General features: G+C 32.9%; 18 protein-coding genes across 29 annotated transcripts; 8 read left to right on the forward strand and 10 right to left on the reverse strand.

The window, feature by feature from the left end:
* The first annotated feature begins 5,036 nt into the window (after positions 1 to 5,036).
* LOC101220578 (protein DMR6-LIKE OXYGENASE 1) lies at positions 5,037 to 8,276 on the forward strand. Its single transcript, XM_004137948.3, has 4 exons — positions 5,037 to 5,163; positions 5,263 to 5,559; positions 5,714 to 6,304; positions 7,729 to 8,276. Exons 2-4 carry the CDS (start codon positions 5,272 to 5,274, stop codon positions 7,975 to 7,977), a joined length of 1,128 nt encoding a protein of 375 aa, XP_004137996.1. The 5' UTR covers positions 5,037 to 5,163; positions 5,263 to 5,271; the 3' UTR covers positions 7,978 to 8,276.
* A 5,574-nt stretch (positions 8,277 to 13,850) lies between these two features.
* Positions 13,851 to 16,209, forward strand: LOC101205175 (caffeic acid 3-O-methyltransferase). 2 transcript variants are annotated; one of them, XM_004137810.3, is made up of 4 exons: positions 13,851 to 14,336; positions 14,417 to 14,753; positions 15,073 to 15,143; positions 15,829 to 16,209. In XM_004137810.3, exons 1-4 carry the CDS (start codon positions 13,926 to 13,928, stop codon positions 16,126 to 16,128), a joined length of 1,119 nt encoding a protein of 372 aa, XP_004137858.2. In that variant the 5' UTR covers positions 13,851 to 13,925; the 3' UTR covers positions 16,129 to 16,209. The 2 variants fall into 2 exon arrangements, with proteins under 2 accessions (XP_004137858.2, XP_011651979.1); XM_011653677.2 differs by having other exon boundaries at positions 15,079 to 15,143.
* A 2,147-nt stretch (positions 16,210 to 18,356) lies between these two features.
* LOC101220815 (intracellular protein transport protein USO1) lies at positions 18,357 to 26,649 on the forward strand. 3 transcript variants are annotated; one of them, XM_031882579.1, is made up of 11 exons: positions 18,357 to 18,963; positions 19,570 to 19,767; positions 19,979 to 20,101; positions 20,326 to 20,363; positions 20,451 to 20,619; positions 20,946 to 21,120; positions 21,206 to 23,880; positions 23,971 to 24,060; positions 24,173 to 24,309; positions 24,605 to 25,709; positions 25,824 to 26,649. In XM_031882579.1, the coding sequence occupies exons 1-10, from the start codon at positions 18,883 to 18,885 to the stop codon at positions 24,843 to 24,845; spliced, it is 3,927 nt and encodes a 1,308-aa protein (XP_031738439.1). In that variant the 5' UTR covers positions 18,357 to 18,882; the 3' UTR covers positions 24,846 to 25,709; positions 25,824 to 26,649. The 3 variants fall into 3 exon arrangements, with proteins under 3 accessions (XP_031738439.1, XP_031738438.1, XP_031738437.1); XM_031882578.1 differs by having other exon boundaries at positions 18,358 to 18,963; positions 21,209 to 23,880; positions 24,164 to 24,309; XM_031882577.1 differs by having other exon boundaries at positions 18,359 to 18,963; positions 24,164 to 24,309.
* Positions 26,650 to 27,871: 1,222 nt separating this feature from the next.
* Positions 27,872 to 30,519, reverse strand: LOC116402411 (F-box protein CPR1-like). 2 transcript variants are annotated; one of them, XM_031881626.1, is made up of 2 exons: positions 30,225 to 30,519; positions 27,872 to 29,220 (listed from the first exon to the last, which is right to left on the reverse strand). In XM_031881626.1, the coding sequence occupies exon 2, from the start codon at positions 28,975 to 28,977 to the stop codon at positions 28,093 to 28,095; it is 885 nt and encodes a 294-aa protein (XP_031737486.1). In that variant the 5' UTR covers positions 28,978 to 29,220; positions 30,225 to 30,519; the 3' UTR covers positions 27,872 to 28,092. The 2 variants fall into 2 exon arrangements, with proteins under 2 accessions (XP_031737486.1, XP_031737485.1); XM_031881625.1 differs by having other exon boundaries at positions 30,043 to 30,519.
* Positions 30,520 to 30,736: 217 nt separating this feature from the next.
* On the reverse strand, positions 30,737 to 31,619 carry LOC116402901 (ribonuclease MC-like). Its single transcript, XM_031883333.1, has 2 exons — positions 31,347 to 31,619; positions 30,737 to 31,255 (listed from the first exon to the last, which is right to left on the reverse strand). Exons 1-2 carry the CDS (start codon positions 31,581 to 31,583, stop codon positions 30,842 to 30,844), a joined length of 651 nt encoding a protein of 216 aa, XP_031739193.1. The 5' UTR covers positions 31,584 to 31,619; the 3' UTR covers positions 30,737 to 30,841.
* A 1,412-nt stretch (positions 31,620 to 33,031) lies between these two features.
* On the reverse strand, positions 33,032 to 36,693 carry LOC105434963 (F-box protein CPR1-like). Of its 3 annotated transcripts, XM_031881611.1 has the most exons (6): positions 36,620 to 36,693; positions 36,451 to 36,507; positions 36,278 to 36,371; positions 35,922 to 36,062; positions 34,479 to 35,821; positions 33,032 to 34,412 (listed from the first exon to the last, which is right to left on the reverse strand). In XM_031881611.1, exon 6 carries the CDS (start codon positions 34,230 to 34,232, stop codon positions 33,195 to 33,197), a length of 1,038 nt encoding a protein of 345 aa, XP_031737471.1. In that variant the 5' UTR covers positions 34,233 to 34,412; positions 34,479 to 35,821; positions 35,922 to 36,062; positions 36,278 to 36,371; positions 36,451 to 36,507; positions 36,620 to 36,693; the 3' UTR covers positions 33,032 to 33,194. The 3 variants fall into 3 exon arrangements, with proteins under 3 accessions (XP_031737471.1, XP_031737470.1, XP_031737472.1); XM_031881610.1 differs by having other exon boundaries at positions 33,032 to 35,821; XM_031881612.1 differs by lacking the exon at positions 33,032 to 34,412 and having other exon boundaries at positions 35,415 to 35,821.
* Positions 36,694 to 41,025: 4,332 nt separating this feature from the next.
* On the forward strand, positions 41,026 to 46,064 carry LOC101205416 (cactin). The gene is made up of 13 exons (XM_004137811.3): positions 41,026 to 41,560; positions 41,694 to 41,785; positions 42,375 to 42,474; positions 42,854 to 42,925; positions 43,055 to 43,117; positions 43,249 to 43,389; positions 43,559 to 43,654; positions 44,025 to 44,309; positions 44,404 to 44,563; positions 44,640 to 44,770; positions 44,857 to 45,033; positions 45,137 to 45,403; positions 45,489 to 46,064. Exons 1-13 carry the CDS (start codon positions 41,219 to 41,221, stop codon positions 45,606 to 45,608), a joined length of 2,046 nt encoding a protein of 681 aa, XP_004137859.1. The 5' UTR covers positions 41,026 to 41,218; the 3' UTR covers positions 45,609 to 46,064.
* Positions 46,065 to 47,638: 1,574 nt separating this feature from the next.
* Positions 47,639 to 50,125, reverse strand: LOC101221284 (wall-associated receptor kinase-like 20). The gene has a single exon (XM_004137951.3). The coding sequence runs from the start codon at positions 49,962 to 49,964 to the stop codon at positions 48,048 to 48,050; it is 1,917 nt and encodes a 638-aa protein (XP_004137999.2). The 5' UTR covers positions 49,965 to 50,125; the 3' UTR covers positions 47,639 to 48,047.
* Positions 50,126 to 50,335: 210 nt separating this feature from the next.
* Positions 50,336 to 54,768, reverse strand: LOC101205652 (peptidyl-prolyl cis-trans isomerase FKBP16-4, chloroplastic). 2 transcript variants are annotated; one of them, XM_004137812.3, is made up of 10 exons: positions 54,556 to 54,766; positions 54,338 to 54,469; positions 53,084 to 53,139; positions 52,900 to 52,955; positions 52,544 to 52,601; positions 51,446 to 51,520; positions 51,217 to 51,306; positions 50,926 to 51,003; positions 50,687 to 50,727; positions 50,336 to 50,600 (listed from the first exon to the last, which is right to left on the reverse strand). In XM_004137812.3, exons 1-10 carry the CDS (start codon positions 54,635 to 54,637, stop codon positions 50,573 to 50,575), a joined length of 696 nt encoding a protein of 231 aa, XP_004137860.1. In that variant the 5' UTR covers positions 54,638 to 54,766; the 3' UTR covers positions 50,336 to 50,572. The 2 variants fall into 2 exon arrangements, with proteins under 2 accessions (XP_004137860.1, XP_031738738.1); XM_031882878.1 differs by lacking the exons at positions 52,544 to 52,601; positions 52,900 to 52,955 and having other exon boundaries at positions 54,556 to 54,768.
* A 350-nt stretch (positions 54,769 to 55,118) lies between these two features.
* LOC101221522 (interaptin) lies at positions 55,119 to 58,183 on the reverse strand. The gene is made up of 3 exons (XM_004137952.3): positions 58,050 to 58,183; positions 56,129 to 57,246; positions 55,119 to 55,665 (listed from the first exon to the last, which is right to left on the reverse strand). The coding sequence occupies exons 2-3, from the start codon at positions 56,861 to 56,863 to the stop codon at positions 55,387 to 55,389; spliced, it is 1,014 nt and encodes a 337-aa protein (XP_004138000.1). The 5' UTR covers positions 56,864 to 57,246; positions 58,050 to 58,183; the 3' UTR covers positions 55,119 to 55,386.
* On the reverse strand, positions 58,154 to 69,061 carry LOC101205886 (E3 ubiquitin-protein ligase UPL7). 2 transcript variants are annotated; one of them, XM_031882877.1, is made up of 16 exons: positions 68,846 to 69,059; positions 68,645 to 68,760; positions 68,354 to 68,476; positions 67,869 to 68,109; positions 66,564 to 67,156; positions 65,072 to 66,070; positions 64,655 to 64,989; positions 63,060 to 63,338; positions 62,719 to 62,971; positions 62,103 to 62,273; positions 61,708 to 61,800; positions 60,706 to 60,813; positions 59,651 to 59,767; positions 59,289 to 59,378; positions 59,007 to 59,105; positions 58,154 to 58,451 (listed from the first exon to the last, which is right to left on the reverse strand). In XM_031882877.1, exons 2-15 carry the CDS (start codon positions 68,666 to 68,668, stop codon positions 59,022 to 59,024), a joined length of 3,510 nt encoding a protein of 1,169 aa, XP_031738737.1. In that variant the 5' UTR covers positions 68,669 to 68,760; positions 68,846 to 69,059; the 3' UTR covers positions 58,154 to 58,451; positions 59,007 to 59,021. The 2 variants fall into 2 exon arrangements, 1 of the variants encoding a protein (XP_031738737.1); XR_969082.2 differs by lacking the exons at positions 58,154 to 58,451; positions 59,007 to 59,105; positions 59,289 to 59,378 and having other exon boundaries at positions 59,658 to 59,767; positions 60,706 to 60,803; positions 68,645 to 69,061.
* A 1,829-nt stretch (positions 69,062 to 70,890) lies between these two features.
* LOC101221754 (embryonic protein DC-8) lies at positions 70,891 to 73,391 on the forward strand. 2 transcript variants are annotated; one of them, XM_031881901.1, is made up of 3 exons: positions 70,891 to 72,672; positions 72,775 to 72,899; positions 72,991 to 73,391. In XM_031881901.1, exons 1-3 carry the CDS (start codon positions 71,131 to 71,133, stop codon positions 73,163 to 73,165), a joined length of 1,842 nt encoding a protein of 613 aa, XP_031737761.1. In that variant the 5' UTR covers positions 70,891 to 71,130; the 3' UTR covers positions 73,166 to 73,391. The 2 variants fall into 2 exon arrangements, with proteins under 2 accessions (XP_031737761.1, XP_031737762.1); XM_031881902.1 differs by having other exon boundaries at positions 70,904 to 72,672; positions 72,784 to 72,899.
* Positions 73,392 to 74,605: 1,214 nt separating this feature from the next.
* LOC101206122 (60S ribosomal protein L24) lies at positions 74,606 to 76,755 on the forward strand. The gene is made up of 5 exons (XM_004137814.3): positions 74,606 to 74,754; positions 75,273 to 75,348; positions 75,501 to 75,602; positions 76,159 to 76,307; positions 76,410 to 76,755. The coding sequence occupies exons 1-5, from the start codon at positions 74,744 to 74,746 to the stop codon at positions 76,564 to 76,566; spliced, it is 495 nt and encodes a 164-aa protein (XP_004137862.1). The 5' UTR covers positions 74,606 to 74,743; the 3' UTR covers positions 76,567 to 76,755.
* Positions 76,756 to 79,214: 2,459 nt separating this feature from the next.
* Positions 79,215 to 82,650, reverse strand: LOC101221983 (homeobox-leucine zipper protein ATHB-22). Of its 2 annotated transcripts, none has more exons than XM_004137954.3 (3): positions 82,307 to 82,650; positions 81,480 to 81,823; positions 79,215 to 79,925 (listed from the first exon to the last, which is right to left on the reverse strand). In XM_004137954.3, exons 1-3 carry the CDS (start codon positions 82,401 to 82,403, stop codon positions 79,644 to 79,646), a joined length of 723 nt encoding a protein of 240 aa, XP_004138002.1. In that variant the 5' UTR covers positions 82,404 to 82,650; the 3' UTR covers positions 79,215 to 79,643. The 2 variants fall into 2 exon arrangements, with proteins under 2 accessions (XP_004138002.1, XP_011651984.1); XM_011653682.2 differs by having other exon boundaries at positions 81,480 to 81,829.
* A 10,343-nt stretch (positions 82,651 to 92,993) lies between these two features.
* LOC101206359 (F-box protein PP2-A15) lies at positions 92,994 to 96,291 on the reverse strand. The gene is made up of 3 exons (XM_004137815.3): positions 95,386 to 96,291; positions 95,086 to 95,204; positions 92,994 to 93,781 (listed from the first exon to the last, which is right to left on the reverse strand). Exons 1-3 carry the CDS (start codon positions 95,695 to 95,697, stop codon positions 93,334 to 93,336), a joined length of 879 nt encoding a protein of 292 aa, XP_004137863.1. The 5' UTR covers positions 95,698 to 96,291; the 3' UTR covers positions 92,994 to 93,333.
* A 2,842-nt stretch (positions 96,292 to 99,133) lies between these two features.
* On the forward strand, positions 99,134 to 101,216 carry LOC101222223 (uncharacterized protein DDB_G0290301). Its single transcript, XM_004137955.3, has one exon. It carries the CDS (start codon positions 99,348 to 99,350, stop codon positions 100,989 to 100,991), a length of 1,644 nt encoding a protein of 547 aa, XP_004138003.2. The 5' UTR covers positions 99,134 to 99,347; the 3' UTR covers positions 100,992 to 101,216.
* A 653-nt stretch (positions 101,217 to 101,869) lies between these two features.
* Positions 101,870 to 106,820, forward strand: LOC101222460. Its single transcript, XM_004137956.3, has 7 exons — positions 101,870 to 103,116; positions 104,141 to 104,285; positions 104,380 to 104,433; positions 104,515 to 104,606; positions 105,438 to 105,673; positions 105,816 to 105,986; positions 106,335 to 106,820. The coding sequence occupies exons 1-7, from the start codon at positions 102,296 to 102,298 to the stop codon at positions 106,430 to 106,432; spliced, it is 1,617 nt and encodes a 538-aa protein (XP_004138004.1). The 5' UTR covers positions 101,870 to 102,295; the 3' UTR covers positions 106,433 to 106,820.
* Positions 106,821 to 108,434: 1,614 nt separating this feature from the next.
* LOC101206843 (leucine-rich repeat receptor-like protein kinase PXC1) lies at positions 108,435 to 111,253 on the reverse strand. Of its 2 annotated transcripts, XM_011653684.2 has the most exons (3): positions 110,953 to 111,253; positions 109,470 to 110,868; positions 108,435 to 109,364 (listed from the first exon to the last, which is right to left on the reverse strand). In XM_011653684.2, exons 2-3 carry the CDS (start codon positions 110,848 to 110,850, stop codon positions 108,694 to 108,696), a joined length of 2,052 nt encoding a protein of 683 aa, XP_011651986.1. In that variant the 5' UTR covers positions 110,851 to 110,868; positions 110,953 to 111,253; the 3' UTR covers positions 108,435 to 108,693. The 2 variants fall into 2 exon arrangements, with proteins under 2 accessions (XP_011651986.1, XP_004137865.1); XM_004137817.3 differs by having other exon boundaries at positions 109,470 to 111,253.
* Between the last annotated feature and the right edge of the window lie 3,950 nt (positions 111,254 to 115,203).

The following is a 115,203-nucleotide window of genomic DNA, read 5'->3' on the forward strand; positions in this document are numbered from 1 at the left end:
ATAAGAATCGGAACTTTCTCCCCAATAAAGAAAATGCCTTTTGGTTTCATCATCATCCAACTTGGAAACAACTCACAACACCACCACTATATTCATCATTTTTTTTCAATTATTATTTTTCCTTTTTTTTAAAATTAAGTTTAGTAGTAATCACTGTGATTTATTATTATTATTTGAAGAAAAAAAATGTATTGCATTCACTAATACAACTTTATTAAAAGAAAAAAGAAAGATATTTTTTTATCACACTAACTATCTCATTAAATTGTATATATTTGATAATTTTTTTAAGTGATAGGAGGAGATAGATGAAATATATAGAGAGATTCACATAAAATGACATACTAAGCTTTTAGGTTTATACCAAGTTTGTAATTTTGTAATTATTTTATATCTAAAACATGCTTTTAAATTCTTTAATATATTTTTAAATCAAATAAAATGTGAAATCTTCGAGATTTAATTCTATATTTGATAAATCTAAATATTATTTTTAGTCTCAAGAGAGAATTGTGGCTATGTTTGATAATCATTTTGTTTTTTATTTTAAGTTTTCAATCTATCTTACCATGATTTATTCTTACACAAAATTTAAAGAAATCCAATATATTTTAATTTCTAAATTTTACTTACGGTAATGTAGAATAAATAAGAAAGGAAAACAATTAGAGGTATGATTAACTGTCAAACCATATACTATATTTCAAGTTTTTTTTTTTTTTTTTTACGAGATTGAAAATTAAACTATGAAAAATAAATAAAACATTTCATGACATTTGGTTTAATATAAAGAAAAATAGAATTTATTTGGGTTGATCAAATCTAACATGTAATGAATTATATATTAATTAAAATCTGAATTAAGTTGGTGAACAAAAATATATATACAATCAAAGATGGAAACTTTGAACTCATCCATCCTCAAAACCGTGTTAAATCATCCTCAACTAATAATTAGTCTTTAATTAAGACTCTCTCTCTCTATATTTTTTTTTAAAAAAATGGAAAATAAAAACTGTTTGAAGTAGGATTAAATTAGTAAGAAAAATCATGATAACTTTAAAAAATATGTAAAGTATTAAAAAAGCAAGAGCCATATCTTGTAGCATTAAAATAAAAAAGAAATAAAGTCTAAAATAGTGTAGATTCAGAGAACAATGAAGCAAAAAACAAAACAAAAAATAAAAATAAAGAAGGGATTAAAAAAAAAAATCTCATTAAATAAAGAAGAAGAAGAAGAAGAGGAAGAAAGAAGAAGGGAAATTGAGTGTGATGGGACTTTATATCAAATTAGGTTGCATTATTGGCATCATCTTAATGACATAAATTAAAAAGGGACATTTCATTTTTCTATAGAGCTTTCAGTTGACTTTGGAATTTCAATTCATTTTATTTATATATATCCTAAATTTTAATTTAATTTGCATGCTATGTATGTATTAGAAGACCATTACTTAATTATTATTACTATAACCTTGTACGTACATTTTTTAGTTTTTGGATTTCCATGTCAACTCTTTGACTTTTCTATATATATTTTTTAATAAGATTTTTTTACAGACATGTGCACGGTACGACATCAAATCTCATACATTGAAATTGTTTGTATAAATTTATGTCATTCGAGCTATAGTTGTGTTGGTAATAAGATCACTTATGTCATTAAGATCTTGTGAAATTTTTAGATACGACTCAACCATCAATAAAATAGACGAGAAAAATATAACTTCAAAATGTAAACATAGAAAACATGAGTGGACACTTCAATATATATTCTAATAGCTGAATTTTTGGAAGACTTACTCGGCTATGGTGGCTTGTTCCCTATTGCAATGGCATTGACGGAGGAGGACGAAGAGGTGGAAGGGGAGGTTTAAATCTACGTAGATCTGTTCATATCCAGAGAGAAATGTGTGCATTATTTTTTGAAATGACGAGAAACATGTGTGAGGTCTGACAAGAGACGTGGAGGTGCTGTTCTTCAAACGAGAATCCGACGAGAGCTACGACGTTCTATGAGATTGTGTAAGCTGCCAGATGGAGAAGAAGAATAAGAATTGGGGGAGGGGAGGTTGTGAGGAGTATTTGATTTTTTTCCCTAACCCTAATCCTCCTTTCATATATATATGAGTCTAATTTTTGAAAAACGAATCTTTAATCTCGATTTTAAACTGAAATTGGTGTTAATTTAAAACTGATATTAAATATCTGCTTTTTTTATTTCTCTAAAAAATCCACATTATACATTCATTTTTTGTTTTTTCAACTAATTACATCAAACTCGAGATTTTTTGTAGTATTTATATAAATTTACCAAAATTTGACCCATCCACTCTCCCTCTCTCTTTATATATAAACAAATATTTAGTCCTTGGTTTGGTAAGCTTTGGCTTTTGAAAATCAAGAAGATTGTAAACATTACTTCTGCCAATAAAATTTCCTCTCTAGTGATGTTTTCAAAATTTAAATACAATTTAGAAAAATATAGAAGGAAAAAAAAAAAAAAAACAATTACAAGCAACCCTTTTATCTTAAATTTTTAAAAATCAAACCTATTATTTAACCAAATTCCTAAAACAAAATAAGTTTTTAGAAAACTGTGTTTTTATCTAGATATAAAAATTAAATGATTAATACATATAAATATATATAGAGTCTCAAATGTAATTTGTTCTTGAATTCAAAATTTTGAATAGGAATTCGATTCAAATATTCTTTTCAAGAAGGGGTGAAAAAAAAATATAGAATATATATATATATATATACAAAATTTTAAAAAAAATCATTACGAATATGACCCATTAACATTTACACCTACTAAAGAAACTTCTTAGCCATCACACACAACAAATTTAACTACTTTTCAGGTTTATTCAAGAAGCCATCTCTTTTCTTTTGAAATTGAAGTAAAGTAATTAACTTCATTTCCCAATATTAGCACGTGCTCAATACAATTAGAAAATGAATATATTCCAAAGTTTTGATGGCTAAATCTAAGTCACTTTTCCCTCCCTAAAGTTAGTCTTAATTAATAATAAATTATACACCAAAGTGTTTAGATGGCTATCCTAAGTCAAGAGCTGTTTGAAAACCATTTTATTTCCATTCTTTATTCTATATATTTTCTAAAATGATTTTGCTTCATAACTTCTCCACTAGTCAAGCTTTTGAAATTTACGTTTGAAATCATAAAAAATTTAATGTACTAAAAATGGACTAGATTTCCAGCGACGCCACGAAAAAGAAGGGAAAATTGTATAACTTTTTTTTTCTATTGTTATTTATTAAAAATGTTATATATGTACAATTAAAGTTTCATTTTTTTTTAAAAAAAGAAGAAAACATGTGAGTTGTGAGCATACAAATTGCTTATATGTACTAACAATGCCTGAGGCCGAAACAAGAGCTTGCTATGTATTAGAAATGAGTGTATTTGTAAAGCTTGTGTGAAAGGAATTATTATTTCATTTGATTTTAGTTTGTCATTCATGGAATTTATGATATTTAGGTAAGTTTAAGGGTTTTAATATGTCAGATATTCCTAATATTAATTTCTTTTTCTAAAACGTCACTAAATTATTCCAAATATTAAAAACATTGTTAAAAATTATATTCAAGAACGAAAAATGAGAATATAAAAAAATAATCAAGGTTAAAATTGAAATTCATGAAAGTTACATTTAACATACCAAATTAAATCAATATTCAAATTTCAAAAGTAAAATTGTAAGATTTTGAGATCTAGAATTTGTAAATAATAGACATTTAAGTTGATTGATATTGACATTTAAAAGCCCGTGAACTATTTGGATGAAATTGTCTAATATTTCAAAAAGAAGAAAAATAATAAGAAGAATACACATAATTTTTATCTTGGACGAAAAAAAAAAAAGATGTTGACATTGGGACCTATGCATCTTGGCATGTAGGGATTGAATACAATGGAACTGATCATCACTAGAGAGGGGAGAAAGAAAATAGGTAAGTGAGGGACAAAGACCAAAAATGTCCAAGTCCACAATGATCATGTCGACCATTTGAAAGTGTCAATTAAAATATCGATAAAATTGTGATGATATACAAATATATGTGAATGCAAAATTAAACATTGAATTAATTTTGAGTCATCAACAACGTTATGTTTGGTTGCTTTCATTTCTTTTTATTTATTTATTTGATTAATTAGTTAGTCTTTTCATTTATTCTAACTAATGGGAAGATTAGTTGCTGTAGGTTTGAATTCGACATGGATTTTTTGAAGTTGGTTTTGTGCTTTGTTGTGGGTCTTTTTTTGTGCTAAGTAAGCTTTCCAACCCAAACTATGGTTTTGATCTTCAAGAGATTACTCATTGAAGCTTGTAGTGTGTTGTATCCTCTGATTTTGGCGAATTCATCACATGTGATATTTTTGCTATTGTGATAGTAAGTGGTTGAAAATTAAATTAGAAGCAGAAGGATTGTAAAAAGTCAAGGGAATGCTTGTGAGTTGATGTTGGTTTATGGCCTCTCATCCATGGGGAGCATGTTCTGGTATACACATGAGAGAGGTTTAGTGCAAAATAATCCAAGGACATTGTATTTTTAGATATAGATGTTGTGGCAAATTGATTGAGGTGAAATGTGGATTATTATTTTTACTTTCTAATTATTAATGTGAATTGTTGTGAAAAGATATATATTAAAGTAAAGTGAAATGAAACTTATAAAGGTTGAGATCAGTTGGAAGCATGGTGTTGGGAAGTAGAGGAGTTGAGGAGATGGGTATGGATGAATTGAATATGTATAATTAAACATCAACGTCGATTAGGAGTGAGAAGACGAAAAAGGATGGGACCAACGCTACCTTTGGCTTCTGCCCTAAAAAGTCAGCCGCGGTTTTTTCATTTCTTTATTTATTTAAAAATAACAATAATAATAATAATTTATATATATAAAAAAAAAAAAAAAAAGCCATGTCCAGCAGCTTCTGACTGGATTTTGTCAACGGTTTCTAACCCATTCATTTTAAAAACCATTCCTGGTTTCCCAGAACTTGCCCCCCCTTTTTTTCAAATCACTTCTCTTTTTCTCTATATATATCTCTCTCAATTTTGCCTCCAATATAATTCTCCACTAAGCACTCATTTCCATTTTAATTTCTATTTCTCTCTCTCTCAATTTCAGGTAGCTGCATTTTCTAATTCCTTCCTCTCTTTTTTAATTTCTCTCTATGTTCCATTGCAGTACTCTTGCTTTCTTAATAACTTTTTCTTTTCTTTCTAGTTCTTAAATATGGCTCCGGGATTGGCAGTTGAAAATGGCAATACCCTTATGGCATCAGAACCTCAAATGTATCAAAAGGGTGTCAAACATCTTTGCGACAATGGCTTAAATAAGCTCCCTTCTAAATACATCCTCCCCAACTCTGACCGCCCCGACACTTCTGACTACTCTCCCCACCTTCACGTCTCCGGACCTCTCCAACTTCCCCTCATTGACTTTGCACAACTCCTTGGCCCCAACCGTCACCATGTCATTCATTCCCTCACCAAAGCTTGCCAAGAATATGGCTTTTTTCAGGTCAGTTCATGACTTATATCGTACATTCGATGCAATTCTTTTTTTCTGTCACTTTAAAAAAAACATTCTGTCATTCAGTCATTATTCCCTCACCAAAGCTTGCGAAAATGTTCTACTACTTGTAATTTTATGTTGACGATCTGATTATGTGTAGGTAATAAACCATGGAATTTCAAATGATGTGATAACAAACATGAGAGAGGTTTGTTCAAAATTCTTCGAGCTGCCATACGAGGAAAGAGCCAAATACATGTCATCCGACATGCATGCGACAGTACGTTATGGGACGAGCTTCAACCAAAACAAAGACAATGTTTATTGTTGGAGAGACTTCTTGAAGTTAACTTGTAACCCTAATGATCTTCACCAACTTCTCTCCGGCTGGCCGTCGTCTCCATCCGGATTCAAAGACTCTGCGTCAACGTACGTGGAGGAAACTCGAGGGCTGTTTTTGAGTTTGGTGAAAGCCATTGTTGAAAGCTTGGGAAAAGAAATAGATGAGAATGAAGAACAATTATTGTTAAATGAGTTTGAAAATGGAAGCCAATTAATGGTCGTGAATTGTTATCCAAAATGTCCCGAGCCAGAGCTAACCCTAGGAATGCCACCTCATTCTGATTATGGCTTTCTTACACTTCTTCTTCAAGATCAAGTTGAAGGACTTCAAATTCATTACAAACAAAAATGGGTCACTGTTCAACCTTTGCCAAATTCCTTTGTTGTCAACATTGGTGATCATCTAGAGGTTAGTTTTCTCTCTTTAATTTTCTTCTTAACTTGTCTTCTTTCATTTTTTAAGTATATATTGCCCTTCATTTGCTCCTTACCGACTTTTCGATACGATCTATTATAATATGTTTTTATGACGTTTTTAATATTATATTACTGACTTTTCGATACGATTCACTATAATATATTTTTTTACTGATGATATAATACTATATTAAGAAAAAATATGAATCGATTTTATTAAACGTCTTAGCTAGTGCATCGAGTCTTTTCTACTTTATTTATTTAATCGATAAATTAAAGATATTTTATTTATTACTAATTTTTTAAGAAGATGAAGAAGAATATACTTTCTTATTGATGTGTATATTCATTAAGATTTTTATTGGGTAACATTGTCTTTTCCAAATATGTTTATATTTAATTAAAAAACTCATTAATAACTAGTTTAGTTAAAAATAGTTATAACATTAACTATTATTAACTTTTTTATTCCATAATTGGATAATGGGAAAAATACTGCTCTTGGTTGTTGTGTTTTTTTTCCTTTTCTAATTTTAGTTTGCTTCCTAAATTTTAAAATACTATACTTTCCATTATTAAGTTTTGATTTGGTTTCAATATAATTTTTGAACTTTCAAAATTTTAAGGATTCTACCTTCCAATTTTTAGTTTGTTTGAATTTGATCTCCCTAGATTTCAAAATTTGTCTTACTTATAAAAAAAAAGTTGAAATTAACTTTAATAGTAGTGAAGAAATAGTAAAATTTAATTAACCTCAACGTTTTTAATATTGAAAAATTAATTAATAAACCTAACATAAAAATATGAAAAACAAGTATTTTAGTAAGAATCAAAGTTAAAAGATTAAAATTTTAAACAAGGTATCAAATTAAAACAAAAATCAAAACATCTAAGTTAAAAGTGTGACAATTTAAAATACGGGAAATTAAATTGAAATTAAATTTAAAGCTTAAAAATCTAAAAATCCATATCAAATCAAAACTAAACTCAAAAGTTAGAGAAGAAAGATAAAAAATTTTATTAAAAGAATCTTAAATTAATAGTGATTAGATTTTTTAAAACTTTTTATATATCAAACTTAGTATTGCTTTTTTTGAGTTGTTTCATGTCTTTAACGTACTGTATTTAACCTTTAATATTAAGCTATCTTTGCAATTGGGTTTCACTAAACATGTCACAAACAATAATTAATCATTCCCAATGTGTCATTATATATATATTGAGTACTAGATATGCCACTAACTCACACAAAACCAGACTGTAAACAAAAAGTGATGGACTACTTGTTTGTATTTGTTTAATAGATGCTATATAAATGCATACAAATTAGAAGTCAAAATTTAGGTATATAGGGATATCTATATATAATTTGCAATTGGGGGGACCTGATAATAATAATATATTTTTTAATGACAGATATTCAGCAATGGAAAATACAAGAGTGTTCTACATAGGGTTGTGGTTAATGCAAAGAAGACAAGAATTTCAGTGGCAACATTACATAGTCTTCCATTTGATTCAATAATAAAGCCATGGCCAAAGCTTGTGAATGAAGAAAATCCAAGGCTTTATAGGGACACTGATTTTGGTACCTTCCTTGAGTACATTTCCTCTTGCGAGCCTAAGAGGAAGAACTTCTTAGAATCTAGGAAAATTATTCATTAACGATTACTAAAAGTATTTTATTTAATTACATAGTACAATATAATGTCAGAAAATATATATTTATATATACACACACACATATATATAGGTCATGTTGATATAAATAACTAAGTTATTTTGTGGGTCTCAAGGGGTAATGTTGGAAAAAGGTAAAAAACCAAGAAACCCTAGTTTATATAGATTGTATGTATGGGCAAAAATTGTCATTTTTGTAATTTGGAATGTGAAAGTGAAGAATTTGAGAAGTATTTCAATTCACCTTTAAGTACTATGAATAAAACTGTCCAATTATTATTGTATACCAGAGAAATAAATCAAATTAAAATAGAATTAAGAATCAAAATAAGTGCGATAATGAAACAATTATTAGAAGAAAAGAAGAAAAAAAGAAACAACCCACACTATTCATATATTTCATAAGTTCAATATATTACTCGAATTCAATGCACTGTTATACGAGAGAATCCTGAGATAATGATGGTTCACATCCTCATACTTGCAATTTGATTCTATTCTAAAAAAAAAATTAATACCTTGCAAGAGATTAAGATAGATTCTTATTAATTTAAAAAACTCTTAGATGGACAAACATCACAATTAAGTTATTGTGATTTCATCATAAAAGTCTAATAACTAATATATCAATCCTTAAAAGAGTCACTATATATTTACACAATTTAAACTCAAGAAAAAGTTTATAAACAATTGATAAACTATAATGACAAATGGAATTAGGGTAATGGTGTGTGCAAATCTTCACCCCATATACAATCTTCATAATTCACGGATCTTGAAACCTTTATCTTTGATTAACTTTTAAAGTGTTTCTAACCAACGACTCCAAAAAATAAACTGTAGAATTTATCACTGTTCATCTCCTCCAATTATGCATATCTCTCTATCATAAATCATCTGAACACTTTTTTTTTGTTTAAACTCACACTATCATGAACATGGGGGAGACTTCTACACCTTGACTATTTGTAACATTGTGATGCTCATCTTTGGCAGCGTCTCAATGCCACCCTCCCACCTTTCTTGACTTGAATGAGCATTTAGTCCTGCTGTCTCTATTTTTTTGGTATTATTGTCTCTCTGCGTTGTCCACCCTTGAGTTTTTTTTTGCTTCATTTATGCTTCTTCTCCTCGCTTCAAATTATGATCAATTCCTACCTAATTAACTTTTTTTTTCCTCGTTGTCCATGTGAACTTGGGCTAACATTATTGACAAGAAATCGGGAGTTCAATCCATCATCATGTATCAGCTTATACTAAAAAAAACTTATTTTCCTCCTTCTCTCCTAATTGAATACAAGCATAAACTTACATAAACCATTTAAACTATGAAGTTAACCAAATTTAGGTTATAAAGAGCCCTATTATGTGTGTGCTCTATATAATTTATATTAAGTTTATTGATGTACATATGCATGTATGGTTTTTTTTTTTTTCTTTTCATCTTTTAAATTAAAAGAGAGACTATTCAACTTAAAGTCTAGCATTATAATTTTTAAATATAATAGTCCAAAATACAAGTTCTTTTTTCGAAATATTTTATAACAATAAGATTGATGTGAAACAATTAGAATAACCAAATATTGATCCGTAAGTAAAACTATTAAATTTAAAACATATGAAAACTTGAATTTTGAACTTTGTGGTTAACACACATTTTTTACACACATATATATGTATTCAATCTATTATTCTTAGATAGCTAAACCCTAAAATTACTATATGTATTCATAAACTTTTAAAGTAAATTGTCATAATTGTACATTACGGAATCATGATTGTAGAACATAACATTACGTATGTGATAATATTATACATTGAATGAGAAAAGACCAAAAGAATCTTTTAATTTCTTTTCAAAATTTTCAAATCAGAATTAGTCTTTTCTTTTAATAACTTAGGTATTATAAACTTTTTAAAAATGGAAATTGAAAGGGAAGTATAATTTAATTTTTTAGGATGAGAAGTATTATTTAATGTATACACAATGTCAAACACAACTCAAAGCCATCTCAAGTTGTTAGCAAACAAAAAATGTTTTTGACTTGGGGTTTATTTACGTTGAATTTTTTGAAGCCACCAATTAATTTATTTATAAGCCCAAACCCATACGTCATGCTTTTTTATTTTTATCATTCTAATATTTCATGTAAACTAATTGATTTTCAACCTTATTTTCCTTTGACATATATATATATATATATATATTTAAATTAGAGCTATATAATGTTTATTTAGGTCACTGTTGTTGAACCCTAATTACACTCCAAACAAAAATAATGGTGTGTATATATATAGTTTTCTAAGTAACAAATTATGATTAAATTTTTTTATTGAAATATACAAAAATTAATGAACTGCACTATGCATTTTTTTAAAATTATTATTATTGAATATGTAATCATTTGGATTTACTTAGGAGAAAAGTATTTTTTTTAAGAAAACAAAACTCATTTTTATTTGAACACATTTTATAAAAACTAATTAAAATACATTTGAAAAGCCATCTATTTCTATTTTGAGTGGTTTTTAAATATCTTAATTACTTCTAAAATAATTTATATTATGAATTAAACATTGAAAAAGGTATTCCAAACCCACTGTACAAGTAATCTTTTCTTTTTAGACAAATTTAGAATTGGCTTCATCTTTAGTTACAAAAATAAATAAAGATAGTAAATGCATTTCATGTATCCAAAAGATGTCTCCGATTATTATTTTAATATGGGGTTTTTATTACCATCTTCGTGTGTATTATCAGGTTATTTACTTTTAATACTGTATCACATAACAATTTTTTTAAAAAATAAATCAAAATTTCAAATTCATTTTGATCTCTCAAATTTCTCAAATTTTAAGATCGTTACATTGTTATCCAAACTTTTAAAAGATAACTATCTTTTATCCTTAATTTTATTATACATATTTTAGAGTATGGGTTACATGTTAACACAATCATGATTTTATGTCAAATAAATTAGAGATAAATATTAAGCAATGTATAAAATGAACGTGGAAAAATATTACAATGAATAAATACAAGAAAGTTTAATGAGTAAATAGATATATTAAAGTTTTGTAGTAAAAAATCCTAAACGTACTTTTAAGAAAATTACAAATATTTTAAAGTTTTTGAAACTAAAAATGAATATTATTATTGTTATTTTTAGAAGGACAATAATCTAGTAAACAGTAATTTAAAAGTTTGAAGAACACCTATTCAGTGTATAACAAATCTATAAGTTTTATTGAAAAATAAATTAAAGAGTTGTTGGATTTTTTTTTAAAGTCAATTGCTTAACTAATGAACTCATACTATAATAATTTAGAGTAGAATTATAAAATTTAACATAAAGTTTTGAAGGACCAATTTGAAAAGGATGTTAGAGGTTAGAGAGTAGAGACGAAGGTATAACTTAGCAAAGAATAAGATTTTAAATTTGGTATAGAAAGAATCTTTTCAAAAACGAAAATGTTGAAAAATTATGGAATTTAGGAAATGGGAAAAGAGAAAAAGTTGCTTTGTTTCTTATTCAAAACGTCGGGTCAAGTCCGGCTATTTTATTTGGATGGGGCAATGAGACTTGACCCGTAAAGCCTCATGGTCTTGACTCAACCCGATATTTGTTGACCCAATATAGAGTCATTTCTTATAGTTGAGGTTTGACATTTTCCTTACTCGCCTTATGAATAATTGAATACTTAATGTATAGTCGCGGCCAACCGTGTCGTTTTACCTCCCACGTCAAACGTGGACCCCACGTGAATTTTATTTATTTTTATACTATATCTAATCCCCTATACATTATTGCTTCTTTTGTTTTAATTATTTTAATGGCTTGAAAAAAATTATATTCAATTCAGGGAGAAAAAGTATACAAATTTTATTTTAGTTTTTTTATATAATAAAGCTTTTGACTCCAATTTTCATTCGTTTCTGTTTCGAGTTTTTTTTTTTTTAATTTTTAATGTTACATTTTTACTTTAAAATTTTCACCTTTCCTACCAAATGCTAACTTTTACGAAATTAATTTAAAATAATGATAAAACCATAGGGAAAACTAAATTAACTATAGTTGTTTTAAATAAATGTTTAGAGGTTGAGTTAATGAAAAATCAAAATTATAAATGTAAATTTACGAAAACAAATTGAAACAAACTTAACAGTAAAAAAAATATTGTTTTGGAATTTATAAATAAATAGAAATTGAGTTGAAAAAAAAAAAAAAACAAATAGTAAAATTTTGAAAGTTGGACCAAATAAAAATAAAATTCGTGAAATTGAGCATAGCTAAATATTAGTAAGATGACTTTCTTACTTTCACCCCACCCATTTGTTGTACTCTCGTAACAAACTAAACCCAAAATGAACGATCAAAAAGTAGTTTTCCTCATTTACACATACATACATATATATATGGCAAATATCATAAATATCATAAACCCAAAATTCAAGTTAAAATCATGTGCAATGACGAATTTATTATTATTACTACAATTTTATAAATAAATTAAAATTTTATTTTCCTCGTTTTTACAAGAGAGATATAGTCATTTTTCCCTTTGTATTAGATACTAAATTTAAGGTCAATGTGGGCGGGCTGCTTTTGATTATCCCATTACGGAAGAAGCCCGGTTTTATTGGGCCACCTTACTACTCGGCCCACATCTAATTAAAGCATTCTAATTTAGCTCTGCCCCTACTTCAACATCATCCACCAACTTTAGGGTGCAACACACTTTTACCGTTGGGACGAGAGATAGTTGCAAATTTAGCAATTAGATTCAAAATAATTAAGTATATAGCAACATTTTAAAAATTTGCAAATATAGCAAAATTTTTCAAATTCTATCACCGATAGATCATGTTGTAAATATTGGTCTATCGGTGATAGACCATAACGAAATTATCAACGATACAAGTCTATCAACGATGGTTTTGCTATATTTACAAATTTTTATAAATGTTGCTATATCCTTAACTATTATTCCTCACATAGTTATCCATTGCAATTATCCTTGGAAATAATATAGTAAGAGGCTTATATATATATATACCTTAACTTAACTCTCTCCCCTCCTTCAAATATGCTCCCATCATGAAATGTATTTACTTGAAGAGACATTTATAAAGTAGAACAATTTTTAAAATCTATCAGAATATATATAAAAATTTTGTTCACTTTGTAAATATTTTCAATATCTTTTTTTGGTTAGTTATGATAGTTCCCTAAAACTTAATTCTTAACACTTAAAAAAACAAATCCACTTCCCTTTCACATTCATCTGCTTTTGTTAAACTTCTTAAACAAACAAAGACGCTTTCTTTTTCTATTTTTAAACATTAGTTGCTCGGTTAAAATTGCATTTTTTAGAAGATATTTTTGAAACAACTTTGAAGTCAATTTAAAAAAAAGTATGATTCATGTAACAATCTTTTATTATTGAAAACTAAAAGTTTTGGAGTTTTAAGAAAAATAATTATAAAGTCCATAATTAATTAAAAAATGACAAATTTCCATTTTGGAGGTTGGTCCTCGACTCCTCAATTCCCAAAGAAGAGTTTAAGTGAGGTGTAAGCTTGAGTTTGTTTTCAATTTTAGTAATTATTTCTGAATGTATAATGTTTGTTGTGTTTTGAGAGAAAGGTTTGGTGGGGGAGTCCAATTTTGATAAGAAAGAATATATACATATTTTTCATTACTATGAAATTTCATTTTCAACACTATATTAATTGAATATAATTGAAATGAAGTACAAAAATTGAAAAGTAAAATCAAAATTTATTATTGTCCTTGGATCTTTGTTGTTTTATGAAAATCATGATCATGACGTACGTACGTGGTCCTCTTTTTAACTTAGCATTTGGTGCCACTCCTTACAAAATAACACCATCCATCCATTCAACTCAACTACTCACTCTCAAAATCAAAATGGTCGTCGGAAACGAAACGCCCCCGATGGAGCAACACAATACCTCCACTACCGCCGACAGTGAAATCCAAAACAAAGCCAGATTAGCCATTATAGAGCTCGCCAACATGATCAGCGTTCCCATGTCCCTCAACGCCATCGTCCGCCTCAACGTCGCCGACGCCATCTGGCAAAACGGTTCCAACTCTCCTCTCTCCGCATCTGAGATCCTCGCTCGCGTGGTTCCGTCCGGCGGCGACGCCCATAATCTCGAGCGCATCTTACGTATGCTCACTAGCTACGGTGTTTTTGAGGAACATCTCAGCCCTAACTCATCTAACCACCGGTATTCCCTCACTGACGTCGGAAAAACTCTAGTCACGGACTCCGATGGCCTCTCCTACGCGCCGTACGTGCTTCAGCATCATCAGGTGCGTGACTGATACGTATTTTGAGATTTCAGTTACAACAGATCTGTTTCGAAATCATCGTGATTTTCGCTTTTTTACAGGACGCGCTTATGAGAGCGTGGCCGCGAGTGCACGAGGCGGCGATTGACTCAACGACGGAACCGTTCGTTAGAGCGAACGGTGAAGCGGCGTACAGTTATTATGGGAAGAAAACGGAGATGAACGAGTTGATGCAGAGAGCAATGGCGGGCGTATCGGTGCCGTTCATGAAGGCTGTATTGGACGGCTACGATGGGTTCAAAGGAGTTGAGAAATTAGTGGACGTTGGTGGAAGCGCAGGCGATTGCTTGAGGATGATTTTACAGAAATATCCTCACATTAAGGAAGGGATTAACTTCGATCTGCCGGAGGTGGTGGCTAGGGCTCCTACTATCCCCGGTGAGCTTAATTTCTTTGGAATTAATTACGTCCTTAATTGTCATTACTTAGCTCTAAATTTAATTAGCCTAGCTATAAGCTAATTAGTTGCCATTAGTAGTGCTTCATTTTAATTTAAGTTTTTGTTTTGAAAACTTGAGTTTATAAACAGTATTTACATTTTTTTTTAAAATAATTTATAACATATGTAATTTTATTTATAAATCTAAGAATAAAACTTTTAATTATAAATTGACAAAATTAGTAAAAATGACAATGTATTCCACTAAAATCTAAAAGCTAGAAGAAAAAACTGGATTTAATGGGTGTTGTGGTAAAGAGACAGGGGTGAGTCACGTTGGAGGTGATATGTTCAAGTCCATACCGACCGGAGACGCTATCTTCATGAAGGTACGTACGTGTAACGTGTTTATATAGCCTTTTTACTTTCTTCATTTTTCTGTGGTGATAAAAGAGAATATACATATGGATATGTAAATATCTTTTGAGTTTAATCCTCGCACCTCATCCTTTTTCCACTTTTGATTGACGTGTCCATTCATAAACCTCTTCATTCGCCCTGGACCCACACTCCATTGGAACTAAGTCATAAAATAAATAATCAAAATATGTCTTTGCCTCCCCATTTTTGGTTAACACTTTCTTTTTCTTTGCTATGTTCATCAATTATTCAAGCTATCCATCTCTATAAAATAAAATGTAAAGAAGGTTCACTTTGGTTGGGTTCAAATCTTTTTTATAACTTAAATAATCATCAGTCCAACTGTATAGAAACAATTGAGTTTAGTTTGTTTGGTTTATTCAATTAATTTTTTTTTCGTTTTAAAAATAAGTAAAATATTATTTAATTTTCTATATTCTTTTAGGATTATCAACTCATTTTAAATTATATATGAAAATATTTTTCTTAAATGTTAAAGCATTGCTTTTAAGATCGTAGGAAAATAATTTGGAAAATTGTGAAATTAAAAGTTGTCTTTATAATTGTATCTTTTGAATACCCCATGAATATATCCATGTAAAATTGGAATTTTGATATGGATACTGAGATCCATATTTTAATCCGCATGCGCAGTGGGTTCTATCTACGTGGACGGACGACGAATGCAAAATAATATTGGAGAATTGCTGCAAATCTCTCCCGGTGGGAGGAAAATTGATTGCCTGTGAGCCGACATTGCCGGAGAAGACGGATGAAAGCCACCGGACGCGTGCTCTTTTGGCCAGCGACGTATTCATCATGACCATTTACAAGGCTAAAAGTAAGCAGCGAACTGAGGAGCAGTTCCGGCAACTCGGCCTCTCCGCTGGATTCTCCGCCCTCCGACCATTTCATATCGATTACTTCTATTGTCTGTTGGAATTCCAAAAGTGAAATGTTTTATAAGATTTTCTTTTTGGCATATGAATTTATCTCAACTGTTTTCAATGAAATTTGAAGAGATTTAGACTCATACATTAGTTTTTTCATTTCTAGTATTTTAATTGCTGCTTTAATTGGAAGGGAGACATTTTAGTAAAACAAATATGAGAGTGAGAATTAATTAGTTTAATGTACATAATTAATTAAGGTTCATTAAAACAATTTTAGTCTTGGCATTTTTGAAAAATTCAAAATTTGTAAAGTTGACAAAATATTTATATTTTATGGTAAAATTGTGTAGTGAATTTTTGTATGAAGGCTAAATATTTTGTTGTTGTATTATTATTAAAAAAAACCCCATTTAATTTCAAATTGAAAATAACTCATTATGGTGTGTTCTGTAATTCAGTAAGTAGTACCAAAATTAAAGTTTATTATTTCAATTATTTTTTTATTAATAATTAATTTATAACATATTATAATGTTTTTTTTAAAAAAATATATTTATGATTTGACCATCAAGTAATTTTGTTTAACCTAAACGATTTGATAAAAGTTCAAGAAAAGTAATTGTTATAAAAGGTAGAATCAATTAAAAATTGAAAATAAATGTGACAAATATACTATGTGAAGAATTTTATCACAATATATTTATTTAATTGCTTAAAATGCAAAAAGAAAAGTAAAAAAAAGAGAAGCTATTCTAAACGTTGGTATTTATCTGTTGTTACAAGTTGGTTAAAATTGAAAAATAACCAAATTTAAACTGTGTCTTAGTAACAATTTGGTCTATAAATTAAGCTGGAGTATATAGCAACTTTAATACCTATACTTCTATAACTGTAATCTAAATGTTTGTGATTAATTATTTAATATCATTGTTAGAGTTTATAAACTCATATTTTGTCTCTTAGTTAAAATAATATATATATATATATGGCCATTTACATGCTATTTCATATTTTTCATATACCATCATTTATATATATGAAATAGTATGAAAAATAGTCTATACTATGTATTTTTACTTTGTATCCTTCTAAATCAAGCATAGCTCAATTAACATATAACTTGCTAGTTGTGCTCTCAATTGTATTTTTGCTTTGTATGCTTTATTTAGAAGGATACAAAGCAAAAATACATAGTATAGTCAATACGATTATTATTTTCTCTCTCTATATATATAGTTCCAACAACAACAAAAACTGCAGCAGCGATACACTCAAAATTAAGAACGGTTTCAATATTTTCAATACGTAATCTTTAGTATGGACGTTGGAGTGAAGGAAGAATAAGATGGAATAGACGGATTAATATGTGCAATGTACTTGTTGCAATATGATGTGAGACTATTCCACTGGAAACAAAAGAATCAAATTCTGTTTTGGGACATTGGGAGAAGGGAAGGGAAGGAAAGGAAACAACGCAGAAATAGAGATAGGAGAAGCAGAGATAAAAGACTAAAAATATATTAAACATTTACTTTGGTATATATAAAATTTATAATAGTGATTTAAATAAGATATTGGAGATTGGTTGGGTTGGATGCGATGGTGGAGGGTGGAGGGTGGAGGGTGGAGGGTGGAGGGTGGACCAACCAAACCATCCACACTCTGTAAGTTTCTGTCTTCTTCTTCCCCCCTTATGCTTCACCACCTCTCCTACAAATACTTGTTTGTTTTTTCCTACGTGGATAAATATTTTAGTGGGATACGAAGATTTCTTTGATAGAAAATTTGACATATAGTACAAGAGTTATGGATTATGTGTATTTGTCGATCATGAACTCGGTGGTTCAACTTCCATTCTCTATTGTACTAAAAATATTGAAGTTAAGTTGTAAATTTTTGTTCCTAAATATTTTTGCTTTAATTGTATTTTTAGAACAACTTCCATTTTTTAAAATTCTTTTAGGATGTAAAATTGAAAATTTAATGTTTTATTGCATTTAATATTGGATTATAGACATAATATATTCATAATTTTAAAAATTAATGAATAATGCTAGTTAATTATGAATTTTTAGATTAAACTGAATAACCTATTTAATATACTTGAAAGAAAAACAATTGATTTTGAAAAAAAGAAAATTAAGACAAAAATATGAAGGTAGTTAATTAATTATGGGATAAACGTATGAAATGAAATTCAGGGAGATTCCCATGAATAAATAAATAAAATTTATTAATAATTTGTAAAAGTCGGTTTCAATGGGGTGAGATCGAAAAAACGCCAATGGTTACGTTTCTTGGGAGACTATGAAGGGCAATGAAGGAGCGAGACGAGGAGGAGTTCAGTTGGATGTGTACTGAGAACTGCCACGTGTGAAGTGTTTACCAGCGAGTATAGAAAGTTATGTAGTCGCAACGGTTTTTAGGAATAGGGGGGGGATTCCGGCTGTATTTTGGATCGACGACATTGTATCGTCTTCAACAACTATAAATTCCAAAAAATATTCTCTCTCTTGCTTTTTGGAATTTGCACATGAAAACGCTTAGAAATGGCGGAAAATAATACAACACCTTTCGTAACAATGACCATTTAGCCAACGCTCTCTTTGTCTCTCTCTCTCTATCTCTTCTTGTTTCTTGTCTTTATAGTCATTGTTTTGATCACACTTCGTTTTCTTTCTCTCTTTCTTCTTGGTAATGACGAAGACGATGATGATCAAAATTGAGAAGGGATTGATATTTTTTCTCTACCTGATTTGATTGCACAATTGTAATTAAGTGAGTGGGTGTGAGAGACAGAGAGAGCCAAGGGAAAATGTTCAGGTTGCACAGGAACCGGCATGCGAAATCAGGGGAGAAATTTGATTTCAAATTCTCCAATTTCAAGGCCACCCAGGTGCTTATTTTTAATTTTGTGTCCTCTGTTTTGTTCTGGAGCGTGAATCATTCATATTCGTTTTCTTTTTTTGTTCTGATAATATATTTAGTGATGGGTCTAAGTTTATTTCACTTCCCCTAATTCAGTGTGATTTGGGTTTTTCATTTTGATAAATGATATCGCGATTGGTGGAGATCCCATCTAGTTTTATTAAGTAAAATGTGATTGAAGAAAACTGGGGGGGGGGAGGGAATTAAATGGGATTCAGTGAAATGTTTTCTGGGCTGTGAATTTGGGGATTTGGGATTATATTCATCTTAGATGTTTTCTTCGAATCAATGGATTGGGAATTAGGATGAAGAAGAATGGAAGTTACTGATTTGGTCAACGATATTTGCTTTCGAGTGGAACTTAGACTTTGAAATTGCGTTATTGTTTTGGTGATACCGATAACTGATAAGTGGACTCGGTCAGGGAGTTACCCCATAGTCACTGCTGATTGATGTTTAATACGATATTCAAGTTCTGTCCTACCCATCCTTTTCCCGATTTATGTGGAGGTGTTCATTTGTTTTGCTTCATATCACCATAGCGATTTTCTTTTTGTTGCTTGTATGAAAACAGGTGCCTAAAGGTTGGGACAAGCTATTTGTATCTGTAATTTCTGAGCAAACTGGGAAGGCAATTGTCAGGTCAAGCAAAGCACCAGTTCGTAATGGAAGTTGCCAGTGGACTGAGTCTTTATCAGATTCCATTTGGGTTTCACAAGATGAAGTTTCTAAGGAGTTTGAGGATTGTAATTTCAAGCTTGTTGTGGCCATGGTACTGTTGTTTGAACTTTATGAGTAAACCATGTTTATAAGAAATTATTCCTCTTGCCAAGCCTATGTTGTTTTTCATGACTATCCTTTGTTTAACCACAGCTGTACTTTGTAATTTGGCTTTTTACATCTTTGACATTGATTTATTGCTAAGGTGAGGAACTGATTATGATAGCCACTGGGTCTAATTTACACTTAATTTCCAATCACAGGGGTCAGCAAGATCTAATATTCTTGGAGAGACTATGGTCAACATGACAAATTACATAGATTCCAAATCTTCTTCTGCAGTCTCACTTCCACTGAAAAAGTGCAACCATGGAACTATTTTACAAGTAAGCTCCATTCTTTTTAACATTTGTACATGATGAGGTTTAGATGTATGTTTATTAACTTCTAAAACCAATACTTGGAATCAAATTTTATAAATTTCATTCTTTAGTTTAGTTTGCAGTCAAATGTACTAGTTTTAGAACTAATATCTGAAGACTGGAGCTATTGATCATGGATTTTATATAGGATTGCTGCCTTAAAAAAGTTTACTTTGTCATTTTTGCAGGTGAAAATCCAGTGCTTAGCTCCAATATCAAAAGTAAGGTCTGTATGATGGGATGGTTTTGTTCTTTTTTGTAAATATTTGATCATATGTTTGTTTGGCCTTTAAAATAATTGAACACATTTCAGGAGTGGAGAATTTAAACATACAGATTCTCCAAAACAAGACTTCAAAAAGGAAGGTCATGACTCAGATAGCTGCTCTGATATAACAGATAGCCAATTGTCGAGAAGTATTGGATCTTCCTCTGGTGCAGATTTATACTCTAGTTTACATTCTGGAGAAGCTAGCAGCAAGGCAAGATCATATCTGTCATCAAAATTTATCTCTTTATACTTTCCATTTACTGGCGCCCCTACAAATTAGTCCTGTTGCATGGTTAATCGAGTTTCTGGCATATTATATTAGGCTTTGATCAGGATATTATAGTGCCCACTTACCGTTTGCTTTCTTAATATGCTTTTTAACGAGGCATGGGATTTTTGGTCCGAATTAACAGTATGGGGATGCCTCATATAGACCATGTTAACATGCAGATTCGTTGATTGATCCACAAAATACAAATACACCTAGCTAATTTTTATTAATTACATAATGATTGACATATGTTAATCTGTTTGTAGGAAGCAAGTTTCTCTGCTTCCTATTCACAGCTCAGCAATTCGTCATCTGAGGTTTACGAATCCGTAGAGAATGACGCTGCAAAAAACAATTATAGTGATATTCAAAGACAAGATTCGGTGAGCTCACAGAATAGTGCTCCTTGTTTATCTCCTAATTCTGTAATTACTGGTTCAGGTAATCATTCTTAATTTTATGTCAAAATTTGGCAATGTCATCTTTAAGAATGTATAACCTTTCATGTAAAACTTTTTGGAAGCAGCAGAAGCAACGACTATTGAGGAACTTCGTGCTGAAGCTAGGATGTGGGAGAGAAATTCCCACAAACTGATGGCTGATCTTGATCAGTTGAAGAAAGAGTTTTCAGATCAATCTGAAAACCAGGAAAGTTTACATGCTGCACTTTCAGCAGCGACTGCAGAATGTGATGGTTTGAGAAAAGAACTTGAGCAACTGAAATTGGTGACTGAGAAGTCAAAACAGAGACGGACAAGCATTGAGGATTTATCATATCAGGATGGGGAACCACACATCCTAAATGAATTGAAGGATGAACTGAACTTCCAAAAAGAAACCAATGCTGATTTAGCTCTGCAGCTAAAGAGAAGTCAAGAATCAAATATTGAGCTTGTGTCCGTTCTTCAGGAGCTAGAAGCAACTACAGAAAAGCAGAAACTTGAGATAGAGGAACTTTTGGCACGGCACCAAAAAGATGATGATATCGAAAATATTAATAAAGAAAACAAGAAATTGGTGCTTCAGTTAGAGCATGTGAAGGAATCAGAGAAGAATCTTCAATTGAAGGTTGGGGTTCTGGAGAGAAACTTGGAGGAAGCAAAACTTGATTTACAGAAATCTGAGGCCTCAAATCAAAGATTCCCTCAGGATACTGAAAGGCAATACGATAGTCTGCAAAATTCTGAGGAAAATGTGGGGTCCTTACATCATGTAAACATAAATCTAGTGAAAGAAATTGAAATGTTGAAAGAAAAAGTTCTGGAGTTAGAGAAGGATTGTAATGAATTGACAGATGAAAACATAGATCTCTTGTACAAGCTTAAGCAAGCAAATGGCGACTCTAAGGGGGGAAGTTTGGCTCTTAACTCCACAGGTGATGAGCTTCTATCTAAATCTTTTGTTAATTTTGGATTTGAATCTATGAAACACAGACATTCTGAACAAATTTCAGAAGAAAAAATTGAGAAAAGTCCTAATGTGATTGAGAATAACGATTTCAATAAAAAACCAGAGAGTATGAAATTTGAGCTGGAAATCATAGTCGAAGAGCTCAGTAAAGAATTAACTTTGAAAAAGCTGGAGATTGAAAAACTTGAGTCTAGCATTTTATCCAAAGATGACGAGATTAAGATCCTCGAAGGTTTGCATAACAAATTGCAAGCTAAGTATTCTGATCTCCAGGAAGAAAAAAATCAGATCGATGAAAAGATGATGGAAGTCATGCTTGGAGAAAGTGATGGCAGTTCTAAAGGCTTAAATGGTCTGCGAAATGAAGTAAAGGCGCTTAGCAACAGTGTGGATTTGCATGTTTCTGCAAACAAGCTTCTTGAAAGTAAATATTCAGAGCTTCAATTTAAAAAACAAGAACTTGATCTCCACGTATCTCAGATTGAACAGGAACGCATACGGTTGTCAGAAAGCATATCTGTTTTGGAATCTCAACTAAAATACATGATGGGCGAGAAGCAGTCAATTCGCCTTGAGTTAGAAGACTCTAAGTCTCATGCTGTGAGTCTCCAAGATGAGTTTGATAAACTGAGACTCGAGATAGAGACAGAAAATGTTGATTTGAAACAAATGTTGAATGACTTGCAAAACCAGTGTGCAAAGGCTCAAGATCAATGTGAGTACCTGCAGAGAGAAAAAACGAAGTTGGAGGCTGCAGCTGAGCATCTCGTTGAAGAACGAAATTTGCTTAAAAAATCAAATGGAGAGCTGAAGAACAAGAATTTCGAGTTGCATGAGGGTTATTTTCGCTTGGAATCGAAAGTGAAGGAACCGCTTGAAAGGTCTGCACAGTATTTCAGAAGAATTGAGGATTTCGAAGATTATCTCTCTCTTGGGTTGGAGGATTTCGCCTCAAAAGAAAGATTCCTATCTTCGGAATTAGATTCAATCGTTGAAGAGAACATAAAATACAAAGAGAAACTTGCTATGTTCGAAAGCTTGTCTAATGAAACATATTGGGAGAAGGCAACTGAAGCTCAAGAACTTCATGGAGCCGTTGTGCATCTGACCAAGCAACTTTCAGCAGCCAAGAAGGATTTCAACATCATGCGAATGGAATCTGATGAAAATTTAACGGCTCTGATTAGTGAACTTTCCGTGTCAAAACAAAACCAAGAGACACTGATAGCTGACAATGAAAAGTTACTGAAGCAGTTGGAAAATTACAAATCACTTGAAGTTGAACTTAAGAACTCTGTCAATGACCTTGAACAAAAGCTATATGTTTCTGAAAAAGAAAGACGGCAGAATGAGGAAAACTTAACTAACTTTAAAGTTCAGTTGCAAAAAACAGCCCATTTTCAGGATGAGGTTTTTGCATCGAGCAATAAGCTTGAACAGAAAACTGTTGCTGAATTAGAAGACAGTAAACAGAGCCGAATTGACCTGGAAGAAAAGCTTCTGAGAATAGGGAGTGGGTCAGTAGTGGAAGAGACATCATTTCCAGGGATTGATGATTTAAGAAATGAGCTCTGCGAGATTAAGAGAATGAACAGTAAGTACCAACAGAAACTGAAAATACTTGAGGAGGAGAAAGATGGGTGCCTAAAAAGATCTCAATCCCTTGAAGCTGAACTGGAACATTTAAAAGAAGAAAAACAGATCCAACGGGAGTCTAGCAGTGTAAGGATTCATAGTCTTTCCAAAACCAACGACAAAAACATGACCAGTAAAGACATGAAGCTTCTTAAAGTTAGTATATTTTACTGCTCATTTAGACGTATATTTTGACTTTCGAACTGTTTATAGGAATTCTGAAAGCTAATTGTTTAAATATGACAGAATGGTGCGGTAAAGACAGTTGGTCAAAATCACAGTGGGAAGAAGAAGCCTAAGGACCCTAACAGCAATCAATCTCAATCTCAAATTAAGGTATGGCATTAAAATCCCTCTCTTTATACGCTTACAAATACAGCCTTTTTAATCTTCCCAGGTAGAGTTTACAAGGATGGCTTTGTAACTTCTTATATTATAGTATCGACAGGATGATAGTGGATGTGATATTGATGATGAAGGGCCTCACGTTCCTGAAGCTAAATCAATTTCAAGAATTCAGATGCTCGAAAAAGAACTTGCTGAGGCTTTGGAAGCAAACAAGAAATATGAAGATCAGCTGAGCAGGTAAGCGTAAGACCTAAGAGGAGCTCGGTTTTATATTTGTTCTATTATAAACATGAACTGTAATACACTTAAGCCAGTGGTTCTACAACTGTTCTTCTATAGACTTGTGCACCACCACATTCCCAGTTTCAGAATGTTGCGTTTATTGTTTTCTAAAAGAGAAACCTGGAATGGAAAGTAGAACCAAGTTGCCTCCTTACACTTTATTCATTATTGAAAGACCTTAATCTTCATTGCTTTACGATTTCAATTTCTCAATCTAAATTTTCCTCCTCTCTCTTCCCATCAAATTCAGGCTTGTTTCAGACACTCAAAACAACAAAGAAAATTCTCCCATATCAACAATTGAAGGCGATGTTGTAAAGACAAAGGAAGGATACGAAAGCCTTAACTCGGATCTAGAGGCGGAGTTAAAAGACATTCGTGAGCGGTACTTCCACATCAGCCTTAAGTATGCAGAAGTCGAGCATCAGCGAGAGGAACTTGTTATGAAGCTCAAAGCAGCCAAGAACAGCGGAAGAAGGTGGTTCTCATGAAAGTCGATACAAAAAGTGCATGTATTATCTTTTTTTGGTTAATACACACCAGTCTCAGGGACACTTCTCCATAAGTCATTTTTCAGTTCTCAAATGACTCGAGATTGAATCCTCCTGGAACACTGGTTTTAGGCTAACACCAAGAGATCACTAACATGGAAGAGTACATGGTTGTTTGAGAAGGGAGGAGATGGAGAGTGATGAAGAATTGAAGAATAACCTGAAGTTGAAGAAATTAGTTGGCTCTGCAGTTTCCATTGTTTCAAACAAGTTAAATTTTGTGTAAAAAATAAAGGCAATGATGTGAAACATGGCAATTCTAATTCTATTTTCCACTAGCAGAATGCTGAAATTGATATCTTCCGTGACCCTATCTTTTCCAAAGAGCCGTATATGAGTACACAACTCTTGGAGTCGTTACTCTTCGTATATTTTTCCTTCATATAATAGTCTACGTAGTGGTGATGGCGTGATTGATGTTGGAATTTGTAGAGATCTATAATAAATTTGTAAAGCAGATTAGCTCACTTCATTTTTGGTATAAAATAATATTCTTCTGTTGCTTCCTCAGGTATCCATTTGTCTTGCTAACCTCATCACTTGAATATTTTGCCTCTTATCTTCCTTATAACAACTAACTAATGGTGTGACCGAAGCCTTCTCCAAGTGCCCAGACATTACGCCATAGAAACTGAAACTGAGCTTTCAAGACAAGCCGATTACGATACAATTATGGTAGTCGCGACTCTCATAAACCCATGGAAGATACAGAGCGCTTCTTACAGATTATAAGGCTGAAATATTCAGTTGATTCAGGTTCATTCCCCCTCTATCTACTTTGAAGAGACACAAGCCACTTACATGGTCAGTTGATTCAATACTTTTATCAACTATTTAAATTTCCTATGGTTAAAAAAATAGTTACTACATAAGTGGTGCATACTTGATCACTTTGCTGAAAAGAGTGACATTTGGCAGGTTTGTAGGGGTAGCTCTGTGAAGCAAAAGCCTAAGGTAGGGTTGTTGAGACATGAGAGGCAAATACAATACAGAAAAGGAACAAAAGAAGGGAGATAGTGTTGTCACACTTGGAACAAAATAAGGTGGTAAGAGTATATCCCTTGGAAGATGCTGAATTTCTTAATGTTGCCTCCATTTTTCACTCTTTTTTTTTTTTTTTCTTTTTTCCATGTCATGCTTTACAAATAAGTTTTCCTTTTAACAAGAAAAGTGACCACACACCAAGCTTGGGGTCACGTCAGTCTCTTAATTTGCCTTTCTTCTCTGCTCTGCATATCTCCTATAACAACCAATGCAACTTCTTTAGCAAACCCTCTTTACAACAACACCCAACCCCATCACCACTTTCTTCCTCCACTCTCACCGGCCACTCCAGCAGTGGCCGGCGGTGATGGAGCTTTCACTTTTGGTGGGGAGATGGAGTGAAGTTTAGTATGGTATGATGATGAAGGTTTGTTGAAAGTTTTGTGTGTCTTCTTCAGTGGGGGCAGAAGAGATGTTTGTCAGTTCCTCTGGTAAGGGCAACTCCCATCCTTTGGCATTTCTCCAAATTCCCAGAAAAAGAAAAATCTCACACTGTTCTTCGCTTCTCCTGATATGGGCATCGAGAAAGTTCAGTACTTTTGGACTCAATAACTTGAATTATATTATATGCTTTTTTTATTTACTCTTTGGTATACTTTTTTATTCTTGATTTTGTATCCTAATAATGCAACGCTTGGTGGTAGCTTATTGAATATATATAAAATATAATATATAGTTATGGCCACTTGAATATTATCAATGCTGTGTACTCTTTCTCTTTGTGTTGTTGGAAATTAGAGATTATATGCTCTTTTCTTTGATTGACTTCCAACGAACCCATCATCTCTTTTGTGGAATAGAAATTTATTATCATTATTTTAAAAAAATAGAAAGAGTTTTTCTAAAAATTTGAAATGAACTTGTTCAAATCTCTTATCCATACCAGAATTATTCTAAGAATCATATCAATATTCATTCATTATATCAAAGTAAACACTAGAAAGAGAGAAGGTGATTAAATTTGTTTCTCTGAAGTGCCAAAAACCAACATGGCATGATAATAATATGAAAATGTTATTTATTATTTTCTAGTATATAATAGTTTATTTTCAATTACATGTCAAAATATCTCTCAACAACTTCCTACCATACAAATAATTTATTTGCAAAGTGCTACTAACAAATGTAGGGGGGTCGATGACAGTAGCACCATTTTTTTTACAGCACAATTTCATCAAATTGTTGTTACTTGCTAGTTGCTGTTTTAACATTTTTGTTGCAGCAGATGCCAGGATTCTTTGTTGTTTTTTGATAGGGGCTATGATATCCTCTTTGGAGGTTTGAGGGTTGAGTCCGTCAGTGTTTAAGATTGCCAACAGATCAATTTTTTTTTAAGATTCAAAAAAATTTGGAAATATTGAATTTCCTCTTTAGCTTATTTCAATTTCAATGTTTCCAAATTTGTTTGTTAGTTTTATTTACTTAATTTGTTCATATTCAACATAATTAAAAAAAAAATGGTTTTTATAAATAGGTTTTGTATTCTCACCATAATTTCAATGATGACATCGAAAAGGTAAATGCCAATACACATATTTCTTAAATCTATATAGGAATAGTAACCATCTTCTTTTAAAAATAATATAAGTTTTTTTGTGTGTGAAAGCTAAGTAATCAAAGTCATTTGTTCCTTCTAAACTTTACTTAAACTAGTTTGAAAAAATCCATTGTATCCATTTACGTAGTTATTTTTCATCAACTAGTATAATACATTCTAGAAGAGTGCGATTAAGGAAAAAAAATAAGCATTTTGGAAAGTGCAAAACTAAAACAACGTTATAATATAATAGGAACCTCAACATCGCTAATTTCAATTTTGTTCACCCTATGTTGTATAAAAATAAGGTTCAATAAATAGTAATTATATGTTCTCTTCCTACTAATTGAAATTGCAATGGAAAGAGAAAAAGATAATTTACTAGTAATACTAAAATGCCAATACACATTTCTTCAACTTCTATGTTAAAAATATCAATTTTGTTCCAAAAGTAATACAAGTCGACTTTGTGAAAGTTAAGCAACCATTGTCATTTCTCCGTCTAAACTTTGCTTAAAATAGTTTGAAAAATACTAAAACTCATATCACTCAAACAACATACATCAAACAATGACTTACAATAGTGAAACCTGAAAATACTAAAAATCATAATTGATTTCCTCCTTCCACTGATACCAAACTCTTAATGAAAAGATCACGAGCTTCGATTCTGTGAGGTTTTACATAAGTTACATCCCCTTCTATTTGGAGCTTTTTGAACTGCTGAGTTTTATTGTTATACATAATTACATGTCCTTCATTAGATTCCATTAATAGTTCTTCACAGCTTACAAACAACAATGGGTGCTCAACTCCAAAATGAGGGTCAATCGTCAATAGCTTCGACCACGAAACAACACCATATTCATCATTCTCCATCTCCCAAATGTCAATATTTGTCTCATTACTTTCAAATGGATAAATAAAAAGAACAATGGATTTATTCAAAACCCTTAAACTTATTTTATGCTTTTTGTCATCGTAGCTCTCCGATAATGAAACTTCATCAAAAATCACTTCACTCATATCAAATGTTATAATATGGTCTGCTTCGAAAATCATTGGTTCACCGTATCCCCACCAATAAAATATTCCTTCGTGATACATATCAAATGTACATGTGCTTGATGCACTGCCACAAATATCAGGAGCTCCAATTTCTCTCCATTTATCTTTGCTCAAATCATAAATTTCCACTCTCATCCTGAATTCTGCTTGTCCTCGACAACTCACAATTCTAACAACTTTGAAATCACTAGATTTTGCATCATACCCAAATCCGATAGTAAATGGTATTGCAGAGTAATAATCAGGATCGTCATGATGGCAACCACGAAAGATAAGAATCGATGGCGGAAGTTTATGAAACTGTCTAGTCATAGGATTAACGAGGAACACATCGTCACAATCAGTAAGACAAACTAAGCCGTGAGAATGGCCACAAAGTTCTAAAAGTGGATCGATCTCTTGGAATGTCAAATTGATGTCCATAATAGACACAGATCCATTGAGAGAGAATTTGAGGATGGAGAACACAAGTTCTTGTTTGCCAGAGTGGTTAGTGAGGACACGATTGACGAGGACATGTTTATGGGGAAAAGAATCTAAGAGATGCTTTGTTACAAATTTAGGACGGTTGATAAGATCATACTAGAATTTGCGAGCAGACTTGAATCGAAGAAGAGATTGTGGTGGAAACCACCATTATTGATGTGTTTATGATGGAAATATTAACTGTAAGAGAAAAGAGTAAAATAAATAATAAAAAGAGAGTTATTAAAATCATAATGTTGGTTTGTCTAAAGAAGAGAGAGATGAAAAGTGTAAAATCCACTGTGCACTGTAACTATTAAGAGAGATTAAAAGTGTAAAGTCCACAGCTCAAGAACATACAAGAAACAATATTGTTCTCTTCAAATTCACTTTTTTTTATAAAACTTCAATTTGCTTCCATTGGTTTTTTCTCTTATCTACGAACCAGAGAAATAAACTCTTTATATAGTACTCAAGAAACACTTTCTAAAAGATGTATTTGAACAATTACATGTATCTAGGAATGTGTTACCCATAATGTATGTAGCTTATTAATTTCGAAGCTTGGCGAAACGGAGAAGATGACATGTGTTTAGGGGTTTTTTTCTTCCATATTTGGTTTCTTAGTTGGGCTGCCATATTCGGCTGAAGGGCTTTTCTTTATTCATTAAAATTTAAGAGGGGGTAGTGAGCTGAAATGGATCAAATTAGGTCTACGACTTTTTATCCTAATAATCGAATTTAGTATACTTTATTACTAATAGTCTAAACATCTAACCCAATTATATTAACTCACATCTAACCCAACTATATTAACTCACATCTAACCCAACTATATTAACTCACATCTAACCCAATTATATTAGTCTATAAGTTATTGCAAACTCCATGTATCTACAGAAGTCATTGATTCATGGGTCAAAAGTCATTGATTCATGAGTATGAGAACAGAGAAAAAAAAAAAACACATTTCACAAAATTTCAACAAGAAACACAATACTCATCTACTAGGAGACATCATACCTCACACGAAGATTGATAATTTATTTGGAACAGATTCAAAATGTGGTGGGGTGCATATTAGGGTTGTGGTTTTAAAGAGTGGTACATGCGAGATCATAGAGGTGCCAATTAAGACTTAAAATGTTGCAGTTTTGAAAGGGAAAAATCGGAAAGTATATATGGAGAAATCAAAGAGAGTATACCTCTGTCTCCAGTGTGATGACTACGAAGGGGTGAGAGAGACTGATGGATGAGGAGGGAAACTAGAAGGACGATGGGCGAGACGCGGGCATTCGTTGCAGCGGTGGTGGAGAACGATGAGTGGGTTTATGTGTTGTATAAAGAAGGAGGGAGAAGAACCCAAAACAACAGAGAAAACGACGTTGGTACAAAGCAATAGAGATTAGAGACAGAGAGGAAAGGGAGAGGGAGAAGGAAGGAGAGAAGCGTTCTTTTCTTTTCTTTTCTTTTCTTTTCTAATCTAATGCTGAACCCCAACCCGAACCGAACCTTCCGGGTGAGTGATAATTATGGTTTATGAATAAATCCAAACCGAAGCGAAAATGACAATATTATCCTCAACAAACTTCTTTGTGGAGAACATATTTCCGCCAAAATTTACAAAGTAAACACTCGAAAGAGAGTGTTAATATCAATATCAATATTCATTAAGTAAACACCAGAAACAGATAAGGTCTTATTAATATTTGTTTCTCTCAAGTTACCAAAAACCAACATCCCATCATAATAATACGAAAATGTTATTTATTATTTTTTAGTATATAATAGTTTGTTTTTAAGTACATCCTAAACCAACTTTCTACCATACAATTGATTTTGCACAAGTGCTACTAACAAATGTAGGGCAGTCGATGAGGGTAGCACCATCTTTTTCCAAACACAGTACAATTTCATTCAACTGCGACTTGCCCGTTTTAACATTTTTGTAGCAGCGGATGCCAGGATACTTTTTGGTTGTCCTTTGAATAGGGGTCATGATGTTTTGGATTCCAATGTTTTGGGAGGTTTGAGGGTTGAGCCCGGCAGCCTTTAAGATGGCCAACACATCAAATTTTTGTAGAAGATTCAAAGACATTTGAAAATATTGAAATAAGCTAAAAGGAGGATCTGAACATTTTCCATGAAAATTCCATTCATGAGTCCAAAATTCATTGTTCATCCCACCTTTTAAATCTGGCCAAGATATATTCAGTTGTCTTTCAAGTAATAAAACCTAAAATTAAAGCATGTTACAACGTTATATTAGTTAAAATGTTAAAGATAGATTAAAAAGAACACATACAAATATTAAAGAAGATGGAAACCTTGGTATATTTCGTTATTGATTGACAAAGAAGATGAGCATTACTGTGATTACTTGGCCACAAGCCATGAATAGTGAACTTGGCTTGAGGCGGAGTATGACATGGAGAGACACGAGCGCCAGTATTACATACATTCGGCCCCCACTGTTCCACGAATTGGAAGAACTCAAATGGAACGCCGCCATTAACGAACACCACCAAACTCAAAAAGTAAATAATTAAAATAGATTGAGTCATTGAGAATTGATAGAAGAGAACAAAACAATGAGATAGAAGAAGGTGAACGGAATGAATGAAAAACAAGGGTATATATAGACTTATGATGTGTCACTTATACCAAAAATTGTAGAAGTGCTTTTAGAAATTAAAAGTGATTCTAATAATGTGGAGGGTAAAACAAATATTAAACTTGAAGAATTGATATTACATCTATTTGTATGTATAATGGATTTTAAAATAGTGTGATTAAGGAAAAAAATATACATTTTTGAAAGTATAAAACTAAAACAACACGTTATTTCACATCAATAAAACCTAAATAGAAAACAATATGATATTTTATATTATGACCAAATCAATTATTCGTTTTTTAATAAATTCATTCTATGATGTATAACAGTAAGATTCAATAAATAGTAATCATATAACGACGTATAACCTTAGGATTCAATAGATAGTAATGATATGTGATGTTTGTGGGTGAGGATTAAAATTGGAATGGGAAGAGATTAGAGAGAGTTTTTAATGATAATACTAAAACAAGTAGAAAAGAAAAATAAAATAGAAGAATAGAAAAGGAGCTTTTATAAAAAAGAAATATTATAATGAATAAACAAAGTGGGTAAATGAGAATTGAAGGTGCATATGAAAAAATCAATGCAAAAGTGACATTAATCATTATTGTTAAAAAATGAGAGGCAAACGAAAACAAAATAATATATATAGTAACATATTTTTCTTAATGAAAAATAATTTTGTAATAATATTAATAAGTGTTGTAACAACCAATACTACGAGAATAAAAAATATGATATTTGTAATAGCCATATAATGATTGTATAGCTGACAATTATTTGTATATACCTAACATATAACATTTTTCATTATATCTTCGTGTTTGATTTTTTTTCCTCGAAAAGAAAAACAATAGGTGGGATACATTTCAACATTAATAATAAGTGATTTCTTTTTCTTGAAAACAAAACTATAATATTGTATAGCTAACAATGATTTGTAACTACATGACCTATAAGAATTGAGATTTCACAAGAGAATGATCTGATTTGTAACATGAAATACATCTCAATATTATCAATAATATGAGTAATACACTATTTAAAAATATAGACTATTATTAATATATAATAATAATCAAATTGGTTCATATGTTATGATATAAATTAAGGATTTCTTAAAAATGCCACCAACAACCAAATAAGCAAACTAATATTATTATTAGCTAACCATAAAAATAGTAATTATATTATATTTTCTATATTTTACAAAAACTAACTATTAATATGGATTTAAATTCATTATGCTAATTCTATTCAAATTATTGGGTTTAGGATCAATCATTATTCATTTGTTAATTTTTTGTAACTTAATTTGTTAATATTTCAACAAAAATTGAAAAAAGAAAAGATGTTTTTATAAATAAGTTTTGAATTTCTTAAAAACAAACATTCCACCCAAAAACAATACAAGTTTATTGTGTGAAAGCTAAGCAACAAACGTCATTTGCTCCATCTAAACATTAATTAAAATAGTTTGGAAAATACTAAAACTCATATCAATCAAACAACATACATCAAACAATATGACTTACAATAGTAAAACTCGAAAATACTAAAAATCATAATTGATTATATCTTTTCCTCCTTCCACTGATACCAAACTCTTAATGAAAAGATCGTGAGCTTCAAATCTGTGAGTTTTTCCATAAGTTACATCCCCTTCTATTGGAAGCTTTTTGAACTGCTGAGTTTTATTATTATACATAATCACATGTCCTTCACTGGACTCCATTAACATTTCTTCACAGCTTACAAACAACAATGGAAGCTCAACTCCAAAAGGAGGGTCAATCGTCAATAGCTTCGACCACGAAACAACGCCAAATTCATCCTTCTCCATCTCCCAAATGTCAATATTTGTCTCATCAGTTCCAATAATTGTCTCATAGATTCCAATATTTGTCTCGTTACTTTTATATGGATAAACAAAAAGAACTATGGATTTATTCAAAACCCTTAATACTATTTTATGCTTTTTGTCATCGTAGCTCTCCGGTAATGAAACTTTACCAAAAATCTCTTCGCTCATGTCAAATGTTATAATATGGTCCTTTTCGGAAATCCTTGGTTCACCGTATCCCCACCAATAAAATATTCCTTCGTGATACATATCAAATGTACATGTGCTTGATGCACTGCCACAGAAACGAGGAGCTTCAATTTCTCTCCATTTATCTTTGCTCAAATCATAAATTTCCACTCTTATCCTGGATTCTGATTGTCCTCGACAACTCACAATTCTAACAACTTTGAAATCGCTAGATTTTGTATCATACCCGAATCCGATAGTAACTGCTGCAGCAGCGTAATAATCAGGATCGTCATGATGGCAACCACGAAAGATAAGAATCGATGGTGGAAGTTTATGAAACTGTCTGGTCATAGGATTAACAAGGAACGCATCGTCACAATCGGAAAGACAAACTAAGCCGTGAGAATGGCCACAAAGTTCTAAAAGTGGATCGATCTCTTGGAATGTCAAATTGATGTCCATAATAGAACACAGGTCCATTGAGAGAGAATTTGAGGATGGAGAACACAAGTTCTTGTTTGCCAGAGTGGTTGGTGAGGGCACGTTTGATGAGGACATGTTTATGGGGAAAAGAATCTAAGAGATGTTTTGTTACAAATTTAGGATGGTTGATAAGATGATACCAGGATTTGCAAACAGACTTGAATCGAAGAAGAGATTGTGGTGGAAGCTTGGATAGAATTTGAATCACAACATCAGAAACCACCATTATTGTTATGTTTACGATGAAAATACTAACTGTAAGAGAAAAGAGCAAAAATTAAAATCAATAGAAAAGAATAGAGTGTAAATGTGAAGTTTTACCGTGAAGAATGGTGAGGCTTGCAAAGAATGGAGTGCGGTGGAGATTGGAGATCAATCTACCGTTGTTTCAAACAAGAACCTGAGGGAGGAAATGGAGAAGATGATAGATGTCTTTAGGGTTTTTCCTTTTTCCATATTTGGTTTCTGAGTTGGGTTGCCATATCGGGTGACAAAGGGAAATGACCAATTAAAACGTTTCATTTCAAAAAAATCACAAAAATGACAGATCGTTTTTAGGGTTTTTTATTTTCATATTTGGTTTCTTAGTTGGGCTTCCATATATTGTTTAAAGGGTTTTTTGGTTTTTCATTTTCATATTTGGTTTCTTAGTTGGGCTTCCATGTATTTATCTAAAGGGCTTTTTTGGTTTTTCATTTTCATATTTGGTTTCTTAGTTGGGATGCCATATTCGGCTACTAGATGATGTTGAGCCACCATTATAAGATGCACCCAGATACTTGCAAAACAATAGTTAGCACTTAATAACTTGAACTCAAAAATACATGTATTAATCATCTTTTTAGAATTAGAATTGTATTGTTTACCTAAGAACTTGGTAAAATTTGTCATTTTTAGATCTCACTTTCCCATTCCAAATTTCAAAGTAACCTCTCCATCATTCCGACATTTTTTACATTTCACCAACCTAATCAATTGCCTGTCAAGTTAGAATTTGCAAGATAATGTAAGCATTTTAAAAGATAAAGACACCCTATATTACCGTTTCTGAAGTTCTTTCGATTAACCCCTTCATCCCCACATTTGCTAAACTAAAATAGAAAATTAAATAAACAAATAAAATTTGCAACCGTCGTTCTATTTGTAAATAATAAAATTATCCCCTAAAATCTATCTCACAATGAACTATATATATAAACACATGGGATATTTAGGCAGTTGAATATTCACAAGCACGCATTGGGTTACCAAAGCATGAATGGGAAAAAGGGTGTTTAGAATGGCTAGTGGTTTTTGCCTAAAACCATCACCTACCAAGACCGTCTATATAAGGGCAAGGGCAAATGAGAAGGTTCGAGAAAGCTACATTTGAATATGTAATATTAACTAAAATGGATATTTAGCTACCCTACCACTGCTCTCACCTTACTGAATATCCTAAAAACAGGAAAAACTTTGTAAGCTATACACAGACAAAGCTACAGAATGATATGGTGGAAGAGAGGAATGGAGAGAGGAAGGGGGAGATTAGAGGGAACCTCACACCCTTCCATGGTTGGTCACAAGGGAGCACCTACAACCCGACACGACGGAACCGTTTTCTGAAGCATGGATGTCCCTTTGAATGTCACCATCTGGCAACAACTTCTTCTATAGCTGCTGAGCTGCAGAGAGTCGACACAGAATTTCATTTAGCCGTGGCTGGAATTCAAACCGTTTCAGATAATGAATATGTGCTATTCTTATGATCCTTGAAGTATGTACCTGGTCTGGTTTTATTCTCTCAAAACCAAATTTTTCAGTCCAAATGGACTCCGCTTCTTCAGCAGCTGGTAGAACAAGGCATTTGACTTTCAAGAAAGCTAGCAGCCTCTCAATGCACGAAAACAATGTTTGGAAGTAGCCCTATCATCGTTACATGTAGAAAAGAGTCAAATCAGAATGGCCAACAGATTGCAAACTCTTGATTAGAAAGTCGAAGAAGAATTCAAAAGCATTCCAAATTGCTTTACAAACTCGTAATAAGCCATGGTGTAGGGAAAAATCAAAGAACGCAGTATAAGGTAATTGTCACAGGCAAAAGCAAAAAACAAAAAAGAAATGAAATTGACTGCTCAGACCTTGCCATGGTTACCATTACTTGTCGCAACCAATGGCAGCTCTGCAATATCTTGCCCAAAAACTTGAAGGATTGCAGCGGATACAACAAATGAGCTGTGCAATATAAAGAAAGATGTATGTTATTAGACTTTGTAACAGGTAATGGGTCGCATCGATAAGCTAAGATTCTTACTTGACAATTAATATGGCACAATACATGCCTCCAAACTCTTGTCCACCAACATCCCTCCTGTCAGAGTGACAGATAAGAACACAAAAATACATATTACCATTAATAAAACTGGATATGGCCACTACTATTCTTGCCGTCAGACAAAATAATAATGAAATGTGTCACTAACCCATAAACCATGGCTGGAATAAGATCACGTCCACGTGTTATATCAACTATAGGATCAAACCGATATTAAAGAAGATGGAAACCTTGGTATATACTATTGTTGACCGACAAAAAAGATAAGCATGGCCACAAGCCATGAATAGTGAACTTAGCTTGAGGCGGAGTATGACATGGAGAGGCACGAGCGCCAGTATTACATACATTCGACCCCCACTGTTCCATGAATTGGAATAACTCAAATGGAACGCCGTCATTAACGAACACCACCAAACTCAAAAAGTAAATAATTAAAATAGATTGAGTCATTGAGAATTGATAGAAGAGAACAAAACAATGAGATAGAAGAAGGTGAATGGAATGAAGAATAAACGAAGAAAACAAGGGTATATATAGACTTATAATGTGTCACTTATACCAAAAATTGTAGAAGTGCTTTTAGAAAAGAGATTCTAATAATGTGGAAGGTAAAACAAATATTAAACTTGAAGAATTAATATTACATCTATTTGTATGTATAATGCATTTTAAAATAGTGTGATTAAGGAAAAAATATACATTTTGGGAAGTGTAAAACTAAAACAACACATTATTTCACATCAATAAAACATAAATAAAAAACAATGTGATATTTTATATTATGATCAAATCAATTATTCTTTTTTAATAAATTCATCCTATGACATATAAGAATAGAATTCAATAAATAGTAATCATATAACAATAGAATTCAATCAACATTAATCATATAACAATTGGATTCAATCCAATAAACAGTAATGGTATGACCCTAGAATTCAATAAATAGTAATAATATATAATGTTTGTCCACAATAATTAAAATTGCAATGGAAAGAGAAGAGAGATAGTTTTTAATAATAATACTAAAACAACTCCAAAAGAAAAATAAATTAGAAGAATAGAAAAGGATTTTAAATATATATATATATATATATATATATATTATCGTAAATAAACAAAGTGCGTAATTGGAATTCAAGGTGAAAATAAAAAAATTAATGCAAAAGTGACAATAATCATTATTAAAAAATCAGAGGCCAACGGAAAAAACAATATATTAATGGTTTCTTAAAAATGCCAACACTAACAAAATAAGCAAACTGATATTATTAAATTATTAGCCAACCATAAAAATAGTACTTATATTGTATATATATTTTTAAAGAAAAAACTAATTATTAATATCCATTTAAATTTATTTTGCTAATTCTATTTAAGTTATTGTGTCTAGGATCCTATCATTATTCATTTGTTAATTTTGTTCACTTAATTTGTTAATATTTCAACAAAAAAATTAAAAAGGAAAAGATGGTTTTATAAATAGGTTTTGTATTTCTTAAATCTATAGGTTAAAAATAAACATTCCACTCCAAAAGCAATACAAGTTTATAATTGTGTGAAAGCTAAGCAAGAAACGTCATTTGCTCCATCTAAACAATAATTAAACTTGTTTGAAAAATATATAACTCATATCACTCAAACAATCTACATCAAACAGTATGACTTACAATAGTGAAACCCAAAAATTCTGAAAATCATAATTGATTATATCTTTTCCTCCTTCCACTGATACCAAACTCTTAATGAAAATATCATGAGATTCGAATGTGTGAGGTTTTACATAAGTTACATCTCCTTCTATTTGGAGCTTTTTGAACTGCTGAATTTTATTGTCATACATAATCACACGTCCTTCACTATATTCCATTAACAGTTCTTCACAGCTTACAAATAACAATGGATGCTCAACCGTCAATAGCTTTGACCATGAAACAACATCATATTCATCCTTCTCCATCTCCCAAATGTCAATATTTGTCTCATTACTTGCAAATGAATAGATAAAAAGGACAATGGATCTATTCAAAACCCTTAAACTTATTTTATGCTTTGTGGTATCCAATCTCTCCAAGTGAAATTTTACCAAAAATCTCTTTGCTCATGTCAAATGTTACTATAATTTGGTTCACCGGTGGAGATGTGTGGCCATCGATGGAGATGGTGAAGATTGGGGATGGGGTTATCGTGAAGAGGTAGAGAGAAAGGGGAAAAATAAAAGAAATAAATATTTAATAAAAAGTGGGAGGAAATTGAAATTGGAAAAATTTTGCTAGTTTTAACGACTAATTTTGTTGCAAAAACTATTTAATTTGAAACAGATTAAAAATTAGTCGCTAATAATAATCTTTCCTGACATAACTTTTTTTGTCACTAAATTATAAATTTCTTGTAGTGGATCACACCAGAATTTCAGTGATGATATCAATAAGGTAAATGCCAATACACATATTTCTTAAATCTCTATGTTAAAAGTAACCATTTCCCTCTAAAAGTAATACAAGTTTATAGTGTGAAAGCCAAGTAACCAACTTCATTTGCTCCTTCTAAACTTTACTTAAATCTATTTTGAAAAATACTAAAACTAATATCACTCAGACAATATGACTTGCAATGGTGAAACTCGAAAATACTAAAAATCATAATTGATCATATCTCTTTTCCCTTCCACAAATACCAAACTCTGAATGAAAAGATCATTATCTTCGAACCTGTGAAGTTTTACATAAGTTACATTCCCTTCTATTGTAAGCTTTTTGAACAGTTGAGTTTTACTGTTATACATAATCACATGTTCTTCACTGGACTCTGATAACAGTTATTCACAGCTTACAAACAACAATGGGTGTTCAACTCCAAAAGTCGGGTCAATAGTCAAGAGCTTTGACCATGAAACAACACCAGATTAATTCTTCTCCATCTCTCAAATGTTAATATTTCTCATTAGTTTCAAATGGATAAACAAAAAGAACAGTGGATCTATTCAAAACTCTTAAACTTGTTTTATGCTTTTTGTCATCATAACTCTCCGGTAGTGAAATTTTACCAAAAACCTCTTCACTCATGTCAAATGTTTTATATCAAGGTCCACTTCATAAATCATTGATTCACCGTCTCCTCGTCAATAAAATATTCCTTCGTGATACATATGAAATGAAGGTATAAATCTTGCTCTGTCACAAAAAGAGGGTGCTTCAAATTCTCTCCCTTTATCTGTGCTTAAATCATAAATCTCCGCTCGCATAATTTGTCCAAAGTATTCTCCAAATAATCCTCGACAACTCACAATTCTAACAACTTTGAAACTGCTAGATTTTGAATCATACCCGAATCCTATAGTAAATGGTACTGCGAGTAGTCATCAAAATCGCCACAACGGAAGATAAAAACCGAAGGGAAAAGTTTATGAAACTGTCTAATCATAGGATTAACGAGGGAAGCATCGTCCCAATCAGTAAACAACCTAAGCCATGAGAACGGCCAAAAATTTCTAAAAGTTGATCAATCTCTTAGGAATGGAAAACTGATGTCAAGAACAAACACAAATTCATTTAGTGAAAATTTGAGGATGGAGAACACAATTTCTTGTTTGCTAGAGTGGTTGGTGAGGGCACGTTTGATGAGAACATGTTTATGGGGAGAAAAATCTAAGAGATTTTTTGTTACAAATTTAGGATGATTGATATGAGCATACCAAGATTTGCAAACCGACTTGAATCGGAGAAGAGATTGTGGTGGAAGCTTGGATAGAATTTGAATCACCACATCACAAAACCACTATTATTGATGTGTTTACGATGTAAGAGAAAAGAGCAAAAATAAAAATGAATAGAAAAGAATAGAGTGTAAATGTAAAGTTTAACCGTGAATAATGGTGAGGGTTGCAAATAATGGAGTATATTGTGGAGATTGGAGATCAATCTACCGTCCTTTTGAAGTAGGGCCTGACGGACGAAGTGGAGAAGATGACATGTCTTCAAAGTTTTTTTTGACATATGTGCTATAAACTTAATTATTATAACTTGTTTTGTTGTTTTTGCAGTATCCCTATTAACATTGTTATGATTTTAATTTTGCATCAACGTGTCACATGATATTTTTTTTATAAGAATAACAGCAGCAGTGGTAATAATAATTACAAAATAGAGATGAGGATCTAAACTTGTTTGAAATGAATAACTGATATGTTGGATTTTGATACTTAACATTCAAGTTTTATAAATTTAAGTTATTAACATGTGTTGTAAACAAATTTAAGTATTACTTGTAAATAAAAATACATTTAAAAAACTGATAATTGAAAATATAACAATTAAATTCAAAACAAATTAAGCATGTATTAACATTACAAAAATTACTAACTATAACATATTTATATATGACTAATAGATTCTTATGAGACAAATATTTGAACATGATGGATCAATTTCTACAAATAAATATCAATCAAACTCAACTGATTTACCCACCAAATTCGATTAAAATTATGATTTCAATATGGAGAAAGAGTAAAACTTTGATCCAAAATAAGAAGGAAGATTGAAAGATAAATGGGGTTCGGTTGTCGTAAAAAAATCGCGGGTCCGATAGATTGGAAAATGGTACCCTAGGTTGGAGCTCCAACTCTCTCATCAAATTCTCTCCGGTCGGTATTTACATCACGAAGGAATTTGACTAACCACTATTGCAGCTTCCTCCGTCAATCCACCGGCGACGTGCAGCAATTGATTTTTTCTATTCAAGTATGGGTACGCATGGCCGAAGCAGTGAGAAGAAAAGAGAGAAGACATCATCTTCTCGGACTCGCAGCAGAAGGTTCGACGACTCTGAATCTGATTCCGACGACTCGGATAGTCGGGATTCATCGCCGGTAACGAGGTCCCGGAAGCGCAGGGAAAAACGCGATCCTAGTAGAAGCAGTCACCGGAGTCGGCGGCGGAGCTCCTCACGTGGGCGGGATTCCGGTGATGATAGTTCAAATGATAGTTATGACAGTGATGATGGGGGTCGTAAGAAGAGTAAGTCTTCGAGAAAAGTTACCGAAGAGGAAATTAGCGAATATTTGGCCAAGAAAGCGCAGAAAAAGGTCCCATTGTGGTTACGTTTTGTTTCCTTAGTGTAATTTGGTTAGTTTTTGTTGATTTCTAGGGTTTCGAACTGTCTTTCTTTGGGGTTTGCATACTATCTTTCTTATCTTCTATACTATTTCTGTTGTATAGGCCTTACGAGTTGCTAAGAAATTGAAGTCACAGACGGTTTCTGGTTATTCTAACGATTCGAATCCATTTGGCGACTCGAATCTGAATGAAAAGTGAGTGGTTTTTCTATTTTCTGCTTCCTAAAACTGCCTACATTTTGCTCGGATTATACTTTTTTACTTAGCTTAGTCTGAATTCTGTAGGTCTGATCTTTTAGTTGGAGCCCTTTTTCTGGAGGGTGTCTTCCCCTTTCATTTTATTCCCAATGGAAGTCGTTGCTTTTTTTAAAAAAACAAAAAAACTTAGCATAGCATGAATGTAGCATTTCCTAACGTGCGTGTAATTTTCACTGGAGTAATGGCGAATATTTGGAAGACAATTCGATAGATGGGTTTTGACACAAATGCTCAATCAAATTTGTTAAGGTGAATACAACTAAATTGTCAAATAGTTCGATGAAGTAGCATTCAGTTCTAGGCCTTTCTTTTTGTGTCTATCTATTTTCAGATAGTTTTGATTATAATTATCAGGTATCTGTAAGAGGATTTTATTGCTAGAATTTCAATATAATTTAGTGAATTTATTAGTTCCCAGCATTGCTGGATCTTGATTGACCAGCGATTTGATGTCTCAGAATTTCAAAGCAAAATAGAATAATTGAATAGTTGATTTTTTCTGTGTCCACGACACTCCAATTTGCAGATTTGTTTGGCGGAAGAAAATTGAGCGTGATGTTACTCAAGGCGTGTCACTTGATGCCTTTTCAGTGAAGGCCGAGAAAAAAAGACAGAGAGAAAGAATGGTATGTGCTTCTAGTACCAATGTTAACCATTTTCTTTTGTTTGTTGTTGAGAAAATAAACTTTCATAAATGAAAAGACAAGGGTAGGCTAGACGTAAATAAAGTCTGCAATAAATGGGAGCCAACAAAACAAAGATTTTACAAAATGCAAAATAAAAACTTGTAGAAAAAGGTTTCAATGAAAGAGCTTTAGGGTTACAACCATGTTGTACCTTGGTTTACATAGGCTCTTCTAGTTCTTAAATGGTGTAGTAATCTTCTATTTGTTTGTCCTGATAAAGATGCCCATGATGATCTACCGGGTTGGGGTTATCTTGTTCAAGTTTTAATTCTGATGATGGGTTACTTTCTTCATTGCGATATTCAAAATCTTGATGCAGGCAGAGATTGAAAAGGTGAAGAAAAGGAGGGAGGAAAGGGCTCTTGAAAAAGCACAACATGAGGAAGAAATGGTAATTAGAACATGGCCTAGGAAAATATTTTTATATTATTTTTATTATACTTTGATAGTTCTGGTCAATTTACATTATCTAAAGTATTGTAGTTTTCTTTCATGGATTAACTCTATTTTGCTGGTATAGGCATTGTTAGCTCGAGAACGTGCTCGTGCTGAATTTCAGGACTGGGAGAAAAAGGAAGAAGAGGTGGCAGGCTCACTTGTTATTTCATTCTGTCTTTTCTTCTATGATAATGCATGTGGTTCCCTATTATTTGCCTGTGCCTTTATTGTACCAACCCTTGGACAGTTACTCAAAGTGAAGTTTTTGGCCTACAGTTTCATTTTGATCAAAGCAAAGTCAGATCAGAGATAAGAGTTCGTGATGGGCGTTCAAAGCCTATAGATGTTCTGTCCAAGCAACTGAATGGGTCAGATGATTTTGATATAGTAATTAATGAGCCATACACTGTGTTCAAGGTTAATATCTCTCTGGTTATGATGCTTATGGTTGTTTTAGTTCACTTGTCTCTCTGTTTAGTGTCACCAAAGAATTCAAATTTTATAAATTAGTGATGTTCTTCTTAGGTGATGATCTTGCAGGCAACCCATTCTTAATCTTCTTCTTCTGATGACATGTTTGACACAGGGATTGACTGTGAAAGAAATGGAAGAGCTTCGTGATGACATCAAAATGCATCTTGATATGGACAGGGCGACGCCTACACATATCGAGTATTGGGAGGTGAAGATATATATTGATATGTTTTACAAATATTTCAAATTTTTGTAGATGCTAGTATAAAAGGAATTAGGTCAGAGTTTTAATGTATGTTAATATGCCATGGTTAAGTTACTTGAGGTTGAGTGTTTTCTAGAGGGGTTGGGGGCAAGGAGTGGAGTTTTGAAGTTGCTGCCTCACAGTGTGGAAAAAATTAATGAATTGTAAAATTGATGTTTTTTAGTCAGACTCCTCCTTAGCCATTAAGGCATATTTTAAAGTCGAACCATGTATTTGGGACGTTCAGTGCTCACTTTCCTGGTCTTTCCTATCAGTAAGGTGTAGCGTTTGTCTGCTAAGCTAAGCACTGCCTTCGCTGTGTGCAATTTAACAGGCACTTCTGGTGGTTTGTGATTGGGAACTAGCTGAAGCTCGAAAGAAGGATGCTCTTGATAGAGCCAGAGTTCGTGGTGAGGAGCCTCCTCCTGAGTTGCTTGCAGAAGAAAGGGGCCTGCATTCTAGCATTGAAACAGATGTCAAAAATCTGCTGGAAGGGAAGACATATGGTGAATTGGAGGCATTACAATCTCAAATTGAGTCACAGATGCGAACTGGAACAGCAAAGGTGGTTGAATACTGGGAGGCTGTCCTAAAGCGCCTTCATATATACAAGGCCAAGGTATTCATTATTAGGATTTTCTTTTTGTATGTCCTCTACTCTTTTTTCAAAGCTAATGAATTAGGCTAGGCTCACTATTGTTTTTCATATGCAGGCTTGTTTGAAGGAAATTCATACGAAAAAACTGCATGAGCATCTTGTGCGTCTTGAGGAACCTTTAGAGGATAATGAAGAACAGATGGATCCAGAAGTCAAGATGGAAACCGATTATTCTTTGCAAGTGAAAGCTGATGATGATGAGCATGATATTGAAGGTATGGTCCAGTGTCTTTATTTTGCTACCCTGAATTTCCTTACCCAGAGTCTAATAGATATTTTTCTGCAACCTAGAACCCCAAACATATTCACCAGATCTCCTCGTGGAAGAAGATAATCAAGAGGCAGGATCGTTTTCACCAGAACTTATGCATGGTGATGAAGATGAAGAGGCAGTGGATCCTGAGGAGGATAGGGCCATACTGGTATCTCTACAGATATTATATTCGTTTTCCTGTATATTGTAATGAATGCCAAAAGTTAAATTGTTATGACTTGGTAAATTCTGCAGGAACGTAAGCGTATTGCTGTCTTAGAAGAACAGCAGAGACGGGTGCAAGAAGCAATGGCTACGAAACCTGCTCCAGTAGAGGATAATTTCGAACTGAAAGCCTCGAAAGCCATGGGAGTCATGGAGGAAGGCGATGCAGTTTTTGGATCTGGGGCTGAAGTGAACTTGGACTCACAGGTGCCCTGTCATTTTTCATTTTGTCTTATTTCGTACCTGGATTGTTTATACTCCCTACATTTTTCGACTGTGATCTTAATCCGTGCGTCCAAAAAACATGCAGGTTTATTGGTGGCATGATAAATATCGTCCAAGAAAACCAAAATACTTCAATCGGGTTCATACGGGATATGAATGGAACAAGTACAATCAGACTCACTATGATCATGACAATCCACCTCCAAAGATTGTGCAAGGATATAAGTTTAATATCTTCTATCCAGACCTTGTTGACAAGACAAAAGCTCCAACTTACACCATCGAAAAGGATGGAAACAGCAGCGAGACATGTATCATAAGGTTCCATGCTGGGCCACCTTACGAGGATATTGTAAGTATTTTGATCTACAATTGATTATCATGATGTGTAATTTATTTATTCTTTAACCACATCATTTCCTCCAATTCTTTTATAGGCATTTCGAATTGTAAACAAAGAATGGGAATACTCTCACAAGAAGGGGTTCAAGTGCACATTTGAGCGTGGAATTTTGCATGTATACTTCAACTTCAAACGATATCGTTATCGTAGGTAACACAAAGGCTAGTCAAGGCAGTTATCACTTACAATGGAGCATATTGCTATGTTACGATCTCCTTCGAGTACTCGGCTGTATCCTCACCAACTAAATTAAAAGCAATGGTTGCAAAATTTTGCTTGATATGAGTAATACATTTACTATTCCAAAACATCAAGCTGTAAATACACAATAGTAAGCCCTGAAAATTTTGAAACAAATTGCTTCATCCTTCACTTTCAAGCATCTTTCCTCCCAGCTGCCAGGTTTAATACTCCACCTTTCCTATCTTTTCTTTTTATTTTACCTTTTAAGCTTTTTATTTATTCATATATTTGAGATGGTAATTGGATATTTGGATGGTTAGTTTTATGCCACTTCCATTAATGGACTAATATGGTTTGGTGGTGGAAAAAAAAATTACTAAAATCATCTACCTTATCATTCATAATTCTAAATTCCCACTTCAAGAAAGCACTTGATTATTATTTTATTGACTTAGATATTTAGTTATTGTAGGAACTAACAAATATTGTGGTTATTATATTGGTCTTGACTAATCCCATTTTTTAAAAGTGCCTTTAATCTCTGTTCATATGGCCATAAAAGGCTAACATATCTATCTCTATAAATGGTAGGTTTGTCTAACAATTTCTTGAAATAACATTTTTCTATTATTAACAGTAAATACTTATTTGACAAAGATGGAAAAAATAAATATGATATGTTCTAGTGGAAGACAAGCTTCTCTTTATTATTATTATTATTTTTTTATTTTTTAGAATATTACTAATGTGGAAAAGTGAATTTAAAAACTTACTATTAATGAAGATGTGCCTCTAATTTAAATATTAAATTTTTACAAAGAAAAATATGATTTGCAAAATTTCAACAAAATTCGTCTTTTTTAATTGAGGAAGCATATATTGTTTTTTAAGTGATTGAAATTCACTTTTATTAGGTTCGATACATTCTTATAATTGTTTTTTCATAATCAATTATTTGTGAAATCTTATATTTTTAGACGTAATTTTTGTACCATCAAAATGGATGATTTGTTTTATTTTTTTTTCAAAAAAAAATGGAAGTGATTTTTAAATCGATAAATGTAAAAGCATAGTTTGAGGTTAAAAACCCATTTTGGGCAGCCTTCTTTGAGATTTGTTGTATACTTCAATCATGTAAAATATTGTAAATGTCCAAATTTAGTATTTCGACTTTGAATGAGTGTTAAAAATATTTATTGCTAATTATTTAAGAAATAGGCAGAATCATTTGGTACATAGCCTACACAACAAATTTTGTAATATCTTAACAGAAATTGCTTTGGTATCTTAAAGTGGTATTGTAGTTTTAAGTCCATTTAATACTTATCTTTATAAATATATAAACTTATTCATAAATCCTAAAATATATGCAACGTGTCACATTGGTGTCCTCATTTTTTAAAAAAAGAAACTTAATACCTATGGAAGAAAAATTAAGATACCCAAGTTTTATAAATTTCATAAAAATCTATGGTTACTACAAAGAAGCATACATCATTTTGGTTAAAAGTTCAATTATAGATTAAACTTTCAGAAAATTAATTATTTTGTCCGGTTCTTGCAACTTCTAACAATTTAATTTTAATCGTGAAAAGTAGTATTAAAATTAAATAAAATCTATGTTGAATTTATTGGGATTACTTTATGTATAAATTATAAAGATTTTGTTGTTACCTATCATAATTAATTTTAATAAGATTTGTTATGATATAATTGGTTTGAAAACTAAATTGTTGCATAACAAAAATTGAGAGATAAGTAGTTACAAATGAGTATAAAGATTAAATAACTAAAACTCAAAGACTAAGGACTTATTTGAATCGAATTGATTAAAGAAACAGTGGTTTTTTTAATGAAAAAAAACCATATAAAGATAATTAGGGTTTAGAAGCTATTTCGAGGATTTTCAGATTTTTTTCCAAAATGATTTGTTGACAATGGAAAAACTAAATCAAGAAAACTATAATTTGTTGGACCAAAAAGCAAATCTGGAAGATTTTATTTGATGAATGTATATTCGAGTCTATTCAAAGTGGAAAGGGAAAGAGAAAATGCAAGTTGAATTTCGATGTTGATTTGCAAGAAAAATAACACAAAATATAACTATCAATACCCAATGCTTTTCCTAAATACGTTTATTTTTAGTTACTATTCTAAATCCTCATAGATTCCTCATCAAAATGTCACATAAAATCCACATTCTCCACAAAGTAAGCATCTGATCCCAATTGTCTCTTCCTTTTCTTTTTTTCTTTTTTCTCTTTCCTAACACCCAAGAATCCATCATTGGCATCTGTCATTCTACGAGTGTTTCATGGAATCATTCCTGGTCTTTTTTTAATAATGAATATTCAAAGAGTACAGGAGATTAACACACCAAATCCAGTAGTCTAAAACCTTTTAAAGACTTTTAAGGATTACCCTCTTCAGCAATTGTTTCTGGATTGTCCAATATTTGAGTTATGTATTCAAGTTCTTGGAGTACATCTTTCATGCAAGGCCTTTCCACTTTCTTCTCCCTCAAACAGGAGAGTGCGAGCTCCATAAAATGCTTTAAACTGATCAGTATCTTGCTGGACGGATTGTCACTGATAAGTTGTTTATCGATGGCGTCAATGCATGCACCATTTTGCACTTGTTGGATCACATATATTGCTAGATTGACACCATCTTCATCTCTTGTGAAATCTATGGCCTTCTTGGAGGTTAAAAGCTCGAGGAGGACAACTCCAAAGCTATACACATCACTTTTATCTGTTAACTGGTAATTTCGATAGTATTCTGGGTCTAGGTAACCTAATGTACCCTGTGCACAAGTTGAAACATGGCTTATTCCTGGCAAAGCCAATCTAGAAAGTCCAAAATCTGAGACTTTGGCATTGAAGTTATCATCTAAAAGAATATTTGTCGACTTGACATCTCTATGATAGATGGGAGGGTATGCAGCTGAATGCAGATAAGCTAATGCTTCAGCAGTTTGTGAAGCAATTTTTAGCCTTTTTCTCCAATCCAAGAAAGTAGGAACCTTACCATGTAAATGGTCATGCAAGGTACCATTGGAAATGTATTCATACACCATCAATGGTTGCTCAGTTTCTACGCAACAACCTATAAGTTTCACAAGATTCCTGTGATTTACTTGAGATAGTATTCCGACTTCATTGAGTATTTGTTCAGTGCTCTTTAGATTACCCACTTTAGCCGACTTCACAGCTACGACAGTCCCGTCCTGAAGTTCACCTTTGTAAACCTCTCCAAAGCCACCACTGCCTAGGACTCTGTCTTTCGAAAATTCATTTGTTGCTTTCTTCATCTCTTTCAGATGAAACATCCTAGCTGGTCTGCCACCATGGCTTAGATTCAACTTTTCTTCTCTTTCTTTATATAATTTTTCCTGTTTACTGAAAGTTTTCGACTTCCTGACTGTAATAAAGGCAATGACAGCAGCTAGAACGAAAAAGGAAACCAAACATACCGAGAGCTTTATGCTGAGTCTAACCAAACTCTTCTTATTGGTTCTCAGGCATGTTCCAAGATTATGATCCCAATAATAGCTCATTCTGCAAAGGCAGCGAGAACGGTTGTTGGAACCACCAGTAGGAAGACAATCTGACTCTCCAGTGCAATCGGATTGAGTTCTACAGATTGGTTCAGGTGGTGTAGCCCATTGAATTTCCAAACCTTCCTCCCATTGATTTGGTGGCTTTTCCACATCCAGATGAAGGATACTCCTGAATGCTCTACAACCTGAGTTATGAAGCCTTATCTTATAAGCTGAGGGCATCCCACCAGGGATGAAGGTACAACAAGGGTCAAGAACACTTGCACACTGAAATGCTCTTTCTCCATCGACTCGTCCTGAATTTGCCAAGTAGTGGTGACAGAGACTCGAAGGAGTGCAATTAAGCGGCGAGACTAGCAGGCGAGGAGAACAGTTCAAGAGGAAAATTGTGTTTGATGAAGTGATGTTAAAAGGGAGTGATTGGTTTAACCACAAGCCTTCACTAACCAACATGTCTTGCGTAACACAGGAGCCAGCAACCCATGGAGATGGTAGGATGACCAGACGTTGACTTGAAGCATTGATTTTGAGGATAGGATATGAACTTCCATTGAGTGCATCAAAGTAGAGTTTTTTTGAATGAGAATCACAACGAAGAGCATAATCTAAGTCACCACAGTTGGGATTGGTACTTAGAGGGTAAGGAACTTCAAAAGAGCCACACCTTGGGCAGGTTTTCTGCGAATAGCAGAAGTGACTAAAGAACAGAAGAAAGAAAAGGTAGCTTCCAAACAAGAATAGTGTTGGGATCTTCATAGTTACCATGTATCAAAGGGTCAAAGAGGAAGAGCTAATTTATGGAACGATTAAGTCGGAAGTGGTGTAAATAGAGGACATGGCTTGAGAATAAAGTAGTAAGACATGACCATGGAAAAAGTGGAAGGAGGAATCTGTATAAGATGTTTTGGCTTCATACAGACTGGTGGATTCCTCTTGAATGGTCACAATAAAGGAGGTTTTTCTAGATGCTTTGTTCCCATAAGGCAAGCTGCTTCCAGAAATGGCTTCCATTTCCTTGAAAAATTTCATAAATTCTTGTTTTTTAATGTAATTGAGCAACAAATCATGACAAGGAAGAAAACCAAACGACTTATAATATTAAACTAGGTAATCCCATATTCTAATGGAACCTGCACTACCTAAAAAATCTCAGTTGCTTTCCATAAAGTACAAGTGATATTCATTAAGATGGGAGAATGAATTTACATTTCAATAAAAATTAAATATTAAATAAAAAGGTAATGGACATATCTTGCTGAATAAAGAAGATTCAAATTCAAACCAGGTAAGCTTTTCCCTTCAGCACCAATTTCATAGTTTCAATCTTTGCCAGTCCACATCACTGAGATATCGCGCTATCAGAACAGTTTTGTTTAACCTTCAACAATTTTTACTGGAGTTCTGCACTCACGAAAAAAGGTAAAACTAATCAAAGAAGAAAAAAAAATCCACCAAGATACTGAAGAATATCAAGAACCACTACTTACCCAAATGGACTTTGCTTGATGGATAGCAATTCCACATCCAACTAAAAGATCCAAAGACGATCACAACAGCAAATCCAATTAGTTGAACAGAAAACAAGAAGGTAAGAAATATTCTTGTTGTTCAGTTTCTCATTTGCATTAGGAAATAGTTCTTGTAATAGGAATGCACAAACATTTCTGTCTAAGCTTGCTACTTATGAACAAATACAACAATGGTAAAGCCCCAAAAGAAAAGTTACCTCTATTGTTGCATTTGGAGGAATTTCTTGAACCCCTTTGCTTCCGTAAGCTAACTCAGGAGGAACTATAAGCAATCTCTGTGAAAAAAAAAAATAGACGAAGTATTTCAGCAAAACTGAAAAACTGGCAAACAATAGGCATAATGAGAGATCATTTAGGGTCCGTTTCAATTGACTTTTTAGGTGTTTTAATTTAATAAGTGTTTTTAAGTGCAAAAGATGTTTATAAACACTTATAAAGTAAATCTGAACGGGCCTTCAGTCAATTCTCATATTCAGATGGTTTCTCACCTGGCCTCCTACCCTCATGCCTTGAACACCTAGATCCAAACCCTTGAGGACTGTTCCTCGTTCTGATTGCCCTACATCAAATCCGTAAGGCTGCAGCAATTCAAGCATATCCACTTAAAATTTTCTTTTTTAAAATATATCATTAAAAAATTTCAATATCTTAAGATTTGAAATTTTTTTATTCAACTGTTGAACTTAAAAAAGTATAAATTGGTTTAGTTAATTATACCGTTCCTCCACCAACACCAAGCCCTTGTCTACTTGTCATAAAGGTGATCCCTCTCCATTTAGCCACATAGTGAACCTACAAAATGACACATTATACTTTTAGTTTTGCATAGAATTAAGTTGGTTTTTGAGGGTCCCTCCCCCTGACCCCACCCCACAAACATGGACTATGGTAGAACTTCTTAGAACACACTAAAGTTTGGATCATGGTCCACCCCCACAAACATGGACCGTGATAGCTTAAGGGTGCACTGATACGATTTACTGGCTGAAGAATAGATCCAAGCTTGAGATATAAGAAAAACTATTGATTACCATACATACTTTTTCCCATAGAAATTTCTCGAGAATTTCAGGGCCAAGAACAACTTTTTCGTTCCTTTTTGTGGCCATGGTTTTGAAGGAAAAACAAGAGTGTTATGGATCAGCATTAGCAAACTTAGGAGGAAACTTTTTATCTAATCTAAGATTCGTGCAGCTTCTTGAAGTTCTTTATCCAAAGTTTTTGGAGGTTTTTCTTTTTCTCAGATTATTTCCTATTGGAGTGATTCTGATTTTTTTCTTTTTTTGTAATCCTTCATATTGTAGATTGTTTAGTCTGGTTTTTGTTGATATGTTTCTGTAGAAGTTTCTAGTTTGTAACTTTTAAATATCAACGAAATCTATGTGCTTTCTTTTCTTTCTTTCTTTTATATATATATATATAAAAGAATAAACACTAAACTTTCTTGAGAGCAAAAACAGAAGTATACATTTACTAAAGAAATGAGGATGGGACACATTGAACCAGAGAGTAATTTTCTCAGGACCAGTATAGGATTCCATCAGAGGCTCATTGGTTATCTAAGATTTTAGTAGGGAATAAACAAACGTCCGAGAATGACATGGAAGTTATTCTTCTAAGAGGTGGCATCTTAGAAGTGTCAATCAAAGACAAGATACGTGCATTTTTTGTGCATAATAGTTTCCCAAGTGTTCAAAGATTTGTGGTTGTTACACACGTTCGATGTCTTAGCCATTCTGTTTCTTTTTGGAAAAAAAAAATTAGTTCAAGATCTTGTAAGTTGAATATAAAAATACAGCTAGCTCACAACCGTACTGCAACACGGGATCCATTCACAGCCTTAGTTCCTCCTCCAACCTTCAAGTCATAGTACCTGAAGGATACATTTCTTTTCTGAGTTTCAGCATATGTTTGCAGAAAAACAAGACCACAACCAACCCCATCTTGGAATTAGCATGAGTTAAGAATATTTTATAAGAAAGATAATCTCTAGCTTAAAGTTATTCCAAGAGGAGATTTTAAGACATGAAAAAACAGAATTGTGTCGATAGTCATCATCAACGATGAAGATGCATCGTACGAGACAATAAAGAACTCCAAAGAGATGAGGAAGAGTAGTAACATACAAAAGAAGCACAAACTTTATAATGATGGCAGTGGAAGGAACTTACTTCAGACCATTCGGGAGAGTTGTAAACTCACTTTCAGGTATTTTTGATGCTCTTAACTGTAAAAGTAGAGGCTTTTCAAACACTTCTACAACTAAAAGAAAAATTCATCTTTTCTTTGATGGAAAAAAGAGCAAAATGAAGGTGAAATTATTCCTTGTGAATCAACGGGAAAAAAAATACTTACAGCCCTTCTACTTGTGCTAACAGCCTCGGCTACATTGCAGAAATATATGCCAGTAGCTGAAACAAAAGGAGGATTCAAAAAACAAAATTAGTAACTTACACAGGATGGAAAGGGACGACAGACACAACAAAGTCAATAACAAAGAGCCCTAAACAAACTACTTGTCAATCATGTATAGGGCAATGTAAGAATAGATCCTAGTTTACTACGGTAGTTCTCTATACTAATGAAGCATAAGAGTCAAAGTGCTAACTCTTTTACACCATCTCTGAATCAGACACTAATGATGGAAAACAAACTACCAAGGATTGATCTAGTGAACAGTAAATATCAATGTAAACAATAAGTACTTGGAGCGAGTGACATTCAATGCTTCAAGATCATAGGAGTCATTTGTGTATGATTTAATATCCTATCAATTTTCTTGATGATTAAGGGTGTATTTGGTTTAGTTTTTCAAAGTATTTAATCTTGAAAATAAGTCATTTTAGAAAATTTTAAAGTGTTTTGGAAAATGGCGTTTGAAACACTTTCGTTAGTTTATTTTATACCTTTTATCAAAAGAGTTTAAATAAAAATAACTTTTTATTTATATATATAAAAAAAAAAAAAAACTTTGTCTTCCCCAGCTAATCCAAACGGACTCTAGTTGTGTCATCACGGGTTGGTCTAATGTTAAAAAAGAAAGACGGTCTCAATAAAGGACTAAGAAAGCATGAGTTCAGTTCCATCGATTATGGCTAGCTAGTTAAAAGTTAATTTTCTACAAATTTCTTTGATATCCAAATGTTATAGGGTTGACGAGGTGTCTTGTGACTTGTGAGATTAGTCGATACAAGTAAGCTAGTCCAAACACTCACAGATATTGAAAGATATTGAAAAATGCAGTTGTTTCATCCATGAAAATAGTTGAGAAAAAATACTCACGAACATATGATACATATTTTATATATAATAAAAAGCTATCGATGCAAAACACCTTTTAACACCAATTCCAGTCTCCAGACCCAAATACGTTACTTGAACAAACGATATTCCCTTAGAGTTGCTCTTGTGGTCTCCCTATCAGACCCATCTACCTAAAGCTTAATACTCAACAATGCGGAGACATTAGTCAGGTTTAACTCCAGATTACAACAAAACTTCAACAACAACCAACCGTAAGGTAACCTTATTGAATCAAATCACATTCCACGAGTTCGAGATGGATTCAACAATACCGAAATGATCTTCTCCAAAATAAAAAAGACATACCCGTCGACAGGAGAGAACCAATCAATGCCCTTCTTCCCTCACACCCCAGCGATTCTTTAGCTTGTTCTGAAGATTCTTCTTGTGAAGACGACAAGGAGCATCGACAAGGGAAAAGAGATGGCCGCCTCTTCCCTGAAAATTCAAAGAGATTAACTCATTCTGAAAGAAACCCACAAAAAGAAAACTGAGAAAAGAGAGACAGAAAGTGAAAGAGAGACCGATAATGGCGGAGGGGTTGAGGGGCTTGTGGAAAATAGTGGGGTTTTGTTTGTAGGAAGGAAGAAGAAGAGAAAGCTCCATTGAATCGATTAGTGACTGTTATGAAGTTGGATTCAGGGAAATTAGTTCATAAAACCTTTTTTTCTCTGAAACTTTAGAGAAAGGGAAGATGATATCCACAATCTCATCCACAATTTCAGATAGCCCATTTGATATTATTCTATCACATTTAAACATTACCCACATTGATGATCATAATTCGTTTGCTCTATCAACCCCATTGATTTGTTTCCATATGATTGGTGTCTTGTTTTCATTATCATTTGCCAAATCTTTCTTTAAAATAATCACTTTTCCATTGTATTTTACACGAAAAACATGTTTTTTCTAGAGATTTCAGCATGTAGTCCACAACTTGATTAGATCATTCTTACAAAAAAAATTCAATAAAAATGTCGATGTCAATATGAATAACATTTTAGAAAAGATGGCAAATACCATGAAAATTAATAATAATGCAGTGATATTTTTAACCACTACTTTTATATATATACACCAATAATTAGAAGGTAAATATTTGCATTATTATAAGTTTATAGCATTTGTATTTTCCAATTTCCATTCACAATTGCAGTGAAAGTGTTTCTTCATCCAAAAAACAAAAATAGACTAATACAAAGATTGTGGATAAACCAATCTTGTTATATATGAACAATGGCTTAAACAGAATGTCATAATTTTGAAAGAAATTCACAGAGAATGGATTAAAGTTGCATTTTTGCCCAAATATAAATTAGCAGCAGAACAGGAAAAAATAAAGTAAATTCCTCTTATTCTGGTCTTGTTTTCCTTTTCATCTTTTCGTTTCCCCTAACACAACCCATCCTTCGAAGAAGCTTTGGCCTTGTGTAATTAGTTTCATCAGATGATGATTCGTTTTGATTCAAAGCTTTGTTATCTCTTTCTTCTTTCTTCGGATTTTCTTTCTGGCCTTCTTGTTCTTGTTCTTGTTCTTGCTTTCTAAACACCTCAAATTCATCCTTCAATTGATTGAATTCATTTGAAAGCTTGTTCAAATCCTCCATTGTTACTGCTTTTTCTGTTCCATTCTGCAAGAACAAGAAACCTCATGAGTTAGCCAAATACCCTCTTAACAAATCGACGAACTAGCGTTTCAAAGTTCTACCTTGGTTAGAAGTGAAAATATTTATATTCATGAAATACTAAACTATATAAAATGGAGGTTTGTTTTTATACTTTCCACCTTGATTCATTTTAGTTTTTTGAAATGTTGATTGATTCATATACTTTTAAAAAGTGGTCATTTTTTAAAATACAAGAACTAGTGTTTCAAATTGAGTGCAAAAAATGAATTGATGCTTCAAAATGAACAAAAACAGAAAGTATAGAGTTTCAACTTACTATAAATTAATATTTTTAAAATAGCAAATCTGTTTCCTAATAGAAAAAATCATAAATTTTAGAAATTGGTTTTGATTCCCTGTGATTTCTCTTAATAGAAACTCATAAAGTAGATGAAAATTGAGTGCAAAAAGGCTAAAAAGATGAAACCTTTATTGTGCACAAATTTTGGTTATTCTCCTCTTCCAATTGATGATCCATTTGTATTTTCAGCTCTTTTACTTCATTCCCCAATCTCTCAATCATCTTTTTCTTTGTTTCCATTTCTTCATTATTTCTCCAAAGTTGTGATTTACTATCTTCAATCTTCAAATTCTTCTCTCTAATCATCTTTGATTGTTCCTTCAATCTCTTCTTAAGTTTCCTTACTTCTCTCTCAAGTAACTTATTTTCTGTTTTTTGACCTTCAAGTTGCTCTGAGACTCCCAAATATTCTGTCACCAAATTCTCAAACCTCCTGTTTTCTTCTCCCATTAACAAAATTTCCCTTTCCAAGAAGTTTATATGAGCCATATCCAAGACCAAAGTGTTTCTAAGCTCCACTAATAAAGCTTCTCTTTCTTTTAGATTTTGGTACCAAATGAATTGCCTCTCTATATCCAATTCTTTACTTTCAAGATCTTCAACTCTGGTTTTTAAGCTTAGAATCACTTCTTCAGCATTGGGTTGTGAAGTTTTTTCTTCCTCTGAAGTGATTGAAGATGGCTGAAAGTTCTCATTTTCCATGAGCTTTGATTTGGGTTTGAAGAAATTTAAGGAAGATGGAAAGGAACCTTTTGCCATCATTATACCACATATACCACCTGCTGCAGATATAGCTAAGGGAATGCCAACTTTAAAAAACATTGGCTCAAAATTACCGGTCTTCGAGGATGTATTTGCCATAGGATAATCAATTTGCTTGGTCGTCTTCAATGTCCAATTGAGCTTTCGTAGATGTTTAATTTCTTGGCTCGTAGAACGCACCTCGTCTCTGATGAATTGTTGTTTCAAAATGAGAGAAGAGAAAAGATTGCTTTGAACCTCTCTTGATCAAAATGATGTAGAAAGTTCTTTTGTTAAATCAGATTGTCCTTTGCTTTTTAACAATTCCATGGCTTAGAAACTTTCATTTCAAGGCTCGGGGGATTTCTTTGAGCTGAATTAATATTGGTTTCTGTGGATTAAAGAAGCTTCCTGTTATTCTATTCTTATAATTCAAACTTAGCATAACCTTCAAGGCAATTGTTTTGATCGCCAACGTTTGTAGATTCTACGAGTAGAGATACCTTTTCAAAAAAAGGTTATATGATTAAATATTGCTAAAAGATTAAGATTGAAAAAAAGTTTTTCCTTTAAGGGTATTGTATTTGTTTAAAATTGTAGAGAAAATATTATTTAAAAGTGATTTCTCTTTATAAATGATTATGTAGAAACATTTTTGCCCTAAAACACTACTTTCAAAAGACATACTAAACACCCTTTATTTTGAACTTTTTATTCTCTTTAAAACGACATAAAACCAACCAATTTTTCATGGAAAATTTTTGAACTAAAAAAAATAAGTAGATATTACTTCCTCGACTTTAACAAATATTATTTATTATTATAAACGAAATTCTTCCTTTTAAGGTAACTGCTTGGCTTTTCTACATCAGTTGCTTGGCTTGATGGACGAATATATTGTGCTCATAGATCAAGGAATCTATTACCTTTCATGATATATTTGTTGTACTAGAAAAAAACAAAGTCCTCATTCTTTATCCATATCTCCTAATAACAAACTATCTATTCTCCAACATAATTATGACTACAAACGCATGCAAAGTGACCCTTTTTTAGCCAAAGATCAAGTTTGCTAACATTAACATTACTCGAACAATTAAAAACATTTCTTCATTCCCACTGAATTGAAATTTCAAAACCCACCACTGGTGCTACCCAAACAAAAATCGTGTTGAAACTAAAAAATCGGAAATATGTAATAACCAATTAGCAGAGGGGTTATGCCTTTACAACACATAAAACAAGGGGATATATTTGTTAACTAATTAAACTATGCTGACAGGATGGTAATAAAAAAGATTATCACCTGAAGATTGTGATGGATGAACCTGATCTTATGCTCCTACAAAAGCTGTCAAGAATGGCTCGAGAAAAACAAAAACAAGTCAAATTATTTATAGGGACTGACAGTTCCATAGAAATTATGATCTTTTTTCTTTTTTTTTTCTTTTTTTTCCAGACGTTTCCTTCCAACAGGCTAAAACTGTGGCGTAGCCAAAGATAGATAAGATAGATGAGATCAAAAGAATAGCGGCCTTAGATGTGCCACAGATTTGGAAACAAGAACAATTATCACTCACATCGTGTAATGAACTAATAAATAATTAGATGTAGGTTTGGACCAAATCAGTTGTCACCCTGCCCAAAGTGAGGTGAGGAAGACAAATAATGCATAATTGATGAGTTATGTTGCTCCAAGTCAGATTTTCTGTCACCACAAAAAGAGGACCAAAATTATTGGACGTAATTATGACAATATTGATAGGATATCGATATGCATATGCATTGTAAACCTAGTTTCTGTAGTCCTTACATTTTAACATATCTTCTTATATCACCATTTTGTTTTCATTTGGTTCTTATATTTCAAAATGCTGCACTTTGACTCCTAATTGTGAATGTTATTTCCATTTGGTAATGAGTGTAACCATTTGAAACATTGGGACCAGACAAAGACTAGTCTTTAAACTTAGAGAACAAATGGGTACCCAAAAAACAATAAGAATAATAACTACGCTAGTCACATTCTTGAACGTACCAGACTTAATTGATAAATTGATTTATTTTAAGAACTTAGCATTATTCTTCAGCATAAATGTTGTTGTATGGGAGTGTAGTATGGCAGTACCAAAATTTTTTACTATGTACAAAATACAAATGCGGTAATGGAAAGCCGAGTTTTCAAGATGGTGTAAGAATCACTGAGCAGTTTAAAGTGCAAACAAGACTCAATTTTCAATTAAAGAAGTTGGACGCTACATACCTGGTATCAGGTACATTAAGAGAGTTCAAATCCTGAGTTGGAATTGATCGCGTAGAGAAGTTTTGATCTCAAAGTACTTGAACGTTTATACGTCGGAAGCTACAAAGGGTGCAGATAGTTAATAATTAGAAAACAGATGAATTTAGTATATTAGCAATGGCTAATCAACATTTGCATAATTATTGATCATATAATCGGTAACGAGGTCCATTTTAATGTAAGAAATACAAATTTTTGCAATTAAAAGTTTGATTCCAGTGGATTCTCTCCGTTTCTACATACCTTGAGAGTATTGTAGCAAGTGGAAGCAGTTGGAAGCCGCTCAACATCCTGTCCTCCTATTGAAGCCCAAATAGGTACGTCACACGAAACCTACATGAGGTTAAATTCCCATCTCAGATCTTACAATAAATAACGCTTTGTATACCTTCCAAACAGGACTTCTTTTCCTTCTTTTTTGCTATGAAAATCCAACCATCTCATTTAATATGAGCTAGATGTCACACAGCTATGTTCAACTGTCCTTCCCAGTTTATTGATTGATCAAAAGGACCGTTGGTTATGGGATTCAAAAAGGTGCATAGAAGTCCTCTAAAGTACGAATTAAAGAAATGTTGCCAGAAGCTTAAGATTGAATTGCACACCTTATGAATGGTAAAAGCTGGTTGCAGGTATTTGAATCCAAGTAATGGAGCTCGAGAACAACTGGTGACAAATTTAAGAAGCGAACATCGATCTTTTGGTTCAAATCCTTTAATAACCTGTACAATTTTCCCCATTCCTCATCCCCAGAAAAATTAACAAAAACAAAATAAAAGGCATACAGGAAAGCAGCAGCACAAGGGGAGAAAGGGACTTGGAAATTGCAACAGAAAGTGCCATACGACTCAAATGATATGCACAATAAAATGAAGTTAAAAAGTAAAAAAAAAGCGTCAAATTTAAGTAACCAGTGATGCAATTGCAATTTTGAAGCGTTGAATAGTTACCTTCGTTCATATACTTAAGTATCAGCAAGCAGTTAAATAGTATCTCAAGGGTATAATGAAGATTGATTTTTCAACATTATTCTATCATCAAATCGTAGAAATATCCAATTGTATAAGACCATGCAAAAACATATGCATGCATTTTATCTGCAAGTTTGAAAGCCACAGAAAGATTGGACTGCATGTACAGTTGTACACTATAAACGGATTAAAACCATTTCCTTCATTGCAAGGAATAAGACATTTTTTTCCTTCCAAAAAATTCCTGCATTCATTCGGTTACAACATAATACCTAGATTTAAAAGTTTTTGACAATGATGATAAATTCAAGGCAATAAATAAAAATGATCTAGAATGGACTAATGGAGAAGCGGAGATACAGGCAAAAACCAATCTCCTTCCGTATTCAGTGAGGCTTTTGTGGTGAAATATTTTAATATTAAAAACGGGAAAGGGGTATAAACAGAGAGAGAGAAGAAACATTAATAAGTATCAGATATGGCCAAGTATACATTTTTTTAATTCTAAGATAAGTCACATTCACCAACCAAAAGCAGAATAATGCCACATAAGCATAAGGAAATATATCAAAACTTACCTTATTTTAAGATTTTAAAAAAGGAATTAAATCAGTAGAAAGCAAACTGAAAATTTAGATATGTGAATGATAACGAAGCATTTGGTTAATCATTCTGCTGCAAGTTCGTACCTCCCAAAAAATACTAATTGTTCGGCTGCCCTCTGTGTAACCACCTGTATATCGTGTATTATTCCTCAAATCATTGACGTCGATATCATGGTTTCCTCCTGAAAGCAACTAGAGAATGGCATTGATATCAAAATAATAGTAGAAATAACAATAATATAAAATATAAATTTTTTTGAAGAAATTAAAAGAAAACACACACATACGCAACACCTATACATAATGAAAATTTTAAGGAGCTTCCAATTACAAAAAAAAAAAACTTAAAATTATTTGTTGGAGGAAGGAAAAACCCCTAAAATATACCAAGATGTAGGCCTTGATCTAATCCATTCCTTACCACTTATACTAGCCTTTTCTTTCTCTCTTACCACTTCTAAGAATTGTCAACTAACCAAAACAAGTACATTTTTGTGACCTAAGAACTCATCCATGCTTCTGTGTCGTTAGCCACTGGTGTACCACTTCATTTGCAATGAAGAAACCATAAAGGATTTGTCGATTACTGATTAGTTAAGAGATATAAACATGGGGGAAAGTGTTTTCAACGTTTATACCAAAACTTTTGCAACAAATTTTCTGTGTTCCACTCAAGGAGAAGGCTCCATTGTAATATGAACCAAGTAAATGTCTTTCCTTTAGGCATTTCTCATTGTCGTTAAAATCGAACCTTGATACATCATAAAGAAGGTGCCCTTGATGATTCTCTAAGGTTTTCCTAAATAGAAATTTCCTATGTCATACTGAAGACTAAGGACTCCCAAGACTTCTTAAAGTGATCATTACATCATCCTTAAAAGGTTTTTCAGATCATCCTTTATCAGCTTGAGTTGAGATATGGAGGCCCCCTCATTTACATGTCCCCATCGTGATTTTCAAAGAATTAGTATTAGCTTAGGTTAAGGAATCACATGAATGGCTATGGTTTAACTAGCAATAAGGAAGCCAAATCTGTAATCAAAAGAGTAAATAATGCACATCCGTAAACAAGGGCATTATATATACCTGATTGAATTCACTTGCATTAAATAACTTCAACCAAGATGGTGATATAAGATCAGTTAAACCCCTATAAAACGCATTTGAGAAAGGCAATATCTGCAATTTAACAGAGAATGAAGTCGTGAACATAAATTTGAATCAAAACAGTTATCTCTGCAAAGCTGAAAAGAGAAATCACTGCTCAACTCTTTTTTGAGTTGAGTGAATAATTTATATTTCCTATGGAATTCAAACCATGGAAAAGATTCACTTAAACTCGAACATAAGCGAGGTTCAGTTCTCTCAGCCACATTTCCATATAAAACAGGTCAGTGTCACTTCTTTCATAAGCAACAGTACTATCAGATATGAATTACCACCAAAGAAAAAGAAAGAGTGAATGATAGACAATTAGTGACCTGTCGATTAAGTTTATAATCAGCAATAGCATGAACATACTGCATCTTATTCTCATTTGTAACAGAAATATCCTTGCCACCATGTTTAAGCTCAATAACATGTCGTTTGCCAAATGATTCTTCAGTTACAGTGAAATCCAACGAGAGTTCTTTGACGTCATCCTCGTAAGACTGCCAAAACAAGTTATAACAATAAAATAATTTAAAATAATTATCACAAAGATAAATATGCAACTTCAAACATGTTAATTGCTTAGCATTAAGTCTTAACTCATATGAAGTACTAGATAATCAACTCATAAATTTGCACAATAACGCCAACATAGGTCAAACATACCAAGTTTGACTACTCTTCTTCAACATCTATCTAACCAAGTTACTCATGTATTCTATTGTTTATTAACACAAACTAGTATTATATCTTTGCAAAAGCATATCCCTTCATGAGTTCATGTATCTTTCCATTCTAATCATGTAAAAAATATTCAAACATTTAACTTTAGAAGACATAATATAGTGATAAAATATACAAGAGGATAAAAAAAACATGTAATATTGATAAATACTCCTCAGGGCACATCACATTGACTAGTCCTTGTCAGTATGTAGAATTTACCTTGACACACATGAGATTCCTGTAGAGCTCAGGATCAAGGGTTGATAGCTCATCAAGGAAGCTATACCGCCCTAATAGCTTATGGACAAAAACATGCGAAAATGAATAGTCAAGCAATATTCCTTCATAGAGAGCCTTCCCAACAACTCTACCAAGAAACTCGATCATCTGGATACCATTGTCGAGATATCGTGCAGCTGCATTTGGGATAAGATGCCTGTCTGGAGTAGAGGTTTGAGAGAACAGTCCATATCTAAAAGAAATGGTAAACAAAATTACTTAAATCATTGGAGACCGAGAAAGAAAGACCACAATGATTTTTTGTAGTTTGTGTAAATTACTCGGGGGAAAATGCTGCTTTGGCTATATCAGTCAGAAACTCTTTGGATAATCCACCACAGTCTTGGCCAGCCTCAGGAAGGCCACATTCACTAACAAATGAAACATGGATAGCTGATTTCAGCTTTGACCCAAGAGAATTTAACTGTCTGAATCCATCTTCAACAACATGGCTACGACGAACTACGATTTCAAATGATCGTGAACCAGGTCCACCAACTTCACCTGCCATTTTTCGGGAGACTTTGTCCATCTTGACAAACTCTCTGAACATTTCAACTCTGCCAGAAATAAAAAGAAAGGGCATGAAAAGCCTTCAATATGGCAAAACAAAATTTAAAACCTCTACTATAAATGAAATTATAGGTGCTGAGAAGTTACAGCATCAGCTGCAAAAGCACATCATGTTTTAGTCGAAGACAGGAAGAAAGCTTTGGAAAATTACCTTTCGGTATACAAGTTTTTATGAAAAGTTTTTTGGTACACAAATTTCCAAAACGTACCTTTATAGCCCCTAAATTTTCAAAGATAGGTTTAAAAGGTTTAATGTTTGGACAAATAATTTAAAAAGTCCTCGGCGTTAGTTTTTCCATATGGTTCATTATTTTAACATTGCCTTGCCATTTGGAATTCAAAAAATTAAATAATATTAATAATGATAATTTTTCTATCCTTCTTTCTTCTAATCTCTCCTCCCTACCTCCTTTGTTTCTATGGTACAGTGGATTTGGATGAAGGGAAAAAGTAAGTTTTCAAGACAAGATTTAAGTGAAGAAAAAGAGGAAAAATAACTAATAATTTAGAAGAAAATACTAATGGAACAAAAAATAACACTAAACTACAAGTAAAATGTAACTGACGAGTGGAAATTTTACCATCAACTATATAATTTTTACTTAGCAAATAACATTAAGTTGGTTTCACATTTGCTAACATGACTCATGAGAATAGCTCAATTGGCATAGAGCATGTACTATCAACCTCGAGGTCATAGGTTCGTGTCCACACCCATCATATTGTCGAAAAGAAAGATTCAAATTTCTTGGAATAAATTTAAAATTTTTGATCTTTTTCATGGGAAAATAAGAAAATAGAAGCTTGGGCAACTTGCAGGTGTGAGGTGTGAATGAAGGGTTGTTGATTATGAAGATGAAGTTTCTTATCAATGAAAAAGAAAAAGATGACGAAAACGTGAATCATCTTCCATGAAAGTCTAATCAAGCAAAAAATATCTAAATATGAAAGATGTAAAAGCAAAGAAAAGGAGGAATAAAAATAATATAAAAAATATAAGTAGTGAAAACAAAAGGAAGAAAGCCCTATGAGAAGTAGCTCAAGAAATCCAGTAGAGAAAAATCTGTGTTACCACCTTAGGAAAATATAACTCGGTGTTAAAGATGATGGTTGTAACAGTCAATTGCTATTATGTGGAGATAAAACCAATTTCAACGACCAGTCTATTTCACCGCAGTATATGCATCTGTCTGATATGCATATGTCCAATCCCGCTGTCCATGCTCATTTATATGTATTCTTTCAAGTCAACATATGCATAGGAAAAAGAAGATAATCCTTCTAGTTAGCATTTGAGTCTCACCTTTCCTCAAATGGGAACACATGCGGTGTGGTAGTAATAATTGATCCTACACTTGGAACTGTTGAGGTATCATCTGCCCCTAAGTTGCCTGATAAAGCTTCGTGAGTTCTTGCAGCAACTGCAACAGGTGGTCTACTTGTTCTAGCAGGTGAAAGCCATAGCCTAGGAGGACAAAACTGATGTCTGCAATCCCTCTCATACATCAAATGCAGGCACCTGATTGCAGATTCCATAAGGGATGTGTTTTGCTGACCAGTACCGTGGGATAAACCATTATACACAAGCGTGTTAAGCATTGATGCAAGTTTCCTTTGCTGCTCCAGCCTGAATGGAACCTAGTTCACATAATTAAGTTCACAAATAAAGCATCACACTTTGAAAATTTCTACAATGGAGGGTAAAGACAAAATATCTTGCCTGTTTTTCATAGAACTCTATGTCATCTAGAACTAACAGCAGATGAGCATAAGTGGCACTGAAAAGATAGAGCAGACATGACAAATCTTTTGAAATACCTTGTGGACCACAACTTAAAGATTTTATGTCCCATAAATCGCACGAGTCGTCATCCCCCTGTCTTGAACTAGATTGTACTTCAATTGTGTCCATATGATCACTACCTGGTGATGACTTGCTCGTGAACTTATTGAAGACAGTTACCCACCTACTACTTCCATCCTTACTGACTTGATTTTGCTTTTTGCCAGAACCTTCATTTTTTCCTTTATTTAATATTTTACTTGAGCCAGGAAAGTGATCTTCAGGTTCATCAACATCACTGGGGAAAAGGGAACTTTCTAACACTCCCCACAGATCAACAAGAAATCCAGGAGTAAAAGATAACATATTAAGAATGGGTAAGGATCCAACCACTGGATTCAATAATGAAAATATTCTGAGCATGTACATGTAGAAGTATGATATATCAAGCAGTTTCAAGCTTTTCATACATTCCATATTATTTGATTGATCGATGCTAACATCAGAATAAACATCTGTATTTACTATTTTCAAAAGATCTGTGAGATGCCTCTGGTCACAAACAGGCCTAAGCATATCAATGAAAGATGTGCTCAAGGACATAGATGTCGTTTCATTCTTGGGAACAGCTGCATTAGAGGGTTCATAAGAAGTTACATTGACGCTCAGGATATCTGGGTTCTCCTTTTTACCACATCCTAAATCCCCACTCAAATCCAAAAAGTTTTCTGCCAAAGTGAAAACCACACGAACATACAACACATAGTCTAAACTCTGACTGAACCAACCAGAATCCCTTGCCTTAGTTTCACTCCCTGCTACCAAACATATAATGTTAGCAAGAGCCCACCCGACTGCCGGAACAACCTTAGAGCCACATTCAACTGATAATTGACTTAAATTAGACATTCCCAGCAAAATTGTCTCTTTCTTGGCCTGCCATCAACTGCCAAAATTTAATCAGTGCTAGATAGAGATGCAGTAAATGTAAATGTCTTTGATATTAAAATTTAATAATGGTAAATTTGTCAATAGAACATTATGAAAATAATAATAAAACTACTTTGCTTCTATACTAAAATTGAGCACTAACTTGGGTCTTTTCTTTTTTCTTTTCTTTTCTTTTTTTTTTTTTTTTTGTTCACGATCTATTTAAATTTTTTGATAGGTACTTGATCCTCTTGCAGTAATTTTGCAAAATCAAGAGAATGAACACATCTAAATTTACCATGAATTCAGAAAGGATTAACCCTTTTCCTAAATCCTAAAGTTTAGCAAGTAAAGTAATTAAATAACCAACAGATCCATTATACAGAAGAACCGTTGGATCTTATCAGCAGGCAGCAAGTGAGCTATTCAGCTTGTGACTTTGTGTGCAAATAAACTTAAATGAATACCATAACCATTTTTCAACCTCAGTGGCCCTTACCAATAGAGTCGAGAAGCATGGAAACAAGATAGATCGATGCTTTACAGCTGGCACAAGAAGTTGTGGCAGATTTTGAATAAACCCAGGAATTGTAAGTAGAAACAGGCAAAACTGTTCAGCAACATGATGCCCTTCCCACGGAGTAGTACCAATCGTATCAGAAATCATTAAATGAAATGGTCGTAATGCTAAAGTTATAGCACTCACAGTAATAACTAATAAATCATTTGTCTTGATGGTACTGTTGTTTTGTGTGGACTGGAGGACACTCCATTTATACATGTATTCCCTGACTGAAACGTAAAGACCACTTTCAGAAGTTCCCAGATAATGAATTAAATCCTCCAATGCTGCATCAGCAACAGCCTGACTACTTTCATTAGCATTCTTCCACACATGATGATCGGTTAAGACAACTACAAGGCGCATGGCCAAAGAGGTCGTAACAATAATTTCTTGCTCCTTCACTTGCAATTTGTCAAAATGCACAAGAATAAATAAGCATACAGAAATAAGCTTCCTTGATTGGTAAGTCCACATTCTTCTTTCTTCAGATGTACCAGTGGCCAAGGAGCAGAAGTTGTTCTTTGATTCTTGACAAGAAAATTGATTGCCATGTCAAGTCTAAAAATAGATGTATAAATTTGGGGTGGGGGGGAAGAAGAATGCAAAGTAAATGACAGTAAAAATGAGTCCAGATAATGGAGATTTTATGAAGAAAAGTTTCTGTACAAAGAGATTCTCTCTTTCTCTCACACTTTTTTCAATTTACCCCCACACAAGATTCCTAAAATCAGATTGGATAATGCATATCGTGAGGGTAAATAGTATCAGAGTATAAGGCTTCCATTTCGATTGTGTTTAGCACAAGTGTAAATAAAGTCTTCCTTCAAAGCCATGTACGCTTGCAACAAATGTGCCCTAGGAATGGAGATGGTGTTTTCCAGTTTACCTAATTCCATGTTCAACAAACTAGCAAACCAAGTTAAACAACCATGATTTGAAAATAAATATTTTAAACTATATTTATGTAAGCACGGTAGGATGGAATTAGCACACTCACTACACGTTTCCACTTTAAAGCTAGTATGTATCTGGAAGATAGACACCGAACAAACCCACTGTGCAATATCAGTTAGTGACTCAACAAATTTACGAAATAACTCAACATATTCTGCTGTTTTTGACATAACTAGATTTATCGATTGTATATTAAAAAGTGATGGGAAAAACAAACAATCGTATTAAAAGTCTAAAGGGAAGCGCTAGTTAAAGAAAACATATATGGTGAACAGAATTGCGTACCAGTAGAATTGATGCTTTCTAACAAGATTTTAAAGCAATTCTTCATACAATCTATATCTTTGGTCTTGATATTTTGCGGTCGTTTCAGAAAAGACGAGATAAAGAAGAGAAATGGTCTCAAAATATTACAGGAAATGAATGTGCCGCCCTGTGCACCAGAATGATTATTCAACAAATCCTCCCATTCTTCTTGAAGCTGCAAAGCAGCAATCTTAGTCACTCTGAAGCGCCTCCAAACTCTCTGCATCAATTAAGAAACGAGATTGTCATTTTAAGTTTTGAGAACTTGCCTTTGTTTCCAGGAGAAACTGCGTAGCTTTGAAGAGTGGACATCATAATACAATGTCAGAGAAATATATGCACAATTATCAAATCCACAAACAATTCTCCATAGCATCTACATCTTTAATTAATCAGTAGCAGTAGAACATGCAAGATAAACTACGAATGGCACTAATAAATAGCTAGAAGTAAAGGTGATATACCTGAATAAAGAGAGCGGCAGCTGCCGCTTTTCTTGCATATTGACGTAGCTCTCTCTCCTGGATAACCTTCTGAACAAGAGCATCCCTCGTAATTTCTTTTGCACTCGCTCCCCTCAATGATACCTGAGAATATCTCTTCAGGAACATAAAGAGCTTGGAAGTAATTTGTTACTCTTAAACAATAAATACTATAGCAAACGAATAAATCCATGGAATGAATGAATTTGAAAGCATTCTGGTAGCGGATTTAAAATTCAATCGAAGAGAGGGAGGGTGAGAAAGAGAGATAACCTGATTTTTGGAAGCTTTGTCCATGGACGTGTGACAAATGTAGAAGCAGAGCTAAAATCCACATTCGCTTCTCGTCAACGACGAGCTACTGAGCTGATTGTCGCCGCTTACCAAATCTGATCGCAACCAGCAACCTCAATTGGTGTTTTCAAATATCATAACGCGATTGATCAACAAATAACGAGACTACTTCTAAATTACTGGTTTGCTATAAAAACTTCTGATCTGATGCAGAGGGGTAAAATTCCAGCTCGAGCTTGTTTCCTCGATGTGTGATCTCTTCAAGTTTATGCGCATGCGGCATTCGCCAGTTTGCTGACCGAAATCGATACGCACCGACGATATCTCCGACGCCGGTTGTCCAATAGTTAGAGAGAATTTTGTGCTTTATCCAGAAAAGAACAAAAATGAGAAAGGAAAGAGATGAAAAAGCATAGGTTATCAAGTTTAGTTGCGTATTGGAATGACGTGGCGATCTTGGGTCAATCTGATTCGGGGTTTTTTCTTTCCCGAATTAACTCAATTAACGTTACGATCTTATCTCATCAATTTATTCCCATGTTTACTATTTTCATTTAGTCCTAATGGTTTTGTTTTTATGTATTGGTTGTGTTAGGCATATGATTTAGATTGTATTTACTTCTCATTTTTTGTAATTAGACAATCTATTTAATGAATAACCTAAATTAGTTTAATGACCGTTTCAACCTTAAATGTGTAGACATATGAAGATTGGTTTGATGGAATGTTTTCGTATTTATTAGTTTTATGGACATATCAATATTGGTAATGAAGTTATATTGAGGATGAATGTGTTTATGAATTTGTAGGATAATATAAGTCTCCATAAGATATAATTCACTTTTCTTAATTAGATTGGCTAAATCTATAACAAGGTATAAAACTAAAAAAAAAACCTTAATCTGTTATATACTAGTTTTGGTGAGTATAGATAGATGTGAATAATAAGATAGAGTTAAAGATAGATAAAAACAAAATTATTAAACATCCTTTCATGTCAATTATGCTAATATTATTGTCGTCCATAAAATTTCAATTCCTATGTTAGCAAGAGAACAACATTTATTTATCAATATATTTATGGACTGTATGCATGAGTATGATCGATAACAATGTAAACGATGCAGTGTGAAGGGATAATTTTGAAAACCCCTTCCAACAAGTATCTAACAAATCATTAGGTTTGAGATGTTTTCCTCAAATGCAAGTTTTTGTGGTAATTATAAAATTGTAATGTACATCCAAATATACGAAGTTTTGTTAATTAGTAATATATGAATATATGTGTATACGTTAAACAATCTTGATGCAACTTACAAAATGTACGAATAATAACTTAAAATTCGATACGTTTTTATAGATTGGTTGAAAGTAAATTTTTATTTTTATATACAAGATATGTTATTTAAATGACTAATAATACAATTAAATAAAAAATGTAAATCTAAATCACATAATCATATGAGTTCTATAAATACGTAAATTAAATCGAAAAACACATACCACCGAGTTCATACTAAAAGTTTTTACACCTTAGATATATATTTTATGTATTCGTATTCAATTAATATACTCAACTCTCGTACTTTTCAAATTATATATATGCACATAATGCATGTGTTTTTACCCAAATCCAAATTAAAGAAAGTGTAGAATGTCTAAACATATAAACTTTGAACTCATACTAAAGTAGTATGAATAAAAAGGTAGTCTTATATCACAATCCACCTATTACAATAATCAAACAATTAGAATGGAGTTTGACACTGCAACAACTTACTTGTTTGTCCACCCCTATGTATATCTTTCATATCTCTTTGAATATAGTAATTAGAATATTTTATACGTTAGTCATTCAAACTAATTTCTGCTAAGTTGGTGATTTTAAGAAAGGAAAGTTAAGCAAATTATAAGTTAAACTTTCATATTTGTTAGGTCTCAAAATTGATTTTATAAACTTATAATAAACAAATCAAGAATGTTTTCGACTTCAACTTTTGTACGTAGTACGTCAACCATTTATAAAACTATTAGATATTAATTATATAGGCCACGAGCAACTTGGTTAATACTTCATAGGATATATCCAAAATTAGTGAATTTAAAATATTCAAACAAACTGCTTATAGAGTGGTCTAGTGTGACACGTGGCTGAATATGCTACACGTGGAAGTCAATCACCGCAAAGCATCAACCACCGACCTCCTCCATAAAACGGGACGTGTCATCAGCCACGGGGACACAAGCAGCTCGACTACGTGTCGTTTGAATTCCGACGAACGCGTGGCCTCCCACTAAACGACGTGTCGTCTTCACAATGACCGTATCAAAAACTACTCAATCGATGACTATATAACTCTAACGGCAAATATCAATCAGCAAAGCGAGAAAATTCCGACAAAAATCTAGACAGAAGATCGTCATAGAAACCATATCGCATTAAGAGAGTTTCGGTGGAAATTTCAATGGCTTCGTCGAAGGAAATGAAGAAGGAGAGAGCAGAGGTGGCGGCGAGGATTGCTGCTTCCGATCTGAGAGACATTAACAGAGAAGAAGAGAAGCAGGCAGCGGCGGCGCCGTCGAAGATAGAGAAAAATGCAACTGTGGAGGTCGTAGAGGCGGACCGGCCGACGGTGCAGGACCAGCAACAGAGACCTGGCGTGATTGGGTCAGTACTGAGGGCGGTGCACGACACATACGAACATGCTAAGGAAGCGGTGGTAGGAAAGAGCCATGAAGCGGAGGAGCGAAGCCGAGAAGCGAAGGATTGGTCGGCGGAGAAGGCAAGAGAGACAACGGAGGAGGCAAGGAGGAAAATGGACGAGTACGGAAGTGCTGTTGGGGGAAAGGCGAGGGAGACGAAGGAAGCTGTCGGAGAGACAGCAGCGGCGAGAAAAGCAGAGGAATACAAAAATTACACGGCAGAGAAAACAGCGGAGGCTAAAGGAAAGGCCGGCGAGTATAAGGACACTGCAGCAGAGAAGGCGAGGGAAGCGAAGGATGCTGCAGCGGAGAAGGCGAGGGAAGCGAAAGATGCAGCGGCGAGAAAAGCAGAGGAATACAAAAATTACACGGCAGAGAAAACAGGAGAGGCTAAAGGAAAGGCCGGCGAGTATAAGAACACTGCAGCGGAGAAGGCGAGGGAAGCGAAGGATGCTGCAGCGGAGAAGGCGAGGGAAGCGAAGGAAGCAGCGGAGAGAAAAGCAGAGGAATACAAAAATTACACGGCAGAGAAAACAGCGGAGGTTAAAGGGAAGGCCGGCGAGTATAAGGACACTGCAGCGGAGAAGGCGAGGGAAGCGATGGATGCTGCAGCGGAGAAGGCGAGAGAAGCGAAGGAGGCGGCGGCGAGAAAAGCAGAGGAATACAAAAATTACACTGCGGAGAAGACGGCGGAGGCTACAGGTAAGGCCGGCGAGTATAAGGACACTGCAGCGGAGAAGGCGAGGGAAACTAAGGATGCAGCAGCGAGAAAAGCAGGGGAATATAAAGATTACACAGCGGAGAAGACGGTGGAGGCTACAGAAGCCGCTAAAGGAAAGGCTGGTGAGTATAAGGATGCTGCAGCGGAGAAGGCGAGGGAAGCTAAGGATGCTGCAGCAAGAAAAGCAGGGGAATACAGAGATTACACAGCTGAGAAGGCGAGGGGAGCAACGGAAGCGGTGAAGGAGAAGGCTGGTGAGTACAAGGATTATGCAGCGGAGAAGGCAAATCAAGCGAAGGAAAAGGCGGCGGAGTATAAAGATTACACAGTGGATAAGGCGAAGGAGACGAAGGATGCGGCGGCAAGAAAAACAGTAGAGTATAAAGACTATGCAGAGGACAAAGCGAGGGATACGACAGATTACACGGCAGAGAAGGCGAAAGAAGGGAAGGACACGACAGTGAGCAAACTTGGGGAACTGAAAGATTCAGCAGCGGATGCTGCAAAGAGAGCAATGGAATACTTTACCGGAAAGAAAGAGGAAATCAAGGAGGGAGCATACGAAACAAAAGATGTCGCTAAGGTGACTACAAATTATTTATTTATTTATTTTGTGTTCTTGGCCAAAACTTAGAATTTGAGTGACAATGGAAGATTGCAAACAAAAAGCTTGGACTAATGGCAGGAATGGCAGGAAAAGATGGGCGGATCAGAGGAGGATACAAGAAGGAAAATGGAGGATTTAAGGCTGCAGGGGGAAGGAAGGAGGGGCAGCACAGAAGCAGCAAAAGTCACACTTGAACGTAATAGGTAAAGGAAACAGTTTCATCACTCAACCATTCAATTCTAGAATCTGTAGTTTCATTTACAATGTGAATTGTATGGATTGTTCTATTGCCAGAGGCCGTGGCGGGGAGGGAGCGGTGGTGGTAGATTTGGAGGAGACACGACCGGGTGCGCTGGCCTCGACTTTGAAGAAGGCAGACGACATGGCGGCACAGACGTTTAACGATGTGGGTCGAATTGACGACGAGGAGGGAGCTGTGCGCTCAAAGGATCGTCAAGGGAAGATGTGAATCTGATGCGAAAATTTTAAAAGGGGGCATTCTGTTTGTTGATCATATGATCTTTTTTTTTTGCTTTTTTTTTTTTTTTTAATAATGATTTTCATATTTTAGAAGCGTATAGTTCCTGCTTTCTTTTTTTGGACCTCCTTCGGTTCCTTTATCTAAGAACTGTGTAACAAAAGAAAAATGTTGATGTTAATGTTTAGTAGATCCAATTACTATGGTGTTTGGTACAGAGTTGTTCTTGGTAGTAGCTTTTCCTGAGAAATGATTTGCAGATTGCTTCTCAAGATAAGTCAGTCGTGTTTCAGCCAATTTGAACTTGTAATATTTTTTTCAATCATACCTAAAGAGAGAACGATGAAAGACATTAATTAGTCAATTAGGGTGCTGCATCGAAGACTAGTGACACGATGGTGCTCGTTATCGAGGCTCCCAATGGTGGAATTAGGTCTCTTTCTTTGTGGATCAAGACTTATTCATAGTGCGTCAAAACTAATGGTTGACCATGTAGAAGCTCTTGTTGGAGTTTGATCACCTTGAAAATGAGTTACGAACCCTTTGTTGATGTTATAATCGAAGGGTTTATTGAAGATATTTTTCACATTTCTAGAGTGACTCCCGCTACGCAAATAGAGTTAACTTGAAGAACGATCCTCCAATATAACTCATCTATATATGAAGCTTCCTTTTTCCTATACGTCATTTGTGTATTTGGTTTGGTTATTTTTACTCTAGTAAATTATATATTTAAAAAGGTAACAAAGTTAGTACATAAAATATTGATTAATTTCCCCACTTTTTTTTTTTACCTTTTTTGTTCCAAGTTTTGAGGCCTATTTCTTTTTAGTTATACTCATCTAATCCTTAAATTACGACTTTTTAAGCTTTGGATCTTCCTAAGATTAAATATTTTTCATTTATAATGTCAAATTTTAATTGAAAATAATTACATTTTCAACGCAAGCAAGCAGTTTAATTAATCATATTTTGTTTAATTGATTTAAATTCACTATCGTTGATTAACACTAGAACGACAAATAAGCATTTTAGTAAAAAAAAAAAAAAAAACTCGGGATAATGCAAATATTGATTTATTGAATACAAAATTCCAATTTTAGTAATTAAATCTCAAAAAGTTAAAGATAAACTTGGTCCATTGTCACCACAAAATGTTTTTTTTCTTCTCCTTTTCTTGATAACTTCTACTATAGAATATTTGCAAAATTCGTTTACTAGCATATATAACAATACTCTTAAAAAATCTGTTTTTATGATAAACTTCGTCATATTTAAAAATTTTAAAATATTGCCATAAACCTAATTATCAAGATTTAAATATTGGTCACAAATAGTAGAATAAATTTTGTTATATTTACTTTTTTTTTTTTAATGTTGTATAGATTTGCTACCCACCTCTCGGAGTGAGTCAATTTTTCTCGCTGTTTGTAGCCCAAGCCCAAAGAAAGAGTCAGGCCCAAAATATTGTCCAACAATTCCAATATAACCTACCGATTCAGCAGGGTTTTGTCTCTAGGGTTTCATCATCAACACAGCGCGGCAGGAAGTTAAGCATCACCAGCGGCCATGGTTCTCAAGTTCGTCAAATCCCTCATCTTTATTCTTTTTCTCTAGTTAGATCTCATTTTCAATTTGATTACATGTTTTCCGTTTTCGTTTTACATGTCAACATGTTCTTCCTGGTTCAGTTTTTTTCATTTGTACCTCCAATGCTAGCGCTCAAGAATTTTAGGGATTTACGTATTTTTCTATTGAGGAGTACGTCGTGGTAAAAATGGCCCAGTATTTGGGATCGGCATCTGTTGTGGTTTAGTAATCTGGTTGGGAGGATATGTTTATGATTGATTATTAGTCACAGGGCTGGTAATTTAATTAAAGGGGAAGATTTAGATGGAAAGTTGTTTGCTTCTAGGAAGCATTGCTCTAATTTATTGTTTGAGCAAGCGAGTGCTTTGGATAATTGTACCATGGTTACTTGCTCGAACTAAGCGTGAAAATTTCGGTATTAATGTGCTCGGTTTCGTTCATGAACTCTGTATGTGGGAAAACAATTTCATGAATTCTGCTCTTAATTGTTTGATATTGGGCTTTTCAGGACCGAACTTTGTCGATTCAGTGGTGCCAAGATATACCCAGGGAAAGGCATCAGATTTGTCCGGGCTGATTCTCAGGTGATTTTCATTATACCATATATTGGACGTGTTTCGAGATGAATAGATGGACTTCATTCGTTACTAATTATTAATATATTCTTTTATATATTTGAATTATTCTTACTGATTTTCCCCTGTTTATTCGACCTTTTTCTTTATCAATCTGTTAGGTGTTTCTCTTTGCCAACTCAAAATGCAAGAGGTATTTCCACAACCGGCTGAAACCTTCGAAGCTTACCTGGACAGCCATGTACAGGAAGCAGCATAAGAAGGTAATATTAAGATTTTCGATGGACTTTGTTTAGAATTTTTTGGGTTCATTTTTCTTGATTTGATGTCAAGAATATTTGGTGAATATTGTTTAGATTTTTTTGGGTTCATTTTATACAAGCCCCATCGTGTGGGTAATAATCATCCTCATCATCTGAGCTTGATTCTACCAAAATTTTGAAACAATCTCACAAGGGAACTTGCCAATACGAGTCATATTACTGTAATCCGTGTCACACCAAAAACAAAAAAGACTAGATCCAAATCTAGAGTTTATAGTATTGAGCCTAGTGGTAACTTAACAGCAATAATGAGGCATGATGATGTATATGCATATACGAAGTTGTCTTTATCATTGCTATTTTTATGTTAGTATTAACAGATTCAACTTTAAGTTTTATGATTAATCAAAATGATTTCCTAGTACTCCATTTGCAAGAAGTGTTAAAATTTTAATAAATCATCCATAGCCCGTGTCTTAAGCTATTCTCTGTGAATGCCGTTTTGCGTGTTTGGTGTGGGCTCATCTTTAATCCAGTCATATTTTTATATGTGTAGGATATTGCTCAAGAGGCTGTGAAGAAAAGGAGACGTGCCACAAAGAAGCCCTACTCTAGGTCCATTGTTGGTGCAACTTTGGAAGTCATCCAGAAGAAGAGGGCCGAAAAGCCAGAAGTGCGTGATGCTGCTAGAGAAGCTGCTCTCCGGTGTGTACTCTCATGAACGACTGATTGAAACTAGAATTGAAATGTTATATAACATACAAACATGAATTTTCACTGAATCCATGAATTTTGATTGAATTTCAGTGAAATTAAGGAAAGGATTAAGAAAACTAAGGACGAGAAGAAGGCCAAGAAGGCAGAAGTGTTGGCCAAGTCACAGAAGGCTCCAGGTAAGGGTAACGTTGCCAAGGGTCCTGCATCCAAGGGTCCAAAGCTTGGCGGTGGCGGCGGGAAGCGTTGATCACATATTTTGGTTTGTTTTGGTATTTAAATTGGCAAGTTTATTAGATAGGACATGTGTTAATTTGGAGTACTTCACGTGTTATGAGAAGTTATCTGTATTAATTGATTAACTTGTTGTGGCCTTAGTTGGTTTTGGAAAAAGTTTTACAATCGAGCAATGCAGTTATTTTTTGTTTGAGTTCTTTCATTCACATGTTACTCAATTTTGTGCTGCTATGGAGAGGCTTTCATCATGCATTTTTTTACTATTTAACCACTGGGAAAGATCTTGTGTTCACTGTGTAATTTGAAGTTAGTGACATTAGATGAAACCTTTGTAGCCAATCTAATTTAGCCAATGTTTGCTAATTAGTTGATAAACACGACTTTCACCAGCATTTCGGGCAATAAAAGCCATCAGAATAGCATTTATTTTTCAATACTTAGTGTTGCAACGCAGTGTACGATTGAAATGGTTAGACAGTGCCAATGTTTTCATTGGATACCCATTCTTCAGTGGTACTAAAATTCCTACTATTCTTCAATCTCTATTCATTATTTTGGTGTATTCCCATTCCAAGATATTTAATGCACTGAAAATAGGATGAATGTCTCATTTTTCGTTGTTTGTTGTTAGTTTTTTCCTTCTTTTCCACATGTGGCCTAGTTCAACTAAGTGTGAGTAGCGTGTGGACACGAAGTTGACGATGTTATTATAACCCTTTGACACATTGTTTTCCTTTCCATCTAGATTCCATAAAGCTGAACATGTTCTTAAAAATCATGTTCATTCTATTAAAACATTTTTCTTTACGTAACAATATACAACAGAGATTGTTTTGAAATTCTACGGAAGCTTTTTTTAATAAAAGAATAAAAAAGACAAACAAACAAAACTAACAGAACATATGGACATAAGTTAAAGTATCATGCTTTAGTTTTTCAACTTTCATGCATAGTGTCTAATATCTTTCATTCACCACAAAAGACTAAATAAAATACTATTAGAAAAAAGGTTGTTGAAGGAATACAAAATCGACCGATCAAATATATCTTTTCAATTTCATCCCCTTTTCTTTTGATGTAATCATCTAGGAAAATTGCAATTGATGACTATTTTAGCAATGATAATTAAGGATATGGCAACATTTTTAAAAAATTGCAAATATAGCAAAACTATCATTGATAGACTTGTATCGCTGGTAGACTTCATATGGTGTGTCAGTGATAAACCAATATTTGCAACATGGTCTATCAGTGATAGACTTATATCATTGATAGAATTGGACAAATTTTGCTATATTTGCAAAAAAAAAAATTAAATTGTGTTATATACTTTATTAACTTGAATTTAATTGCTAAATTTGCAACTATCCCAATTATCTATAGAAAAATCTATTTAATGTCCGAGAAAACCAAGACATTCAGGTTAGATTGTTGAGTTTAGATTAAAGGTTCTAAATTTGTAATTTAACTTAGTAGTGTCAATTGCATCCCGGGCGTGACTTGTTTATCGTTGGTTTTTCACCTCATACTACCACCGCTCACTTGATCTGTTAAGAGGATGAGATTTGGTGTGGTTTTTGGTTTTTTTTTTTTTTTTGTATGGGTTTTGGTAGCCATTAAGAATTTTTTTTGGCTTTGTTTTCGAAGATTAATTGGACTTTGATTTAATGGAGTATTTGGACTAATTTTATGGACTGTTCAGGAAGATCGGGTTTTGTTTCCGACGACATTTTGCTAAGTAATTAAAGCATTTAAGTTGGATTAATAATAGGCATTTTGATAGATAATTAAAATTGATAATAATTGTGTTATGTTTAGATTAATTTAGGAATTGTATTTCAAGCTAAGGGGTTTTATTGCTTGAACTTACTCTTGAGGTAAGAAGTTTACTATCCGATTCTCAATTGCATCAAAGAGGGATTGTCATACTTGTAAGCAAACATATTATCCTTTTTGATCTCCAACTTTCTTGGCTCTATATCCTTCTAAACATTTGGCATGAACTTAATGACAAAAATGTTCAATGGTAAGTCTAAGACTCATGCGATCTCCCTGAATCGGATGATACGATTATTGACATTGCTTTTCGAAATTCTAACGACGAACTTTTTTGTAACTGTGATAACTTTTATTGTTTTAAACTGAAAAACTTTCCTCTAAACTATTTTCCTCCATTGATGTCCTTTATCACATATCATCAATGAAGTATCTTTATTTATTTATTTTTAGAAAAACTTTTTAGTTTCTTGTCCAAAAGGTCTCTTAGTTAACATCTTAATAAATTAATCAGACATCAAATATTTTAAGACTCGTAAATGCTCTCTTCTATTTTATAGCTCATAGAAGTTTCAATTTTAAAAACTAAAGAACAAACTATCAACTCAAAACTAAAGACTATCAATTTATTATTAAACATGAAACTGAAAGTTTAGAGATACTAAACCAACACATTTCCAAGTTTAAGAACCACATATGCACAAATTCAAACTAGTTCAAAACATTATATATTAGACATTTGTTTTAAAGTATAGAAAATTAACTTAAAATTGTTATCTCTATCCACACAAACTCATCCAAACATCCAAGAAAAAATGAAAGAAATAAAAACCCTAATCATGGGGAATATATATATATATATATATATGAATAATCTTCATCAAATTAGTGAACACAAAAGAGAAGTTCAATTTTATTAAACTGGGATCTTCTTAGATCAGCACAGAAAGTTCAGATCATATAACCTCAACTCTTTCTTAATAATTCTTTTTCCCATAAGTTATTTCTTAAATTTTTCCCCCTCATATATTTATATATATAAATTCAAAACCAGATTTGAGGTGGTATGATCTGAACTGTCCAAACGGATCTCTAGACTCCAGGATATGATATTAGAAACACTGTCAAATTTCAAAAGTATTCTCTAAACCCTAATTTAAACTCTCACTTCACAATCTTAACTTTTTCTTCAAAAAAAGAAAAAAAAAAAAGAAAAAAGAAAGAAAGAAACTAAGTTGGGAGACATTAAAACTTGATTTTAAAAAAAAAAAAAAGCAAAAAAGGGCAAAAGGGACGAATTAAAGCACACAAAGTCTACTGGGGATGGTAAGAGGATGGGAGAGAACCCCAGAAAGCTGGGGACATAGGGTTGTACTCCTCAGTGTTAAACACATAGTTGCATTGCTCTGGTGGCGTCGTGTAGTGGTTTGCCGCTGCCACGGCTGCTGCTGCAGCTACCGGTCTTGGCTTGCTCGAGCAGCCAGCTCCTACCGAGGTGCTTTCCACTGTCTCCTCCCCCGACAAGTCGGTGTACACCGTTGACACTTGGTTCCTTGCAGCTTGAAGCTCTCTCAGCATGCTCTTCAGCTTCATTACCTGCAAATGTGTTAAATTGGTGATATAATTAAATTCTCACCATCCTCCACACTTAAATTTTTCAGGTTGATTGATAATTTGATGAACAAGGTACGGGTACATGATCAAATTTCTATAGTATATATCATTTTCTCTCCCTTAGGTGCATTTAGATATCTCAATTAAGTCTCGAATTAAGTGTTATGATTGTATTTAGAAATATTAGATCTTTGTTAAAAGAAAGTTAAATTGGAGTTGGTCTTGAGCTTATCCATTTTTATTTTCTTTGTATCCCTTGTTTACCATCAAGGGATATTATTTTCCAAGTGATCACCCTACTAGTGATCTCGTCCGGTATATTTTAATGAAAAAAACTCATAAAAATAATTCTTTTTCCAAACATTCTTAAAACAACACCAAACCTTTCGTATTTCAAAAGCAATGAGATCATATCAAGAGGATGATGCTCAATTAAAGTTAAAGTTGAGGCTCATACCTTTGAAGAGGAAATGATTCCTTAACAAGTAGTTTAATCTATCAAATAACCCTAATTTTGATACCAAACTTTTTAAAATAAATAATCTTAGGGAAGAAAAGAAGAATGGAAGGATTATATAAATATGCTATTCAACAATCCAATCAACTATTATTTCAGGGGGCGAAGATATTTCAATAATAACAAAATTTGAAAATAAAAAATAATTAATGATAAATTGCATGGTCTTTTTGTGTATTATTTCCATAATCACTAATCCATATCATTATCTATTGTCCTGTTTTTCATTAATTTTAAAGTAAAAAACCCAAAGCTCATATTGAATAATAAAAGATTTTGAAAAAGAACGTAAATTTTCTTAATGAACCCTAATCTAATTAATTAAAGCTTTAAGATTACAAATAAGTTTTGATCATTAAAAGGTACATTACCAAAAATTAACTTTCATAAAGTCAATCATTCAAAACATATTTTTGTTATAAAAAACACAAGCTATTTAATTTTTTCAAGCACTTCTCACGATTTTCTTAAATAAACCCTAGTCTACATAATGAAAGCTTTAAGATCACAAATTAAGATTATCTCAAAGGAAAAAGGCAATTATCCTAATTCTCTTTCTTTAAAAAAAAAAAGAGAGTTAAAAGGGAAAAAGAAAAAATAATTAAACTAATTTTCAGAAATAATCCTATAAAACTCCAATAATTTCTTTAAAAAAAAAGCCTAGTTCAGTGAAAGCTGTAATTTGAGATCTTGAAGAGAGATTATTCAATTGGTGAGAAAATAGATTATTCAATTGGTGAGAAAATAGATTAACCTTTCACTTAACCACAAAAGGTCGGCCCTAATATAATAATCTCCAAACACTCCATTCATAAATCAAGAAATAATATTTTTTAGCAAACCCTAATCCAGTTAAATAAACCCTTAATTGAGATTTTCATAAAAGATTTGAAAAAAAATGATTCATTTTTTTTTCCCCACAACTTAAAACCCTAAAAAACACCAACCCTAACGCAAACATATCAACACTTTATAGATCAAGGAAAAAAATACAAAAGAAAGTTTTTTTTTTTCCTTACCTCTTCTTGAAGCTTATGTTTCTCTCTAGAAATGGCATCAAACTCCTGTTTGAGAGTATCATAGAGATGCTCGAGTTGCTTTGCCTTCCACCTTGCACGACGGTTCTGAAACCAAACTGCGATCTGACGAGGCTGCAGACCAAGTTCCTTTGACAGCTTCTGTTTACGGTCGGGATCGAGCTTGATCTCCTCCTGGAAGCTTCGTTCGAGCGACTCAAGCTGCTCGCTGCTCAGCCGCTTCTTCTTCTCCAAATTCCCGTAGCTGTTCATATCCATCCCTGGAACCAACCCTTGCAGCACTGTCTCCGACGCCCCCGCCATGGCCGAATGCTTCACATCTACGCCTGAAACTTTGGACAATAATTTTACCTTCTGACTCACTCTATCAATATATTCACACACACAATTCGTTATTTTAAAATTTTGTTTTTTTTAAAAAAAAATCTTAAGCGATCTAAGTATTAAATTATCTCCATTCTTCCTTCTTCACTCGCTGCTACATGGATCTACATGAGATTCAACTCCGAAGATATAAAACAGTTAAGAAAAACCACCTTTGTCTCGGATCTTCAAATTTCGAAGTTGTGAATGACAGTTTTTAGTTGAAAACAACACAAAACACACAAAGAGTTTACGACACATAAGCTTTTTCTCCAAAAAAACAAAACCCCATTAGAAAAATGCCACGAAAAACCCTAAATTAGTAGAAAAGTTCAATTTTTCCGATCTGGGTATCACTATTTTCAAATTTTATAAACAACTAATACCCCCCCTCCCAAAAAAAAAAAAAAATCTCGAGAACCCTAAAATGATGTAGAAATATTTACCCTGAAATTGTTCAAGATTATAGTTATAAAGAAACCCAAACGAAGATTCAGGAGCTCGAGAAACAAACGGTCTGAAACTTCCTGTAGCCCATTCCATAATTTACGGTAACCGGCGGTAACTTTTTCCGATCAGAAGGGGGAAAAAAAGAGATATTGAGAGAAATGTGAAGTAAGAGAGAATTGTGGAAATGAGAAGGAAAAATGAAAACTCCAAATAAATTAAAGAGAGAGAGAGAGAGAGAGAGAGAGAATTAGGGCAGTTGAAAACTAGGGCTACAAGTGAGAGGGTGAGAGTCAGCAGAGTTGAAAAGTGTTTTTAAGCCTTACTTCTACTGTTTTTCAATTTTTTTAATATTAAAAAAACGTTGTAAAGAGAGAGTATATATATAGTGAGAGTATATATGTAGAGATATAAATGTTAGTACTTCGTGATGAAGCTGGCACAAAATTTTATACGCAAACTTTGTCTATCTCTTCACCAACTTGGAGACACATAAAAGAAGAGAGAGACTAAGAAATGGAAAAAAATTATTTATTATAACTGTTACTGTGCGGAAAGATTACTCAATTTTGCAACACCAGATATAATAACTCTTCCACGTAGGTTCCAGAGTTTTGTATATACATAGTTTTAATTTTTAAAAAAACACACACAAAAAAAATAATAGATTTGCATCGTTCTAAAAGAGCATACAAAAAGAGTTAGAAGTTGCATATATATATATATATATATTATACATAATGACTATATAAAATTCATATAAGTTTGAGATACAAATTATCGACTATACGTTGTGGTGGTCTATTCGAATAATTTCTTATTAAAATGTAATTGTTTTTAATAACAATGAGATTGGAGATATTGTCTCATAGTATATAATGGTTTGAAAATGAAGTTTTTGAGAATGTAAGATGATCAACCATTGCATATGTTTTTAAGAGAAAAGAAAACATCAACCATATATATGTATTGTTTTAGGCTCCGGTCTCTTTGAATTATTTTTAATTTTAAAAATTTAAAATGCACAATGTAAAGTTTAATAGAGAAAATATTTGAGGAGATCAATCACAACACAAGGTGACAACTTATTTGATATACTAATTTTATTTTATTTTACAAAGTTCAACACGTATATGATATAATTATCTCTAATTATGTAATCATAAGTAACAAATTTTCTGTTGATCCTAATGAAATGTAGAATTAATTGTCAATTTCTCTCTCGTAATAAGTCATATATATCAAATATTATTCCACTGATGTTCTAAACCATGAGAGAGAGTATTGGAATGTGTATAATGTATGATGTATAATGTATTATATAATTAAAGAGTATTTGTCTATATATTATTAATTACTTCAAAGCTATATCGTCTTATCTTAGTGACATATAACACAATTAATTAAGCCAAGTAATCTCAATTATATATTATGACATGAGTCTTAATTAAGCTAATTAATATCCCCAATTTTGTATATAGTTGGACCATACTTATTAATGACCCTTTAAAGACTTTAGAGCAATGTTTTCCCTTTATCCAACGATTAATTATCCAAAACTGAAACGTGGGGTTCATGTGGCACAAACAATAAACGAAATTAAAAATCACTTCACCTTTTTAAAAAAAATTAAATTTACAATGATTAACTAAAAATCCACAAAACATGAAAGAATTAAAATAATATACATCTTTATAAAAATAAAAATAGTAAACAAGAAAAGGGATTAGAACCACTTTTTTAATATAGTACAACCAAATTACAAATTTGTTTCTATATATGTAAGCACTTTTCCAAAGAATGTAAATTTTTATTGCACTAAATTATATATAGATATATTAGATATATAAATTACTATTCTACTTTTTTTTAAAATTACCATATACTATATTTGAAATTAAAATTATTTAGAATTTCAAAAAGACAGATATATTATCTAAAAAAATGGACTTATAAGTTAAAAGAAGAATGGGTTGTTCCATCAATGAGACCAATCAAATTTTGATGAAAGATATGTATAATATATAGATAAAGATTTGACAGCTTAAATCCATTGAATTAATTACATGAACAAATAATTTATCTCAAATTTTATTAATTTAGCATTCAATTTCTAAAAGAATCGATGTATTTTTGCTTTTTTATTTTTGTAATTAATACATTGGGTCCCATGGAAAGATGATTAAGGGTAAGATTCAAACACGTGGCTTCCCTAAGATTTTTGCTTGCATGTGATATTATATATAAAGTTGCAATTGAGATTGATGGCTCATATTCATATTCATATTCATAATCATAATTAATTGACAATATCTTCACTCTCCATTTAATTTCAAATAAATACATACAAAAATATATTGGTTTTAAAAGAGAAGTAAAAAGTAAATAAACAAACAAATAATTTTCATATTTGAAACTATATTTTTTTAATTAAGTCCAATTTCTAATTAGGAAATTGTATGTATCAAATTAATCATATTTTTATTTTCAAGTGAATAAAACTCATTTAAGATAATACTTCGTTCTTATAGATTAAGTTTCAAAGAAAAAGATTAAATTAGGGTTTACTTCTTTGACAAAATTATTCTTAAGGAGATAATTAGGGGACCATAATGAGCAAATCTCTTTGACTTTTCCCCCTTCCCATTACTTAGCTTTGCATTTTCTTACCCTAAACTTGACTTAAAATTAAAATCTTTAAACCCTATATTATACTAAATCACCCATTTTAAGACTATAGTCAAATTGATTTGGTAAATTAGCATGTTTAGTTTTAATAATGGAGGAGTTTAAAATTCCTCTCAAGGCTGGGCCATGAGATCTATTTTTACCTTTTACAATTCATATATGTGTATATATTTAATTATTAGTTGATAAATTAAGAACTCATTTGGTCAACTTCTTTTTTGTTTTTTTCCCCCAGTTATTTATATATACAATCTAACTATTTCCATTATATGTTTTTTTAAATAATATTATTCAATCATTTTAAGTTTCATTATATATATGTATAAAAAAAAAAAAAGTAAAATGGCACTATTGTGATAGAACCAAGAGTCTAGAAAAAGGAGGAAAAAATGTAATATAAATGGGAGACAAATAAATTTCTAAACCAAAGATGAATTAAATAATAATGTGAGTAGCTATTTGATTTAATTTAAGACCTTCCCTTAGCCCAATCTTCTTTAATTAGGAGTTGAAGCCTTCACTTTATTAGGTGTTGAACTCAATAACTCTTTTAATTGGGTAATGTCCTAATTAGCATGTCACTTAAATATAAATAATTACATAAAATTCTAAATTGGGTTTGGTTTTTAATAATAATGTTTGATTTTTATTATTCAGAAATATCAAATTCCTAAAAGATTTAATTACGACATAATGTTTTTCATCTATGCTTTATAAATGGTCCTGGTCTCATTTCTTTTACTCAAAAAGTAAATTAATCCTTAAAGAACTAACTTAAGCAGAAAAAAAAAATAGTAAAATAGGAAAATGTTTATTTTTCAAGTGTTATTTAATAAAAAAATAAAATTAGTATAATTGTTCTAAATGTAAAAAATGCATTAATAGTCAATATAGAGAACTAGAGATAAGCTCGAAATAAAGTTGAATACAAACAGGACAAGCTATAGAATTGGAGAGAGATGCTAATAGCAATGCCATAATTATAAAAAAGAAAATGATTTTTTTAAAAAAAAAAATTGTAGCACCAAAGGGCAGATTTTTTTTTTTTAGTTTTTTTTTTTCTAATAAGTATATTTAGTTTCATAAATTATATATACATTGAAGTGTGAAAAGAAAAAATATGTATTTATTAGAAAGGGGGAAAGGGTAAAATAGAAGTAAATGGTTGAAATAAATAATAATTATAAAGAGTTGGATATTACATAAATAGTGAGGGTTTGGAAAATAGTTAATTTTGTTTGTTGGATTTACTTTTTGGGGGGTAAAGGAAATAGAGTGTTCAGGTGAGAGTTTTGAATTTTTCATTCAAAGCTGAGTCTGCTATTTAATTTACTGCACACACACTCTCTCTCTCTCTCTCTCTTTCACACACACAATTCCTTTTTAAAATATTATAGAGAGAGAAATTAAAAGATATAGAGATTTTAGTGTGTGGATGTTGAAGTCCCCAAATAACTTAATAATGGACTTCCATATTTATGTACTTTTCCCCTCCTCAACAAATCCAACTCACTTTCATCAATTTAATATCAACTCTCCAAATCTCTCTCTCTCTCTCTCATGTTAGGGTTTTCAACTTTTAATTTGTTACTAATAGACAGGATATATGTGTAAAACCCATATATGAAAATATTCTATGTATAGAAGGTAGAGAAAAGCAATCTATATGATCAAATAATATTTATGAGTTACCAAATTAATTAAATATAACCCATTTGAAAAAATAGGTATATTCGATGTTAGAGTTTTTCAAAGTAGAAAGAAGAGATCAAGAGATGGTTATTAATTTTAAAAATAAATATCAATACTACATGTTTATATTAATTGATTAAGTTATTACTTACGTAGACAAACTTAGGGAAACTATTAACATTAGATTAAGTAACATTATAAAGAATGAATAAATAAAGTTAAAGTAATAAAATTATTATCAACTTATAAAATACACAATATTTGCGTTAGGGAGAGTTAGAAGGGAACAAATATTGTATGTATTTATGAAGGCATAAGGCATATAAGTAGAGCGTATTTAGGGTTGGTCTCGTAAAAAGAAAAGAAAAAGGTTTATAATTGAATTTAGAAGAAAAAAGTACAATAGAGACAAGACATTGCAACTACCCAACCCTACATATATTACAACTCCATGCCCAGGATACAGACCACCAAAACTATCTCATTATAAATAAATACAACCAAATTTTGTGATAAAAAAGAAGAAAAAAACTTCACTACGTTTTGTTTTTTTGTGTCTTGTTTCAATAATTGTTTTTTTTCTCTCTATTAAATTCTCGAAATCTTGGCTATTATAGGTATGTTTTGTATTGGGAAAGTCTCCAACAAAAATAAAGATAAAAGTAACTTAGAAATCTAAAAGAAATGAAAAGAAAACACACACACAAGACACACAAGAATTATATATATTCATGTAAACAATTTTTGTGGGTGGAAGGTTTTGATTTTGTCCATTTTCTGTTGATGAATATTTGGTATTGTTTGAATGTGATTTGATTGATGAAATTTAGTTGAGAAATTAAGTAAACTAATAGACTTTTAATTACTTAGGTGCCTTCATTTCTCAACTAATTATTTATAATTAACTAAAGTTCTTGCCAACTTAACAAAGATTGTACTACATAAATTTATCGTCAATTACAATTTAACATTCACTTTTTTTCTTTTTTTTTTAATATTACATTTTAAGGTTTACTGATGTAAACATGTAAATGATATAATTATTGTATAAAAAGATAATAGAAAAGAAGAAGAAAAGATGATGCATGTTTCTGAAACTGAAGGAGATCACGGTTTAATTAAAACATTAAAGTGTGTTTCTGAAACTGAAAAATCAGATTTAAGTATTTAATTAGGATGAAGGAGATCACGGTAAAAACGAAAGGGGTAAGAAAATGAGTATTGAAAGGGGATGCACCTGTGACAAAATATAAAAGGAAAACTAAGGGTGTGATCTAATATTTTAAAATTTGTGGGAATGATAAAATTAATAAAATCAATTCAATTGAAACTGTCCGACGATCAAAATGGTTCTACAGTTTAAAAAAAAATGTTGATTTGCATTTGATTACTACCGGATTATTTATCAAATTGTCATCTGATTATTAATGATGTTAATTGCTATTTGATTGTTGTATGATGACTGTCTGATTGATATTTGATTGTTGTCGGATTATCGCTTTTCTTTTTTCAGTTTTAGTTAACTCTCTGAAATAATTGGTTTTTTTTAATGGTCATCTTTTAAAATATTTTTCATTAACAATTCGATAATGGACGAAAACGGGTGTCATTTATTTTTGTGAATTCAATTGAGTATTTAAATAGATATGCAATAGATAGCAATCACAAAACATTAAATAAAAATCATAAAGTATTTAATATATAATGAACAACCACGTGTGATCAATCAAATAAAAATATGTCAATAAGATAATAATCACATAGCAATTATGTATTAATAAAATAACACTAAGTTGCCAATCAAATAGAAATTACAAAATCAAAATCACAAATAATATTTAAATTTCAATAATTTCAAACTAATTAGATGATAATCAAATAACAATCGGATGATAATAAAAATAACAATCTCATAACAATCATATGATAGTAAGATAGCAATATATCACAAACTAATTAAATTCGATATTTAATCTCCAACTAAAATATGAACTAAGAAAAATCAAATCATACCCATATTGAATAGAATCTACACTCTTCCATCTCTTCAAATCCTAGCAAAATCACCTCAATAGAATTGAACATCAACCACCTAAACATACAAATGAAAAAATAATAATTATGATCCGTGAATATTACAATTTTTGGAAAATTAAAAATTAGGCAAGTAATGAAGGAATTCTTGTTATTTTTTTATATTTAAAATTTTTCTTCTCCTACATTTACATTATTTATAATAATAATCCATAACTTTCAATTGTTTTTAGAGAGAACAAAGTTACTGTTATATTGTGTAAAATCTAAGGAAGTAATGTAGAATTTATGTAATGTCGCATATGAACTATTAATTAATTTGTTGATTATGCATAGATTCATATTGTCGTCCTACTAATTAAATTATAACTATGAATCTTGTTCTAATTGTAATTAATAACAAATTTTGTATGGAGAAAAAATTAAAATGAGAGTGGGAATCAAATCAACTTTCATGCTCGATCACTTCCTTTCATTTGATTTTTCAAATATTATAAGAATGTGAACATGTTAAAAAGTGTGTGTATATATATATATATATATATATATATATATATATATATGTATAGATTATAATTTTAAAACCAACCAACCATACCAATATATACATATAATATAAAGTTTGAATGAGAAAATATATTTATTTGGAGGTTGAAATTTAATAAATGTGAAGGGAAGAAAAGAAAAGGAATAGAAATAGAAATAGAAATAGAAATAGAAATAGAGAGAGTGATGGAGGGATGCAGACATAGCCGTGCCTAATGCCTACAAACTTTAAAAACAAATATTAAAAGCTAAAGATTCACATTGCCAAATTCAATATTACATTTGAGACCCCCTCTCTCCCTCTCTCTCTCTGCCTCCTTCATCAAATGAGGGGTTGGTGATATTTATTTCTCAACCCCCCCCTATACTTTATATTTACACGCAACCCCCTCCAAAATATTTATTCTTTATTTATTTTTCCTTTTCTTTTTTTGTCTTCCCTTTTATTTATTATTTATTAATCACCAACTCTCCCTTTCCCTTTTCATATTTGTTTTATTCTCTATTTTTAGTTCCTTTTCAAACTCATTTCTTCTTTTTTACTTTTCAATCTTACTTCAAATGTCTTTCATCAATTCATCTCTCCTTCTTTCTAGCTTAACATAATATACCTTCAATTTTCTATTATAATTATATAGCATGTAAATTCTCATAATAAATTGGGGTTTTAAAAATGGGTTGTTTATTTCCTTATTAAAGTTCAATGACTTGGGAGGAAAGAAAAATTTAACCATATTTTATCTTTTTAATTCATGGAATATGTTTAATTACAAGTTGAGTTATGTACTTATGTTTAGATTCACCAATTTGTTATAATATATTATTTTAGAATAAAAATTAAAGGTGTATGATATATTATATATAAATGTGTAACAAAATAATTAATAATTACGCAAACTTTGTAACATTTAACGTATATATGTTGATAACTTAATTAACATATTTTAGTTGGTAAAGCTACGGCTACTTTTAGGATTTTCTAAAACTATATATTACCAAAGATCATAGTAAAAAAAATGGAAAATATTAAATTAGAAGTCTGTTTTTCATGAGATCTCTTATTTTCGAAATCAGCAACCAAATAATGTTAAATCTGAAGAATTCTATCTCTTTGTTTTATATGGTTATGAAATTGAAGATTGACATATATATATATATATATATATATATAATGGAAAGAGATGTCACAAACATTAGAGAAAGAATATGAGAAATAAAAATAAAAAAATATTTATAGGATATGTATATATATGTAGTAGTAATAATAATAATAATAGTTGTAGGGTTTGATTGTTGGATTAAAGGGAGAGACTGCAATTGACTGCGCGACCGTACTTCACTTCAAACAACTTCCTTTCCTTTCAAACTTTTTTTTTCTTTTTTCTTTTTGTATTTTTCATGAATAACATTTGCTTCCTTTTTAAGTTTTTCATCATTTCTAAATATTTTATTGTACCCAAAATCCATTTTCACAATCTTCAAATCAAATCTTGCCTTTTTTTTTTTCTTTTTTAACACTTTAGGAAAATAATACTTCCTGTGTTTGTAAATTTTGAGTTTAGTTTTAAAAATATGGCAAGTTTATTTCATTTTGTTAGGTTTCATTTTTTTTAAAAAAAAAAATTTAAGGTTCTAAGATTTGTATTTTTAACGTTGATTTTACCTTAAATAATCTTTTTCTTTTTATTTTGCTTTAATTTTTGTTAATTGATATTTTGTAAAAGTGTGCCACCAAGGAATAATGGAACTTAATTAATTATAAAATATAACTAATTTAAATATTAAAATATAGGATTCAAATTAAATCAAAACTCATACCGTAATGCTTGAAAATAGAAAAACAAAATAGGGTGACCAAAATTGTAACATTTTAAAATATAAAGATAGATCAACAGAAATTTAGATGAATCATCGAAGGATAAAAAATATATCTTGTTCTATATTTATTTTTTTATTTTTTTTATCGAAGTTAAATTATGGTTCGATACTTAACTCGTTAATTTTGTTCTTCTTCTTTTCTTTTAACTTTTTGGCAAGCTGTTAGTTCATTTAAAGGCAAAATAAATTTGAACATAGAAAGTATCGTGTAATGAGAATAATTATTTTCTTAAAAGAACTATCGAATAACGAGAACATGATTCGAGTAATAATATATGAACACAACAAGATCTTTACTTTAATTTCACTTTCTCACGTGCAAGTAAAAGATTATAAAACTTATGTTTTCAAAGTTTTGATCGGGTTTTCATATGTGGTTTAGAAAATGGGTAATCCGTACCACAAAAGTCATTAGTAATTAATAGTATTTATTAACAGGACGATTAGGTTCGAGATATTTAAAACATTTATTTATTTACTTATTTATGGAATTGGAAATTTTGATTGGTGAATCCAAAATTGTTTGTAGTGGTGAATCCAATCAAATAATGAGAGTGTTGTTGTGTTTGTTGAGATGGTTTTTGGTTGTATTGATGTTTGAGTAATTTTCACATTTTTACAAAATTTATTCTTCAACTATCTCTCAATCTCTCATTACTTCTTCATCTCTCCATTTATAAAATCATCATACCTATCTTATCTTTTTCACTCAACAATTTATGACTATTCCAAATCTAGAGAAGTTTTACATTTATGTATTTCTTCACCATGTTTAAATTCATCCATTCAAGAAAGAAAAAGAAAAAGATAACATTGGTTGGAATTTATGAATTTTTGGCAAGACTATTTAATGGTAAATCTATGCATTGGCAAAAGTTATTTTCTTGCAAAAATTTATTTTATTCAACACAAGAAAGAATTAGTGGGTAAATCGACGAAAATTGAATCAAAGGTTAAAATTGCAAAGCTCATTGATGTTTGAAGTCGAGTTTGATGCAACGGAGAGTATAAGATCCAAATTGATAGAGATAAGTTTATGGACGAAGTTGATTGTTGTTTTTATGAATTTAATGTTAACGTGTTTGGACAATTTGGAAAGAGACAAAATGAAAACATAACTCTTATCTACTGGACAAAGGAAAAGACATCCAACAGATGTATTAAAGATGAGGACAAGGAAAATACCCAAAAGAAAAAAAGAAAGAATAATGTGAGAAAATAGCATTCTTCAATTAGCCTTAGCTACCATACAATTCAAATTGATGTGAAATGCAATATCCCCCACATGATTAGTATCAAATTTTGAAAGGAATCATAGGTTGGATTTAAAAGAGCTATTTCAAATATAATAATTATTATTATTTTGAATATTGATAATTTGTTTAATTCGAATTAGCAAAACTGGAGCTTATAGATCCACATTTGTGGTTTAGAGGGGAAGAAACTATTAGATCGATTTGAGCAAACATAACTATAAATGAATCAAAGTTGAAACCAATCAAACTTTAATCATATCAACAGTGATAAATGCTTAGTTCATCCAAAAGATAACAATGTGGAACTTAAAATAAGTCAATCATAAATGCTACTTTTTGAAGATGCCAAAGGAAAGAACCTGTTTTCTTCCTTTTGCTATCAAGCCTCCTTAAAAAGCAAATCCGGTCATTAATATGTGGTTTGTCCTGTAATCAAGGAAGGAAAGATGATGTGAAGATGTTGATTTTCTTTCTTTCTCAGCTCAACAAGACTTAGAAGATGTGCTCTACTGAAAAATTTCAAAATCAGATGTGATAATAAGCCATCAGATAGTTCATCCCATCATAGTGTTCAGATCAGAAAGTATAAAAATAATAGAAGTCAAAGATACTCGATAAAACGAACACAAGTCGTAGAGACAAACCAGTTTGAATAACCAAAGAAATCAGTCAAATCCTCCTAAATCTTGTCTGCCTCAAGTTAATTGTACACAATGTAACAAAACTCATCAGTTTGTATGATAACAGAATGTACATAACCAAAAACAAAAAAACGCTACCTATTATCTTAGAAAACCAAGAACATGCGACTGAAATGCCTAAAAATGGTATATAACCTGTAAATTTCCATGTTATAATCTTTTGAGGTAACTAAGAAGAATTACAGAAACATCTTCTGTTGACTACTTTTTTCTTTTCTTTTTTGATGTTCCTCATCTTTTCCGCTCTTTCAAGATGCTGGGAATGATAAATACAGAATCTACACAAAGTCCGCCTTTAGAATGCGTGCAGTCGATCTGTTTCATGGAAAATCTAATTTCCGTGGTTGATCCCGACTTGTTGACCAAAAACTCACCTACCTTATATTCTATCCATGACCCCCGCTTGCGGTGTCCACTTACATCAATAAATCCGTGCTCGTCTAAACAGAATTCGTGCGTTGCTTGCTGTCCATCAGAAGTAGACATTTCAAACCGTACAGGCTTTACATCCCAACCGTGAGTATGCTCGAAGCTGCATACACGTCGGCCTAGCCGCTTGTAGAACCTTCCAAGGTGAAGCCTGAAGGTCAGTGTATAGATATCAGCAGGAAAAGGAAATTTCACCATCCCATCTACTTCAAACCACCAAATTTGCTGCAGATATGCCACAACATTGAACCTGAAAAGATCGAGTAATGTAAGAGGTCTACTATTATTTTGTAAAATCCTAACAATTTGCTAAGTAACAACAGACACGAACTCTAGCAACCCTGCTTGATGGAAATCACATTGTTAGGCTGCACTAAACCCACTCATTAAAGATATCATCAAGTTTATAAATATACTTCCCCTCTTACTTTCCACACAACCTAAAATTTTCCTCTAGGTTTCTGACTAAATTAATTCCCATTTAAATGTATATGACTGATCTTGAACTTCCCCAAGCACATTATTCACTTTTGAATACAATGAGTAAGAACCGCACATATAAATATTCATAAAATCACCACAACTAAACAATGCATCCAGAAGAAAAGATATCTAATACAGGGCAATATTATTCAAAATCTCCTAAGGTTTAGTCTAAATGCTTTGAGATTATGAGTCTTCATTTCTGGAAATTTATAGATTTGATTAATCAAAAAGGGATTGTCCTTAACCCCCCACCAAAGAGAAAAAAAAAATAAAGCTGAAAAGGATAAAGGGAATATTCACATATAGAGTCAAGATGTACAATCCCAGAAATGACTTGACAGTAATAGAAGCACGTAAAAGGAAAACCATAACTCAGAAATATGTTCAAAAGGTATCTTAAAACCAAACCAAACACGACACAGAAATACTATATGCGGAGCCATTTTCTGAACTTAGAAGGAGTAGTTAAAACAAAAAGGTTGTGACCAGTTCCATCCAGACAAAGAACAAATGAAAAAGGACGGAACTAGCAGCCCCAAGAAGCAGTCTAAAGCACCAAATATCAATGACAAAACCAACATTAACATACTATAGTTCTTCAGTAATATCACTCCTCGCTGACCAAAAATCACAGCAAATGCCTCCATCAATTACCAGCTTGCTCATTAAACAGTATTTGGATAAATCTCACAATATCACAATCACATATGACAGAACAAGTTTCCATCCTATCCTAACAATTGCAGCAACAAAGATACCAAAAGAAAATTAGAGAGAACCATAAGTGTCAAAGAACTCAAAACTCAGTGGCATATGTAAGCCGCCCAGGTTACCTCCCTTGTCCATAGATACATTTTCCATAAAAATACAAACCAGCTCTTTTGCAAGCACAGCAAACCGTGACTAAAACTAATCACTACTTGAATGAAAACCAATTCAAGAACAAAAAGCCTATAAGCACCAGCTAAAAAGCTAAGTAACTTTGTTTAATTAAACGCTATAGACAGGAGTGACGAATTAAGAATGGATATTTTCAAAATTTTCAAATAAGGATTATCAGAGTCTAACCGAGATTCATCAGTAGGAATCCAATTCCAGTATCTTCTATCATCAATTCCAGTTATAGCCATGCCCTTCGCTGATATCGACATGCAAATCCTTCCAGTAATTCTGTCCAACCACACCTCCTGTAAGAATGGTTCAAAATTCCATAAACAAACATCCCGTCCTCCACAAATTGTAACTGTCAAATCTATAATCAAACTCAGAAAAGAACAACCCACAAAAAGCCCTAAAAAGTAAATTCCAACCCAGAAAAGAAAGAACAAAAACAAAACGAAATGCCGTTTTGGGAAAGCGACGAGCCACCTTATTTCCATCATCGAATGGCACAGGACGAGATAGCAGCGCGTATATGTCCTTCTTTGACAGATTTTGATACCGTTCGGGAGGCAAGAAATCCAGAAGATCTTGATAATTTGAAGGCAATTTCGATTCCCAAACAGCATCCGACGAGGCGGCGCCGCGAAACGCTCTGTTAAGCCGCGCAAGGTTACAAATCTCCGGCGGAGTAAGGTGAAGAAAAACACGTGCCACACAGTTCTCTGGTATATCCCCGAGGCCAGGACCGATGGTGGAGCCATTAACAGCTTCACCCATATTCGAGAGCGAGGCCCCCATCGCCGTCGACGGCAGAGTCCCAAATCAAGACCACAAAATTTCCCACAATTTCTTCAAGTCATCGCTTCATCACCGGCGGCAAAAGAAAAAGAAAAGAAAAAAAATAATTTTTTTTGAAGATGGGTTTAATCACAAAACCACGTCCCCCGCCCAGCAGTAATAAAAAGTTCAAACCGAGACACGGATTTCGATGAAAACCCACAAATGAATAGAATTTCTAAAGAGAGCTTTTGCCTTTTCCGGACAGGAAAGTAGGTGGGGGAAAAACAAATGGTGGCAAAAACCAAAAGGGGTAGCAAGTAGCGAACTACAAGAAAAGTAATGAAGAGAAAGGAAACGACGCGTCGAATTTTCTTTTCTTTTTCTTTGAAAGGCTGAGCCCAGATGGGTTGGAAATGGACCGCGAGAAATTGAGAACAGAGAAGAGGGAAAAGGATCAGGTGGAAGAAGACGATTGATTGGTGGGTCGTTAGAATTACAGCTTGAGATGATTTGGAATTTGGGTTTATTTTTTATTTCGGCCATTGATGAACTTTGAAGCCCCACTCGCGCCACTACGGAATATGGATCGTAGATGGGGAGAGCAAGTGGAAGGCTTTGATGTTATCGTCTTGTTTCGTTAGTGGGTAATAAATTTATGATGTAAAAGCCTAACAAAAGAGGTATCTTGTTTTGCTATCAAAATAAGCCTAAGGGTCAAATTGAACAAACTCCACATATAGATTCACTCCTACACACTTAACTCCACCGTACAAAATGGCATATAATGGTTTAATATTTATCTTACCCTTCAGTTATGATCAAATTAATGTAATCTATAAATATTTAGATGCTCTTTTCGTTTTCTAAGTTATTCAAAAGAAAATCTCAAGCTCGGGGTCGTTAAGCTTTTCACAATTCTCAATTTTCATTGAGTATTGAAAAGTTAAAATGTAACGTGAATTACTACAAACAAAGTAGTATTGAAATGTATGTCCAATCGAGAGAGATTAAGGTTTAACTAAAACTTTATTTATTTATTTTTTTTTGTAAAAGACTAAAAAAGATATTCATATATATATAATTTAAATAGAACCTCTATCATTATAACATGTATGGACTCTAACTTATACCTTTAACATCACATTCGATTTTCCATAAATACAATTTAAAAATAATAGAGTTAGAATTAGTTTCATGATTAAAAAGATTTGCTACATTTTCACGTGGACTTGTCATAAATTTTGTCGTTCGAAAAGGATGGCATGTTTGAATTCTCACTATCAATGTTGAACAGTTAAATTAAATACATCTTATCTAAATTAATCAAAACAATGTAACATGTAATGTAAGTAAAGGTTTATAATAATGGCTTTGATGACTTTTTATTTAAAATTGATTGATGGCAAGATCAAGAAAAACATATATATCTTTTGATGTCCCATTTGAAAAGGATGGCCATGGAAGTAGACAACCCAAATGTGTATACATATCACATGTAAAATTACTTCACTAAAACCAAATATCTACTTTTGAAATTTCATATGAAATGTAATCGCTAAGATAAGTTATTTGTGTCCTATGATACAAAGTTAATAGGACATCATTATAGTGTTTGATTGATGATATGATCAACTATATAAGAAAAATCAACGTATACGTTATTAGATGAAAAAAGCCCCAAAAATATATGGAACTATATTAGAATAAAACCATGTTTTATATTTCTAAATTTGGTATAAAATGATTTGTAAAATCTAATATGGTTGTTTTGTACTTCTAAGTTTTTCTTCTTCTTACTATAAAGTATACGTTGAATTATTACTTTTATTGTCGAAATGGAAATGTAATTTTATTGTTGAAAAAAAGAGTACAAAAACGTACATTTAGAAGACAACATAAATAAATATTTATATTTGAATTAAGGAATAAAGTGGAATTGGGGTTATGGGCCTCAGTATTGGGCCCGTGTTAAAGTTGGGCCAGATGATCTATCCAAATCAAACGTGGCCCGAATTTAAATATACACACACAATATTACTAAATTATAATAAAAAAATCAAAGATTATTTATATACTAATACTCCATTAGAATAGTTGTTATCTATCTCTCCCCTTAGAGCTCCAATCACTATGTTTATGTATTTGTTTAATTCAAGTGAGTGTTGATTTGTTTCCTTTGAATTGTTGTTGTTTTTAGAGAAGAGCCCATTGATTCAATTAAATAAATACAATGCTAAGTTATATAAAATATAATGCATTTGGTTTCCAATATAAAGAGAGGAATTGTCTCAATTGCCCCTCTTCGTAATGGATGGGTTTAGAATCTCCATACTGCCATTTTCGTCCCAATAACTACAAAAGGAATCTCGTTTTCTACTTTATTGATATGCCAAAATTGGTGGTGGGAAAATTATCTGTTTCAGTTTAATTTTAACTACTTTTATCTTTGAATTTCAAAATGTTAAATTTAATTTTTATTTGGTTCTTATATTTCATAATGTTACGTGTTTTGAGATTTATTTGCATTTGATTGCTAGGTTTTAAAATTATATTCTAAATACTTATCTTTTTTAATTTAGTGATAAATATATAATATTTTCAACACGAACGAAAATGACTACAATATTAAAAGCTTACATCTTGAAACTATCACATAAAAAATAGGCTATATATACATGTGTGTGTATATATTTCCTGTGTAATGATGGTATTTCTTCAACAAAAAAAAAAACTTTAGATATTTGTTTTTTTTTTCAAAATAAATAATTTATGAGAGGTTGATGGATTATTAAAACACAACTATACTCATATATATATATTTATATGATGGCAATAGTTTGACATGATTGATTCAAATCAACGGTCAAGTATAGGGGTTTTTTTTATTATACAATTGAAGATGGTCATCAAAATAATGGTTTACCAATCTAGAATTTCGCTTCACTCAAACAAATTGTATATCACCTAGTTGTCCACTTTTAACCTTTTTCTATTATATTAGTTTCTTAATTAAATAGGATTGTTTTTTCAAAATTTAAGATTTATTTAAGTAGAAAGTTTTAAAATTAATTGTAATGATAGAATAAGCCAATATTTTGAATTTTTGTATTTACCTCTATAAGATTGTTTTATTAAAGATCTGTTACTATTTAGAAAGACATAGTTAAATGTGATTTGAAACTCCAATCTCAAACTTGAAATTTACTTTGTATTTTTATATAAAAAAGCAAGACCGATTAGGTAAAACTTTCTATAAGTTCTGAATTTTGTTTAAATTTAGTCAAATTTCAGTTATCAAAATACTCCCTGTTTTGTACCCTCCACCACTGACACCTAATTAAAACTTGTACCCAAAATAATTTATTAATGTATACAGAAATCTAAAAAGACAAAGATATTTTAGGAAAGGAAAATATACTTAAATCAAAACCCCCACTAAACTTTATAAACCCTATAAAAGGAAAAAGAGTTGACTGAGTAAGAAAGAAGCAAAAAGAAAAAAGAAAAGAGTATGTGGGTTTCGAGAAACGTACGTGGAATAGCAATGTGTCTAATGGCGAAGCGATTTCTGAAAAACCAACAACAAATCACTAAAACCCATTTTCCCTTCTTCACTCCCCAGTTTTCGTCTTAATCCTGTGGGTTTCCAGTTTTTCCCTCCCAAAACCATGGGCGGTTTTCTGTCAACCCAATACCACAATCCACTCTCCCAAAACCACCTCCCCCCTCTTCTTCTTCTATCTATATACTATCTTCTCTCTCTCTCTCTCCCCCTCACTCCATCCAACGAACCCGCAATTCTTCTCTTTCTCTTCAACGACATTCAATTTCTCTATCTGGGTTTTGGGTTGCTTCTATTTCTTCATTTAGATACGGCTAATCGAAAGAATTGGGGGGTAATTTTAATGGAAACCAATAGTTTAGGCGGCGGCGGCGGCGGCGGTGTGGGTGGGAGTGGTGGAGGAGGAGGAGGAGGAGCTGGAGGAGGAGGGATGTTTTCAGGCATGAATTCGTCAATGCTGGGATTGGAATTACCACTTCATCAAAACCCAACAAATCCCACTAATCCTCACCAATTACATCACCCTCCAATGGTATCTTATGTCCAACATGACCCCCATCATCACCAACAACCGCCGTCGGTCTCCGTGAAATACCCTTTTCCGACAAAGGCTAAGCCACAGCAGTCGAATCTCAGTGACGACGAGGAGCAGGGGTTCGCGGCGGATGACAGTAATGGAGATGGCAAGAAGAAAATCTCGCCGTGGCAGAGGATGAAATGGACGGATATGATGGTTCGGCTGTTGATTACGGCGGTGTTCTATATCGGCGATGAAGGTGGGTCGGAGCCGGTGGACCATGTCGGGAAGAAAAAACCAGTGGGGTTACTGCAAAAGAAGGGGAAATGGAAATCGGTATCCAGAGCAATGATGGAAAAAGGATTCTACGTTTCACCACAGCAATGTGAAGACAAATTCAACGATTTAAACAAAAGATACAAACGAGTTAACGATATTTTAGGGAAGGGAACAGCCTGCAAAGTAGTAGAGAATCAAACATTACTCGATTCAATGGAATTAACACCAAAAACAAAAGAAGAAGTACGAAAATTACTCAATTCTAAACATCTTTTCTTCAGAGAAATGTGCGCTTACCACAACACTTGCCGTCACAGCACCACCCACCCCTCGCCGGACGCAGCAACAGAACCATCCCACCTTCCACAACAACAACAGCAACAGCAACTATGCTTCCACGCCACAGACACGACAACCTCCGCCAGTATAGCAGCCGGCGAGGGTTCAAAAAGCGGAGATGAGGAGGAAGAGGAGGAGGAAGAGGAGGAATCGGAAGAGGAGGAAGAGGATGAGGAAACAGAAGGGAGACAGGAAGAAGAGGAGGAAACGGAATCGAGGAAGAGGGCGAGGAAAGGGGGGATGATAACGGCTGGGATGCAGCAGTTGAGTGCGGAGGTGATGGGAGTTATATCGGACGGGGGGAGGAGTCCATGGGAGAAGAAGCAATGGATGAAGAGCCGACTGATTCAGCTTGAAGAGCAGCAAGTGAGCTGGCAAACGCAGGCATTCGAGCTGGAGAAACAGAGGCTGAAATGGGTGAAGTTCAGGAGCAAGAAGGAGAGGGATATGGAGAGAGCGAAGCTGGAGAATGAGAAGAGAATGCTGGAAAACGAGAGGATGATGCTGATGGTAAAGAAGAACGAGTTGGATTTGATGGGTATGCAACATTATCAGCAGCAACAGCAGCAGCATTCGTCGAACAAGCGAGGGGATCCATCGTCGATTACAGGATGAAGAAGAAAGGGATTGGGTTTAGGGTTTAGAAACTGTGGGGATTATAATATAATTTAGAAGAAGTGAAACTCCCGTTTGGTTAAATTTAATTTTTATTATTGACTAACATTTTTGTCCTATACATGTCGGATGCATTTTGAATAACCCTCACCCTTCCTTCCCCATCCTATAATCTTCTTTTCATTCACTTATCATATTCTAAAACCCAAAAGGATTTTTTTTTTACTCCAATATTATTCTTTTAAATGCTTTTGTCATACTAAATTTCCGTTTGAAATATACTTCAAATTATTTTTAAACTACATATACGGTAAAAAAAAAAAAAAAAAAAGTTAATTATTTAATTGTTTTTTCTTAAGGGTCAAACTTGATTAGCAAAGTTATTAAAGATAAATTTGCATAGAAGGCCCTTTCATAGGGATAAAAATGAAAATTGATGAATAATGAGTTTTGACTCTTTGTTTATTAGCGTCTTTACTTCTTCTATTGTGTTTCTTGATGCGTTTTTCTTTATTGGACTGGCTTCTTCCTCCTCCTTCCTTTTTCTTTTTCTTATTTATCCTCTTCCTAATTTTGGATGTGTGTTTTTATGGACTTTTCTTCATTTTATTTTTACTTTTACGATAAAGAGTTACCGATTATTTGGTTATCACTTAGCGTTTTTCTTTCTCAATCTAAGGAGTGGGAAGAGATGGAGAATGGGGAACGAAAGGAAAATATGGAGGAGTGAATAAAGTAAAAAAAAAGAAGAGATGAGGGAGTGAGAAGCGATGTTAAACTTGGTGTTGGGTCAAATCAGTGGTTTGAGAGCGTTCATTAGATTTTAGAATGGGCATCAATGATGATCCATTGGCGGGCCCGTCTTTTATATACAAATATTTTGTTGAGTAAAGCATTTTCTTTTTGTTTTTTTGCCTTTCTTTTTTACAATTTAGAGTTGTCAATAAACCTTAGAAATGCGAAATTTGATATATTGTTGGAGGACGCGACGGATTTGATGAGTGGGGCAGTATCGAAAATTGTCGAAACTAAGAAGGGTATTATGGAAATTAAAAAAATAAGGTTAACGATCGTGACGGAGCCTCAACCAAAAGGGCCCCACCATGTGGGTAGACGATGGAAATTTCTCACTACTTAACGGAACCGTGAGAAGCCTTGACGAGGTAAGTCTTTCCCAGTTCACGGCAGGTTGTGTTCCGTCAAATCCCTTTCGTCAGAAATTGAAAACTCCCTCAACGTTTCGTCTCTCCTTCCCTAACGCCGTCGTTCCGGTGAAGCTTCAATCCTAACCCTAACGTCCTCTAATGGCTTCCTGTGACGACGACTTCTCTCTCCTCAACGACGATCACCACCACCAACACCACCACCAATCCACTACCAACCACCACCATGTACCAACGCCTCACCACATCCATCAATCCTACACATCTCACCGCTTCACGCCTCGATCGTCTTCCGTTCACGCGCCGCCACAGCCCTCTCCCAATCAACCGGCTCAACCGATTCTTGCACCCTCCGGAAGTCCGAAGAAGATCGGTGTCCCGATAGACGAGGAAGAGGAGGAGGAGGATACGGAGGATTATGGTGATCCTGCTTTCTGCTCCAGTTCGTTTGATAATGGAGATCCCAATCGGCTTGGTGTTGGTGTTGATGTGCGGGTTGAGAAGAGGAAGGATCAGTCGGACGAGCTTGCGGAGGAAGGAGGTTCTTATACTAGTTATAAAAGAGCGAAACCTTCCTCCAGCGGCGGAGAATACAGGAAGGATCGAGAGGAGTGGAGTGATGCGGCTATTTCCTGCCTTCTGGATGCGTATACCGAGAAATTTACGCAGCTGAATAGGGGGAATTTGAGGGGGAGGGATTGGGAGGAAGTGGCTGCAACTGTCAGTGAACGGTGCGAGAAGCAGAGCAAGAGCGTAGAGCAGTGTAAGAATAAGGTGGACAACTTAAAGAAGAGGTATAAGTTAGAGAGACATAGGATGAGTAACGGTGGCGTCTCGATCAGTCACTGGCCTTGGTTTAAGCAGATGGAGCAAATTGTTGGAAATTCTTTGACAATGAAGGTTGTTTCTGATGAGGATCGGAGTGTTGCCTCCTCAGGGAATACTCCGAGGATATCAAAGAGGTTCTACTCCTTCCTGTTTCTTTCTTCCCCTTATCTACCATTTCAAAACTACTATTGTAAGAACACAACACCTTTTAGGATAAATGGGTGTTCTTTCAGATCTGTGTTGTTTGTGTTTTTCGATTATCTGTCTTCTTACTGCTTGCTTGCCTTGTGACCATGAGTTCTTGATTGCATACTGCATTTTCATTTGTCTATTTCAACAATAATTCTTGAAGAGACAAGTTCCTCGCCCGTTTTTGCTGCTGGGGGTTGTAATTGGCGCTATATCTGTAATTATTTCTTCCATGGAATCTTGTATTTACTAGTCATGGCTTAGGAATGAACGGAGTGGTTTGAAATTCCAAGTGCATATCTTTAGTACAGCGCTTAGATCAAAATTGGATCAAAATTCGTACAATAATTGAAGCAAATGTCTAGAATTTTAAATGTCTCCAGACAGTGCTAGCAGCATTGACGCTATCAAATGTCCTATGATTGCTGTGTCTGGAAAAATTAATAGTGTATCACTAGAACTTCTGTCTGGTGTTTTCTCTCCTTGACAACACCATTTGTGTAGTTTGATTGGTCATGTGCTTTTGAGTTTTCAATTGTGTTAATGTACTCATAATTTTTCGATCTGGCTATCACTATAAAGTTTTTTTGATGTGAGCTGGTTTTGGGGATTGACGGATCTTTAGAAGCATATTTTAGTTGCCATTTATATGGCGTATCATATTGTTACCAATATGGTGTCTTTTGTTGGATACTGACTGCTGAGTAATTTGGAGTTACATAATTTATATGGATATATAAGAAACCAATATGTAGACATGCTAGGTTTATTTGATTCATTTTTAAATGGTTTAGTGAACAGCATGCTAATGATAAGTTGGTTTTCTTTCTTTTTCCCCCTTTCCCCCTTTTCCATTGAGTTTGATTTTAAAGTTCAATGTCTCTAGTTTCCTTCTATCAAAAGTCATTTTGAGATAGTTTTGTTCACAAGGTAACAGCTAGTTATTTGTTTTTGCAATCTATCTTCCAGGTACGTTCTTCCCACACCCAATACTGCTGGTCAAATGAATAACATAAAACCCAAAGCAGTTTCCAGTCCAAGGTGGCGAAGAGTCGTCTTTAAAATCAGTGGTACAGCTCTTGCAGGGACTGGTCCTAACAACATCGATTCAAAGGTCAGTAGAATCATCTCACCTTCCCATTGAGTTTATCATACCGTTGGGATAATTGGACAGTTGCCAACGTCAAATTTGTTTCTTTGATTTTTAGGTTGCAATGGCAATTGCCAGAGAAGTTGTAATGGCTTGTCGCCTGGGTGTGGAGGTATTCATTATTACGTTTAACCACTTTTTATCACTTCTTTCAATCTCTTCGCACTGGCCTATAATTATGGTTATATTACAGGTGGCAATTGTTGTTGGAGGTCGTAACTTCTTCTGTGGAGACTCTTGGGTGACTACAACAGGTTTAGATAGATGTACAGCATACCAAATTGGGTACGTTTTCACACACCACCTTGTTGATACTAAATCTGGATCCTCTTTCTCATTATATAGTCAGTCGATTCTATTACATTGATTTATCCTGTAAAAAATGTTTTTCACTGATTTGATCATACTATTCCTCTTCTTCAAGATATTGTTGTTATATAGATAAATTCACAAAAGCATTCTAATTTCTTAAATTCCTTGCATTGTCACTGATATTGTACTATTATGTATAATGGGTGTATTGTGGCATTCTAGTTGTATGAGACTGGCCTCCGCTTCATCTTCATTGGTGTGTACATGCCTTCTGCTATTCTTTCTTTTTATTACATTCCTGTGTTTTTCTGATATTTAACTCTAGAAAAGGTGCCTTGCATGTTTAAGAAATAAGCAATTTTGTGCTTTAGGAAGCAAACGAAGCGGTTGAGAAGGCTATTTACTTTTAGTATCTAAAGCAAAAAATGACCTTACCCGAATAGGATCTGTGTTGTTCCACTGTATCCTTGAGTTCTAAAGTATCTAAGCTTGAAAGTTGTGTTGTGTCATATCTGATCTATTGATGCGTAGTTGAAGCCTTTGGGTCTCTGAGGTTTAGTGGGGTAGATCAATAGAAGATTGTTAAATTTGTGCTAAGATTTTGGAACGTATAATATGCAATTTGTGACTGGAACTGGATAGATGGTGTTAGTGATAGCATATGATATGCTCTGTCTTATTTGAGAAAGATAGGTTTATCATCTTTACCCCAACTTTGATAGCATAACAAGACCAATTGGATAAACATCTTTTGTTATGTTATATGTGTTACTAATGCCGATTCCCTGAATACCATATCTACAGTATGATGGCTACTGTGATGAATTCAATTCTTCTTCAGTCAGCAATAGAGAAGATGGGAGTTCAGACTCGTGTCCAATCTGCATTTATGCTTCAGGAGGTTGCTGAACCATACAGTAGGCAACGTGCTATAAGGCATCTTGAGAAAGGCAGAGTAGTTATATTTGGTGGCATTGGTGCTGGCACTGGAAATCCCCTATTTTCCACTGATACAGCTGCGGCTCTTCGAGCTTCTGAGAGTATGACCCTGCTAAGTGCTAACTATTCTCTTTTTTTTCTTTTTTCGTTTTACTATTTTATGCACCGGCATGCATTGTAACATATGCTAATCATTCGAATTTGAATGCTTACATGGTTTGACCTATCTATTTCTCTTATTAGTTCATGCCGAGGCAGTTCTTAAGGGTACGAATGTTGATGGCGTGTATGACTGCAATTCACAAGACAACAATTTTACTTTCAAGCACATATCTTTCAGGGAGTTGGTATCAAGAGGCGCCATTAGCATGGACATGACCGCATTAACTTTCTGTGAAGAGAACAACCTTCCTGGTACGTTTTCTTGTGATGGCCTTTAAAGATCACATCAATTTAATATTATGGTTTAATATGATAACACTATCCAACTTGAGTATACTTTAGCTAGTTAAGATGTAGACGAGATCAGAGGATTGGATTCCCGACCTTCAATTTGATGTTTTGTTGAACTGAAAAAATCTTATAGCACTAAAAATATAAGTTTTGATGTGCTTTTATCCATGAGGTAGAGCATATGCTAGAATCTAAAATTATATAGTGTTCAAATGGTCCTACGTTGCTTAGGATTTCAGTTCCTTTTTTCTCTTTATTGCATTTTGTTGAAAAATCATAATGTAATCCTACCAAAATTTATTTTTACAGTTGTCGTCTTTAATCTTCTTGAGCCTGGAAATATCTCAAAAGCATTATGTGGAGAGCAAGTGGGTACACTGATTGATCAAAATGGAAGAATTAGCTAGCGTTCCTAAAACTCAAATATTTAGTATTAGGTTATGTTGTATCGAGTCGGTAGGGTGTCCAATGGGCTGTCTTAAGAAACTATAGCTGCTTCCCTTCAGCTTCTGGCTTCTTTTCTAGCCAGAATTGGGAGCGTTTGCTATGTTCCTTGCTAAGTACCACAGTGTGAAAGTAGAGTAGATTTTGATTATTGATTTTGAAGATCTATTCTTGGTGTGATGCCAAAATTTCTTCTGCATTTGCCTTTTGTATTGTAATGTATTTGTATGTATATTATTATTGATTCAGTGGAAGGGTAGATTAAGAAAATGGATGGGTATGACAGATTTGAAGTATATTGGTGGTCGTGTTTATCTCATTAAAATAAAGTTTTACCTGTCATTTAACTTATTTGAAGTGTTTGTTAGTTGAATCTCAATTTGGCTGACTGCCAACATTTTCGATCCATGGTTCAACGCCAAACTTTGTGCTACTTTTCATAATGTAGAAAATATAATTGTGTTGTAGAAGCGCATTGATACAAGAAAATAAACTTTATCTTGTGAAAGTTGTAGGATGTGTTTGGATTGACTTTTAAGTGCAGGACATAGAAAGTCATTCCAAATGTTTACCTAATCTCTTCCTAAATTAATATTTAGAGAATTTTGCTTTTTGTGTATCCATTGCTTTCGAAGTTGTTAGAGAATCCTTTTCTCATGGAGCGTGATGATCAATATGATTATTGTGATCTCACAAGCCACACCAAGGGGTGAAAGAGATGTTAGCATGTTGATTTTCATGATTTTAGGATTAGGTATACAACAGGTCCTTACTCTCAGCTCATCTGAAAAAAAATAAGAGAAGATAGTTATGGCAAAATTTTGAAAAATTGGGGCTTTAAGAAAAATAAAGTTTTAAAATTTTATTTTATCTCCCACAATTTTAAATGACCTAAGTTTAGCATTACAGTAAATGACAAATATAGTTCATTGTTGATTTTTCTAAACAAAACAATATGGTTTCTATTGTTTTGTCTCTATAAATTTTGCCAGCGTATACTTGCATGAAAATTATTACTATTTGATCATCATCTCAAACAGACCTTTTCTTTAGATAACTAATTCAATGGTTATAATGCGACAAATTCTAAATTTCCAACATTTGTGAAGTTGGAATCTAACCAAACTTGTTGCATTATTTAGAGTAAAAATATGAAGAATTGAAGCAAAATTATTTGAAGTAAAAGATGAGCAATTGAAGGAAAATAATTCAAAGTGGAGTAAAATATGAGGAAATGGGAAAAAAATTGGAAGGAAGGAATAGGAAACATAAACAGTAAGAAGAAAAGACATGACCTAAACTTCCATAATTTGGCTTATTATGTCTGCTGCATAGCCACTTGATTCGTTTTTTGTTTTTAATTCACAACCAAAATCTTCCAAAGAAAATACACAAAAAGGTCAAACATGTCGTTTCTTCTCAAAATCAAAACCACAAATACCATCAGAAAAAGACAAATAATAGTCTAATAATGTAAGGTTTGATTAAAAGATAGACCAGAGTAGGGACTGCCTGCATAATTTTTTCTGCTATGAGAATTGAAATTTTTAATTACAATTGTGGTAACCATTTTTCTTATATTAAATTTCTATCGACTTGTCGGCATGAACACAGTAGATGTAAATATGAATAGTAAGAGTTTTTGAACTATTTTTAAAAGGTAAATACGGTATGTATTAAGAAATTTAAATACATTTTAATGAGTTTATATTTATATTATTAATGGAAATATCCAATTTTTTTTAAAAAAAAAATAGAATCAATCAGCTCAAGTCAGAGAGCCTAATTATGATCTACTAACAAGTAAAGTCGTCTTGGAAAATAAAATTCTCAATTTTGAGATAGATTTCGAGATTTCCAATTTACAATTGCAAAAGCAACTTCATTCTATATTCAACTGATGTATTAAAAGCACCAAATGTTTGCTGAATAAGTCTCTATAATTTTTTTTGGAGAGCCTAAGAATTAGAAACAAAATATATATATACTCCAACCTTAAATTACATGATAGAGAATTAAATTAATTAGCTTAATGACATCTTTTATGGGAAGATCAAGTGATGCTTCCCACTCTAACAAGGAGCAAACATGGATCGAAGTTTTACAATTAACACCAAATACAGATTCGAATAAATACCATAAAATTTGCATGAGAAAATGCATACAAGATTAATTTAAACTAACCATCATCTTAATGAACAATCCACATGGAAGAACATTTTGGTTACATACCATCTTCTGTGGTGGCTAAGGAAGGTGAAAGCGAATTACGTGATTCGTCGTAATCTTCTCCGAGCGGGGACTGCTCGACCCTAATATCTTCTATCATCTTTACTACTTCCGCCATTGTTGGTCTCTTCTCAGGCTGAGGAAGAACACAAGCCAACCCAACATGAAGCATAGACACAAGCTCCTCCTCAATGTTCTTGTACCTCAATAGCTCTGGATCAAAAACCTCAGCTGTCCACTCTTCCTTCACCACAGATCGAACCCATTTCGGGAGGTCCACTGGTTGCTCTTCGTCGTCGCTTCGCGGGTTCGAAGGCGATGGGTAGAGAGATGGTGCACGACCCGTTAAGACTTCAAGCAATAAAACACCGAAGCTATAAACATCTGCTTTTTGAGATAGACGTTTTGTCTCGTCTTGCTCTGGGGCCTTGTAACCCCCTAACCTTGCAATGGCATGGACAGGGTTGAGAAGTAGAGACAACCCAAAATCAGAAATGCAAGCAACTCCATTTTTGTCAAGAAGAACGTTGGAAGATTTGACGTTCCCATGGGGGATCTTTGAAGCACTGTATTCACCATGGATTCTTGCTAAACCACGAGCAGCTCCAAGAACTAAACTAATCCTTGTCGTCCAATCCAACGGAATTCTCCCTGGGCCTCGGTTTCCTATTTCAAACCAAACAAAATCGAAACAAAATCAACCCAATTTTTCATTGGGGTATTTCATCAAACATATTATAAGGTAACAAAAAGCTTCATCACGAAACTAACCGTGGAGAAGAGAATGTAAACTCCCGTTTGGAAGATAATCATAAACCAGAAGCTTTTCTTCTTTAGCATAGTAAAAAGCTCTCAATCTCACGATATTTGAATGTTTCAGCTTTCCGATCACATCCATATACTGCTCAAAATCCTTCCTCGGACACGGGTTTGCATCTTTCAACCTCTTCACAGCTACCGTACAACCGTCGTCAAGAACTGCCCGGTAAACCGTTCCCAAGCTTCCTTTTCCGAGCATCTCCGCCGATGCTCTCAGCAAATCTTCAAGTTCGAATTGCTTCTTCCAATCGAAGAACACTAGCTTGCTTCTGTCTGTAGCGTTAGTGCCATCACTGTCACCACCGCCATTAGCGTATACTTTCTTCTCGCTTCCGTAGCTACTTCCGCTCTTCCTTCTCTTTCCGCTTTCGCTTCCGGTCATGGAGCTTGAACTCCGATCACGATCACGAGCGCAGTAATACGCAACGATGAACGAGATAATCACAAGCAATGCAACGCAATTGGCGATCACAATCGCGACAATCACGCCAGGGCTCAGCCCTTTTCGAGATTCTTTACTATTCGGACCAATAATAGGGTTTTGCGGCAATGAACTTGGATTTGACGGTACCGTTCTAGTAGGATCCGACGACGGCGCCGAACCAGTAACTGAACAGATCGGTAATGGACTCGACCCACAAACCCCTTCGTTTCCGGTGAAACTCTTCTCACCGAATTTCTTCATCATCCCGTCCGGCAACCGCCCGTACAGTTCATTGTTTGTTAAATTAAGTTCAGTGAGATTCACAAGCGAAACAGAGAGATCGGGCACCGTACCGGAGAGGACATTGTTCTGCAAACGTAACGTGAGAAGCCGAGACAATTTAGAAATATCCTCAGGAATTCCACCGCGGATGTTGTTATCCGACAAGTCCAGTCGGAGAAGTCGCCTCAGTGACGAGATCTCCGGCGGAATCTCGCCGGAGAAGTCATTACCGGAAAGATACAACAGCTTAAGATTCGTACAGTTAACAAGCGGTGAAATGGTTCCATTCAAACGGTTGTCATGGAGGTCAAGAAGGCGAAGCTGATCAAGCGGCGCTAGAGACTCAATGGGGCCTCGTAAATTCATAGAAGGAAGAGAAAGAGCAACAACACGGCCATTAACAGAGCACTGAACTCCACGCCATGAAGAACCACAAGGATCAGAACCAGTCCAATTTCTTAGTAAACCGCCATGGGAATCAGCTTGAAGACGGAAACGAGTTAGAGCAGAAGAATCATCATCTAAAGAGAAAGAAGGAGAAACCAAAAGGGTAAGAGAGAAAAAGAAAACTATTGCTGAATGGAAAATCTTCATCCCCACCTTCTCCTCCTTCTCCATCATCATCATCTTTGATGAATTGGGGGCCTGAAATGGTTGAGAAATAAGATTAAGAAATAAGGGTGTCTCTGTTTGAGGAACCCAAATGGAGAAAAAAGCAAAGGAATATACTGTTGATTTGTCTCTCTCACTCTGTGATGAAGAAGAAGAAGGTTGAGGAAGAAAGAGACAGAGAAACAGAATCTGTTTGATCTGCTGCCAATCCCCACAGAGAGGAAAAAGAAAAGGGGGTGGGGAGGGAATTAGAGTTGGAATGATTAAAGGATGTGAGAATTAATTAATTAACAAAAAAGATTATGATTATAAACAAAATTAAAGGGTTGAATTGATTGAAACTAAGAGAGGGAATGATTTCAAAGTTTTAACGGAGGAGGAGGAGGAGGAGGAAGAAGAATTGTTTGTTTGAATCATTGCTGTCCTCCACTCCTTTATAAATGAAATGAGTGAACAATGGGAATTTCTTTGCTTTTGAATTCTCTTTTTAAAGGTTGATTTATTGGGTATCATCAAGATTTAATCTTCACAACTTTTCTATGTCAAATTATAAACTTCGATGAATTCTTTTATCATGGTTTTCCGAAAAGAATGTTGGGTTTTGTATTAATTTGGAATTTTATACAATTCAAATTAAAATTCGTTCTTTAGAGATAGTGGGGTTTTAAAAAAGAAAACAAAATGGGAGTAATTGAAATTGTCTTTTTGTGGACAATTTTTCCATCACTCTATTTTGTCAATACACATGTGGGAATGGGAATGGGTACAATACTATAAATTGCAAAGCATTCCTTTTTGAAAATGACAGATATTTGAATAGTTCCCTCCTTTTCTTAGATGAATTCTTGTATTTTAGAATGCTATTTTTCTATCATTATTTTTTATATTTATAGATCAAAATATTATTACTAAATTTGTTTAGATATAACTTCAATATTCACTAAAATTGGATACTAAAATCATAAAAACCAAAAAAAAGTTAAACACATACTAATATAATATTTTCAAAATTTAAGATTGTATAAGTTTAATGCTCGAGTTCACTTTGTTTAATTAATCATTCGTGTATTGTTACTGTCAAATGACCACAATCTCCCTTCCATCATTCTTGGTGTGTGTGTGTGTGTTTTGATTCAAATAGCAATTGCCAATGTCCTTTTTTTAAAATATAATTGAGAATGTGTTTCTTCCTTCACCCTTTTTCTGACATCACCACTCTCACCTAAAGTCATTTCATCAGCTTTTTTTCTTTTCGTAGGCCCTCTCTATACTACCTTTTATTTTTCAACTATATGTATATAAAACTTTAAACTTTTGATCTATCTATTTATATTATCATACATTATATAATTCATGTTATTAAGATGAAATACTAAAACTTTGTTCAACTATTAAATTATAGTTAGTTTATAATTTCCTATTCTATTTTTACTTAAAATATTGACAGCCTTTCAATTATTCAAATGTCATAAGAAAAAAAAGAAAAAGTCAATAACTGACCTTTTTTTCCCTTGTCTTTTTATTGTCAACCAATTAGTAAAAACTCCTCAAGAAATAATAAGAAGCAAGTAGATGAGCTTCACACTCGTAAAATTATTTTATATGAATGGAAATAAATACACTGTTTACATTACATATGTATGTGAGAGCAAATATATTACTGCCTTATCAAAATTAATATTTATTTCATGTTTCACTATCGAGAAACAAAATATCACACATATACAAATTGGAAACTAATTCTCAATTATAAATAAACCAACCCTAAAGTTAATTTTAAGTAATTTTTTTTAAAAAAAAGAGATTTGAAATAATTAAAATGATATTTTAAGTTTTATTAATATATGTTATTGGAAAAACTAGAAAAGGTGTCACAACTTTAAGTCAGAGGAAAGCAAAGCTTCCCCCCTACCAACTTGTAATGATTAATAAGGAATAACCATCAATCTTTTTCTTATTTATTTTTCCCCAATAGGGGATTTTAGTTGCAATTGAGTGGATCTCTTTTAACGAGTTTAGATCATTTTGCTATAATTTAAGTTGTTTATTAATTTTATATTTACATGGTTATCTAATATAGTTAATTTAAATTACTAGATTGTGAAGATTAGTAAAAGAAAAAAAAATTGGATTCCCTTTCTTTACTATTAATTAATTATTTAGGATAAAAACTAATAGAATTAATACGAAAAAAAAAAAGGATACTATAAAAGAATGATTAAAATTGAAATTAGAGAGAGAAAAGAGGGCCACGTGGGTATGTGGGGTTTTGATTTTTAAAATAACTAATTTAGATATTTGTAAAAGAGGGGTTGAATGACAAATGGTTTCACGGGCACAGTGATGTTGTCGACTAAAGTAAAGCATTTGCTTCAGCTTTTTTTCCAATTTCATTACCACTTTTTCCTCTTTTTCCCTTTTTCTTTTTTACCTCTCTCGCCTCTCTTTTATTCAACCCTTTAATTCAATCATCCATTACTCAATTTTAGCCAAAAAGCATAAATAAAGGACTCAACTTCGAAGAGTAATTCAAGGCGGGATTGACGTTTGCGATTTCTCATTCATTAACTTTTGTTTTCATGTGTAAATAGTCGAATTTCCAATTAGAGTGTGAGTTTAGTTGTTTTAATTTTGAAGTTTGTGTTTAATAAGTGCATCCTAATTCTTTTTAATTCATTATTTATTTGGTTTAATTTTTTTTTATATAGGAAAAATAAAATTTAATATGTAGATTTTCTAACAATTATATATTTGAAGTCAATTAGTTGTTAGAATCTTCTTTTTCTTCTTTTACTTTTTAGGTTTTTTCTTTTTTCAGCAGACAATCTTTTACACATTTTATTTATATTTTAAAAAACAAAATTTACGAAACTTTAATAATTTTAGATTGGCTATATAAACTAAGAAATAGTAAATTAAATTACAAAAATTGGTTCAATAATTTAGAGAAGGTTGAGTTTAATCCCACGGTCGGATTAAATTATCAGGAAATAATCACACCATAAAAAAACTAGTTAAGAGAGTTTTATGGACTAAATTTTAATTATAAATTATAAGAAACAAATGTAACTAATTAATCAATTTAAAAGCAATTTTAATTCACGATATAACCAATTTCAGATATGTATAAGTATAGAGAATTTAAAAGCAAATAAGACTAAGATTTAATAACATCATTCATTCACTCTCTTGTCCTAATTAATATGATGCTTACCAAGATTACGATTTCTTAAGAGGTCATGTCCACCTTATATTGGGTATTGCATACTAAATTGAAACATGAAACATTCCAATATTTGGGCTTCCATTCTGGGCTCTCAATCAAGCCCAATACTAGTAACCAAAGTCCAAATCCTTAAAATAAAAGGGACAGTTACAAATTTACCAATTAAATTTAAAATAATTAAGTATATAGCAACATTTTTTAAAAAAATTGCAAATATAGCAAAATTTATCCAATTCTATCAATGATAGAGTCTATCACTGATAGATCATGTTGTAAAAATTGGTTTATCACTGATAGATCATACGAATTTATCAGTGATACAAGTCTATCCGCGATAGTTTTGCTGTATTTGCAATTTTTTTAAAATGTTGCTATATCCTTAATTATTATTCCTCAAGTGGTCATCTATTACAATTACCCATATCAAAATGGAATTCATTTAAAACGTTGAAGTAAAATGAATCGGGTTAATTCTAAAGATAATATAGTTTATAATCAAATTTATCCTGAAGATAACTTTAAAATGTAAATAAATGAAAAAAAAAATAGAGCAAAGTGAAAAATATTGATAAAAATATGTATGAAAATAAGGTCCACGATTTTCACCCACATTACGCTAGGTTCCACCATACTTATGAGAGTAACGAAATTTATTGTTTGGATTAATTTTTAGAAAGTTATTATAGTGTGTAAATGCTTTTAGGCCCGTTTTTTGAAAAAAAAATCTCGCTAGTTAATTTTATGTTGTATGGGATATCTTAAATTTCTCAATTTGCTATTTAAGTTATGGATTTCTTTTTTAGTAATACAACAATAAATAGATTAGGCGGAGAATTAAAGGCATCTTTGGTTTTCTTGTCAATATTACAATGTTTTGATTAATTGATGAATGCTCATATCATTTGATCATGGAATTAATGATGGTTGAGTTAGATTTAATCAGGATCAATCAATATGTGATTTTAATTGAAAATCACCCATAATCTCTACTTGGTATTTGATAAGAATGAGAAAGTGTGATTGTTGCAGATTTTGAAAGAAAGAAAAAACAAATTGTTCGTAATCTTAGAGTGACCCACAGGCCACATCCAAAAAGATTGATTAATTATGATTAATTAAACAATACAATATGAACATCAAAA

The sequence above is a fragment of the Cucumis sativus genome, chromosome 3 (genome assembly GCF_000004075.3).
Source record: "Cucumis sativus cultivar 9930 chromosome 3, Cucumber_9930_V3, whole genome shotgun sequence".
Classification (NCBI taxonomy): domain Eukaryota; kingdom Viridiplantae; phylum Streptophyta; class Magnoliopsida; order Cucurbitales; family Cucurbitaceae; genus Cucumis; species Cucumis sativus.

Bases quoted from the DNA above. Each gene is read 5' to 3' on its own strand.
- LOC101220578 (XM_004137948.3), top strand. From the start codon at position 5,272: ATGGCTCCGGGATTGGCAGTTGAAAATGGCAATACCCTTATGGCATCA. The intron at 5,560-5,713 runs GTCAGTTCATGA...GATTATGTGTAG, and splicing joins AAGAATATGGCTTTTTTCAG to GTAATAAACCATGGAATTTC. The intron at 6,305-7,728 runs GTTAGTTTTCTC...TTTTAATGACAG, and splicing joins ACATTGGTGATCATCTAGAG to ATATTCAGCAATGGAAAATA.
- LOC101205175 (XM_004137810.3), top strand. From the start codon at position 13,926: ATGGTCGTCGGAAACGAAACGCCCCCGATGGAGCAACACAATACCTCC. The intron at 14,337-14,416 runs GTGCGTGACTGA...GCTTTTTTACAG, and splicing joins ACGTGCTTCAGCATCATCAG to GACGCGCTTATGAGAGCGTG. The intron at 14,754-15,072 runs GTGAGCTTAATT...GTTGTGGTAAAG, and splicing joins TAGGGCTCCTACTATCCCCG to AGACAGGGGTGAGTCACGTT.
- LOC101220815 (XM_031882577.1), top strand. From the start codon at position 18,883: ATGTTCAGGTTGCACAGGAACCGGCATGCGAAATCAGGGGAGAAATTT. The intron at 19,768-19,978 runs GTACTGTTGTTT...TTCCAATCACAG, and splicing joins TCAAGCTTGTTGTGGCCATG to GGGTCAGCAAGATCTAATAT. The intron at 20,620-20,945 runs GCAAGATCATAT...ATCTGTTTGTAG, and splicing joins CTGGAGAAGCTAGCAGCAAG to GAAGCAAGTTTCTCTGCTTC.
- LOC116402411 (XM_031881626.1), bottom strand. From the start codon at position 28,977: ATGGACATCAATTTGACATTCCAAGAGATCGATCCACTTTTAGAACTT.
- LOC116402901 (XM_031883333.1), bottom strand. From the start codon at position 31,583: ATGACTCAATCTATTTTAATTATTTACTTTTTGAGTTTGGTGGTGTTC. The intron at 31,256-31,346 runs GTTTCCATCTTC...CTTTAATTTTAG, and splicing joins CAATAACGAAATATACCAAG to GTTTTATTACTTGAAAGACA.
- LOC105434963 (XM_031881611.1), bottom strand. From the start codon at position 34,232: ATGTCCTCATCAAACGTGCCCTCACCAACCACTCTGGCAAACAAGAAC.
- LOC101205416 (XM_004137811.3), top strand. From the start codon at position 41,219: ATGGGTACGCATGGCCGAAGCAGTGAGAAGAAAAGAGAGAAGACATCA. The intron at 44,310-44,403 runs GTATTCATTATT...TTTCATATGCAG, and splicing joins TTCATATATACAAGGCCAAG to GCTTGTTTGAAGGAAATTCA. The intron at 44,564-44,639 runs GTATGGTCCAGT...TCTGCAACCTAG, and splicing joins TGATGAGCATGATATTGAAG to AACCCCAAACATATTCACCA.
- LOC101221284 (XM_004137951.3), bottom strand. From the start codon at position 49,964: ATGGTAACTATGAAGATCCCAACACTATTCTTGTTTGGAAGCTACCTT.
- LOC101205652 (XM_004137812.3), bottom strand. From the start codon at position 54,637: ATGGAGCTTTCTCTTCTTCTTCCTTCCTACAAACAAAACCCCACTATT. The intron at 54,470-54,555 runs GTCTCTCTTTCA...TTGAATTTTCAG, and splicing joins CAACCCCTCCGCCATTATCG to GGAAGAGGCGGCCATCTCTT. The intron at 52,602-52,899 runs GTAAGTTCCTTC...TGTATCCTTCAG, and splicing joins ACTCTCCCGAATGGTCTGAA to GTACTATGACTTGAAGGTTG.
- LOC101221522 (XM_004137952.3), bottom strand. From the start codon at position 56,863: ATGGCAAATACATCCTCGAAGACCGGTAATTTTGAGCCAATGTTTTTT. The intron at 55,666-56,128 runs GTTTCATCTTTT...TTGTTCTTGCAG, and splicing joins AAAATTTGTGCACAATAAAG to AATGGAACAGAAAAAGCAGT.
- LOC101205886 (XM_031882877.1), bottom strand. From the start codon at position 68,668: ATGGACAAAGCTTCCAAAAATCAG. The intron at 67,157-67,868 runs GTACGCAATTCT...TTTCTTGTCAAG, and splicing joins AGAAAGCATCAATTCTACTG to AATCAAAGAACAACTTCTGC. The intron at 59,379-59,650 runs GTGTGCAATTCA...AACCTCATGTAG, and splicing joins CAGCTTTTACCATTCATAAG to GTTTCGTGTGACGTACCTAT.
- LOC101221754 (XM_031881901.1), top strand. From the start codon at position 71,131: ATGGCTTCGTCGAAGGAAATGAAGAAGGAGAGAGCAGAGGTGGCGGCG. The intron at 72,673-72,774 runs GTGACTACAAAT...GACTAATGGCAG, and splicing joins AAACAAAAGATGTCGCTAAG to GAATGGCAGGAAAAGATGGG. The intron at 72,900-72,990 runs GTAAAGGAAACA...TTCTATTGCCAG, and splicing joins GTCACACTTGAACGTAATAG to AGGCCGTGGCGGGGAGGGAG.
- LOC101206122 (XM_004137814.3), top strand. The intron at 75,603-76,158 runs GTAATATTAAGA...TTATATGTGTAG, and splicing joins ACAGGAAGCAGCATAAGAAG to GATATTGCTCAAGAGGCTGT. The intron at 76,308-76,409 runs GTGTGTACTCTC...ATTGAATTTCAG, and splicing joins GCTAGAGAAGCTGCTCTCCG to TGAAATTAAGGAAAGGATTA.
- LOC101221983 (XM_011653682.2), bottom strand. From the start codon at position 82,403: ATGGAATGGGCTACAGGAAGTTTCAGACCGTTTGTTTCTCGAGCTCCT. The intron at 81,830-82,306 runs GTAAATATTTCT...TATTGTCCAAAG, and splicing joins TAATCTTGAACAATTTCAGG to TTTCAGGCGTAGATGTGAAG. The intron at 79,926-81,479 runs GTAAGGAAAAAA...ACACATTTGCAG, and splicing joins AACATAAGCTTCAAGAAGAG to GTAATGAAGCTGAAGAGCAT.
- LOC101206359 (XM_004137815.3), bottom strand. From the start codon at position 95,697: ATGGGGGCCTCGCTCTCGAATATGGGTGAAGCTGTTAATGGCTCCACC. The intron at 95,205-95,385 runs GTGGCTCGTCGC...CCATTCTTACAG, and splicing joins CATTCGATGATGGAAATAAG to GAGGTGTGGTTGGACAGAAT. The intron at 93,782-95,085 runs GTTAGACTCTGA...CGATCTTTTCAG, and splicing joins ATTCCTACTGATGAATCTCG to GTTCAATGTTGTGGCATATC.
- LOC101222223 (XM_004137955.3), top strand. From the start codon at position 99,348: ATGGGCGGTTTTCTGTCAACCCAATACCACAATCCACTCTCCCAAAAC.
- LOC101222460 (XM_004137956.3), top strand. From the start codon at position 102,296: ATGGCTTCCTGTGACGACGACTTCTCTCTCCTCAACGACGATCACCAC. The intron at 104,434-104,514 runs GTATTCATTATT...GTTATATTACAG, and splicing joins CTTGTCGCCTGGGTGTGGAG to GTGGCAATTGTTGTTGGAGG. The intron at 104,607-105,437 runs GTACGTTTTCAC...CCATATCTACAG, and splicing joins TGTACAGCATACCAAATTGG to TATGATGGCTACTGTGATGA.
- LOC101206843 (XM_011653684.2), bottom strand. From the start codon at position 110,850: ATGATGATGATGGAGAAGGAGGAGAAGGTGGGGATGAAGATTTTCCAT. The intron at 109,365-109,469 runs GTTAGTTTCGTG...GGTTTGAAATAG, and splicing joins TTTACATTCTCTTCTCCACG to GAAACCGAGGCCCAGGGAGA.